The 144,179-nt window shown below is 38.9% G+C and overlaps 1 protein-coding gene across 2 annotated transcripts; it reads left to right on the top strand.

Moving 5' to 3' along the window:
- Nucleotides 1-51,167: 51,167 nt before the first annotated feature.
- Nucleotides 51,168-132,121, top strand: Efemp1 (EGF-like fibulin extracellular matrix protein 1). Of its 2 annotated transcripts, none has more exons than XM_021176472.2 (11): nt 51,168-51,272; nt 52,431-52,520; nt 67,993-68,041; nt 68,180-68,566; nt 116,093-116,215; nt 120,060-120,179; nt 121,147-121,266; nt 122,334-122,453; nt 127,027-127,150; nt 127,235-127,430; nt 131,546-132,121. In XM_021176472.2, exons 2-11 carry the CDS (start codon nt 52,440-52,442, stop codon nt 131,705-131,707), a joined length of 1,482 nt encoding a protein of 493 aa, XP_021032131.1. In that variant the 5' UTR covers nt 51,168-51,272; nt 52,431-52,439; the 3' UTR covers nt 131,708-132,121. The 2 variants fall into 2 exon arrangements, with proteins under 2 accessions (XP_021032131.1, XP_085685185.1); XM_085829059.1 differs by lacking the exon at nt 51,168-51,272 and adding an exon at nt 51,281-51,398.
- The last annotated feature ends 12,058 nt before the right edge of the window (nt 132,122-144,179 follow it).

The following is a 144,179-nucleotide window of genomic DNA, read 5'->3' as shown; positions in this document are numbered from 1 at the left end:
GCCATCAGTGGAAAGAGAGGCCCATTGGTCTTGCAAACTTTATATGCCTCAGTACAGGGGAATGCCAGGGCCAAGAAGTGGGAGTCGGTGGTTAGGTGAGTCAGGGGGGAAGGTATGGGGGACTTTTGGGATAGCATTGGAAATGTAAATGAAGAAAATACCTAATTAAAAAAATAGTTTAGAATGCAAGTACATAGCAAAACCTAACAGCAACCTGACACATATTCCAAATGTGGCAGGTTAAAGAGTACATTTGACTCTTCAGGCAGAACATTCCTACTTTTACAAACCTAAGGCTATTTTGTTGTTTGTTTGTTTTTATTAAATTTTTATTGTTTAAAACAAATTTTAAATTTCAGAATATTTTGATCTAGAATGTTCCCTTCCAAAAGTCCTTCCATATCCTCTCCCTCTCCCCACCCACCCAACCTTAAGTTCTTTTTCAAAAATCAAACAAAACAAAAAACCAAGTAAACAAAATAAAACCATGCCCCAAAAGAAGAAAAACAAACAAAGAAACACCAATTTGTAACCAAATAAAAGCACACATATGTAGCAAAATCAATCATCATTCTGCTGTGCAATAAGTTGTAAGCTATGTACAAATAAGAAACTTGGAAATGAGAGAAGTATCAAGCTGTAGCTCCTTCAGTCATGCTTAGTGCTGAAATAAGTCAGTGGGAAGAGTGCTTACTGTGGGATCAACAAGATGCTAACTGCTCGCTTCAGAGGAATCAGGCCAGTGCTGTTCTGCATCTGGACTAGTCCCAGGGGGCTCTCCTGTGAGCCAGCCTGGCCAATGCAGGTCCTAAAGCTCCCATTTGAAAAAGGAGAAGAACATGATATGGTGGTTTGAATAGGTATGTCCCCCCAGAAGCTCATACATTTGAATGCTTAGTCCATAATGAGTGGCACTATTATGAGGTATGGCCTTGATGGAGGAAGTGTGTCACTCAGGGTAGGCTTCATGGTATTAGAAGCTCAAGCCAGGCCCAATGTCACTCTCTCTTCCTGATGCTGGCTGATCTTGATGTAAAATTCTCAGTTCTTTTTCCAGGACCATGTCTGCCTACAAGCTGCCATATTCCCTGCCATGATGATAATGGACCAAACCTCTGAATCTTTAAGCCAGTCCCAAATAAATATTTTTCTTTATAAGAGTTGCTGTAGCCAGGCAGTGGTGGCACATGCCTTTAGTTCCAGCACTTGGAAGGCAGAGGCAAGTGAATCTCTGAGTTTGAGGCCAGCCTGGTCTACAGAGTGAGTTCCAGGACAGCCAGGACTACACAGAGAAACCATGTCTCAAAAAACAAAAAACAAAAATCAATCAAACAAACAACAAAAAGGGAGTTGCTGTAGTCATAGAGTCTCTTTACAGCAAAAAAAAAAAAAAAAAACCTTAAGTAAGACACAGGGTTGTGTGTTGGAGGAGATAGGAGAAAGAGGAAGGAATATGATGAAAATATGTTGTATCAAAGTCTCAAAAATTTTAAAAATGGGAAAAAAACTCTAATATTGGGTGTGATAGCAGGCCTTTATAATCCTAGTGCTGGGAACATAGGAGACAGCAAATTCCTGGGGCTCACTCACTGGCCAGCCAGTCTCACCTATTTGGTAAGCTCCTGACCAATGTGAAACCAGACCATGTATAAATAAACAAGCAAAGAGGCACCAGAAAACATGGCAGATTATGTTTGAGAAACTGTTGCTGTCCCTTGCTTCTATTCACACATTCACACAACACAAGCACACACATGCACACAACACAAGCACACACATACACACACACACACACATGAACAAGCACGTATGTGCATTCACATTAGAATGAATGGAATTAATATCCTAAATTGCCTTTCCCAGTTTCTGATTCAGAGTTCCAGAGGGATATGACTTAGACTCCAATGGGAAAGCCTAGGTGTGATTTATCACAGCAAATTTTCTTTGACATAAACTTCCCATACCTTTCTTCCATCTATCAAAAGTGACAGCCGTTTCAGGAGAACCTAACAATTCCAAAGGAACTCTTTCACATAAGGAACTGTCACATATGTGTCTTGCTTTTGGTTTGGATTTTTTTGTTTTTTGTTTTTGGTTGGTTCATTTTTCCTTTCCTTATTTGGAGGTTCCTCTTGGCCAAAAGTCACTTTGTGACTCTGACAAAGAGTCTGCTCCTAGCTTTTGCTTTTCCTATCCCTGTTCTCTTGGTCTCTGCAGACCTGTGTCCCACTCCCGTTCTTTTCTCTCTTTTACCTGCTTATCCCATACTCAACTCCTATCCACTTTGTATTCCTAAGGAAATTTTGAAGAGAGGAAATGGTTTTAACATCTTGAGAGCATGCTGTTAATCAAAGCAGATGCTTCAAAAACCTATATGTCCTGTCCACATCCTCCCAAACTGAAAGCTTCTCTCTCTCTCTCTCTCTCTCTCTCTCTCTCTCTCTCTCTCTCTCTCTCTCTCTCTCTCTCTCTCTCTCTCTCTCTCTCTCTCTCCCTCTCCCTCTCTCTCTCTCTCTCTCTCTCTCTCTCTCTCTCTCTCCCTCTTTCTATCCCACTGAATGCAATTGAGCTGGTGAACTATGTGTATTGAGAGCTTCAGGTATAGGCAAGATCCCCTGTGGAGGCAGAACTTTACTGGTAGGGTTAGTGAGTTCCTGAATAGTTCCTGAATAGTCCCTGGTAACCTGGATCCAAGTGGATTAATTTAGAACCCAACTTCCAATAAATGACCTATGGAATACTTCCTAGCAAACATTGTTTTAAAATATATATACAAATAACTCTTCCCTGTTTCAAAAAAGATTAGCTTTCAAACAAAAGAATGCATCTGGAATAAGATTAATTTAAGTCAGAACTCTGCCATGAATAAATTTCTATAGGTCTGTTCTACCTCTGTAAGATGTACATGAACTATGCCTAGATGAGAATCCATGAAATGGATCTGTATAAAAATTAAATGAGGAAAAGGTACCTGGGATTCTGGGTGTACGGTCAGTACTCATTAAAGCAAAGAAGCTTCAATTCCCTCCTCTCTTGCCTCTCTTTCCAGACCTCACAGAAAGTGGGGTGTGGTCACTTAGTGAGAGAACATGAAGAGATTGTGATGATATTAAACATTTCCGCTGTGCCTACTACAGCCAGGCCTTATTCTAAGTGCTTTAACCCATGTAGTTGTTCTTTAAAACCCTGTATCTTCTCTATAAGCTCTGGCTTTATAGGTAAGAAGCTAAATTCTTGTAGGGTTCCTCTGCTAATAAGTAATAGACACAGTTGTTATTAGATCCTGGATTACCTAACCCTTGATCACAAAATGCCAGGCTAGAGAAGACAGGGGGTTGCCTTAGTGATAGTCCTTTGGTTTGCATACTGATTTTAAAATCAGGCAAATGACTGGGAGAGAGTTCAGTCAGTCGAGTACTTGTCTTGAAAGCATATGGATATGAGCATGGTTCCCACAATCCACTTAAGTATCTAGGGTAGTAGTGTGTGCTTCTAACCCCAGCAATAAGGAGGCGGATCCAGGCAGATGCATGGGATCACATGGCCTAGCATACTGGGTAAGTCCTAGTCCTGTGAGAAACCATGTTTCACAAAAGGTAGATAGCACCCAGGGAACAATGTGGCTAACCCCTGGCCTCCACAGAAATGCATAAACATGAACATATGCATACAGGGAGATCAGAGGAGAGGTTGCATATATTTGTGACACACAAAACATGGGAAGTTCTAGCAGGAGGCAGCTAATGGTAGTTAGCATACGCTCTAGACTAAGATCTCTAGGTCACCAAAGTCTACCATACTCAGTCAGGTTTAGTAGGACCTGCTTCACTTGTAATCTGAATTCTCACTTGAGTTTACGTTCTAGAAAGACAATGCAGTAAACACTGTCTTAGCCAAGAAGAAGCAAGAACTATGTTCGTTACTGTGCACTCAGTGGTTGACCTATTTAAATAGCATTGAGAACTAAAGGAATGTAGGAAAAGAGGTCTGCATGAAATGTAATCAACAATCGCCTTCAGCTCCCAACCAGCAAAGAAGATACTTGAGAGAAGTCTTCTAGCCAGATGTGCAAGTCATAAACTCACATATCCTAGCACTTAAGTACGAATCCTACATAGAAGTTTTCATGTAGGCAACAGGATAAAGACTCAATTGCTTCCATTGTTATTTGTATCCTTTTAACATTTGAATAAAGAGTCTGAATTCTCACATACTTCTTAACTTGAGCAACAACATCCCACCCAACAATTTGTTTTCCTCCTTTATCTATTTAGGTCATGCTGATAGGTATGACTGTAAGGAGTACCCATGTGTATAGTGAAATCTTCCTAGAAAACAGTGGCATTTTAAAGGCCTGAAGCCTATGAAAAAGGAAAGCCCTGGTTTACAAGTAAGGAACCATGTTGTGCCCAGCATGACTCCAGAGATGGACCTAACTAGGGTGGTGAAGGAATGAAAACAAGACAGACACAGGGACAAAGCTGGGATCAGGTTGTCTAGGCTCTCAGTTGGAGGAGGCACAGCAGCTCAGAAGCTCAGCATGTTTATTACATAGTAGAAAAGATAAACAGGGAGGCAGGGTTGATGGGGCACAGCTAGATCAAGGAGACACATTTAGGTAACCTAGTTATAAGCAGTCTCTGCTGGGGAACAGTCCTCAACCCATAAAAATCTGGGAGGGGTGGGCTATGGTAGAAATTTTCTGCACACAATGTTAACACTTGCACATACCTCCCCATTGAAGACTTTGCCATTTACCTCTGAACCTCACCCCAGGATTTTGCTATTTCTCCATGGGACCAAGAGTCTCTAGAACCTTTAATGTGGTCTGGCTCAGGTCAATGCACACATTACTCAGGATTTCACTTGTTCAGGCTTTCTCTACTCTCTACAGAAACACATTAAAGAATTTACCTAAAACCACAAAGCACAGAAACTATCACCTGCCATGTTCTGTACTCAGGTCCATGTTCTGCTGGAGTCTTCACACTGCCTCCCTCAGATCTTCTCTACATGAGCTATTCAAGAAAGCCACCATGTTGTCACCATAGGCACAAAAATATCATATACTCTCTATATAGAGGTTTACCTAGCAGACATATCTTTAACCAGGGGAAATTTTGCATCATTCCTTAGCAACCCTCTCTTTGTAGAGTATATTTCTTGTTTCACCTTCATGGTTTCATTTCAATCAGTTTTATTAACTGAGACCAGAAAAAAAAAAAAAAAAAAAACACCAGTTTTTTCTTTTTATCATTTTGTTTTGTTATAAACATGCAGTGGTGCTGATTATGTCTACAAATCTCTAAGTGAATTTACAAACCATTTTCTTCCTCTAATCTCTTGAGTCACAATCTCTCACAAGTACACAAACCATCCCAACCACTCCCCAGTTCTTTTTGGAATATGCTGAATGATTCTGAAAGACTTTGTCATTCCCCAAACTCCACCCTAAAAGCAAATCATTGGACTCCAGGATCCTCTTCTTGCAAAGTTGAAGGGAGTTCAAGTGTTCTATCTGTCTGGGTGTGGTGGCGCACGCCTTTAATCCCAGCACTGGGGAGGCAGAGGCAGGTGGATTTCTGAGTTTGAGGCCAGCCTGGTCTACAAAATGAGTTCCAGGTCAGCCAGGGCTACACAGAGAAACCCTGTCTCGAAAAACCAAAAAAAAAAAAAAAAAAAAAAAAAAAAAAAATGTTCTATCTGACCTAGGTCCAATGACAATGAGGCTGTGTATAGAAGATGATGTGTATGAAGTCTTGAAAATACCATGGCAAAGTGTGGTGAGGGAATTCTGTCTGGGTCTTCCAAAAACTTACTGCAATCTGGAATAACATGGGGATTTTTTTCACAGCAGCTATAGCCTAACCACAATGTGCACATGTCTGTTCATATAACTAAAAGTTAAATTTAATTGTAGTAATGTACAGCTCAAGTTGTCTCACATCCAAAACAATGAATGTGGCCTACTTGGTCTTTCCCTACTTTATACATTTAAGCAGACATAAGAAACTGAGAAAATAAACCAAAGAAAATAATTGTTGCCTGATCAAAATGATTAAAGCATTTTTAATGGAACATTCCATGATGTGGACAGAGAATATAGAAAAGATATTTTCACCAAGATGAATTTGTTTTCTAAGAAATGGCCCCTGATCTGCAGTTTCTGCGAGGACCATTCATCTGTTTACCACATGCTTCAGCAAAGGACACACTTACCTTAGCTCCAGGATTTGCCTCAGACCCAGCTTATTCCCTGGTTGTTCTGCTAGGCTTCAAATTGGCCCCTACCTCAACAATCCTTGAAGACATTCCATGCCAAGTATCATTGGTGTGGTGTGAGCATGTAATGAACCCTGTGAGCCATCTAAAAGAAAATTTAATATTTTTCAAACTACAACTATTTTGAAGAGTGTTCCCCAACTCCAAATGTTGTATTGCTGGTATCTAGAATAAATGCACAGCACACAGCAGATATTTAATAAATTCAGTACTTTTGTGAAAAAAATTTTAAAAAGTCTCACAATGCCCTGTTAGTCTCCTAATAGCCATGCAATCTTCAAAGGTTTCATTGTATGTTATCCTCAATGGGTCTTTAGTTCACTAATTATAGAGGTATACATAGCCAAAAGGAAACAAATTCCCAGAGACCAAAAGCCATCCCACCCTATCAATCAGCCCCCATCTACAGTTCCAGAGCTAAAAAGGAAAACTAATTGCTTTTGAGTTACTTGTTTTATTTCTGTGAAAACTGAAGCCCATGTTCTCAGGTTGCATAACTTAGCTTTCACTAAACACTGTCTGAGTTCCACCTGTCATTTCCCATTCCTGTTTCTTCAGTAGGGAGCCTCTACTCTCTGGAGACTGACTACTTGATAGACTTGAGGATTTCTTCTTTAATCCCCACAGCACCACTGCAATGGTGGTGATAGGAGCCACAGTTTGAATTTCCCTTACCAACAAGAGCCAGAGGTTTCCATAACTCAGAAGTGTGTACCAATGGGTAGACACAGCCTTCTATTGAGAGGAAGGTCTTCACAATTCACCTGAGAATGTGAAATGTCTTGTTTTTAATTTCATGACTAGCTTCGATGGAAAGATAGCATGGTTTCCTAAAACTATTGAGACAAAGAAGCAAATCCTTCCATTTGGCCACAAGGGGGCAGCTGGGACATTTCTTCCTAAATCTTTGAGTTCTACACCACTGAAGAAATGGGCTTTGTGGCCTGAGCTCACTATGCAATCTAACAGTACCTTTCAACCAAGTTCTCAACATGTCACAGCATTTTCTCATGGTGTTTCTTGGAGTGTGTATTGTTTTGTTTTAAAACAAATTATTTTCCAATTTCTTTCCAGATCTAGAGAACTCTCTGGTTTAGAACCAAGATTACCATCTACAAAGATCTTAGGAGACCAATAAATTGTTAGGCGAATTTGGAAAGCTACAGAAAATGTTTTATTTTAATTATATTTGACACCAGATAAAAATAAACAGTAATAATCATCTAATTCTGCTGCACTTAATAAAGCTTGCTCTAAGTGTTTCAGGACTTGCCAAATATTTGCCTCATCACCTAGGTGCCATTCGTCATTCCCATTTTCATGATAGCCCAAAAACTTTAAAGTCAAAATTTATTGTGGAATTTTATCACTGAGCTAAATAGTGGGGGGTCCTCAAATAAACATACAAACAAACAAAAAACAAGCAAAGATTAGTGACAGCTTAATTCCACATCTTTATAGCTCTGCAAAAAACAAATTCACTTCATCATTTAGATACATAAATAGTTGGAAGTTAATTGGAAAAACAAATGCTAGATCTCATATATATGTGTGTCCTGGAGGGTGGGGTGTACATTCACCTAACAGTTACAGGCACTTTAATGATATGGATTTTGTCACTATTTAAAATAGATGCAAAAATGTGCTCCAAGGTTTTGTGAGTCCTTTCTCTAACCATCTTCATTAGAACTGTAACTCAGCCCAGACAAACACTCACACAGGCATACACACCCTGATTTAAGTCCTTGAGTAACTTCTGATGTGTCATATATATGTGGCTTAGGTTAGCCTCTCACTAACTCCCTTTCCTTAGCTACAAGATGCCTATGAGCAAAGCAAAACTTCACCCTTTTCATTCAGTGCTATATTTTGAGTTTACACTTATGCCTGGCATGCTATAGAAATACAGGACTTTAGAAAAATGGTGTAATTACCAAAGGAGAAAGTTTCCTATTATACATTTGAAAATGGCTAATTTCAGCCTTTTTTTTAATAATAGCCAGAAGCTGGAAAGAAACCAGATGTCCCTCAACAGAGGAATGGATATAGAAAATGTGGTACATTTACACATTGGAGTACTACTCAGCTATTAAAAAGAATGAATTCATGAAATTCTTAGGAAAATGGATGGATCTTGAGGATATCATCCTGAGTGAGGTAACTCATTCACAAAAGAACACACATGATATGCACTCACTGATAAGTGGATATTAGCCCAGAAACTTAGAATACCCAAGATACAATTTGCAAAACACATGAAACTCAAGAAGGAAGACCAAAGTGTGGATAATTTGTTCCCTCTTAGAAAGGGGAACAAAATACGCATGGAAGGAATTACAGGGACAAAGTTCAGAGCTGAGACAGAAGGAGGGACCATCCAGAGACTGCCCCACCTGGGGATCCATCCCATATACAACCACCAAACCCAGACACTATTGCATATGCCAGCAAGATTTTGCTGACAGTACCCTGATATAGCTGTCTCTTGTGAGGAAAATACAGAAGTGGATGCTCACAGTCATCTATTGGATGTAACACAGGGCCCCCAATGAAGGAGCTAGAGAAAGTACCCAAGGAGCTAAAGGGGTCTGCAACCCTATAGGAGGAACAACAATATGAACTAACCAGTAACCCCCAGAGCTGTGTCTCTAGTTGCATATGTAGCAGAAGACGGCCTAGTCAGACATCAATGGGAGGAAAGGCCCTTCGTCTTGCGAAGATCATATGCCCCAGTACAGGGGAATGCCAGGGCCAGGAAGTAGAAGTGGGTGGGTTGGAGAGCAGGGCAAGGGGAATGTATAGGGGACTTTGGGGATAGCATTTGAAATGTAAATGAAGAAAATATCTAATGAAAAATGAAAATGACTAATTTATCTTAAATTTTCAGAAACTCATTACAATACATAATAATCTTCTGGGTTAATATCAAAGTATATTAAAGCATTCTTGGGTTCGTGGTCATCGCTTAGAACATCTTCTGGAATGCCCAGACACAGCTGGGTCCTATTTCCCAGGTCATCAAAGATGGGCCATGTTTTTAGCAAAGGTGGTCCTCCTGAGTTGGCATACTATTACACTGGCAAAGGAGTAAATTACTGCAAATGTCATTGACCTGGAAGTAAGAGCCCATAGTTCTACTTTTGCCTTTGCCACCGGCAACCCAGGAGTTTGATTATCCATTTAAATTCTTAATGTCTCAATGTACTATTCCAAAGAACAAAAACAAAAAACAAATAACAGAAAGAAAACTGTAGAAGATTAACCTTTCCAATGCAAAAGACTTTTGGAGTCTCACTAAATACAGAAGTGTTTAGAAAGTTCAAAGCATTTTTCAAACGAGGTATTTCAAAAATCAATGCTTCTGGTTCTCTGTTAAATGCACCTTTATATGATGACCACAGACCTTTCTTTTCTTTAAGTCAGTGTCTCACTATGAACCTCTGGTTGTAACTTACTATCTAGGCTACAATAGTCTCCTAGAACCATCCACCTGCCTCCATCTTCTAAATGGTTATCTATTTTTGATGGCTAAATGCACAGTCCTAGGCTCGATACAGTTCTGTTAATAAAGAGATCTACCCCTCTTGAGTCAAGGTAACCCAACCCCCAGACTTTCCCTTTGTCCATGGCTTATTTGATTGACATTGAAAGTTTGTACTGGTCCCATTTCTCTAAGCAAACCTTACCTGGAAACCAACATTACATAAGGAGGAGGGATGTGCATCAAGCCAAAGTACCCAGCAGCCTTGGTGGTGTGTTTAGCTCTGGTAAATGAGTTTCTGCAGCTCATACTTGATAGGCAGACATATTCTTTACTCAACATGATAGGATCACAAATTTCCCCCCTACAAGCATTTCACAGTAGGTACTTAAAGAATGAACGTTAAGGGGCTTTCTGCCAGTGTCTCCCTTCTACACCCAGGTACATCCTTCACACTCTCACTTCTCACCTCCTGATGACTTTCTCGTGTATTCATTTATTCAGATTATCAAGCCTGTCTGACCGAACTTCCTTGATACACCCAAGGGATATTGCACCCTTACTGTCTGCCCTCTTGTGGTACATCTACAGTGACTCTGTACCTTGAGGGACTGACTGCCTTGTTTTGTTCTATTTCACCTCATGGCTTGTACAGATCACAAGACCTTCACTGTGGCTAACCCAAAACATGTAAAGTCATGCCTAAATTGACAAAGCCCCGAGCATGCTCAGACAATGTAAGCAGTCTTTAACTTCAAAAATAAATGGCATGTTTCAATTTTTTCTTTGAAGCATGCATTCTCTAGCACTTAGAATAAATTTCTCTATGGGAATAGCACACCCACTATAAAAGTTATTCCTTCAGAAATATGTGAAGAGCATCTTCCTATTTTGTGCTGTCAGGTAGCTCAGTAGAAACAGAGGTGAGACAGTCAACCTCTTTCCTCCTGCACAACATAGGGGATAGTGGTGGAAGCAAATAGTACTGGAGCAGTGTCCTGTGTGTGTGTGTGTGTGTGTGTGTGTGTGTGTGTGTGTGAGAGAGAGAGAGAGACAGAGACAGAGACAGAGACAGAGACAGAGACAGAGATGGGGGGGCAATCAGACCAGACCATCCAGAGCACACTGACAGCAAAGAAGCCGGGGTGGGCCTTCTGCCTAGGTGGAACCAAGAACTTCCACAAAGAAATAATCAATCCTGCTGAGGCTGAAGAATGAGGAAGCAGACTGCAGGCAGCAGGCACATGAGGGGGAGAAGGGTGTTCCTGGTATGTGGTTGTCAGATTGCCAAGCCAACACCCAAGCACCAATTTAACCCCTGTTTAGCTCTGCAAGTGGAGAGCACTATATCCAAAGCAGAAATAGAATAGAATTTTTTAGCCAGCTGAAGCAAGCTGGTGCTGGGGCATCAGTCTAAGACCCTCAGAAAGGCATACATGGTCCTGGGCTGATTCATCAACCACCCACCATTATCTACCACAAATATCCTAAGGCAAAGAAGGAAAGCCATACCTTCTTTGGGCCTGGGTGGGCTGTTCTTGTGCTTTCATTTTCTTGTAAAGTTTCAATGTGAATTTGAGGTCACGAGTCAGGCTTATTAGACACTGTACCTACAAGACAGGTCCACACCCTGAGGAGCTTAAATGTGAGCTATGTAGGCAAGGAGTATGCATATAAAATAACTAAGAGCATAAAAACATAGCTGCCAAAACAATGACACATGCTGTAAGCACTATACCCCAAGCCTTCATTACTTTCTCTTGAACATGCTCAGTTTAGTTCAACAAGTGTTTTACTTTAAATGACCACTACAGGTCTGTTGACAACTTAAGATAGAATTCAGCAATGCAAAAGACTGTCCACAAAATTTTGCAAATGTAAATAAGTGTTCCTCATAGAGATGTCGGATTAAGTCAACTCTGGAAAGACTCTAGGGAGTCTAATTAATATGAATTCTTTTTTACTCAATATGGGGAAATACATCAACACTGAATAGGTATGAGAACGAATTTCCTACCAGTCAGAGCTGTCCCAGCTACAATGAACCTCCTTGGGAGATAGAAAGTTTCCAGTCAAGCTAGAAAATTATTTGGCAGTGATCTTATAGTGGTGATGCAAAAATCAATGACCAGTGGGCTCCCCACCTGTGATTGCAAGAACCTCTGAACCCCTCTGGCCATAGCCTAATCAACATATCTGGGTAAGCACCCTATAGCAGCAGCAATGGTTATGGTCATTAATTAGAATTACCAGAGACCAAAGTAAATGGTGGCAAGAAACTAGAGGTTGGTAAAATATGACTTCCACCAAGAGCCTGAACACACAGAATGAAGTTAGAATTTCTACAGTGTCTCAGAATGTAGGAACTCAGTATTCAAAGGGGTTTGTGGTCATTAGACAAAGACCTAGCAAAACCTGACACTTGTTGAAGAAGAGATCAGAATTCTAGAGGACATTGTAAAGCTCTAAGACCTCTGGAAAGCACAATTCAAGGGCCATTATGGCTGATAGATGACTCTAAAAAGCTTTCAGGCAAAGATGTTGCCAAAGATTTGTTCAAGAAGACTTCCTTCAAAAGCCAACTAGTGGTATATGGATGAGCCAGTCACACAGGCCTTCTGAGTACGATACACAGCCTCAAAAATGGACTGGAAAAGAGGAATACTGTCTGAGGGCCCATCCCAAGAAAGAAGTTGTTGGAAAACCTGGTATGGCTCAGGATATCAAAACAAATGGCAAGGGGTATAATTCAATGATGCTGAAACAAAGTCAGTGCACTAGTATCTGTTTTAACTCTTGAAGTAAGAAAACAAGCCATGTTTAAATCTCTACCCAACCAATTCTGAGATCAGACTTTGAATTCTTTTATTTATTTATTTATGTATTTATTTATTAGATATTTTCTTTATATACATTTCAAATGCTATCTCAAAAGTTTCCTATACCCTCCCTCCACCCTGCTCCCCTACCCACCCACTCTTAGCCCTGGCATTCCCCTGTACTAGGGCATATAAAGTTTGCAATACCAAGGCCTCTCTTCCCAGTGATGGCCGAATAGGCCATCTTCTGTTACATATGCAGCTAGAGATACGAGCTATGGGGGTACTGGTTAGTTCATATTGTTGTTCCACCTATAGGGTTGCAGACCCCTTCAGCTCCTTGGGTGCTTTCTCTAACTTCTCCATTGGGGGCCCATTCTTTTTTATTTTTTTAATATTTTTTATTACGTATTTTTCTCAATTACATTTCCAATGCTATCCCAAAAGTCCCCCATACCCTCCCCCCGCCACTTCCCTACCCACCCATTCCCTACCCACCTGGAGGAAGGGATCACTCTTCCTAATCTATTTTATTTAGAAGATACTTGAATTTAGCTGGAACAGTTCTAGCAGTAAGGGTATAGGTTAAGATTACATCAGGCCTTTACTTCGATTATGTTTTTATATATATATATTTTTTTATTACGTATTTTCCTCAATTACATTTCCAATGCTATCCCAAAAGTCCCCCATACCCTCCCCCCCCACTTCCCTACCCACCCATTCCCATTTTTTTGGCCCTGGCGTTCCCCTGTACTGGGGCATATAAAGTTTGTGTGTCCAATGGGCCTCTCTTTCCAGTGATGGCCGACTAGGCCATCTTTTGATACATATGCAGCTAGAGTCAAGAGCTCCGGGGTACTGGTTAGTTCATAATGTTGTTCTACCTATAGGGTTGCAGATCCCTTTAGCTCCCTGGGTACTTCCTCCAGCTACTCCATTGGGGGCCCTGTGATCCATCCAATAGCTGACTGTGAGCATCCACTTCTGTGTTTGCTAGGCCCCGGCATAGTCTCACAAGAGACAGCTATATCTGGGTCCTTTCAGCAAAATCTTGCTAGTGTATGCAATGGTGTCAGCGTTTGGAAGCTGATTATGGGATAGATCCCTGGATATGGCAGACTGGATTAGCATCTTTCCACAAGGACTCTTCTGTACTGAGCTCTCCAGTACCAGTATACAGATGAAGAACCCCTTATAGTAGAAGACAAGGCTATCAGTAGGCCATCTCCTATTGTGCCTGAAGGAACTGGACAACGTAAAATAATCTTGATTCCTAAATTCCCAACATAACTTCTTTTTTTCCATCTTTCTCCTCGCCCAGCCCCTTTTACTGAGTTTGGATTAATTAGTTAAGATAAATGAATAGCAGTGGAATCAATGCACCACATACTAACAGCATTTTAAGAGAAAGAAAGCAAATACATGATGTCTGATCGTAATCAAGGCAAAGCCCATAATATTAACACAGGTTCTGCCCAGGGCCCAGAGGCGCCCATCAGGAGGAGGCAAATTTCCTTTTTAAAAAAGCTATCAACTTAACATTGCAAGTCATTTGCTCTTCTTGAGAGGAATCTCCTATTATTGCAAAACTTGATCATTACTCGTTCATGGCTGATTTAGGAAAACATGGACTTAAGTAACCAGGCCAGAGCAGGGCTGCTGACCGCAAGGCTGACAGGAAGGTTTCTTGCTTTCATTATCCCTTTCATGATTACTTAACATTTTACAAAGTCGGGTTCTTAGTGGTTTGAATTTTCATAAAGCCCAGAGTATAGAAACACCAGCTAAGGTTGCTCAACCACCTGTATCTTCTCTTTCATTTTGACCTGAAATCCAGGAGGCTGGAGAAAGTGATTCCAGCAATCAAGATGGATTTTTTTTTTTCTGTAAAGTATCAGCTCTCATTCCCTGAACAGATGCTCTACAAACATATAAACATCTCTTCTATAAACAGACAGTACTTCTGTGGAAATTGAGAGGAAGAATTTAATTACAGCTTGGAGCCAACCCTGTGCACCACAAGGAGTCCTGCCTGCATTTGAAAAATGCACATTCCTCTCCCATACACTCTGCTACAAAATGTCTCATTTGGCCAACAGACAGCAAGCACATGAAAGTTGAGAGACGTTCATCTGCACTTGTCCCTGGAAAAAAAAAGGATTTTTGTTTGTTTGTTTGGTTGGTTGGTTGGTTAGTTGGTTGGTTAAGGGGTGGGTAAATCTCCATCTGCAAAGAAGTAAACTGTTCACTCTCAGAATTGTTTTCTTATTGAAGATTAAGAAATTAAAAGTATCATCTTATTCTGCCTAGAAACTACAAAGGAAAACACACTGAAATTGTATCCCAGAGTCAAACAAATCTCAAATCCCTCTGGTCTCAGAGACTGTATCAAGTTTTCTTTTCAAATCTTTACTTTTCAACTTTCTGCTTCCAAGTAAGTATTCTTTTGTTAGTAAAAAGTAGGCTCTTTTCATCTACTTGGTTTCTACAAACAGTTCTGAATATGCATATATTATAAAGTGCATACCTTATAGATCTATTTACATACTACCAATACTCTTGTAGTGATAAAAGGCAAATACTTAAAGGGTAAAAATCTTTAAAAGGCATTTTACCAGGAGAACGATAAAGCCCAGTTGCACAAATCACAAATGTGGAGATTAGTGGAGCCCTGTTGACTATATGATTCTGTATATGTATACATTTAATGTATAGGTACACATGTATGAGCACATGGATGCATATGTATATGTAGATATTTAATTTATATATATGTTAAGTATTTAATCCTTAGTGCCAAAGATCACTTTGATGGATTTATCATTCAAGTAATAAAAAAAGAACTCAGGAAAAACCTTTATGTATAAAGATATTCTTTGCAGTACTATTTATGATAGATAAAAGAGAAAAAGCAACATTGTATAAGGAAAAACTTATATAGTCTATATAATTTATAGTTACAGAATACTATGTTGCTCTGAATAATATCTATGACATTGGTGATAATAGAAATCTTTATGTAATATTAATTTAGAAGATAAACATGTATCACATGTCTAAAACTTTTGCTTATAACAATGTTTATGAAACTAAAATTTCTCAACAATACAAAAATTTACAATAAAATTCTGGTAATCTTTTTTCTCATTTTCTTCAAAGTACTCCATAAGGAAACATTTCTCATTTATTAAGCTCATAACCTAGCAGGTAAAGGTTCTTGTCTCCAAACCTAAGGACCAGGGTGTTTTCCCCAGAAAAGGAGAGGACTGACTCTCAGGCCTTGGGATGTATACACACACACACACACACACACACACACACACACACACACAAACACACACACACATTCGCTCACACACACTAGGATGGATGGAAAGAGAGAGAGAGAGACATGAGAGAGAGAAACATGTGAGAGAGAGGTAAACATGAACATAAAATAAGGAATTCTAAACAGATACATATTAAAATAGAGGTTCAATATTTCATACCAAAATTAGAACCAAAGGAATTTACATGTTAAAAAAAACTTTTAGTGGAATGGGATGACACAAACTGTCTGAAGGAGATTGGAAGTCATAGATGGAGCAAGAGAGGCACCTAGTCCACAATACATAGTGCAGAATAAATGAACTCTGGGGAGAATGATGGCTCATTCAAGAAATGGAATAATATACCGGCAGAGAACTTGAAGAAGGAGGAACTTCCAACAAGACAGAGAAGACCAGAAAACTACACGCCAGAGTCTGGATCAGGTCATGTGAAGCTGAAGGGACAAATGAGAAATTAGGAGCTGGAGAAACGGCTCAGTGGGTAAGAGCACTGACTGCTCTTCCAGAGGTCCTGAGTTCAATTCCCAGCAACCACATGGTGGCTCACAACCATCTGTAATGGGATCCGATGCCCTCTTCTGGTAGCATCTGTAATGAGATCTCTTCTGGTGTGTCTGAAGACAGCTACAGTGTACTAATATACATAAAAATAAACAAATCTTTTAGCCGGGCGTGGTGGCGCACGCCTTTAATCCCAGCACTCGGGAGGCAGAGGCAGGCGGATTTCTGAGTTCGAGGCCAGCCTGGTCTACAAAGTGAGTGCCAGGACAGCCAGGGCTATACAGAGAAACCCTGTCTCGAAAAACCTAAAAAAAAAAAAAAGAGAAATTAGCAGAAAAATCTGACATCAGAGGGTGAGTGAAGACAGACAGCAGGCACACACCGAGAGAACAGGAGACTGTAGATACAAAGGCAGCCGTCACAGAGAGAGAATGGAAGACTGTGGATGTGAAGTCAGCAGGTGCACACAGACTAGGAGACTGTGGGTTAGGCACAGACCCAAGTTGCCCCGTTGAAAACCAGAGCTTCAAGTGGGTTTCAAGTGGGCTTCAAACATTGCCAGTCACTCATGAGCTTTATCTCTAGTGACTGTTAACTTGAGGCTTCTCTTCTAAGCCAACCAAGTCTGTGCAACTCCAGGTCTGTGCCACCTCTGTCCTTCCCTCTGGGCTAATCGCCCCCGACCTCTTTCTTGGATCACCTTCCTCTCAAGTAAAGTACTCTTCTTGGGTTCTAATATATATGTGATGGGTGGGACATAACTGATCACCTCTGCACTTCTCTCATCTGTCCTCCTCATAGTAGCCATCTGTGCCAGTGTGTCCTCATCAAGCCTTAACCTGTCACCTCTGTTCAGGATTCTGAACTTGCACTCCCAGCCTTAATCTCAACCCTCCCCCAAGTTCATGTTTTACCATCCACAGGACATGGCTGATATTGGCTCTTTAAACAAACCAGTGACTTCCAAAAGGCTGTCCAAATTCCTTGATATTCCCTATACTTTATGTTTTAATTCAAATAAGTGTATCTGGTATCTCAAGTCAGAAGCACGGCTTTCTCATCAGTTTTCCCCTCTTCCTAACCACCTCCTACCACATCCATCAGATGAAGGGCTCCATGCATCCCACCTCACTCAGAGTGACTACTTCTTTCCGCCTCTGTTACTAAAGCCCTAGTTTGAGCTCTTGTCCTGTCAGACGATTTAGGCAATAAAAGCTTCAAAATTACTATAGAACAGCTAGTATGTGCCTGTTTCTGGGCACACCTCTAGGCAGAATTTCACTCAGTTTTGCCCTTGCAGTGTCCAGTCCTTTACCTGTCCTCCTTGCCACCAGACTGAAACACATTTTCTCATCAGAAAAGAAACTTACACTATTGTTTCTTTTGACTTCTCTTTCATTACAAAATAAACCACAATCCAAGGCACAAATGTCTTCACAATCTTTCTCCATTCACACATCTACCTTCCACCCGCCCTCATCCCTGTCACAGTAGACCCTTTACAATTTCCAAGCCTATGGCTGGGAGGATGCTTTCTTTGATCTGAAGTGATTTTTGTTCCTTCTATACCCTAGGAAACTCTCATCTTTCTTTAATGACCTGCTTAAACGCGCTCTTATCCTTAACTCCATATGAATCCAGCAGGATCTTACCATGCATGATCCTGCCCAACTTACTTAGATCTCTGGAAAACACATTTACCAAAATTTCCAGGGCTGTCATTTTGCCCATCTGTCATCATCCCTCACAGTTTATAGAGGACCAATACGAACTAGCTTGTCTCTGTCTATAAGTTGACTTCTACCACTATATCTGAGTCTTACTTATCCCCTAAAGCCCCATTCAGTCCCAGCCTCCTCCTTGGGCCTTCTCAGTCTATGCCTTTCAGACCAGTCTTGTCTCTATGTCTGAACAAACATAACACTTACCATCTGTCTACAGCACTTAACAACATGGGTCCTTGAACTATCAAATATCCCAGTTTTATCCTGTGATGTTCTTGAAAGCCTCTTCACTAAACATTAGTCTCATACCTCACATCATATTCAGTGCTGTACTGTTTTTGGCTAATCCATAACTTTTTTCCAGAGAAAATGAGAATGATGGACTATGGAGCAGGGTGGAACAAGTGTGAGGTATCTTTCCTCTGAAGAAACTAAAACAAAAGGGGAAGCAGATGTAAGGGATCTCAGAATATCCCAAAGTCCTACAGAACAGAGTCGCAGACTTCTTTCCTTAAGATAAACAAATAGAAAAATAAGACAACAGGCAGAGCTAATCTAGCCACCTGATCATCAAATATAGGCCAATAACAACAGATGTGTGCTCATTCACTGTCCATATGGAAACAGAGAAGAAAAGGCAAGATAGTGGAAATTGTCCAACACATCCTTCACTTAATTTACATAACTAGTGTACAGTGGCTTAATAGAAAGATTGAAAGAAAAATAACTGTAATGTGTGGGTTGTTCTGCCCTCTGTTCATTGGAGGGGCAGCTGTGTCCCACATGCCCCCCACAGTACATCGGCTCCTGATACTAATGCTGATGGTCTGGTTGAAAGATAAATTCAGAAAAGTTTTCTCCACTACCTGTTTCAACAGGAAGCAAAACTCTAAACTGTGCAGATAAAATGTGTCAATCCATTGCATTATGTGTTTATGATTTTATACTAAGAAACTTAGGAACAGTCTCAGATACTTCCAAGAGCATCAATTCTATATAACTCTTATATTTTGCTGACTTTAACATCCAATCTTTTAGTGAGATGTGACTCTCCTGAAGTTAAACATTTTGGTGGATTCTCAATCCCCAAAAGGATCTGTGTGCTTATATCATGTTCCTTGTGTGCTATTATAGTCAGGAAATGACTGGCAAAAGGGAGATGCTATTGTTGACCCCAAATTACTCACTAAATATTAAATAACTGAATGTAATCATTCAATTGAGAAAGAATGGAGAAGCTCTGTTTAAAGGGTAATAAAAAAAGATACTGTCATCAACATTTTTTCTCAAAAGATAATAAAAAATTCACTTGGGAAAGAGGCCCGCCTTTATCAGCAGTCTGGGAGGGAACATCAAACAAAGCAAAGATCCATACAACACCTCCTCTAGGGAAAACAAAGATCCAGAAAACAAAATCTCCCAGGATTAATCAACAAAATAGAGATATATGAGGAGACTAATCAAGATTTCTTCATGTTTAAATAATGATCATATATCATCTCTAATTTTACTTATTTCTGTTTTTTATTAGATATTTTTTCACTTATATTTCAAATGCTATCCCGAAAGTCCTCTATACACTCCCCTAGCCCTGCTCCCCAGCCCACCCATTCCTGCTTCCTGGTGCTGGCATTCCCCTGTAGTGGGGCATATGATCTTTGCAAGACAATGGGCCTCTCTTCCCAATGATGGCCAAGAAGCCATCTTCTGCTACATATGCAGCTAGAAAAACTAGCTCTGGGGGTTCTGGTTAGTTCATATTGTTGTTCCTCCTATAGGGTTGGAGACCCCTTCAGCTCCTTGGGTACTTTCTCTAGATCCTCCATTGGGGGCCATGTGTTCCATCCAATAGATGGCTGTGAGCATTCACTTCTGTATTTGCAAGGCACTGGCATAGCCTCATGAGAGCCAGCTGTATCAGGGTCCTATCAGCAAAATCTTCCTGGCATGTACAGTAGTGTCTGGGTTTGGTGGCTGTTTATGGGATAGATCCCCAGGTGGGGCAATCTCTGGATGGTCATTTCTTCCATCTCAGCTCTGAACTTTATCTCTGTAACTCCTTCCATGGGTATTTTGTTCCCCATTCTAAAGAGGAATGAAGTATCCACATTTTGGTCTTCCTTCTTGAGTTTCATGTGTTTTGCAAATTGTATCTTGGTTATTCTGAGTTTCTGGGCTCATATGCACTTATCAGTGAGTGCATATCATGTGAGTTATTTTGTGAGTGGTTTACATCAGTCAGGATAATATCATCCACATCCATCCATTTGCCTAAGAATTTCATAAACTTATTGTTTTTAATTGCTGAGTAGCACTCCATTATGTAAATGTACCACATTTTCTGTATCCATTCCTCTGTTGAGGGACATCTGGGTTCTTTCCAGCTTCTAGCTATTATAAATAAGGCTGATATGAACATAGTGGAGCATGTGTCCTTATTACAAGTTGGAACATCTTCTGGGTATATGCCTAAGAGAGGTATTGGTGGATCTTCCAGTATTACTATGTCCAGTTTTCTGAGGAACGGCCATACTGATTTACAGAGTGGTTGTACCAGCTAGCAATTCCACCAGCAATGGAGGAGTGTTCCTCTTTCTACACATCCTTGACAGCATCTACTATCAACTGAGTTTTTTACCTTAGCCATTCTGACTGCTGTGAGGTAGAATCTCAGGGTTGTTTTGATTTGTATTTCCTTGCTGATTAAAGATGTTGGACATTTTTTCAGGTGTTTCTCAGCCATTCTGTATTCCTCAGTTGAGAATTCTTTGTTTAGATCTGTATCCCACTTTTTAATGCAGTTATTTGATTTTCTGGAGTCCAGCTACTTGACTTCTTTGTATATGTTGGATATTTGTCCCCTATCTGATTTAGGATAGGTAAAGATCTTTTCCCAATCTGTTCATGGCCTTTTTGTCTTATTGACAGTGTCTTTTGCTTTACAGAAGCTTTGCAATTTTATGAAGACCCATTTGTCGATTCTCGATCTTACTGCACAAGCCATTGGTGTTCTGTTCAGGAATTTTTCCCCTAGGGCCACATCTTCAAGGTTTTTCTCTACTTTATCCTTTATAAGTTTTAGTGTCTCTGGTTTTATGTGGAGTTCCTTGATCCACTTAAACTTGAGCTTTGTACAGGAGACAAGAGGGGGATTAATATGCATTCTCTGCATGATAACCACCAGTTGTGCCAGGACCATTTGTTGAAAATGCTGTCTTTTTTTCCACTGGATGGTTTGAGCTCCCTTGTCAAAGATCAAGTGACCATAGGTGTATGGGTTCATAGCTTGGTCGTCAATTCTATTCCATTGGTCTACCTGTCTGTCGTTGTACCAGTACCATGCAGTTTTTATCACAATTGTTCTGTAGTACAGTTTGAGGCATGGGGTTTCCACCAGAGGTTCTTTTATCATTGAGAATAATTTTTGCTATTCTAGAATTTTTAGTATTCCAGAGGAATTTGAAAATTGCCCTTTCTAATTCATTGAAGAATTGAGTTGGAATTTTGATGGGGACTGCATTGAATCTGTAGATTGCTTTCAGCAAGATACCCATTTTGACTATATTAATCCTGCCAAGCCATGAACATGGGAGATCTTTCCATTTTCTGAGATCATCTTTGATTTCTTTCTTCAGAGACTTGAAGTTCCTATCATACATATCTTTCATTCCCTTAGTTTGAGTCACACCAAGGTATTTGATATTATTTGTGACTACTGTGAAGGGTGTTGTTTCCCTAATTTCTTTTTCAGCCTGTTTATCCTTTGTGTAGAGAAAGGTCATTGATTTGTTTGAGTTAATTTTATATCCAGCTACTGAACTGAAGCTGTTTATCAGGTTTAGGAGTTCTTTGGTGGAATTTTTAGGATTGCACATATATATATATATATTATTATTATTATATATATTATTATATCATCTGCATATAGTGATATTTTGACTTCTTCCTTTCCAATTTGTAATCCCTTGACCACCTTTTGTTGTCTAATTGCTCTGGCTAGGACTCCACATACTATATTAAATAGGTAAGGAGAAATTGGGGAGCCTTGTTTAGTCCTTGCTTTTAATGGAATTAGTTCAAGGTTCTCTCCATTTGGTTTGATGTTGGCTACTGGTTTGCTATATATTGCTTCGATTGTTTAGGTTGATCCTTGAATTCCTGATCTTTCCAAGACTTATCATGAAAGAATGTTGGATTTTGTCAAATGCTTTCTCAGCATCTAACGAGATGATCATGTGGTTTTTGTCTTTGAGTTTGTTTATATATTGGATTATGTTGATGGATTTCCATATATTAAACCATCCCTGCATCCCTGGAATGAAGCCTACTTGATCATGATGGATGATCACTTTGATGTGTTCTTCAATTCCATTTTCAAGAATATTATTGAGTATTTTTGCATTGATATTCATAAGGGAAATTGGTCTAAAGTTCTCTTTCTTTGATAGGTCTTGGTGTGGTTTAGATATCAGAGTAATTGTGGCTTCATAGAACGAATTGGATGGAATACCATCTGATTCTATTTTGTGAAATAGTTTGAGGAGAATTGGAAGTAGGACATCTTTGAAAGTCTGATAGAACTCTGCACTAAACTCATCTGATCCTGGGCTTTTTTGGTTGGGAGGCTCTTAATGACTGCTTCTATTTCTTTAGGGGATATAGGACTGTTTATATCATTGATCCGATCCTCTTTAAATTTGTTACCTGGTATCTGTCTAGAAAATTGTCCATTTCATCCAGGTTTTCCAGTTTTGTTGAGTATAGCCTTTTGTAGTAGGATCTGATGATATTTTGGACTTCCTCAGGTTCTGTTGTTATGTCTCCTTTTTCATTTCTGATTTTATCAATTAGGATACTGTCCCTGTGCCCTCTATTTAGTGTATTTAAGGGTTTATTTATCTTTTTTATTTTCTCAAAGAACCAGCTCCTGGTTTGGTTGATTCTTTGTATACTTCTTTTTGTTTCCACTTGGTTGTTTTCAGCCCTAAGCTTGATTATTTCCTGCCTTCTACTCCTCTTGAGTGTATTTGCTTCCTTTTGTTCTAGAGGTTTTAGGTGTGCTGTCAAGCTGCTAGTGTATGCTCTCTCTAGTTTCTTTTTGGTAGCACTAAGAGCTTTGAGTTTTCCTCTTAGGACTGCTTTCATTGTGTTCCAAAACTTTGGGTATGTTGTGGCTTCCTTTTCCTTAAACTCTAAAGTGTCTTTAACTTCTTTATTTCTTCCTTGACAAAGTTATCATTAAGTAGAGTATTATTCAGCTTCCAAGTAAATGTTGGCTTTCTGTTATTTATGCTGTTACTGAAGATCAGACTTAGTCCATGGTTATCTGACAGGATGCATAGGATAATTTCAATATTTTTGTATCTGTTGAGGCCTGTTTTGTGATTAATTATGTGATCGATTTTGGAGAAGGTACCATGAGATGCTGAGAAGAAGGTATATTCTTTTGTTTTAGGATAAAATGCTCTGTAGATATCTGTTAAATCCATTTGTTTCATGATTTCTGTTAGTTTCAATGTGTCTCTGTTTAGTTTCTGTTTCCAGGATCTGTCCATTAATGAGAATGTGGTGTTAAAGTCTCCCACTATTATTGTGTGTGGCACAATGTGTGCTTTGAGCTTTCCTAAACTTTCTTAATGAATATGGCTGCCCTTGCATTTGGAGCATAGATATTTAGAATTGAGAGTTCATCTTGGAAGACTTTACCTTTGATGAATATGAAGTGCCCCTCCTTGCTGTTTTTTATAACATTGGGTTGGAAGTCGATTTTATTAGATATTAGACTGGGTACTCCAGCTTGTTTCTTCAGACCATTTTTGGGAAATTGTTTTCCAGGCTTTTACTCTGAGGTAGTGTTTGTCTTTGTCTCTGAGATGGGTTTCATTTATGCAGCAAAATTTTGGGTCCTGTTTATGTAGCCAGTTTGTTAGTCTATGTCTTTTTATTGAGAAATTGAGTCCATTGATATTAAGAGATATTAAGGAAAAGTCATTGTTGCTTCCTGTTATTTGTGTTAAGTTGGGATTCTGTTCTTGCAGCTATCTTCTTTTAGGTTTGTTGAAGGATTACTTTCTTGCTTTTTCTAGGGTGTAATTTCTCTCCTTGTGTTTGAGTCATAGTCTTTGGTGAGAACTCTGGTGTATTCTAATAAGTATGCCTTTATATGTTACTTGACCATTTTCTCTTACTGCTTTTAATATTCTATCTTTATTTACTGCATTTGCTGTTCTGATTATTATGTGGAGGAGGAATTTCTTTTCTAGTCCAGTCTATTTGGAGTTGTGTAGGCTTCTTGTATGTTCATGGACATCTCTTTCTTTAGGTTAGCGAAGTTTTCTTCTATAATTTTGTTGAAGATATTTGCTGACCCTCTAAATTGAAAATCTTCATTCTTATCTATACCTATTATCCTTAGGTTTGGTCTTCTTAATGTGTCCTGGATTTCCTGGATGTTTTGGTTTTAAGATCTATTTGTATTTTGCATTTTCTTTGATTGTTTTGTCCATATTCTCTATGGAATCTTCTGCATCTGAGATTCTCTCTTCCATCTCTTGTATTCTGTTGCTGATGCTCACATCTATGGTTCCCGATTTCTTTCCTAGGGTTTCTATCTCCAGAGTTGTCTCCCTTTGGGTTTTCTTCATTGTTTCTACTTCCATTTTTAGATCTTGGATGGTTTTTTTCAATTCCATTACCTGTTTGGATGTGTTTTCCTGTAATTCTTTAAGGGATTTTTGTGTTTTCTCTTTAAGGACTTCTACTTGTTTAGCATTGTTTTCCTATAATTCTTTAAGGACTTCTACCTGTTTAGCAGTGTTCTCCTGTATTTCTTTAAGTGAGTTATTAATGTCCTTCTTTAAATCCTCTACCAGCATCATGAGATATGATTTAAAATCTGAATCTTGCTTTTTGGGTGTGTTGTGGTATCCAGTACTGGCTGTGGTGGGTGTAATGGGTTCTGATGATGCTCAGTGGTATTGGTTTCTGCTAGTAAGATTCTTTTGCCTTTCACCATCTGATAATCTCTGGTATTAGATATTCTAGCTCTCTGTGGCTGGAGCTTGTTCCTTCTGTCATTCTGTTAACCTCTGTCAGCACTCCTGGGAGACCAACTCTCTCCTGAGTTCCAGTTGTCAGAGCACTCTGCAGACAAGCGCTCCTCTTGCAGGGAAGTTGCACAGAGGTCTAGAGCTCAGCTCTGCCTCCTGGCTGAAGATGAAGGCCTGAAGGGACCCTGTCCAAAAAGCTCTGTTGCTTCTGTGGCCCATGTGCTCTCCTGTTCAGACTGGTCTATCAGAGACCAGGAATACAAGATGGCACTCTCACCTGAGTCCTGGGGTCAGAGCCCTCCCTGGAGACTGACTCTCCCCAGACAGGGAATGTGCCCTGAAGTCTGGGTCTCAGCACTGCCTCCTGGCTGAGGATGAAGGCATGAAGGGACCCTGTCCAAGAATCTCTGTTGCTTCTGGAGCCCATGTGCTCTCCTACGTGGACTGGTCTCTGAGAGGCAAAGGATACAAGATAGTGTTCTCACCTGAGTCCTAAAGTCAGAGCCCTCTCTGGGGGCCAACTCTCCTCAGTGATCCTAAGATCCTGGGTGTGCTAGGGAGCCTGAGGTGTGGAAAGTCCCCTGGGGACCTTGAGACTGCCCGCTGAGTTCATGCCCAAGGTGGCGGGTCTGGCTCTGACCAGAATGAACCCCAGCTGCTGATCAGGCGGTTTTCCTGTGTCCCTGTTTCTGCTGACACAGCCCCTCCGGGTTGTTTTGGAACAGATGTTACATTCTACTCACCAGTGGTCCCAAGATCCTCAGTGTGCTAGGGCACCTGAGGCATGAAGAGTCCTCTGGGGACTGTGGGACTGTCAGCCGAGTTCACACCCAAGGTGGCATGGGGCTGGTGCCAACAGGAACCCATCTCTAATTTTAAAACAATAATTTTAGAGTAAGAAAATCCTTTCACTGCTGGTTCCTCAAACACCATTTCTTTCACTAATTTAATTCAACCCATAAGTCAGCAGGTTTTAGGTGGTGAGGTGACCACTGAGCAATAACTGATGTCATAGACTTATAAAAATCAGTTATTTGTATAATTTAAAATAATAATGTTATTATTTTAACAGTGGGCTCAGGGAGTTGGATTATTTAGTTAGCCAAGCTAAGTTACATGTGGTGTCACCAAAGAGAGCATCCTAAATATGCCCCTCACATGAGCAAATTATTTCAAAATGCACATGTCCCATGATGAAGAGATAGGGAATTAATCTAATCCTGGTTTAACAGTAAGCTCTTTGATATTTTTGTGCTATTGGTCAGCAAGTGCTTTTTAACTCACAGGTCAAAGTTTTTGAACATTAGAAAAATAAATTCACTGTCTGTTTCAAGCCTGAATACCAAGCAGTGAGCCTCTGAACACAGAGGCTCCTCATTCCACTTTGGGTTTACTTTCTTGCTCGTGTTCAACTGAACTACCTCCAAATGATTTTTAAGTATTAAGGTGAACACAGACATCCTTTTTCAAGGATATTTTGGGAAACTGTTGTAAAGCAAAAATGCAAATTACTTTTAAAAAATAATCTTAATGTGAAATTAAAAAGTACAAGTTAAAAATAGCCCAAAGGGTAAGCTATGCAAAATCAATCTCAATCCAAAGAAAGATAGTTCAAATTCTTTTTTTTCTTTGTCTTTCTTCTTTTTATTGGATATTTTATTTATTTACATTTCAAAGGTTTCCCTTTGGAAATCCCCTATCCCATACCCCCTACTCATGCCTCTATGAGGGTACTCCTCCACCCACCCACCCACTCATGTCTGCCCACCCTGGCATTGTCCTACACTGGGTATTGAACCCCCTCAGTCCTAAGGGTCACTGCTCCCACTGATGTCCATCAAGGCCATCTTCTGCCACATATGTGGAGCCACAGGTCCCCCCATGTATATTTTTTGGTTTATGGTACAGTCCCCAGGAGCTCCAGGGGGTCTGGCCTGTTGACATTTCTGCTCCCCCCTCCATGAAGCAGCAAACCCCTTCAGCTCCTTCAGTCTCTTCTTCAACTCCTCTGTTGGGGACCTCATACTCAGTCCAAAGGTTGGCTGTGATTATCCACCTCTGTATTTGTCAGGTTCTGGCAGAACCTCTCAGAAGACAGACATATCAGGCTTCCTTCCGCAAGCACTGCCCAGCATTAACAATAGGGTCCAGGTTTGGTGGCAGTATGTGGGTTGGATCCCCAGGTGGGGCAGTCTCTGGATAGCCTTTCCTTCAGTCTCTGCTCCACACGTTTTGTCCATATGTCGTCCTATGAGTCTTTTGTTCCCCCTTCTTCGAATCACTGAAGCATCCACATTTGGTCTTCAGTCTACTTGGGCTTCATATGGTCTGTGAATTGTAGGTATCTTGGGTATTCTGAACTTTTGGCCTAATATCCACTTATCAGTGGGTGCATACTGTGTGTGTTCTTTTGTTATTGGGTTACCACACTTAGGATGATATTTTCAAGTTCCATCCATTTGCCTGTGAAGTCGTTGTTTTAAATAGTTGAATAGTATTCCACTGTGTAAATGTACCACATTTTCTGTATCCATTCCTCCACTGAGGGACATCTGGGTTGTTTACAGCTTCTGGCTATTATAAATATGGCTGCTATGAACACTGTAGTGTATGTGTCCCTGTTGCATGTTGGAGCATCTTGTGGATATATTCCCAGGAGTGGTATAGCTGAGTTCTCAGGTAGTACTATGTTCAATTTTCTGAGGAACCGCCAGACTGATTTCCAGACTGATTACCAGCTTGCAATCCCACCAGCAATGGAGGAATGTTCCTCTTTCTCCACATCCTCACCAGCATCTGATCTGTCACCTGTTTTTGATCTTAGCCATTCTGACTGGTGTGAGGTGGAATCTCAGGGTTGTTTTGATTTGCATTTCCCTGATGACTAAGGATGTTGAACATTTCTTTAGGTTCTTCTCAGCAATTCAAGTTTCCTCAGTTGACAATTTTCTGTTTATCTCTGTATCCCATTTTTAATAGGGTTATTTATTTCTCTGGAGTCTATCTTCTTGAATTCTTTGTATATATTGGATATTAGCCCTCTATCGGATGTAGGATTGGTAAATATCTTTTCCCAATATGTTGGTTGCTGTTTTGTCCTATTTTGAATTCTTGACAACAGCTCCAAATTACCTGACCTGTGAGACAAACTTTTTCTTAGATTCCATCAGATCCTGTTTTCCTCTCAACAATAAACCATTTACCTAGAATGCAATCAAGCAAAGGTTAAAACAAGCACGTGGTGTTTTTCCTATGTGCTTCTTTTCATTAAGGTACAGATGTTTATTGAATGCCTACAATGTTCCTAACACAAGGTTGGAAACAGTGAGCATATGAAAGGTATAGTGGAGGCTTTAAGAGGGACAGCTAACAAGTAAACACACTTGCAGAAATGTCAGCCAGGAAGCAATCCATCCATAAAGGCAAGCCTGGATCACATCACCTCAATCTTCCCTGTAGGGCTTTGTACTGGGCCAAGCACTCACCACTGACCTCCTAACTGTAGCTGAAAAGCACAGTGGAGCCAAGAAGTACAGGCCTTTCCCATACTCTCTTTGTCTCAGACATATTTCTAGATTTTTGGATCTTCTTGATAAGAGTAATAATTTATATATTCTGTTAATAATGCTTATTTCTACATTATAAGTATATGAAGCCTGAAATCACTTGTTATCCAGTGCAAAGCCTATTATGGAAGGTACAGGGTTAACAAATACTTGCTAAATGGTTGTGACTATTTCCAAGTACACAATGGGACTGCCATTCCTCAAGAGTCTCACAGCAACAGTTTCAAGTGAAAGTTTAATTTTACTTCTTGTTACAGTAAATTCCTGATTTAAATGGAAATTATTCCAGGTAAAGAGAATCTGAATTAGAAAACACGAATTCACCATAGGATGAAGAGCCTTGTAGTCTTCCACAGAGCTTACCCAACATCCCTCTCCATCTCCACAGGCCCCATCTTTGTAGTAAGAAAAGCCAATGTCTCCCTGCACATTACTGTATGTCTGTTTCTAATTTTCCACTAGATCACCAATAATTGTGACAGAGGGGAAATTCAATACATACAAGACTTGGATTTTATCTAAGTTCAGCAAAATATTTAGCTGCATAGATTCTTCTCTTTTAATGCCCCATTTTACAATATCTTGGGAATTTTTGAAAAATAAAAAGCCCTACCCCATCAGATGCTGTCAAGTAAAATTTGTTTAAATATATATTCTGTTTCAAATAATAAAAGGGAAATGAAAATACTTTAAAATACAAAACCATACATCTTTTCATTGGTTTTACATATTATATAACTAAAATATGCTTATAACTTCTCAAAACCAATGTTTTTCATTGGTAAGGATGCTAGTCTTTATTATCACATATTATTTATTTGTTAACAAATTGCCAAGCTATTGGGGCAATGAATTAACTGAAAAAATAAAACTTCGCAAGTTTCATCAGAATAAATCCCAAATGAACTAAATGTTTATATATTTAAAATATGAGATTATAAAGTCAAAAAAGGAAATATATAAACATTTTAATGTTCTTAAAGTGGAGGAGCTGTTCCTGAGATTGGCTCCAAACTTATATTAGAGAAAATGCTTAAAATAAAATGTTTGATTTTAATTTTATATTTCTAGATTTGTAATTCTAGCAATATGGCATATTCCAAATGTTTCCATATATAATATCAAAATTTCACAATAAAATCTTAAACAAGCTTTGGAAACATAGCTTAGGTATCATGAAAACAAAGCTCTCATAAATGAGCTTTGATGACTGTATGCTCACAAGAACTAAGCTTCTGTGAACAAGAGCAAAACAACCAAGCAACTCAAGGAGACCCAGAAATTACTGTGGCTGAGATAACCAAGTGCTAAGTTAAAGTATACAACTTCACTGCTTTTAAAGAAATACAATGCAAATAATGAAGAAATAAAAACTACAAAATGGACATTATCAAAAAATGGCAAATATGACTTCTAGAATGCAAAGTCTCACAGTTAAGATTAGAAATGCATTTGTCAAGTTAACAACAAATGAGACAGAATTGAAGCTAGAACCAGTGAAACCAAGCATGTGTAAATCTGCTTCCACGCAAGCAGCAACAATGATCCAAAACTGGTGAATAATGGGTTGAGAGGGAGAGGTGAGGATGTGAACGCACAAACATTCTAAGATCGCAGCTAAAAACAGAGTGGAAAGATAAAGCAGAATCTCTAGACTTCGAGGAGGGAATGAATCCTCAGATTTTAGTTCTAACAATGTCATGAGTGATAAGTGGAAAGCAAATTCACTGCCAGATGTGCTGAGAAACCACAGCACCTGAACTGAGGAGATCAGTATGTGTATGCCAAAAGTGTTCCAATGGAACTAGAAAATCCCTGTTACTTAGTATATTTCCTGTGTCTTTTGTAGCATTCTGCTGTCTTCAAAAAGCAAGCAACCTGCTGTGCTCTCTAGGTTTATAGAAGTACATTCTGTACAATGAGTGTCCTCCTCAGTTCTTCTCCACCTTGGCTTTTGAAATGGGGTCTCTCACTGAGCCTGATCAGAGTGCTCTAGATGCATGCCATTAAGCACTTAAACTGTACAACTAAAATATAACTATTATTAAAGGGTAATTTCAAAATAAAAGGTTTTATATCTAGTAGGCAAGACAGTTATGTTTTAAAATCTACATATAGATTTATAAAACTACAGATAGATTTAATTGAAAAGTATGCCGAACACTAAAAATACAACAATCTATTTTAAAACTACACATGTTTCAGTGAAAAATGAAAGGGCTTTCTACCCCATTAGTCATGCAGACAGTATAAATCAAGGCATCATGTGACAGCATTTTTAACTGTAACTTAAATATGCACTATATATATATATATATATATATATATATAATTTGTCTAGATTTGCATATGAGAGAAAGCATGTACTATCTGTCTTTCTGAGCCTCGCACATTTGGCTGAATATAGTGATTTGTAGCCACTTTATTTCTATCCACTTCTATCCATTTTCCTGAAAATGCTAATTTTTCCTTTTCCTTTTCTTTACTGCTCTATAAAATTCCTCTGAGCATATGTACCACAACTTTTTCATTTTTAAGCCCTTTCTATTTCTTGGCAATTGTGAACAGTGCAATCATAAACATAGATGTGCCTCATCTACATGGTATTTTGAATTTTCTGGGTATATACCCAAGGGTGATATATCCAAGAATTATTTATTAGTGCAATTTTTCTTTTGAACACTTTGGTAACAGATATCAGAAGCACTAATCAGTGCTAGTAAACTAAAACTTATGTTACTAGAAATTTCTTCTAGTTTTTCATGTATGAAATCACTGAATTAAAAATTGTTTGTAAGGAATGGTCAGATGTCTGAATGGTTAAAACAACAGCTGCTCTTCCAGAAGACCTGATTTGTATTGTAAGCACACAGACAGCATCACACCACTGTCTGTAACTCCATTTCTGATGTCCTCTCTGGCCTCCATGGACTCAATATGCACATGGTATACAGACATACATGCAGACAAAACATCCATACACATAAAAATAAATAAATAATTGTATTTAAGAAGCTTTCTTTAGTAATACAAAGTGTTAAATCATTTAAATGACCCATAGTTCAAGACTGGAAAAATAAATTATTGAAATATATATATGAAATTATACAAATTTAATTGTGTAAAGAAAATGCATTGATAATAATGTTAAAATGGAATGAAAATCAACTGGAATTCAAGTAGACATAGTATGGGTATAACTAGAATGATAATGAGGAACACACAATGAAATGTTGATACTAGTTACCTCAAGATAGTTACATTTGAAACTATTTCATCATTTGGCTTGACATCATTTTCTATTCAAATTATACATAATTAATAATTTTAAAAGAAAAATATTTAAATATAGTACTTAGAAAACTAACATTATATAAAAACCAAATCATATACCTTTTGGAAAGCTTATTCTTTACTTTTGTGGCAAACCTGGCACTTTCTAATGGGAAGTCGTGAAGTCTCAAGAATTGTGGAATGTGGTGTCTAACTCAAAAGCTTTAAGCCATAGCAGATAGGGAAGGTCACCAGTAAAATGGTTTAAAAATGCCTTATTGAAAAAAAATGCCTTATTGAAATATGGCCACAGATTTAATATAAAAGATTCACAAAGCAATAAAAAACCCACAAACTTACTGTCAGGAGAAAATAAGAAAAATTGATAAATTAAGAAAAGGTTATTAAGAATTCATTAACAACATCATTAAATGTGAGCATCCTGCCTTGATGAGGAGATTTAAAACTATAAATTGTTTATACGTTGTGCTTCCACTATGGGCATTTGAACTCTCCCCTGACAATACAGTTAATAAGGAGACGAGAGGAGCCCAAGATGCCAGAGCAATTAGTAACAGAACCCAGGGGCTTTCATCACTCTCTCATTGTTTGGAACCTAGCCTAGATCAACAGTGACTAAGAATCATAACTTCCACTTCATTCTAAGCAGTTGCCTGACCCTTTTGCCTGAAGAAAAGTATTCAATCTAAAGATCTGCCTGCTAAGGTGGCACTTCGAAGAGAGCCCTCCGTGCTACAGAAAGGAAAGCCCAACCCTGACTTTCCTCATGCTCTAAGCAAAAGTGCATATATGAAGAGAAGAAATAAAGAACTGAAATTGTAGAAAGGCAGGAGACTTCCAGTACACATCCTGTCATTGAGCTTCAAGCTTTCACACAAGTGCAGATATGCTTTTATTAAAAGTGGTAAACCATGCTACAGTTACAAGGAAAATTAGTTGAACCTCAAGAGCCATTTTGAACTCAATGCCCTAGTGAGAAAAAATCCAAGCATTATATTCTCCGTAAAGAACAGCCTAAGAGTGGCTCGAAGTCAGCAGCTTCTTTCTCATAACATCTTACATTTCACAGTGAAATATTTTCCTCTTTGCTTAAAAGTTGTATTAGAAGATAATAAACAATTATGATCCAATTCGCTAACAAACATCCCCTAATGTTCCTGAATCACTCCTAGTCCTTCATGGTGACGACCCAATGAGCTGCATCTTGGCTTTCGTTCCACGACTAAATTTATGTGGCAAGACCTCTTCTTTCCTAGAGATATCACTTCAAATACTGATTGAATAAACGCTAAGTATACATGTCAAGGATCCAAAAATATGACAAATTGAAAAAACCTCTTATAGAAATTTAAATTCCAGTTGAAAGCAGTATCCCATAGTTCCCAAGGTCCATCACTAACTAGTATTTATTCATTACTAAATAAGACAAAATGAATAGTAGGAGGCCAGGGGGCAAGGGTGAGAGGTGACTGGGAGGATAAATCTGTCAACCATTTGGGTAAATGCTTTCAGCTAAGATTTAACAAATTTTTAGCAGGAAGCCCTTGCACATGTGATTTATGACATGCAGGAGTCTGGGGAAGCATCATTCTGGTAACACAGAGTGACAAGGGCCCAGGATGATCCTCTTGCTTCAAACCTTGTCCCCCTGAACTCATCAGAAACATTGTATGACCAGAAAAGAATCAGAGAAAAAACAAAAACCAATGGATACTTTAAAGAAAGATGTTCCCAAAATGAACCCGATTCTGCCTGACTCCAGGTGCTGGCTCTCTGGTTTTTTGGTTTTTTTTTTTTCCCCTCAGTCAGAGCTCAGACTTGAAATATGAAAATAAACTAAGTTTGGAGTACCAGGTGCTCTTTAAAAATAAAATATTGCAGGAGGGACCTGAGGGGATTGTTAATAGTCTGGAAAAGGCCTATAATAAACAACTAAGCTCTCTCCAGGCTTCTAAAAAGAATCACCACACAAGGATTCAATTAAAAATATTGTAGGTTCTACAGCATAACATAGTTACTTGGAGTAGCATAAATGCTTTGACTGTTGAGAAGTTAGAAAATGAATTATTCAGCTACTAGTGAAATAAAGTTCTCTACTTGGGCTATGTAAGCCACAAGCCCTACCCACACTGAGGAGTTAAGTGACCAAGCACATCTTAGATGTGTGTATGGCCTCGAGTTTCTGGATCATATTAAATAAAAACTGTTCAAGGGGTCTAAGGAATATTTTGAGTTTCTTTTTTCCCCCTGTGGCCACAGTTAATTTAAATCCATCCCTTTCTTCTTATTTTGTCAGGAAAAAAACAAAAACAAAAACAAAAAACTTAAGCTTGATTCTTCCCTTTCAAAAAGACACTTTCTTGCCAACTCACAAGATTCTGACTTCTGACAAACTGGGTTTTTGAGTGGCTTGTTAGTCTTTTGGTGAAAAACTATAAAATGGTAGAGACTGAAAATAACATATCTAAAATAAAGAAAGAAGTCATTCTCAACACCTGCCAGTATTTTCTTCAAAAAACAAAAACAAATCATACAAAACCTCTTAGGCATGGCTTCCTCTTCCCCACAGCAGTGGATAAGCCTTGGCCTGTGAGGCTTAAGACCTGACCCATTTCACTATGTTCTTATTTTCCTGTGCAGAGTTCAACTGGTTCAGGTATGCAACAGACCCTATCTTAACTGATACTGGTCATCTGGACAACACACAGCAAAGTTAAAACCCTCCCTGAATCTGTTGGCTCAGGTTCATCCCAGTTCAGAAAGTCCAGGCTTCCTATTCAGTGCTAGGGACATACACAGCACTGGGTCCTACCACAGAGCATGGCTCTGATGAACCACAGCTGAGAGTTCATCTGGAAGGGCATGGGCTCTTACCAAGGAAAAGCCACAACTATGGCAAAGCAACGTGTTTGTAGGGATGTCTTGTTTTCTGGTTTCTAAAAGTATTCTCTGGCTGATTGGCACCCGTTTAAAACTTAAGGATGCTTCTTTCTGCTGTAGTTTACTTCTGCTTTCTTACAGTTCCAACGCGCATGTTTTAAATAATCACACTATTATTCTGTAGGAGTTATTTGCTATAGAGAAATTACAGGTAACCTCAGATTTTGTGGGTTTGAAATTTTAAAAAAACACTTTTAAAAAACGAATGTGGATTTTTTTAAAGGCAAAATTAAGTAGATGCTCTTAGAAATTCAAAATACAAAATGAGATAAGGGTCTACAAGTTCCTGAAGTTTAATTAACTTCATAATCGCATCTGAGAGGGTGCTCCCCTCCCTGCTCCTCCTTCCCTGGGGCCTCAAGTCTCTACAGGATTAGGTGCATCCTTTCCTACTGAGGTCAGACAAAGCAGTCCTCTGCTACATAGTGGGGGTGGGGGCAGCTGGGTGGAGCGTTGAACCAGCCCAGCTCCCAGGGTTAGTTGAGAGTTCCTATGGAGTTTCTATCCCCTTTAGTTCCTTAAATCCTTCCCCTAACTCTTCCATAGGGGTCCCTGACTTCAGTCTAATGGTTGGCTCTAAGTGTCTGCATCTGTCTCAGTCACCTCCTGGAAGAGCCTCTCAGAGAACAGCCATGCTAGGCTCCTGTCTGTAAGTATATCATAGCATCAGAATAGTGTCAGGCTTTGGTGCCATCCCTACCCCATGAGATGGATCCCATGTTGAGCCAGTTCCCTTCAGTTTCTGCTCTATTTTTGTCCCTGCAACTCTTTTAGACAGGAACAATTCTGGGTCAGAAATTTTGTTGATGGGTTGGTAACCCTCTATATCTACTTGGGGCCCTGTCTTTCTATTGGAGGTGGTCTCTTCAGGTTCTCTCTCCCCATTGTTGGGCATTTTCTAAGGTCATCCCATGAGTCCTGGGAGTCTCTCTCATTCCAGGTCTCTGGTACTTTCTAGAACTTTCACCCACCCTCCACTCCCAGAAGCTACGTATTTCCATTCATTCTCCTGGCTCTCGGGGCTTCTCTCTTGCCCCACCATTCCTGATCCTGCCCCCCTTTCCCCCTCTCCCTCTCATCTCCTACCCAGGTCCCTCCCTCCCTCTGCCTTCCATGATTATTTTGTTCCCGATTCTAAGTGTGATTGAAGCATCCTCACTTGGGCCTTCCTTCTTGTGAAACTTCTTATGTTCTGTGGGTGGTATTCTGGGTATTCTGTGCTTTTTAGCTAATATCCACTTAGCAGTGAGTACATACCATACATGTCCTTTTGAGTCTGGGTTACTTCACTCAGGATGGCATTTTTCTAGTTCCATCCATTTCCCGGCATAATTTATGATGTTCCCGGTTTTAATAACTGAATAGTATTCCGTTGTGAAAATGAATCACATTATATATGTGATATATAATATATCATATATATAATATATATCACATATCACATTCCTCAATTCATAAATACAACTTGCTCAGTATGTATAATGTTACTGGTATGTTTTCAGGGCTGACCATTTGATATTATATAACTAAATAGGTGTGTTCTTCCCAAAGAAAAGTTATTTTTCCCAGTTTCAGCATTTCTTAGTTGCCAGTAATTTTTTGTATAGGGTGGAGGCCTCATGGGCTCCCCCACCCACCCACCCATCCATATCCTCATTGGCATATCTATTGTTGTCCTAATTCAGCTCAAGTTGAAGTAGTCATGTTGGTGAGACTTTGTAGCATCTGACATTCCTAATAGACAAAATCCCATAGCAAACTCTCAGATTATCTGGCTCTTGAAATCTTTCCAACCACTCTTCTGCAATGGTCCCTAAGCCTTAGGTAAGGGGTGTTTTGAGGGTGTATCTTTTGAAACTGGACTCCACAATACTGCATTTTGTTTGGTTGTGGTTTTCTCTAATGGTTTCCATTTTTGCAAAGGTTTTTTCTTTGACGGGGGTGAGAACAACACTTATCTAGGTGTATAAGCAAATATTTAAACGCTGGCTTGATAAAGCAGCTGTTGAAGACTCCTCTCCAAGATCTATGATTTCACTAGACACGTGTTTCCAATACAAAATATTATTTCCCTCTTGTTGAGTCTGATTACAGGATTACTGCTAGTGCCATGTAGTCTTTGTTTTGTGGTTCATAGGCATCATGGCATATTGCCTACTTCCCTCCTTCAGAAGTTTTCATTGGCACCTCTGGTCATGGCACTTTCATGACCAAAGCTAGTGATCAAGCAAGGAGACTTTCAGGTCAATTCTCTAGGTCCTATATCTGAAGTGCATGGTGTCTTATCAATAAAACCTTACCTTCCACCTCTGGGGTAGGGGTGGGGACAACCAAGGGCAGTGGCAATGGCCTGTAATGTTTGGAGAACCTTTTTGAACAATTATGACAACTGAAAAGAGGCCTTCTTAATGCTTCACATTGAGGTCTTTATTTGATGCTCTTGGAGGGAGCATTTTCCAGATGGGAAAACTTCATTACAGTATATATGTATACTTATACACAGACTTTTGTGTATTATGGTCTTTTCAAGTAACTGATAGTATGATTCCTTAGGACTCTTTCAAATACCCTTACTGCTATTTTACCCTTCTGTCTCCTTCTGTATTTATCTCCTTTCTCTTTCTAATTCCCACAACTACCACCATTTTTTTTGGACTAGATCATTGTGTTTTTATTAGCTTTTAGACCTGTGGCAGTCAGACCTCCAACCTTACACACAAACTGTTCTCTTCAAAGAGAAAAATCACCTTTCTTTCTAAACACAATCTATATTTTTCAATTGAAATGAGTTTATTGGATTCTGAGTTGACCCATGTTGTCTAATTTGATTGAAAGGTCTTCATGACTCAATCCTGGCTTATTTCTCCAGTCTTAAGTCCTTTTTTCCTTCCTTTTCTTTGTGATGAACTAGTGTGGTGCCTTGAAGGCTCTCTGAGCCTTTGCAGAGCCATTTCCTTCACTGCTATGGCTAACTCTCCAGAGCTGAAGCAGGTGCCCTCTGACCTCCCTATGCTGAGTGGACTGCCTCCTCCCACTGCTTTCTGCTACATGACATCAAGGAAGAACTAACTACTTACATAGAAATCTAAGCCTCAGAACCACAATATTCTTAAAACATTTAATCCAGCACATCTATAGAAAAGATAAGGAGACAGAAAAAAACTTTTTAAAGCAAATGAATAATTTGTAAATGCAAATAACATATGTAAATGCTAGTAGAGAGGACTTCCATTCCAATACAAAGAAATGAAAATGTTTAAGGTGATGAATATTCCCATTTTCTGATCTTACACTGTATGCCTATACAGAAGTATCATATTGCACCTATAAGTATATACCACATTAATTAGAACTTTAACAATGAAATAGATAACACACTCACAAATGTAAGTAATTGATTTTTGTACCTAATTTTGATAATTAAATCTTAATTTCTATTCATAAATTACAACATCCAAATGTATTTAATAATTTCATTAGCTGTTAGCCAGCTCATAAGCACCTAATTAAATCCAATTACTCAATTAAACACTGGTAAGTCTGTAAAAGAGTAAAATAAATAATTTAGTCTACATTAAAGCCTATAAATAATTGAGTTTTTAGGTTTTATTTTTTACAGAATTTACTAACTTCATGAACTACATAAAGACCAGACAGTAACAAATTGTAATGATTTTGTAATTTAGGAACACTCAGTCAGTTTCAAATATATAACCAAGAGATATCTCATATAAATATTAGTTCCACAAAATGAGTGCTAGCCCAATTTAATGCATTATTATAAACAAATAATATTTAAGTGCAGTTCACTATGATTTGTAAAGAACTTTAGGATTTGATCATATCGTAAACATTTTGTGATCAAATTTCACTATTTTCCAAATCAATTAGAGCCTCAAAATAATAAGACAGTTTTAGAAAACATAAGCAAAATAGACCCGTAAGAGGAAATGATGAGCATTTGTTGCTAACCATTTTTGACAAGGAGATGGGAGAGAGCAAAGTTTTCTTGACAGTATTTTCTGTGAGGTATGCTCTGAGATTCTTCTGCCAAGCTACAGCTTCCAAGTCAAACAAAATCATTCAGTTATTCATCCAACACGTGTTCATGAAGAATTATTTTCCATGACAATCACTGACATAGAAGCAAGCAGCTCTTCTTGGGGGATAGGGAGAGTTAAGAGTCAGTTGGGATGAATGTTTGACAGTAGCTTATCATTACAGACAAGGTGAATTTCTTGTGTTACCTCTATTTGTCTCTTTATTTTATAAGCTATTTCCCAGGCCTAGATAACTATTATATCTCTCACATTTACAGTACATGTCTCAAAAGACAATAGCCAGTATTCTAAAATCAATTACATTTAAAGAAATTGATGTCATTTGCTCCTAAGAAACATTATCAGCAACTTGATCTCCTCCCATCCCCCACTCTCAGCCCCTATCCATTTCCTCCTATGTTTTCTCCAGTTCCAGTCAGCTAATTGTACCAGCATCCAGCTGGTCTCCCAAAAAAGAAAGCTAAGAATCCTGTGAGCTTTCTTTTTCACACCATAACTGTGTCTTGACTATCCTCCCTCAACACCTAACTTTAGTTCCATAACATCCGCTCTAGTCACTACACAACAACTGCAAGCAGGTCTCCAAGCACCTGAAACATCACACCCACCTCAAAAATCCATTCATTTTAAATCCAAAAATCCTTTCGAGGCAGGCAAGCATAGGGGATAATTTAGAAACCCAACTCTCAGCTTCCTGTTTTCTTTGTTGTTAATGAAGGAAATCTCCATCACATCTGTGCCTTTAACACTTATCTTCAAACTTAACCAACACTGGCTGAAATATACCTGGCTCTTCAAAACCTCCTCCTTTATTCCTTCAGCAAGACCCCACATCAAGATATCAGTAGACATCTGATATGCACTAGTCAACCCTATATAAATCTGTCACTTAACTTAATTTTTCTACTGCCTTCTTGGGGGCTTAAAAAAAGAAAAAGGGGAAAGACAATTCACTGCCATATAATAAAACAGTCTCTTTTCCTCCTGCTGTTGTCGCTAATGAATTGTTTGTTTGTTTTTTGTTTTTTTTTTAAAGATTTATTTATTATATGTAAGTACACTGTAGCTGTCTTCAGACATTCCAGAAGAGGGCGCCAGACCTTGTTGCGGATGGTTGTTTTTTTTTAAATCCCAAACCTACTGTTCTATTTTTTTTCTTCTCGTTACCAATGTTTATAGCCATTGTTTGAATGATTATGGTCATGGTTGGCCCCTCGTACTAGCTAATAGAACTCTTTATTTTGCTCTACATTTTTTGGTCTTGCATCCTTATATAACTAATCCATTTTGCTTCGCCAAACATTAAATAGATTCAGCTTCAAAACATCACAAACATTACAAAACATCACACACAATATCAATGATGATATTTGTTAAGATGAGAATGCACTCAAAACATGTCTATGTAGGCTAAAATAACTTCTACTAGGTGCCTTCCCATCTCCTTCCTCAAACCCCTTTTGCAGCAATCATGACCTACACATTTCTCAATGTTATTAACAACATCCTACAGTCCAATCTTTACCATGTTGTCTGGTTGATCACAGCAATGACCTCACTCCTTTCAATTTTCTATGTTAGTTAATTTTCCCATCACTGGGACAAAAATAACTAGTCAAACGAAGTAAAGGAAGGAAGCATTTATTTTACTTCAAACTGGTTTGAGGCTATAATCCATCACAGCACAGACAGCACCTGAGCTGGAGTAAAGTAGTCACACACACTGTGTCCCAGCCAGGAAGCAGAGGCAGGGATTAGTCCACTTCCTAATTTTTATTCTGTTTCTGACTGAGGGATAGTGCCCCTCACATACAGCGTGGGTCTTCCCTGTTACTCTAAACTTTTATGGAAACATCTTTAGACAGTTCTCACAGGAGAATCACACATTCAGAGATATATATCTATGACGATTCTAAATCCTATCAAGTTGATCAAGGTTAAATATCACTTTAACAAAACTAAAGAAGCAGAAGTCTTAGTATGCTAGAATTTCCTGGCCTTAGAGGGTTATCTTATCAATTGTTTTCACATCCCAAGGACTGTCCTTAGAATTCAAAAACCAATGGGGGAGTCTTCAGAAAGTTTATAAGAGTGACTCTAACTGAGCTTCCTAGAAGTGGGGGATATGGAGCCTGAAGTGGCTACTTCCTGTAGCCAGTCAAGACTCCCAGTGGAGGGATAAGGACACCAACCCACCCGTAAAATCTATGACCCAAAATTTGTCCTGTCTACAAGAAGTACAATGACAAAGATGAAGCAGATACTGAGGGAATGGCCAACCGTTGACTAGTCCAATTGGCCCATCCCATAGGCAAAAAACAGTCCCCAACACTATTGATACTCTGTTATACTTGCAAAGAGGAGCCTATCATAACTGTCTTCTGAGAGGTTCTACTCAGCAGTTGACTGGACCAATGCAGAGACCCATAGCCAAACATTAAACAGAGCTCAGGGAGTCTTGTAAAAGAATCAGGAAAGGATTGAGAGACCCAGAGGGGATAGGGGCTCTACAAGAAGACCAACAGAGTCAACTAACCTGGACCCTTGGGAGTTCCCGGAGAATGAACCATCAACCAAAGATCATGCATGGGCTAGACCTAACCACTCCCCCTGATATATATATATATATATATATATATATATATGTGTGTGTGTGTGTGTGTGTGTGTGTGTGTGTGTGTGTGTGTGTGTAGAAGATGTATAGATTGGTCTTCATATGGGTCCCCCCAAAACTACAGCACTGTCTGTGACTCTGTTGCCTGCCTGTAGATCTAGCTCTCCTAACTGGGCTGCCCTGTTTGGCCTCAGTGGGAGAGGATGTCCCTAGGTCTTTAGTGACTTGATGTGCCAGGGTGGGTTGGTACCTCCCTCTTCTGAGAGGAGAAGGGAAGAAGGGATGAAGGAGGGGCAATGTGAAGGGGAACCAAGAGAGAAGGGCTGTGATCAAGATATAAAGTGAATGAATAAACAAACAAACAAACAAGGAGAAAAATCTGTGGTAACTCATGAACTTCCAATAATCCAAGTACATTTAAATTCACTTACAGTGATTGTAAAATTACCAAGTCCTATACTTACTGCTTATTACTGAGCTATTATACTTAAAAAAAAAATACTGCTCAAACCCACCAGTGATTTAGGGAACAAAGAACAGAAGGAATCTTTAGCTGACATGATTTTAAAACAAATGTCTGATCATGACTGTCCTGATTTTTTTTCTTTCTGGAACCATTCATTGCTGCCTTGTAGTTGAGTCTTGTATTTGGTCTCTACATTTTAAACTATTTGTCAATTTTATTTCTTCAAAGGGCTTCAGCAGTGCCATCTCCAGATGATCCCTATGTAAGGCTTTCAACATTTATGGTTAGAAGCCCCATCTTCCTTCAGCTCCAGACCAGACAATGCAGACCTAGACTTCCCCTAACTGTGGTTCTACCCCATGCAGCTCACAGAGCCCCTAAAATAACAATTGGTAAGGGTCACACATTGCCCCTGCTCAGTTCTAAAAAACTGTTACTAAAGAAAAATTCTCCATAAGACTAAGGTTCTTGATATAAGGAATATGGCCCTGGATTGAGAAACCAGAGAAGTTCCAAACAGGGAATTTCTACAATATAATCCTGACCAGATCCCCCTACCTGGAATCAAACCAGCCAGGACTGCTACCATTTGTGTGGTAAGAATTGCATGCTCTGGATCCTGTCAAAGGAAGGATGAGTCCCAAGTGCAAGCTACCACAGCCCACTGTTCTGAGAAAAACATTTTCTGCCTTCAGCTGCTACTTTCTTGTTCTCTGTCCAATCATGTTTACCTTTCCACAAAGGATGAAGGAAAGAAAAGGGGAGGGGGGAAGTTGGGGAATGGGATGGGAAGGAAGAAAAAGAGAAAAGGTGGTGAGAGAAGAAGATAGGACAAGACTACAGAGCATATTACTGTGTAAAAGTAATGCAAAAGGTAATCACTGGGGAAGACAGACTGACTGAGTGAATTGTCTGTCCAAAGGGAGTTGAGTTTGAGATAAAAATTTCCAGTAAGAAGTAATGGGGAAGAAACCAAAACAGATATAAGCATTCATAATAAAGAGACAGAAAAGAGTTGCTGAGGCAAAAAAGTGTTCTGCATAAATGTAAATAGAGTATATTCTCACCTTGGACCCTTAAAAGGATGAAAACAGCCCTTGCCTTCATGGAGGCCTTGTGAAAGAGATATTATCCACCTCACTCCACAGACATGAATTTCAGTACCATTCAATGTTTCTATAAAGATCAGAAATACACCTCAGTCAAATGTGTAATGAATGTTAAGTAGGTAGATGGTGCTGATGAAGCCTAACTTTGTCAAACAGACAAAGATGGCTGGGATTGACAAGCTGATCAGGGTTACACTCACCTGTGATGCCAGAACTCAGATAGTGACAGCCAACAGATCTGGAGTTCAAGGATGACCTTAGGACTACATAGCAAGACCCTATATCAAAATAAATGAATTTGAAATGAGAAGGAAGGAAATGAGAAGGGAAGAAAGGGGAGAGGAACGACGTTTCTTCTGGTCTTTGACTCTTCCACTACCAAGTGTGAATTTGAACACCTCATCTACTCTGTAAGCCTCTTCATGGAGCAGGGGGAAATGGGTGCCCATTTTTCTCTTTCATTTTTCTATAAAGTAGATTCATCTGCTCTTGTGCTTTGAAAACCCTTTCTGAGCTTGTCATTCTTCTAACTGAACTGAACAAATTCAATACAATTTTATAATTCTTGACCCTTTTAAAAATTAACAGCAATGGAAGCATCTGCTTGAACAGAGATCTTAAGAAAGAAAAGGACTGAAATCCAAGCAATATCCATGCAAAGTGTGTCTTGTGGGTAGGTAAACTTTTAACCTCTTACCTTGACTGAATGGATTTCCTTATTTGACCTATTTAATCATCAGTAAAAGTCAGACATGTCATTCCGTAGATTTTGTCTGCTAGCAGAATACTATAAATTCTAAATGGAAAGTATTTTCTTTGGTCTTTCCACATTCTGCAATGAGAAAGAAGTTAATACTAGTTTATCAAAATGATTTATGTTTTAAATTCCTCAAAGAGTAGAGAGAAAATAATAATGTCCATTCCATTTTAGGCTTTGGTCTCGAGAGTTGCATTGATATAGGTTATGGCATATTGTGGGATGTGGAGAGGGGAATAATAAATCATTCTTACTGAAGCTATTATACATTTTCTACAATTACAGACTTGAACATATGTAAAGTTTTGATGGTTTTGTTTGCACCATCATCTCCTAAAGATTAGTTTAAGTATTTCCAAAGAGGTTTTAAGACCCAATTTAACTATAATCAAGATACAATTAAGTAGTCACTAAAGGACAGGTGAGAAATATCTATGTAGTAAAAAGAAAAATCCACAGAATGAGGGAAAATTTTCAATCTTAAAAACAAATTGTATTATTGTGGTGAGTGTATGAGGGTCTGCATGGCCCTGATCTTGTGTGGGGATCAGAGGCAGATCTGGAAACCTGGATCTTTCCTACATTTGTGTGACTTCTGGGAATAGAATCCTGATCATCATGTGTTCGTAGCCAGAGCTTTACCTACAAACCCATCTCACTGGCACCACGCAAATCAGTTAAATGACTTTATTTTAATGTTGCAAAATATAACATTGAAAGTTCTTAAAGTTAACAAATTATTATGGAAAGGTTCCAAGCAGGCAATGAGAAATAACATTGGTTCAATTCTTTAAATTGCATATTGAGGGGAAATTAGTCATTTAAGAGAGTTTTTGTAATTTCATGCTCAGTAACAACAATTATCTTGAAACCCTATCAAGCTGGAGGAGGGTTCCAAAAAAGTTAAGTCTGAAAGGAGGGAGGGAACAATTGTAGCTGAAAACAAAACAAAGCTTCCCATCTGTGTCCACCTCAGAGGTTGCCTCACAGGACCTGGGAACTTGCTAGAAAGCAATCTTCCTCAGGGCTTTACATCATACATTTCATCTCTCCAAGGAAATTCTAATTACTGGTTCCAATCACTTCTGATTGATTTGACTTTTATTTGTCCAAGATATTCTTTGCTCTATGATGAAATCAAGCCTCTAATAAAATTCCAAATATTTCAGAACAATTTACCAGCTCCAGATGACTGAAAGTTTTCTCATGTCCATCTGGCATTCAGGAAAAAAGCTTCACAAAGTAGATTCTGAGTAATGATACATCTGGCAGCCACTAAAACAAAGGACTCACCAATGACATACTTGATGCCGATTAATCTTTCATAAATGCAAACTTGTCAATATTCTTTGAGATCCAAGCTTCAGTACCAGCCTCACACATTTTAGTGAACTGATCCTCCAACATGTGGCTTCATGTTTAGAGGACATTTTGGAAATCAATTGCATAAACACACATTATTTTCAGCAAACGCATTTAGAATTACTGGCAAGCCAGGCATAGTGGAATTACACTGATAATTCGGGAGGTGAAAGCAGTAGGATCAAGAGTTCAAGGACATCTTTTGCTATATAGCAACTTCAGTGCAAGCCTGAGATACATGAGACCATGTCTCAAAGATGTATGTATATAAACATAATGTTATGTTATAAAACAAATATATATAGTGGAGAGACATAAACAGTATGGGGCGTGGGGGGTGGCCGAGGGGAGATGTAGCTCAGCCTGGCCTCTCCTACTTCAACCTTCTAAGTGCTGAGATTATAGGACTGTGCTGTGTTCCAATTTTGGTCTCTGGGGGTTTAGGTTGCTTTATTCTTTTAAGAAACTATTAAGTGCTGAAAGTTTACTTGAGTTGTTCCTTTCTTTTGTCTTTACATAAACTCCAATTCAATGATGAAAGAACACAGAGTGGGAGAATTTCAGCACTAAAAAGTCCCCATCACATTCCTGGGTTTGCTTGAATAGTAAGTATATTAGAAACCATATGTGTACCTATCAAGAAAATATTGTCATGGACAATAATGTTCAACTTAGCTATTCAAAAATATTGAATTTTTAAAGCATCAATATGGAGAAAGACCAAGGAAAATAATTAATTTGATCAGCATTTTTCTTGGAGGTGATCAATTTTTATCAATCTACTAAGAATACTACTACATAACAATAAATTATTTCTGTAATATTAATCAGTTAATTCATCCAAATTCTGGCTATAGTTGTTACTTCTTCTGCACACATACTTTTAGAAAATGAGAAGATATTAACATTGCCTGATTTGGCTACATGGTCATAACTGTCAGATAATTTAATGATTTATGTCTTGGTCTCTAAGAATGTAGAGATAACCACTGAGATTCCTTATTGTACTCAATTAGCTTATACCTCTATGAACCTTTCTTAGAAATAAGGCATACTTACAAAGAAAATTTGATCTGAATAATATTAGATACATGCTTCAGAAATTAGAGTCTTCAGGCACATTGGCTTCTCATGATCTTCAATATCTAACACTCCTCTGAAATTGTGAATTCTTCCCACCAAACAGAGCTTTAAGCCTTTAACACTCTCAGATTCTTTTAAGTTCAGAGTAATTTGTCAAGTCAAATCTATTGTTCAACTACAAGCTGTTCAAGCCTATTCGTCCATCCTTGGATCCTTGTAGTTGATATGGCTACAGTCCTTGTTGTTGGCTTCTTTTTTGTGTCCCTTGTGAACTGAGTCCCACAGGTAGAGAGAAGTAATGCAGATAACCCTTGCAGCTGCACTCCCAGCACCGGATCAGCTGACTTTGAACCCTCACTGTGTGATGCAGGTAAGTTATGTACTTATTACTGCCTCAGTCTCCTTTTTGCATAAGGAGAATGTAATAAAATTAAGAAGCTATGAGTCATAGTCTAATTATTCGTTTTTGGGTCAATAGGCATGCTGAATAATATTAGTCATTACTACTTAATAGTAAGAGGTATTCTATCATGTTTAATTTTTGAAATTCGAAATATTAAATATCTCAGAGCCTCACAAATTTAGAAGATATTTTCAGAAGTTGAAGGCCCTATTCCAAATATTATTTCACTTTAAGATACTGCTTACTAGGGGATCCATACAATCCCATGGCCTAGAGAGTAAACCACAGCAGATCTGTGCCCACAGTTTGCTGCTTCTAAAATATCTCAGAAAAGAGAGAGAGATGAAAACAAAAACATGAAAAACTTTAGACGTTAATTTGCTTGACCTGGAATGAATATGATTTCCTAAGCTCAGGTCAAAGAGCAGTGAATGATAGACCACCAAGATTGAGAATAGCAACAGTGATAAGAAAGTCCCAAAGGCTTTTCTTTATGCATATTTTTAATACGTGTCAAATATCTAGTGTAAAAAAAAATCACTCCCCTTTCCCTGTTTAACATATGAGAAAACTGAGGCCTAGAGAGGTTAAGTTCAGAGTTCACATAGCTGAGAAATGCCAGTCAAGACTTCAATGCAGGCCTTCAAGGCCCTATGCCAGTATGTTGGTTATCTTAGGGCATATCTGCCATTCCTAAGCCATTCTATGTGACTGTAAAAGATTTGATGCTATGATTAGCAAACTCAAGGCACACAGTCTCCATTAAATCAGAGAAAAAAATAAATCTCACATAAATCACATAGAGAAAAATAAATGTTCTCTATCAAACTATGGTGTCTGGATTCAAGGTTATGTATGATCCAGGCAAAGGATAAATGAAGTAAAAAAATCTTAGGCTTCCCCAGCTCTCAGCTTTCCTGAAGCTCACAAAGGCAAGCCTAGAGCTTGGAGGTCTTGGCATCACTGCTAGAATTTCCAAAGAAGAAAAGGCGGTCTATGTCACTAGCACACACTAGTGCCACTGGCACACAAAAACAGACCACTACCAAAGGCTGTGATTCAGTTATGTTGACATGTTTGTTGTTATGGTACTGACCCTTTCCCTACTTAACTACACTACTGAGCTTGCAGGTTTTCATTCTGTGTACATTTCAATATGCTCCATGAATAGACCTCAACAAACAAGCTCTTATACCATATGCCTTTGGTTTCCAAAATTAAAACAAAACAAAACAAAACAAAAAAACCTAAGAGGCTATTCACAGAAGAGAGATAAGAAGCAGGCAAGAACAGTGTGAGGACTGTGTTCACAAATGTGTGAGGAGAAGAGCAGAGCACAGCACATGCGAACAGTGAACAAGACTGCACTTCCTTCAGGGTCTGGACTATTATTAGGTGACAGAACAGTTTCCCTAAAGAAACAAACAAAATAGGTCATTCTTTCAGTTCTTGTTAGTCCTACATGGGATGATGGTCCACCATGAAACAACAGGTACCAAGCGTCATTGCTGCTTGCAACACCTCTACACTAGTAAGGACACTGTTAGGACAGGAAGTGACACCTGAATAATATCCTGTTAGGGTGGAGCACCAGATGTTCTGATATCTAAAAGCAATTATTCAAGTGTTTTTGATATTCTCCATGGATTTCTTATTCTAGCCTCAAAACAACCTCAAGGGGCCAGTAAGATGACTCAGCTGAGTAAGGGCGCTCGCTGCCAAGCTGACAATCTGAGTTCAGTCCCTGGGGCCCACATGGTGAAAGGAGGGAAGTGACTCCCACAGGCTGTCCTCTGACCTCTGCACATGTGGCATGCACACATGTGCATACACACATACACACACACACACATATACACACACACGTCATTTTAAAAAACCTTAGAAGTAGAAAATCATATCCTTCCATTTGACAAAAGCAGTAACTTTTTAGAAATTGTAACAAAAAAAAATTTTCTCAAAGCAGATTTTTAAGTAGAAAAGGGACAAAATATCAGAAAGTCAGAAACTTCATCAAAACTGAAAACACTGACTCCACAGTTAGAGGAAACACAAGAAAAAGACAAGAAGAACATACTCAACTTGTATAAAGCACTGGAGGGAGAGATGACTGGAAAATCACTTCCACAACTAATCAGGCAGAATCAATAAAGAAACCAACAAAACCTTTGGACAAAATCTTTAAAAGGAAGGTTTATCAATAGACAAGTGAAAAATGTTTGTGTCAGAAACACAAGAAATCTGTAATGTGAAACTGCACAAGACTCCTTAACCACCAGAAGAGATGATGCTGTAAAAGTCAAGTACCAAGTGTCAGTAAAGATACAGAGCAAAGTGGGAATGGAAGATGAAAAGTACTGTGTCCTTTACTTATGAAGATAAACATACAATTCTACTCCTCCGATATTTATGTAAAAGAAAATGTTTATGCCTACTCAAAAATTTCTAAATGAATACCCAGACAAGCTTTACTTATAAACAATCCAAAGATCAATTAAAAAGCCAGCAGAAAATTTGAGGGACAACCATACAACTTAATGCCATGCAACAATGAAAAAAAAATGAACTTCTAACAAGGGTTCATCTCAAAAGCACAGAGTGAAGAAAAACAGATCCAAAGCAATTATATACTGTACGATTCTATTTACGGGAACTTCTGATGGGAAGAGCTGCAGAGATCCAAAGGTACACACAGAGAGATCAATCCGTCGTTTTTACAATAATCCAGATGGAAAATGCTAAATCAGGGTGGCTGCAAAGAGATGAGAAATGGTCCAGTTCTGAATCTATCTCAGAGAAAAAGTCAGCATAGTTTTCTAAAGAACTCAATGAACTATGCAAATAAATGAAGCTGGCTGGACATGGGCAGGAGGAGAGATGAAATTCCGATTGATTGAGATGGTGAAACTGATGGGTGGAGCAGCCTGAGGGAGAGGATGCGGCTGGAATGTGTTCGGTCTGAAATGCCCATCAGATGTCTAAATTAAGGCAGTAAACCAGCAAGTGGGTGTGCAGAAAGATCACTGCACTGCAGATGGAAGATTGGAAGCTTTGTACCTCATTGCTCCAAAGAAAGAGCTGAAATGAGATTAAATAAGCAAACACATAGAGAGATAATTTTACTGTCTGGTAACAGAGAATCTGTTTTTTCAAAGAAAAGCAGTTTGGGGACATTGGTGACGAGTAGGGTCAGGGAAACTTAGTAGTAAAAGTCTTTGCTACAATCATCAAAGCCTTCCAAAATTAGTAAGTTCTGCAGATCTGATCCTGTGCAGTACTGGATGGCTTGTCATCAGTACTGGTCAGGATCACCATTGGATGTCAATATCTACTTAACCCACCCACCCAGAAGACAGAAGAGCAGTAATCACCTGAAAGCTGCTCTCCAGCAGTCTCTACCAACTTGCCACTTCCACAACCTCTGCAATATGCCCCTGACAGGGCAGTCCTTAGCTCCTCCAAGTTAGCTTCTCAAATTGCATTTGGTGACTTGGTTCTTAAAAGGCATATCTGAAACCAAAGGGAAGTAACTGCCTAACTGTGGGGTGGGAGAAGCTATCAGGAATAGCTGCAATCTGTGTGGTATGACTTGATAAAGGGGGGTGGGGAGGGACTCTCTCTTCAGATTCCTGAAATTCCACCATTATTATGAAAGACGCAAGAAAAATGCCTAATTTAATTTGGATGGGCAGTAATCAGGAGAAATGAGAAACTGTAGATAAGGAAGGAAGGAGAGGAGTTCACACACACATACAGGCACACGCGCACACACACATACACACGCACGCACACACACGCACGCGCGTGCACACACACACACACACACCGGGTTGGGGGTGGAGGCAAGACACACACCTCAGGATGGATATTTTGTTAACATTAGTTCCATTTGGCTCACTCCTAACACCTAGCACCTAGTAGGCCTAGAAATGAACACATTCATTCTCACCTTTCACCATTTAAGGAAGCTGACAAAACACACTCCCTCCAAAAATAAAAATCTGAGATGAAAAGTAAAGGACCAGTTCTGTTAATAGCTTTAATTTATTCTCCCAGGAATCACTTGTTGAGCTAAAAGGAATTTAAGCCATTTCTGTAAAGTCTAAAAGCTCCATGGAAGTGATATTTCGATATTAGTTGTGTCTCAAATTCCTGTGAATTAGGGTACCAAGGGGCCTACTGCAGAGGATAACTGGGCCCCTAGACCCCAACGCCAAGAGGCGCGCCTTCCCGCGTGGTTGGAAGCCTGGGCAGGGCGCTTGCGCCTCCCTCTCTCTCCTCCGCCCCCCTTCGCCCTACTTCTCCTCCCTTTTTCCTCCTCCTGTGGCTGCTGCTGCAGCCAGACCTCGCCAGTTCAGACCTACCAGGCTGCCCTCCCCTACGCACTCCTTCGCTGCCCGGGCAGGAAAGTTGCGCGGCGCCCCCGCAGGTAGGAGCCCGAAGCCGAGGTCGCAAGATCTGCACTATACTAGCGAGGGCTAAACCGGGAAGTGTGGTAGGGCGACCCAAGAACTGTCCCGGACTGTGAAACTGTACAGAGAAGATGGAGGTAGAGGTGCGGGTCTGGGATCACAATCTGTCAGCCCGTGCCAGTACTTGAGTGACATTTGTTGGGATAGGTAGAGAAAGCGCGGCGCTATCAACCCAGAGAGTTTTGCTGGTGACTATGGTCTCTAGGTTCTGTGACTGAGGTACGGGATTTGAAAGGCACCTGGAATGCCCAGCGGCTGGTTGGAAGCTAAAGCTCTCAAGGACTCCCGCTGACAGACGCCTTACATCTAAGAAAGCCTAGCTCACTTCCCTGCAGGCATCAGGCTAGGAACCCCCCAAACTGGTACCCTGTGCTGCAAAGCTGTCTGAAGTCCTCCTACCTTAGGAAGCCTAGACCCTGTGCATAGCACATTTTGAGACCTGAGAACGAGGGGGAAAAGAGATCAGTGACTTTGAGCTGCTGATTGTGCGCCAAGAGTGTGGATGGAAATGGAGTTTTAAGAGTGGGAACTAGAGAAGTCACCCTGCAGTGAGTTAGAAGCTCTGTGGGATAGTCTATCAGGAACTGTGAGATCGATCGATAGCTCTCCGAGTTTTGTTTGGGTATTTTAGACTTTTTTTGTAAGACAATAAAGTCTGCAGGCATATAACTGATACTGGTTTGCAGGTATCTTTGGCTGAGCTGGGTGGAACTTAAGGAACAGCTGAGCCGTGGGTGGGGTGGGTGGGTACTCTACAGTTTCAGAAAATAGACAGATGCTGTGACCCCATTTCCACCTCCGAGGGGGAAGAGGGATGGAATTGATCATATTCTATATCCCCTTTTGACTACCGTTTTCTGGAGCTTTATGAGTAGGTGTGGTATAAACACACACTGAACAACCTTGGTACAGGATGGATGCAGTGAAGTAATGCCTTTCTACTGTAGTTTATCCTGTCTTGCTTATTTGGGTGGCTGGGGTGAGGGTGAGAAAGCAGACTGGAAATAGTGTATTTGGAGCTCCCCATTCTCCTTTTCTTGTCAGTTTCTTCACTGATAAAGTTTTGATTTTCTAGGCAGTTGATACTAAACATCTCTTTGTCCCATTTCCCTTAGAGAATCACGATGTTGCAAACACTTTTCCTATCTATGCTGACTCTGGCGCTGGTCAAGTCACAGTACACCGAGGAAACCATCACATACACGGTAAGGCATGATGAAATTTGAGATACATGAATTGAGTAGTAGTCTATGATACAAGACTTAACTGGTCTTTGCCAGGACAAGTGGGCAGTATTCTGTGAAGCAAAATAAATTAAACAACACTTTAATATGATTCAGGTTTAGGACTCCTGGTAAAGCGGGCTGGGTCTTTTCAAAGGTGCATCTAGATCACCTGAGATGAATGGTTTGTAAGTTAGATGCAAAATAAAATGATTTGTGCAAAGCCAAAAATGAACTCTTTTAAAATTCAAATCTGTGTAAGCTCCATGTTTCAAAGACATGCAATGAATTGATGGGTTTGAGGACTCTGGGATCCTGGGTATGTGCAGATGCAATCAATGTATGCAGAATGACACGAAAATCAAATAAGAATGTATGGTGTAATTACACTATCTCATCTGTGCCTGTCCTCATGAAGTTCTTATTCTTGGATTCAGGAAGGCTGTCTATTCATGTAAAAGTACTGCAGATAGTTTAACTGTCACCAGGAGACAGTATTTGCCAACGTGAATTTAAAGCACACTGTGTGCATCTTGGTCTTGCAACTTCTATTTGCATCTCTGGCATTTTTTAGTCATATTTGGCCAGTTAGTTGCATCAGTATAACCAATGTTTAATAAAATATTTAAAATATCATCTAACCCCTCCCACAGCCCTAAATAGATATGTCAGGAGAGGGCAGAGCAGGCTCACGTGGCTGGGATGAGGCCTTTGTTCTGGGTTGTTTTCTAACTCTCATTCAGTTATCTGAGATGAATGACATTTGTCCTGGGTGAGTATATGAAAAACACATTTTTCTACTTCTTTCCAATTCTTAAAATTAAGTAATCCTATTCAAAAGAGTGTAAATGTTTTTAAAGTAAAACTCAGAAGTGAGCTAATATCAATTACTAATAATAAACATTATCTCACTTTTGCATCATATTATCCCTAGAACAGTATTACCCGTCCTGCAGATGTTCCCTTCTGCTGTTCAGAACAACTGTAAATAAAATTATTGAGTAAAAGTATTGTGTTATTTTAACATTAAAACAAATAAAGGAAAATGAAAGTATGTGCTGTTTATCTTCAAATGAGGATGTTTTGTTATTCAGGTTAAACTTATTGCCCTCTCAGTGAGTTAGGATTAAATTGTCTACTTGTATATTCATCTAATAAAAGAGTTTACTCCTTTTCTGAGAAGTTGTCCTGGAACTCATTATGTAGCCCATTCTGGCCTTGAATGTATCATCATCTGTCTTAGTCTTCTAGGCAGATATTATCACTTTTGAATTGCTTATCCCATGCCTCCTCCATTTCCCAATCACCTACAACTTATTTGTTTTCAGTAGAAAGTATCCATTGTGGCTTAAGCCCTTCAATTTTAGAATTGTAATGAAGGCTTTCCAGATAAGATGCCCATTTTGTGCTAAGATATGACAGATTAAGCCTATTCTTTTTTAAGATGTATACACCCAATAACAGATGGTTAAAAGACCAGGAGTGGCTATTCTTAATCACCTCAGTATGAGGTGAGTGCTACGATCCTTCCAATGCTAGAATGAAAGAACAGATAGGTTATCCACTTGACTTAAGGCTGAACAGAAGTCTGGAAACTATCTTCAGGCTAGCCTTAATAGTAGAGCCATGTTAAATGAAGCAATGCAACATGCTATATACCTAAAACAAACTACAAGTCTTCCTTATTTATCATGCAATTATTCAAATGAGCTGCCATCTTGGCATGGTTTGAAAGCATGGCATCTATAAAACAGGCAGTCTTATATTCCCCTTTCATACTAGAGATGGGATTCACTAACATACTATTGGACAAATATCTACATAAGCAATTCTTTCACTATCAAAGAAGTTTACATTATTTGTTTACTGAAACAATTCAGCCTTCTATATCACAGAAGATATTGTAAAAATCTACAAAACTTTTAAATAACAGTATCATAGATTATACCAATCACTAAAGAAATAGAAAAGGCAGAGGTAGATAATGTTGGTGCTAATATAAAAGAGGATAACTTAATCCTGGGTCTTGATGGAGGTTCTGAGCGCAGGTTGTTCTAAGGAAGGTCTGGCACAGCCACCAGGACAAGCCTGGGAGGTGATGTGAGACAAGTTGAGCATATGGGGAAGAACAGCTGTTCGTGTCTGAGGTCTCCATGCGTAGGTGGGAAAGCAAAGCTAACCAGTATGCCTGATTCACCAAATGTGAGCATAAGGAGTCTTGCCTCTTTCTAGGCCATGAAATTCATGTCAATATAGTAACTACAGATATGGAAGAGTGGTCAGAATTTGAAAAGTAAACAAGTAGAGACATCAAAGTTGAGTCCTAGCTCCTAAGGAAGGCGATGGCAGCAGTGTTAAGAAACAGTGTTAAGAAACAGTGTTAAGAAAACTAAGAGGAATTAGTGTGTGGGATAATGTGAGTTGAGTTTTCACCCTAGTAGATCTCCAGCATCACTAAAACAGACTTCTCTGTGTCTCCACAAGCTAAGTATGCCCAGAGCATCTATTTGCATAATCAGTTGCCACTTCTAGTTAATGAACAACTGTTTCCTGAGCTTTAAATCTCTTCAGAGGCTTCTTATCTTCTCCAGGATGTTTCTTAGGATGTAATTGATAGCCGACATGAGTACTGTCTGAATTGTTTATAAAGAACCAGATTCCAGGCATCCTCTCTAGGGTGACAGAGTCAGATCCTTGAGCACTACAGTCCCCTTCAAACAGTACCCCAAGTAATTTAGAGGCCCAGTAAAACCTAACCTTCAAGACAAAATCTAGCTCCTCACTCTCAAAGACAGCCTTTCTGGATTCAGCCCTGCCTGCCTTCCTGGCCTCAGGCCCTATCAGAACTCATTCCCTTTTCAATAGTTTTATGACTCTGTTCATAATGATCCCCAGTCCAAGAATTCCCACATCTCCCTGGGTGTGCATGGGGTGGAGGGAATCCTCATTCAATAAGGCCTAGTTTACTCTCCTCTACAAGGACTTTCCTCCTGTCCTGTCCACACAAAAGTGTCTGCCACACTGCTGACATCTCAGCACACCTTGCCTTCTACTCACCTGCTTTTCTGGCCCGTGAGCTGCCAACCCTAAAAATACTCAGTATGAGAAGCTGCTTCGTGGTTGTTCAGTGAAGAACTGGAGTTAAGGACAGAGCAGAGAGTAAAAGAGAAGTCAAAATGTCAGGAAAGCTAAGAACTCAGTGAAAATACATAGTGTGGGTTCAGAGTGTGAAGGAGGCACCAAGGCAGATCACTCTTTTGTGTAAGAAATTTACTAGAAGTTATTAATGCTACAGATGAACAGAATGACAGCATGGTAGAGGCTTTGAAGAAATTTCAGGCACTAATACTGTAGACAGACAGACAGAGAGACAGCATGGTGGAGACTCTGAGGCAAGATCAAGCTCATGTGGCAGATCAGATAAGGTTTGTTATACAGGACTGGTTTCATCAGGTTGGGACTGCCATGCTGTGTGGTTCATAAGTACATAGTACACACACAGCATAAGTACTGTAGTCAGGCTAGCCCTGCTTCATGGGCAGCATGGGGAGGAGAGAAAGTCTCAAATTTTGCAGAACAAATGTGGCATTGAGGGTATAATCTTGAGGAAGGGGTGGACACCCATGTAGCTTATGTGTAACCATTATATAGAGTGTGTCCCCCAGTAGTCCCTGATTGCTTTGGGTCTGATAGCCTAGGGCCTGTATACAGAATGAACCATGAGGGTGCAAGGAGACAGGTACAGAGGCAGCAGCTGGTCTGAGTTCTAATATTCCCAGCCTCTTTGTTTATATAAAAGGAATTAATGGAATAGCCTTTATATAGAGGGAGTTGAGATACCATGCACCATCTGACATCTGCTACTGACTGGTGGGGATATCATGGTGTTAGAGAGACTAAGATAGCCCCTGATAAAACTCTGGCCTTTGGTTTGACATCCTTACAACACAGGCATTACCTCTGAAGTTGTAGCGACACAAGTATAGCTTTTGAGGGAATGTGAAAAATATTGTTCCATGCATGTGTCACATTTCGAGTAAGGTCATTTTTAGAATCTGATGAAATTCAGGTAGAATATTCAGGATGGTAGGTCTTGTGGAGAGACAAGTGGTTACCAAAGTTATGAAGGAAGAAATTACTGGATCATATTAACCAATTAGTCATTGAGAACTGGTCTGGTTTTTGTCCTGTCCTCTATATCTATTGTAACAGCAGTACTATGTTTCATATTAAAATAATCAAACACGTAGTACATCTTGAAGTAAAGCTATTAAATGAAGGAAACAGTTGCTCTAGTGTATTCCTAAAAGGGCAATTTAAAATTTTTAGTTATTCCCAAATATAGTGAATTGAATCAAGGCAGAAGACTAGTGATCTAGGTGTCTGGACTTAGTTAATATTTTTCTTCCTTTTCTTTTTTAATTAGAAAAAGTTAAAATTTGGCTTTAACATTTTGGATTAAATTATAGGTATCCTACACATAGAGTTTCTTTTGGAAGGTTTAAAATAAATTTGAACCTATTTCAAATTAGGTTACTTTCATCTTTTTTTGTTTGTTTTGTTTTGTTTTGTTTTGTTTTGTTTTGTTTTGTTTTGTTTTGTTAAAGACAGTGAAAATATTTAAGATTTTTAAAGATGTGAACTTGGTCCAGGTTGGGTAGGGGGACTGAATAAACAGTTATATACACTAGCAAGATTTTGCTGATAGGACCCTGATATAGCTGTCTCTTGTGAGACTATGCCAGGGCCTAGCAAACACAGAAGTGGATGCTCACAGTCAGCTATTGGATGGATCACAGGGCTCCCAATGGAGGAGCTAGAGAAAGTATCCAAGGAGCTAAAGGGATCTGCAACCCTATAGGTGGAACAACATTCTGAACTAACCAGTACCCCGGAGCTCTTGACTATAGCTGCATATGTATCAAAAGATGACCTAGTCGGCCATCACTGGAAAGAGAGGCCCATTGAACACACAAACTTTATATGCCCCAGTACAGGGGACCACCAGGGCCAAAAAAATGGGAATGGGTGGGTAGGGAAGTCGGGGGGGAGGGTATGGGGGACTTTTGGGATAGCATTGGAAATGTAATTGAGGAAAATACGTAATAAAAAAAAAATATATATATATAAAACATAATCGAAGTAAAGGCCTGATGTAATCTTAACCTATACCCTTACTGCTAGGACTGTTCCAGCTAAATTCAAGTATCTTCTAAATAAAATAGATTAGGAAGAGTGATCCCTTCCTCCAGGTGGGGTGGGGTCTTTTTTTGACTAATTAGATCATTTGAATGTCCTTGCTTTCCACACTTTGCAGACTTACTGTGAAAAATCACACTTTTGGTGGTGGTTGCTTAATTTTACATTTAGAGGACTGAGGGCCATAGCTAAAGTGAAATCTGTATAAAGGGTTCAATTAGTAAATAGACCTAATTGTCTATCAGAATAAGTTTTATGATTAGTATGTAACTTGGTAGAAATATCACAATATGAATAATCTTTTGCAACAGAAACTTCCCTAATGTTAAGACAGTGAGTACCTGGCAACTGAAGGCTTCACTCTAAAGAAAAACATGTTTAACATTTGGAGAAATCGAGTCACAGCTTTTAAGTAACTCAATAAAATAATAAAATAAAATTTGGGGCAGTGAGATTGTTCAGTGGATAAAGGTGCTTGCTGCTATGCCTGAAAACCTAAGTTCAATTCCAGGTCCCACATGGTAAAAGAGAAAACTGAGTCCCAAAGGTTGTCCTCTGACCTCCATACGTGAGCCATGGTATGTAGAAGCCCAGACACATAAAAAACTAATTAAATAATTCCCTAATCTAGAAAATCAATATGTAAGGAAGCAGGAGGCTAGGGAGTCATTAAGCATTTGCTATGCAAGTGTAACGACAACAGTTTGGATCCCCACATAAGTGTTGGGCATATATGGCAGTCTATCTGTAATTCTAACCTTGGAAAGGAAATGATCAGAGCAAGCAAGCTAGTGAGACTACACATATCAGAGAGTAATGGGTTTGACTGAGAGATTCTGCCTTAATAAATATGACAGAATCATTAGATGATCCCTGGCATCAACGTCAGGCCCACACATGCATGGATGCACACCCCTACATACACCTACACACGTGCAACCTAAGACACATACATCATACAACACATATGTGAAAATAGAATGAAAAATAGCTAATGCTCAAAGAAAATGTATTGCTGGAGAGAGAGAGAGAGAGAGAGAGAGAGAGAGAGAGAGAGAGAGAGAGAGAGAGAGAACTAAGTATTAATTTCATTTCCTTCTATGCTTGGAATTTTGGCCATAATTAAGTTTTTTTAATTAATTTATTTTTTACACTCCATATTTTATCTCCCTCATCCATCCTCCAACTGTTACACACCCCATACTTCCTCCCCACCCCCTGTCTCCATGTGGATGTCCCCACTCCCCACTCCACCTGACCTCTAAACTCCCAGGAGCCTCCAGTCTCTTGAGGGTTAGGTACATCATCTCTAAATGAACACAGACCCGGAAGTCCTCTACTGTATGTCTGTTGGGGGCCTCATATCAGACAGCTGGTATATGCTGTCTCTTTGGTGGTCCAGTGTTTGAGAGATCTCGGGAGTCCAGATTAATTGAGATTACTGGTCCTCCTACAAGATCATCCTTCTCCTCAGCTTCTTTCAGCCTTCCTTAATTCAACAACTAGGGTCAGCTGCTTCTATCCATTGGTTGGGTGGAGATAGTTACGTATGACTCTTTCAGCTGCTTGTTGGGCCTTTTGGAGGACAGTCATGATAGGCCCCTGTTTGTAAGCACATCATAGCATCAGTAATAGTGTCAGGTCTTGGGGATTCCCCCTGAGCTGGATCTCAATTTGGCTCTACCACTGGACCTCTCTTTCCTCAAGCTCTTCTCCATTTTTGTTCCTGCAGTTTTTGTTTGTTTGTTTGTTTGTTTGTTTGTTTGTTTGTCTGGTTTTTTTTTTTTAGAAAGAAACAATTCTGGGTAAGAGTTTTTGACTGTGGGGTGGCAACCCCATCCCTCACTTGATGCCCTGTATTCCTGCTAGAGGTAGGCTCTGTAAGTTCCCTCTCCCTACTGTTGGGCATTTCATCTAAGGTCCCTCCCCTTGAGTGCTGAGTGTCTCTCACCTCCCAGATCTCTGGTGCATTCTGGAGGGTCCCTTCAACTTCCTATTTGCCTGTTTCCATTCTTTCTGCTGAACTTCAGGATTTCAGTCCTTTTCCTTCACCCAATACCAGATCAGGTTTCCCCTCTTACCCTAGTCCCTGCTTTGTCCACTTTTCTTCCCATGTCCCTCCCCACTTGTGATTGTTGTCTTCTCTCTCACAAGTGGGACTAAGGTGTCCTCATTTGGGCACTTCAGCTTGTTGAGCTTTTAGAGTTCTGTGGACTGTATCTTAGGTATACTGTACTCTTTTTTAGCTAATATCCACTTATTAGTGAGGACATACCATGCATGTCCTTTTGGGTCTGAGTTACGTCACTCAGGATGATATTTTCTAGTTCCATCCACTTGCCTGCACAATTCAGGATGTCCTCATTCTTAATAACTGAGTATTATTCCATTATGTAAATGAACAACATTTTCTGTATCCATTCTTCTGTCATGGGACATCTGGGTTGTTTCCAGATTCTGGCTATCACAAACAAGGACACTATGAACACAGTGGAACACATGCCCCTGTGGCATGATGGTGCATCTTTTGAGAATAATCCCAAAAGTGGTATTGCTGGGTCTACAGGTAGATCTATTTCCAATTTTCTAAGGAACCTCCAGATTGATTTCCAGAGGGGTTGGACCAGTTTGCAATCCCACCATCAATGGAGGAGTGTCCCTCTTTCTCCACATCCTCACCAACATATGTTGTCACCTGAGGTTTTGGTCTTAGCCATTCTGAATGGTGTAAGGTGGAATCTCAGGGTCATTTTGATTTGCATTCCTCTGATCACTAAAAACTTTGAACATTTCTTTAGGTGCTTCCTTAGCCATTCGAGATTCCTCTGTTGTGAATTCTCTGTTTAGTTCTATTACCCATTTTTTGATTGGGTTGCTTGAATTTTTGGTGGTTAGCTACTTGAGCTCTTTATATATGTTAGATATTAGGCCTCTATCGGATGCGATGTTAGTGAAGATGTTTTCCCAATCTGTAGGTTGCCGATTTGTCTTATTGACTATGTCCTTTGCCTTACAGAAGCTTTCCAGTTTCATGAGGTCCCATTTATCAATTGTTGATCTTAGAGCATGAGACATAGGAGTTCTGTTTAGGAAAGTTCCCCCTGCGCCAATGAGTTCAAGGCTCTTTCCCACATTCTCTTCTATTAGATTCAGTGTATCTGGTTTTATGTTGAGGTCCTTGATCCACTTGGACTTGAGCTTTTTAACAAGGTGACAAATATGGATCTATTTCATTCTTCAACATACATACAGCCAGTTAGACCAGCACTATTTATTAAAGATGCTTTCTTTCTTCCATTGTATATTTTTGGCATCTTTGTCAAAGATCAAGTGACTGTAAGTGTGTGGTTTTATTTCTGGGTCTACAATTCTATTCCATTGATCAATGTGTTTGTCTCTGTACCAATACAATGCAGTTATTATCACTATTGCTCTGTAGTAAAGATTGAGGTCAGGGATGGTGATACCCCCAGCTGTTCTTTTATTGGTAAGAATTGTTTTCACTATTCTGGGTTTTTGCCTTTCCAGATGAATTTGAGAATTGTTCTTTCCATGTCTTTGAAGATTTTGGGATTTTGATAGTGATTGCATTGAATCTATATATTGCCTTTGGTAGGATGGCCATTTTTACTATGTTTATTCTGCCAATCCATGAGCATGGGAGATCTCTCCATTTTCTGAGATCTTCTTCAGTTTTTTTCTTTAGAGACTTGAAGTTACTGTCATACAGGTATTTCACTTGTTTGGTTATAGTTACCCCAAGATATTTTATATTATTTGTAGCTATTGTGAAGGAAATTGTTTCCCTAATTTCTTTCTCAGTCTCTTTATCCTTTACATAAAGGAAGGCTACTGGTTTATTTGAGTTAATTTTATATCTGGTCACTTTGCTGAAGTTTTTTTTATCAGCTGGAGAAGTTCAAAAAGTGGTAAACTTTTTGGGGTTGCTTATATATATACTATCATATCATCTGCAAATAGTGATACCTTTATTTCTTCCTTACCAATTTGTATCTCCTTGATCTCTTTTTGCTATTTTATTGTTCTAGCTAACACTTCAAGTACTATATTCAATAGATATGGGGAGAGTGGGCATCCTTGTCTTGTCCCCAATTTCAGTGGGATTGCTTAAAGTATGTCTCCATTTAATTAGATATCGGATGTTGGTTGGCAGTAAATTGCTTTTATTATGTTTAGGTATGGGCCTTGAATTCCTGATCTCACCAATACTTTTAAAATTAAGGGGTGTTATATTTTGTCAAATGCTTTTTCTGAATCTAAGAAGATGATCATGTGATTTTTTTCTCTGAGTTTGTTTATATAGTGGATTACGTTAATGGATTTTCATATATTAAACCAACCTTGCATCCCTGGAATGAAGCCTACTTGATCATGGTGAATGGTGGTTATGATGTGTTCTTGAATTCTGTTTGAAAGAATTTTATTGAGTATTTTTGCATGGATATTCATAGTGAGATTTGTCTGAAGTTCTCATTTTTTAGTTAGGTCCTTGTGTAGTTTAGATATCAGAGTAATTGTGGTTTCATAGATCCAGTTAGGTAGTGTTGCTTCTCTTTCCATTTTATGGAATACTTTGAGGAAAATTGGTATCAGGTCTTTTTTGAAGGTCTGGTAGAATTCTGCATTAAATCCACCTGGCCTTGGGCTTTTTTGGGGGGGGTAGTTTTTTAATGACTTCTTCTATTTCCTTGTGCGATATGGGCCTGTTAAGATAGTTTACCTGCTCTTGATTTAACTTTGGCATGTGGCATCTGTCTAGAAAACCACCCATTTCATTTACATATTCCAGTTTTGTTGAGTATATGCTTTTATAGTAGGATCTAATGATTTTTTTTGAATGTCCTCCATTTCTGTTGTTATGTCTCCCTTTTCATTTCTGATTTTATTAATTTGAATACTGCCTCTGGACCAGTTAGTTTGGCTAGGGGTTTATCTATCTTGTTGATTCTCTTGAAGAACCAGCTTTTGGTTTTGCTGATTCTTTCTATTGTTTTCTTTGTTTCTATTTGGTTGATTTCAGCCCTGATTTTGACTATTTCCTGACTTTTTCTCCTCTTGGGTGAGATTGTTTCTTTTTGTTCTAGAGTTCTCAGGTGAGCTGTTAAGTTGTTAGTGTAAGATCTCTCCAGTTTCTTTACCAAGGCACTTAGTGCTATGAACTTTCCTCTTAGCACTACTTTTATTGTGTCCCATAAGTTTGGGTATGATGTGTCAACACTTTCATTAAATTCCAGGAAGTCTTTAATTTCTTTCTTTATTTCTTCCCTGACCAAGTTATCATTGAGTAAAGAGTTGTTCAGTTTCCATGTGCATGTGGGCTTTCTGTAGTTTTTGCTGTTATTGAAGTCTTAGGCCATGGTTATCTAATAGGATGCATGGTATTATTTCAATTTTCCTGTATCTGTTGAGGGTTGTTTTATGACCAATTATATAGTCAATTTTGGAGAAGGCACCATGAGGTGCAGAGAAGAAGGTGTATTTTTTGGCCTTAGGGTGAAATGTTCTGTAGATATCTGTTAATCCATTTGGTTCATAACCTCTCTTAGTTTCACTGTGTCTCTGTGTAGTTTCTGTTTCAATGGCCTGCCCATTGGTGAGAGTGGGGTGGTGAAATCTCCCACTATTATTGTGTGGGGTTCAATCTGTGTTTTGAGCTTTAGTAATGTTTCTTTTATGAATTTGGGTGTTCTTGCTTTTGGAACATAGATGTTCTGAATTGAGACTTTCTCTTGGTGGATTTTCCCCTTGATGAATTTGAAATGTCCTTCTTCATCATGTTTGATAACTTTTGGTTGAAAGTCTATTTTATTGGAAATTAGGATGGCAACTCCTGCTTATTTCCTGGGACCATTTGCTTGGAAGACCTTTTTCCATCCTGTTACTCTGAGATAGTGTCTGTCTGTTATTGAGGTGTGTTTCTTGTATGAAGCAAAATGCTGGATCTTGTTTACATATCCAGTCTATTAGCTTATGTCTTTTTATAGGTGAGTTGAGTCCATTAATATTGAAAGATATTAAGATAGATGACTGTTGATATATTTGTTTTGTAGGTGGCCTTATATGCTTGTGGCCCTCTGGTTTTTACTTTGTTGTGAGATGTTTAATATCTTGTCCTTTCTTTGGTGAAGGTATCTTCCTTTTCTTGGAGTTTGCCTTCCAGGATCCTCTATAGGGCTGGGTTGGTAGGTAAATACTGTTTGAATTTGTTTTTGTCCTGGGAATGTTTTGTTTTCTCCATCTATGTTGATTGAGAGTTTGGCTGGGTATAGTAGCCTGGGCTGATATTTGTGTTCTCTTAGGGTCTGCCTAACCTTTGACCAGGTTCTTCTGGCTTTCATAGTCTCTGTTGAGAAGTCTCGTGTAATTCTGATAGGTCTACCTTTGTATGTTACTTGGCCCTTTTCCCTTGCAACTTTTAATAGTCTTTCTTTCTTCTGTGCATTTAGTGTTTTAATAATTATGTGATGAGGAGATTTTCTTTTCTTGTCCCATTTATTTGGTGTTCTATAGGCTTCTTGTACCTTTAGGGCCATCTCTTTCTTTAGGTTGGGGGAGTTTTCTTCTATGGTTTTGTTGAAGACATTTTCAGGTACTTTGAGTTGGGAATATTTGTTCTCCTCTATTCTGATTATTCTTAGATTTGGTCTTTTCATTGTGCCCTGAATTTCCTGGATGTTTTGGGTTAGGAGTTTTTTGTTTTTTTGATTTTTTATGTTTTGAATTTTCTTTGACAGTTGTGTCAATCTCTTCTAGGTATATTTGTAATTCCTGACCTCTTTCCTAAGTTTTCCATTTCCAGGTTTGCCTCTATTTGTGTTTTCTTTATTGTTTCTACTTCCATTTTTAGGTTTTGGATCTCTTTATTCAATTACTTCACCCATTTACCTATGTTTTCATGTATTTCTTTCAGTAAGTTATTGATATCCTCCTTAAGGGACTCTATTATATTCATGAAATAGAATTTTAGGACATATTCCTCATTTTCAGGGGTGTTGGTGTATTCAGGGCTTGCTGTGGTGAAAGAACTGGGTTCTGATGATGCCCACTTATTTTGGCTTCTGTTGCTTATAATCTTGTACTTGCCTTTCACCATCTGGATATCCCTGGTGTTTGTTGGTCTGGATAACTATATGGAGTCTGCCTCTTTTGTCCCTGGGTTGCTTCAGGTTTCCTGGTAAGCCTGCGGCCCTTGCTATATCAGACCACCTGTGGGGCCTTCCGACTGGGGGCTCTTCACAGGGGCAGAGAAGCTGCTGATCTGTTGCTCTGGCTGCAGTAGAACTCCTGGGAGGTCTTCAGACAGTTGGGTCTTCAGTGGAGCAGTCAAGCTGTTGTCCAACTGCCCTGAATGTAGCAGGTCCTCTAGGATGGATCAGGAAATGGTGTCTTCATGGGAGCAGACCAACTAGAAGTCTGCCCCAATAGAAAGGACAGGGCAGAAAGGGTAGAAGGGACTGAAGGGGAATGGTATTCGAGAGGACATGGGTTTTGGTGGGTGATGGGTTGCGAGTCCACCAGGCTCCCAGCAGCAGCTCCAGGACTTGGGTTGGGGGATGGTTCTTACCAACTGTTCTGATTGCAGTGGGTACTCTAGAATGGATCGGGGTGTGGAGTCTTCAAGGGTCCAGACCATGTAGGAGTCTGCCCCAACAGAAACAACCTGGCAGAATGGGTGGAGAAGACAGAAGAGCCATAATTAAGCTTTAACTACATTATAAGCATCTTTTATAAATTTTCCATATAAAGTCTTTTTTGTCTAATGGCATTTCCCCATTTTTTTTAAACTTTCATTACCAACTACACATTTTATATACACAGCCTTTATATCTCTTTTTAAATCTAGCAGCTTTTTAGGTCTAATTTTTAATAAAATCTCAAAAGCAATTATCTCTTAAATGAAAACAAATTTGAAAAAGAAAACATGCATGTTGTAATCTGAATACCTAACTGTCATAAGTAGAGATAACATGGTGATCACTATAAGCACACGGTGAAGGAGAAATTACATTTATTATGTAACCAAGCACAGGCAGGGGTCATTCATAAATGCCCCTGTATGTCTTTGAGGAAAAAAACTTCCAATTCTTAAAATGTTTGTAAACATATATACACATAATCACTGGTGCACATGCACATACCTTAAAATCAAGTATGCAGCACTTAGTTACAACAACTATGGGTCCTATTTAATTTTTCCTTGGAATATAGAATATCAGAAAAAAATAATTTATATACATGTCACACTTATGAAGATAAGCAAAAACCATCTGTAGCATATAAATAAAATGCCAACACACTGAAGTTACATGGTTGCATTTAACCACAGAGAAGGGAAGAACATAGAGTGAAGTTCTGTGACTTAGCGGACTGCCTGTGGCTGTGACCTACAGGAGAACAAAGGGGTGTGGGCAGGATCCAGCCATGTGTCTAAGGTTTATAGTTCCTGGAGACTGGAAGGAAAAGAAAAGTGGTGAAGAGAATCTAGAGAGTACGGACAAAGTTTAGGAGCCTACTGATTGAACAGTGATTGTCAAGTTGCCAGAGAACCAGCAGCAGCTGGTTCTGCCCAATTTCAGAGCAACTCTAGAGGGAAATCCTACTGGTCTCCCCACATGGAGAGGAGAGGCCTTGAAGTGAGTGTTCATATGGGAAGCAGAGGCATGTAGGAAAAGATGTACTGAGCAGCTCTCAGAGTAGAGGACATGGCAGCAGAGACCTGCCTGGAGTATCAGAATGGAGGAGGGGACAAAGGAAGAGAATCTGGTGGCACCATTATAGGAAAGACAGGCACTGTTCTGACATGATCAGAGCAGGGAGTCTGGCTAGAGAGGAGGCATATCTGTTATCTCTCACAGAAAAAAGTTGCCATTCCCACACAGCCAGTAAAAGAGGTTTTTGAGAGTGGACTTTTAGCAGAATGATTTGGAAAGAAGTGTGGATTGTCAGAGAGAAAGGAAGTTCCTAACCTTTACACTGCTGTAAAATTTTGAAATAAATATTTCTCCATTAAGAGGTGTTCAGAAAATTTATCATGTTCAAGGGACACCAGCTTCCTAGTAACCCTTCAACTTCCTTCTGGAGGAACAATAGATGTCTTAAGGAGTAAAAGCAAAGCAGAAAATAAGTATCTATAAACTCAGATAGTTTAGGATCACAGAGTCTAATCTAAACTCAGGGAACATCTGACCCAGAACCAGAGTTTTAGAACAAAGTCAACAGACAGAACCCCTGGAGAACCCAAACCCCTCTCCAGTGGAGAATAGAGAGGGTTGGGATGGAGAAATTGTGGCAACCATAGAGAAATTCTCAAATGACAATCTGTTTCAGTGATACCCCCTTATGAGTCACAGCACTGCTATAAATGTTCTAATGTTTGGGGTTCAAAGAGAGATACTGAAATAATTAGTAGGAGAGACATTATCAGGCAGACATAGCATGGCCAAGGTTCTAAGATTTCAGGCCCCAGTGCATAGGCAGCATTTGGGGGCTCTCAGGAGAGTTCATAACCACATGGTAGAATGATGATGGTCCCTTTAGATATGTTTCAGATAAAGGATAAAGCTTCCAGTCCAAGAAGTTGATGAGTAGTGCACAGTATAGTAAAGGTGTCCCTGTGTCTCTCATTCCTATAAGGCAATGTGAGAGGAAGGAGCATTGCATTATGTTTTGGGGAAAAAAATGTGAGACCTAGAGGAAATGGTGAATATTTAATTTGTATCTATCATGTGGGTATATCCTAGTAACCCCTGACATGTTGGATTCCATTAGCCTGAGGATGCAGAGAGGAACAGCTACAATCAGGAATGACCTGAGTAAGCAGCAGTGCGCTGGGTCCCAATACTCTGATGTTCAGGAAGATTTGGAGCAATGTAAGAACTCAAGATGGGAGAAAATAGGGAACCCAGCTGTTCTTTTTTCAGTATTTGTTTTATGTAAAATTTATAATAGTAAATGGGGGAAATAAAAAAGATCAATCAGAAACAATGGGGAGAACAGTTTCTAAAAAGAACTCCAAAATGATGGTGATGGACACACCAAAGATTCAGAGCCGTGGAAAGAAGATAAGGGAGCCCTGAGCTTTTAAGACAAACTTGTCTCAAAGGGAGAGTGTGGAACTGACAACCCCTCTCATTTCCCTAGCAGCAACCAGCAGAATAAATCTCTTATGATAGATTAGCCTCTTAGGGAAGCTGCTCATTGTCTCCTGGTTCCATGTTTGATGTTTTCTTTTTAGCAATGCACCGATGGATATGAATGGGACCCCATAAGACAGCAGTGTAAAGGTAAGTTTACTACTAAGACTTCTTATCCAAGAGCAGCCCTCTGTGTCCATCTCACATGGTCCTCTTCCTATCCCATGTGTCCTATACCACACTTCACCCTCTGAGAAGACTACTGACTTATTTTATTACTGACCACAGATATTGATGAATGTGACATTGTCCCAGATGCTTGCAAAGGTGGAATGAAATGTGTCAACCACTATGGAGGATATCTCTGCCTTCCTAAAACAGCCCAAATTATTGTCAATAATGAGCATCCTCAGCAAGAAACACCAGCTGCAGAAGCTTCGTCAGGTGCCACCACTGGGACTGTAGCTGCTAGGAGCATGGCAACCAGTGGTGTGGTGCCTGGGGGTGGCTTCATAGCCAGTGCTACTGCAGTTGCTGGCCCTGAAGTTCAAACTGGCCGAAATAACTTTGTCATCCGAAGAAACCCAGCTGACCCTCAGCGCATCCCTTCCAACCCTTCTCACCGGATCCAGTGTGCAGCAGGCTATGAACAGAGTGAGCATAATGTGTGCCAAGGTGAGCATGGCTTGTATTGATCATCCTGGTGAGGGTGCAACAGTTAGCATTTATCAAGGGCTTCCCATACAAAGCATGATACTAAGTATTTTGTCTGTAGAAACATATTTCACCATTGCAATAATTCTAAAAAGTGCATACTTTGGATGTCATTATTATTTTACAAATGAGGAAGCTATGCATCAGACAATTCATCAGTGGTTCCCAACATTAGCTGCTCTATTCATAATCACTCAGGGGTTCAAAAGTTCTCAAGGTCCAAGCCACACCATAGCACAATTAAATAACACTCCTGTGGATGAATTCCAGACATCAATGTTTCTTAAAGCTCCCAGTGTGGTTCCAGTATCCAGCCAAGTTTGAAAACCAAAGAACATACAGGTGTTAAGGACAGAGCTGGCTTTTACACCGGAGCAGGGATTGCTAGAGGCATAGCTGTCAGTCGAGGGGTTGGGTGGTTTGTTTGGAACTTGAACTCATGCTTTTGGCCTACTCTATAAATGTCTCCTCTTGGTTTCTCAAACTTCTCTGTTGTTGGAGTTGCCACTAACTTAATCTCATTACTTCAGAATAAAGGAAAACAGGTCTGACTTCTCTTCACTTTGAAGAGCAGCTCTGTGTTCACATGGCTGTTTCTTTTAAACGTCTCATTTCAGCACATTTTAATTCTCTCACTTGCACCACGGATGATCTGCCTGCTCTTTTGTTTATTTTCACAGAGTACACATAACTGTGTATTCTAGAAACAGCTGCAGACTTATGTGAGCAGAGTGATAAGAATCTTGGCCTTTGAAGATGTGAGATATTAGTTAACTAGGCTGTGCTAAGAGATTGTTTGCTTTTTTTATTTTTATTTTTATTTTTTAATTTTTTTTCTTGACAAATCCTCTAAGAACTGCTGGTGTGGTGATTCTTTTGAGAAATGGTTTAGGAGATCCCATACGTTTTTCACATTGCTAGGAACCAAGTCAGTAGACCCCATAGAAAGGGAATCACCATACACACTGAGCAATGGGCAGGGCCTAGGAGCTCTGCTTTTCTGCCTGGTCATGAATGAGGTTCAAGGGTTAGTGCCACCAAGCATTAGTTGGGCATTGCTCTGTTCTCCAGTACTTTTATCTATCATCAGTATAGAGATGGGAGCTTTTAAATGGCGTCTAAGTGGAGTGAGAAAACCAGCCATGCTCTGTTTTTTATTTAATATTCTGTGGGCAAATTTTAAGTCACCCCACATAAAGAGATAACACATGCTGTGATGGTATCACCTTTCAGGGGATCATCGGAGCAGCATCTGTTTTGCGTTACTGTCATGAGTCAGGATTCCAGTATTGATGATGAATGCACTATCATCTGCTTGATATTCTTTTCCTTTGACAAGGAAATAAACTGATGAGGTTATATGAGAATTATATGTATTTGGATGAATACTGGTGAAAAATACCTTCAGTTTATTTCACATAATTTAGTGAGATTATTTACCATCATTTAGTTGAGCTATTTAAATAGTTTGCTTAAGGTTTGATTGTCTTTTTTTCTGAAATAAATATATTTTATGAAGTTATTTAGATTTTTACATTTTCAATTATTATTGAATACTTTAATAATACCTGAAGAAAAAGAAACAGATAAAGAATGGATTACTTACTTAGTTCATGACCCCTCATTGGCATCTCTGGCTGAATTCAGGAACAGTGCCTAAAACTGAATGAAGAAGTTCTGGAATAAAATATATTTAAGACACATATTGGGTGTATTAGAAATATACTGTGAATACTGACAATGAAATCCTATTAAATTTTCCTTTAAAAGACTCATTGCCTGTAGTTCCGTGTCTAGGGATGGGGCCCCATGAAACCCCCATCCTTCAATATTAACATGCCCACTGATATTACCATGTTCCAGACTTGTTTATGTGGCCATTTATTTTTTTGAGAGACTGTGTCACAACAGATATCCTGGTGTTCTGGTCTTAACAATCTTTTTACTATATGTACTGCAGAAACTGTAGGAGATGATTAGATAGATGTGTCCACCAGGGATGGTCTCACCACAATCTGTTGATCTCTGCAGTGTGTCCAGTTGTGGTTTTCTGTGATGGTCTCTATTTGCTATAAAGAAAGAGTTCTTTGGTGGGGGGAGATAGCTACACTTACCTGTGGATGTAAGGGTTATTTTGAATGTAGGAAGGAATTGTGCTGGTCTAACAAAGTAGTGGTACTTAATTCTTTTCTAATACCCATGATATTATACCACTAGCCCTGGAAAGCTGGCTAGGTTTATAGTTTTGACACGATTTTCCTCCTGTTGAGTGGGCCTTAAGTCCAATTAAACAGGTTACTACCAACATTCAAGTGCCACATATTGTGCCTTATAGCTTATAGCCTTTCTCGGCTGATCATTGTCATGGCTCATAGGTGGTACATCTGGATAGGACTGTTGAGTTTCTTTTCTTCAAAACTTGCACAGTATTTTCTGGTACTATGGAAGCTAGACCACAGGAAAGAGACTTTCAAGTCAGCTCAAGGTCCAATTATATGGGTTGTGTTTTCTAATTAATTGTGTGGTGTCTTCAACAATAGGGACCACGCTCAACCTCTGAAAGGCAACCCATGACTACATTAGTAATCTATATGTTTTGGGAGTCACTTGGATTACATTAAAAAGGAGGATTTTCATGTCCTGTACTGAAATTTTTGTTAGCTTGTGATTCTTATCAGTAGCACTACAGCCTGAGTGCTTTATCTTCCTTTAAGACACACGCTCACACACACACACACAGAGAGAGAGAGAGAGAGAGAGAGAGAGAGAGAGAGAGAGAGGAAGAGGGGGGGGAAGAGAGAGAGAAAGAGAGAGAGGGAGAGAGTACACACATACAACACAAACACATACACACAGAGAGATAAGCACATATATGTATTCCATATCATTTTATGTAAACATAAAATAATAAGCTTCCTTGTTGCTTTTTCAAACAACCTTGGTATTATTTGTCCTTTGTCCCTTCTTCTTCTACTCTGATGTCCATCCTCTCCAGGTGGAGTTCCACCTACATCTTTCCATTTTCCATTTCATATCACCTGTATCCTACTATCCCCTATCAAGTCCCAGCACCCACCCCACACCAGACCACACACCCCACACTCCCATCACCTATGGTCTCTGTGGCTACTCCAGGTTCTGTATTGACATCTGAGAATTTGGAGCTTGGAATCACAAAGGGGTAAGGACATGCTACAGTATCTTTATGGGAATAGGTTACCTTATTCAATATAAGTAAGTAATGTGAGAAATACTAAGATAATTTTTTCTAGTCCACCTACTTAACCTGAAAATTTTGTGATTTCATTTTTCTTTTTTTTTTATTTTCCTTTTTTTTTTAATTAGGTATTTTCTTCATTTACATTTCCAATACTATCCCAAAAGTCCCCCATGTCCTCCACCCCACTCTCCTCCCGCCTCCAATCCCACATCTTAGCCCTGGCGTTCCCCTGTACTTAGGCTTATAAAATTTGCAAGACCAATGGACCTCTCTTTCCACTGATGGCTGCCTAGGAGATGAAAGGCGTTTGGAGGCTGATTATGGGATGGATCCCCTGGTATGGCAGTCTTCTGATACATATGCAGCTAGAGACACGAGCTCCAGAGGGTACTGGTTAGTTCATATTGTTGTTCCACATATAGGGTTGCAGATACCTTTAGCTCCTTGGTACTTTCTCTACCTCCTCCGTTGGGGGCCCTGGGTTCCATCCAATAGCTGACTGTGGGCATCCACTTATGTGTTTGCTAGGCCCAAGAATAGCCTCACAAGAGACAGGTATAACACGATCCTTTCAGAAAAATCTTGCTAGTGTATGCAATGGTGTCAGCGTTTGGAGGCTGATTATGGGATGGATGCCCTGGTATGGCAGTCTCTAGATGGTCCATCCTTTCATCTCCACTCCAAACTTTGTCTCTGTAACTACTTCCATGGGTGTTTTGTTCCCAATTCTAAGAAGGGGCAAAATGTCCACAATTTGGTCTTCCTTCTTCTTGAGTTTCATGTGTTTTACAAATTGTATCTTATATCTTGGGTATCCTAAGTTTCTGGGCTAATATCCACTTATCAGTGAGTACATATTGTGTGAGTACATATTGAGTGATTGGGTTACCACACTCAGGATGATGCTCCCCAGGTCCATCCATTTACCTAGGAATTTCATAAATTCATTCTTTTTAATAGCTGAGTAGTACTCCATTGTGTAAATGTACCACATTTTCTGTATCCATTCCTCCGTTGAGGGGCATCTGGGTTCTTATCAGCTTCTGGCTATTATAAATAAGGCTGCTATGAACATAGTGGAGCATGTGTCCTTCTAACCGGTTGGAACATCTTCTGGATATATGCCCAGGAGAGGTATTGTGGGATCCTCCAGTAGTACTATGTCCAATTTTCTGAGGAACCTCCAGACTGATTTCCAGAGTGGTTGTACAAGCTTGGAATCCCACCAACAATGGAGGAGTGTTCCTCTTTCTCCACATCCTCGCCAGCACCTGCTGTCACCTGAATTTTAGATCTTAGCCATTCTGACTGATGTGAGGTGGAATCTCAGGGTTGTTTTGATTTGCATTTCCCTGATGATTAAGGATGATGAACAGTTTTTCAGGTGCTTCTCTGCCATTTGGTATTCCTCAGGTGAGAAGTCTTGTTTAGCTCTGAGCCCCATTTTTAATGGGGTTATTTGATTTTCTGGAGTCCATCTTCTTGAGTTCTTTATATATATATTGGATATTAGTCCCCTATCTGATTTAGGATAGGTAAAGATCCTTTCCCAATCTGTTGGTGGCCTTTTTGTCTTATTGACCGTGTCATTTGCCTTACAGAAGCTTTGCCATTTTATGAGGTCCCATTTGGAGAATCTCAATCTAACAGCATAAGCCATTGTGGTTCTATTCAGGAATTTTTCCCTTGTTCCCATATCTTCAAGGCTTTTCCCAACTTTCTCTTCTATAAGTTTCACTATCTCTGGTTTTATGTGCAGTTCCTTGATCCACTTAGATTTGACCTTAGTACAAGGAGATAGGGATGGATCAATTTGCATTCTTCTACATGATAACCACCAGTTGTGCCAGAACCATTTCTTGAAAATGCTGTCATTTTTTCCACTGGATGGTTTTAGCTCCCTTGACAAAGATCAAGTGACCATAGGAGTGTGAGTTCATCTCTGGGTCTTCAATTCTATTCCATTGGTCTACTTGTCTGTCGCTATACCAGTACCATGAAGTTTTTATCACAATTGTGCTGTAGTACAGCTTTAGGTCAGGCATGGTGATTCCACCAGCGGTTCTTTTATCATTGAGAAGAGTTTTTGCTATCCTAGGTTTTCTGTTATTCCAGATGAATTTGCAGATTGCTCTTTCTAATTCGTTGAAGAATTGAGTTAGAACTTTGATGGGGATTGCACTGAATCTGTATATAGATTTTTGCAAGATAGCCATTTTTACTATATTGATCCTGCCAATCCATGAGCATGGGAGATCTTTCCATCTTCTGAGATCTTCTTTAATTTCTTTCTTCAGAGACTTGAAGTTCTTATACAGATCCTTCACTTCCTTATTTAGAATCATGCCAAGGTATTTTATATTATTTGTGACTATTGAGAAGGGTGTTGTTTCCCTAATTTCTTTCTCAGCCTGTTTATCCTTTGTGTAGAGAAAGGCCATTTACTTGTTGGAGTTAATTTTATATCCAGCTACTTCATTGAAGCTGTTTATCAGGTTTAGGACTTCTCTGGTGGAATTTTTAGAGGCACTTATATATACTATCATATCATCTGCAATAAGTGATATTTTGATTTCATCATTTCCAATTTGTATCCCCTTGATCTCCTTTTGTTTCCGAATTGCTCTGGCTAGGACTTCAAGTACAATGTTGAATAGGTAGGGAGAAATTGGCCAGCCTTATCCAGTCCCTGATTTTTAGTGGGATGGCTTCCAGCTTCTCACCATTTACTTTGATGTTGGCTACTGGTTTGCTGTAGATTGCTTTTATCAGGTTTAGGTATGGGCCTTGAATTCCTGATCTTTCCAAGACTTTTATCATGAATGGGTGTTGGATTTTGTCAAATGCTTTCTCCGCATCTAACGAGATGATCATGTGGTTTTTGTATTTGAGTTTGTTTCTATAATGGATTATGTTGATGGATTTCTGTATATTAAACCATCCCTGCATCCCAGGAATGAAGCCTACTTGGTCAGGATGGATGATTGTTTTGTTGTGTTCTTGTATTTGGTTAGGGAAATTTTTATTGGATATTTTTGCATTGGTATTCATAAGGGAAGTTGGTCTGAAGTTCTTTATCTTTGTTGGGTCTTTCTGTGGTTTAGTATCAGAGTAATTGTGGCTTCATAGAATGAATTGGATAAAATACCTTCTGCTTCTATTTTGTGGAATAGTTTGTTAAGAACTGGAATTAGATCTTCTTTGAAGGTCTGATAGGACTCTGCACTAAACCTATCTGGTCCTGGGCTTTTTTTTGGCTGGGAGACTATTAATGACTGCTTCTATTTCTTTAGGGGATATAGGACTGTTTAGATCATTAACCTGATCATAATTTAACTTTGTTACCTGATATCTGTCTAGAAATTTGTCCATTTCATCAAGGTTTTCAAGTTTTGTTGAGTATAGCCTTTTGTATTAGGATCTGATGGTGTTTTGGATTTCTCCAGGATCTCTTGTTATGTCTCCCTTTTCATTTCTGATTTTGTTAGTTAGGATGTTGTCCCTGTGCCCTTTAGTGAGTCTGGCTAAGGGTTTATCTATCTTGTTGATTTTCTCAAAGAACCAGCTCCTCATTAGGTTGATTCTTTGAATAGTTCTTCTTGTTTCCACTTAGTTGATTTCGTCCTCGAGTTTGATTATTTCCTGCTGTCTACTCCTCTTGGGTGAATTTGCTTCCTTTTGTTCTAGAGCTTTTAGGTGCGTTGTCAAGCTGCTAGTGCATGCTCTCTCTAGATTCTTTTTGGATGTACTCAGAGCTATGAGTTTTCCTCTTAGAAATGCTTTTATAGTGTCCTATATGTTTGGGTATGTTGTGGCTTCATTTTCACTAAACTCTAAAAAGTCTTTAATTTCTTTCTTTATTCCTTCCTTAATCAAGTTATCTTTGAGAAGAGTGTTGTTCAGTTTCCACGTGAATGTTGGCTTTCTATTATTAATGTTGTTATTGAAGATCAACCTTAGTCCATGGTGATCTGATAGGATGCATGGGATAATTTCAATATTTTTGTATCTTTTGAGGCCTGTATTGTGACCAATTATATGGTCAGTTTTGAAAAAGGTACCATGAGGTGCTGAGAAGAAGGTATATCCTTTTGTTTTAGGATAAAATGTTCTGTAGATATCAGTTAAATCCATTTGTTTCATAACTTCTTTTTATTTATTTATTTATTTATTTATTTATTTATTATTAGGTATTTTCCTTAATTACATTTCCAATGCTATCCAAAAAGTCCCCAATACACTCCCCCCACCCAGTCCCCCACCCACCTACCCCCGCCCCTTGGCCCTGGCATTCCCCTGTACTGGGGCATATAAAGTTGGCAAGTCCAATGGGCCTCTCTTTCCAGTGATGGCCGACTAGGCCATCTTTTGATACAAATGCAGCTAGAGTCTAGACCTCTGGGGTACTGGTTAGTTCATAATAATGTTCCACCTATGGGGTTGCAGTTCCCTTTAGCTTCTTGGGTACTTTCTCTAGCTCCTCCATTGGGGGCCCTGTGATTCATCCAATAGCTGACTGTGAGCATCCACTTCTGTGTTTGCTAGGCCCCGGCATTGTCTCACAAGAGACAGCTATATCTGGGTCCTTTCAGCAAAATCTTGCTAGTGTATGCAATGGTGTCAGCGTTTGGAAGCTGATTATGGGATGGATCCCTGGATATGGCAGGCTTTAGATGGTCCATCCTTTCATCACAGCTCCAAACTTTATCTCTGTAACTCTTGCCATGGGTGTTTTGTTCCCAATTCCAAGAAGGGGCACAGTGTCCACACTTTGGTCTTCGTTCTTCTTGAGTTTCATGCGTTTAACAAATTTTATCTTATATCTTGGGTATCCTAAGTTTTGGGGCTTATATCCACTTATCAGTGAGTACATATTGTGTGAGTTCCTTTGTGAATATGTTACCTCACTCAGGATGATGTCCTTCAGATCCATCCATTTGCCTAGGAATTTCATAAAATCATTCCTTTTAATAGCTGAGTAGTACTCCATTGTGTAAATGTACCACATTTTCTGTATCCATTCCTCTGTTGAGGGGCATCTGGGTTCTTTCCAGCTTCTGGCTATTATAAATAAGGCTGCTATGAACATAGTGGAGCATGTGTCCTTCTTACCGGTTGGAACATCTTCTGGATATATGCCCAGGAGAGGTATTGCTGGATCCTCTGTTAGTATTATGTCCAATTTTCTGAGGAACCGCCAAACTGATTTCCAGAGTGGTTGTACCAGCTTGCAATCCCACCAACAATGAAGGAGTGTTCCTCTTTCTCCACATCCTCGCCAGCATCTGCTGTCACCTGAATTTTTTATCTTAGCCATTCTGACTGGTGTGAGGTGGAATCTCAGGGTTGTTTTGAGTTGCATTTCCCTGATGATTAAGGATGTTGAACATTTTTTCAGGTGCTTCTCTGCCATTCGGTATTCCTCAGGTGAGAATTCTTTGTTCATTTCTGAGCCCCATTTTTTAACGGGGTTATTTGATTTTCTGGAGTCCACCTTCTTGAGTTCTTTATATATATGGGATATTAGTCCCCTATCTGATTTAGGATAGGTAAAGATCCTTTCCCAATCTGTTGGTGGTCTTTTTGTCTTATTAACGGTGTCTTTTGCCTTGCAGAAGCTTTGCAACTTTATGAGGTCCCATTTATCGATTCTCGATCTTACAGCACAAGCCATTGCTGTTCTATTCAGGAATTTTTCCCCTGTACCCATATCTTCGAGGCTTTTCCCTACTTTCTCCTCTATAAGTTTCAGAGTCTCTGGTTTTATGTGGAGTTCCTTAATCCACTTAGATTTGACCTTGTAACAAGGAGATAGGAATGGATCAATTTGCATTCTTCTACATGATAACCGCCAGTTGTGCCAGCACCATTTGTTGAAAATGCTGTCTTTTTTCCACTGGATGGTTTTTGCCCCCTTGTCAAAGATCAAGTGACCATAGGTATGTGGGTTGATCTCAGGGTCTTCAATTCTGTTCCATTGGTCTACTTGTCTGTCGTTATACCAGTACCATGCAGTTTTTATCACAATTGCTCTGTAGTACAGCTTTAGGTCAGGCATGGTGATTCCACCAGCGGTTCTTTTATCCTTGAGAACAGTTTTTGCTATCCTAGGTTTTTTGATGTTCCAGATGAATTTGCAGATTGCCCTTTCTAATTCGTTGAAGAATTGAGTTGGAATTTTGATGGGGATTGCATTGAATCTGTAGATTGCTTTTGGCAAGATAGCCATTTTTACAATGTTGATCCTGCCAATCCATGAGCATGGGAGGTTTTCCATCTTCTGAGATCTTCTTTAATTTCTTTCTTCACGGACTTGAAGTTCTTGTCATACAGATTTTTCACTTCCTTAGTTAGAGTCACGCCAAGGTATTTTATTTTGTTTGTAACTATTGAGAAGGGTGTTGTTTCCCTAATTTCCTTCTCTGCCTGTTTATCCTTTGTGTACAGAAAGGTCATTGACTTGCTTGAGTTAATTTTATATCCAGCTACTTCACTGAAGCTATTTATCAGACTTAGGAGTTCTCTGTTAGAATTTTTAGGGTCATTTATGTATACTAACATATCATCTGCAAAAAGCGATATTTTGACTTCTTCTTTTCCAATTTGTATCCCCTTGATCTCCTTTTGTTGTCTAATTGCTCTAGCTAGGACTTCAATTACAATGTTGAATATGTAGGGAGAGAATGGGCAGCCTTGTCTAGTCCCTGATTTTAGTGGGATTGCTTCCAGCTTCTCACCATTTACTTTGATGTTGGCTACTGGTTTGCTGTATATTGCTTTTATCATGGTTAGGTATGGGCCTTGAATTCCTGATCTTTCCAAGACTTTTATCATGAATGGGTGTTGGATTTTGTCAAATGCTTTTTCAGCATCTAAGGAGATGATCATGTGGTTTATGTCTTTGAGTTTGATTATATAATGGATTACATTGATGGATTTTCGTATATTGAACCATCCTTGCATCCCTGGGATGAAACCTACTTAGTCAGGATGCATGATTGTTTTGATGTGTTCTTGAATTCGGTTAGCGAGAACTTTATTGAGGATTTTTGCATCAATATTCATAAGGGAAATTGGTCTCAAGTTCTCTATCTTTGTTGGGTCTTTATGTGGTTTAGGTATCAGAGTAATTGTGGCTTCATAGAATGAGTTGGGTAGAGTACCTTCTGATTCTATTTTGTGGAATAGTTTGTGAAGAACTGGGATTAGATATTCTTTGAAGGTTTGATAGAACTCTGCACTAAACCCATCTGGTCCTGGGCTTTTCTTGGTTGGGAGACTATTAATGACTGCTTCTATTTCTTTAGGGGATATGGGAATGTTTAGATCGTTAACCTGATCTTAATTTAACTTTGGTACATTTTTATTTGTCTAGAAACTTGTCCATTTCATCCAGGTACTCCAGTTTTGTTGAGTATAGCCTTTTGTAGAAGGATCTGATGGTGTTTTGGATTTCTTCAGGGTCTGTTGTTATGTCTCCCTTTTCATTTCTGATTTTGTTAATTAGAATACTTTCCCTATACCCTCTAGTGAGTCTGGCTAAGGGTTTATCTATCTTGTTGATTTTCTCAAAGAACCAGCTCCTCGATTGGTTGATTCTTTGAATTGTTCTTCTTGTTTCCACTTGGTTAATTTCACCCCTGAGTTTGATTATTTCTTGCCATCTACTCCTCTTGGGTGAATTTGCTTCCTTTCGTTCTAGAGCTTTTAGGTGTGTTGTCAAGCTGCTAATGTGTGCTCTCTCTAGTTTCTTTTTGGAGGCACTCAGAGCTATGAGTTTTCCTCTTAGAAATGCTTTCATTACGTCCCATAAGTTTGGGTATGCTGTGTCTTCATTTTCATTAAACTCCAGAAAGTCCTTAATTTCTTTCTTTATTCCTTCCTTCACCAAGGTATCATTGAGAAGAGTGTTGTTTAGTTTCCACGTATGTGTTGGCTTTCTATTATTTATTTTGTTATTGAAGATCAGTCTTAGTCCATGGTGATCTGATAGGGTGCATGGGACAATTTCAATATTTTTGTATATGTTGAGGCTTTTTTTGTGACCAATTATGTGGTCAGTTTTGGAGAAGGTACCGTGAGGTGCTGAGAAGAAGGTATATCCTTTTGTTTTAGGATAAAATGTTCTGTAGATATCTGTCAGATCCATTTGTTTCATAACCTCTGTTAGTTTCACTGTGTCCCTGTTTAGTTTCTCTTTCCATGATCTGTCCATTGGTGAAAGTGGTGTGTTGAAGTCTCCCACTATTATTGTGTGAGGTGCAATGTGTGCTTTGAGCTTTACTAAAGTATCTTTAATGAATGAGGCTGCCCTTGTATTTGGAGCATAGATATTCAGAATTGATAGTTCCTCTTGGAGGATTTTACCTTTGATGAGAATGAAGTGCCCTTCCTTATCTTTTTTGATGACTTTGGGTTGGAAGTCAATCTTATCAGATATTATAATGACTACTCCAGCTTGTTTCTTCCTACCATTTGTTTGGAAAATTGTTTTCCAGCCTTTCATTCTGAGGTAGTGTCTATCTTTTTCTCTGAGATGAGTTTCCTGCAAGCAGCAAAATGTTGGGTCTTGTTTGTGTAGCCAGTTTGTTAGTCTATGTCTTTTTATTGGGGAGTTGAGTCCATTGATATTAAGAGATATTAGGGAGAAGTAATTGTTGATTCCTTTTATTTTTGATGTTAGAGTTGGTGTTCTGTTCTTGTGGCTGTCTTCTTTTAGGTTTGTTGAGGGATTATCTTCTTGCTTGTTCTAGGACGAGGTTTCTGTCCTTGTATTGGTTTTTTTCTGTTATTATCCTTTGAAGTGCTGGATTCGTGGAAAGATAATGTGTGAATTTGGTTTTGTCGTAGAATACTTTGGTTTCTCCATCTATGGTAATTGAAAGTTTGGCTGGGTATAGTAGCCTGGGCTGGAAATTGTGTTCTCTTAGTTTCTGTATAACATCTGTCCAGGCCCTTCTGGCTTTTATAGTCTCTGGTGAAAAATCCGATGTAATTCTGATAGGCCTGCCTTTATATGTTACTTGACCTTTTTCCCTTACTGCTTTTAGTATTCTATCTTTATTTAGTGCATTTGTTGTTCTGATTATTATGTGTCAGAAGGAATTTCTTTTCTGGTCCAGTCTATTTGGAGTTCTGTAGGCTTCTTGTATGTTCTTGGGCATCTCTTTCTTTAGGTTTGGGAAGTTTTCTTCTATAATTTTGTTGAAGATATTTGCTGGTCCTTTGAGTTGAAAATCTTCATTCTCATCTACTCCTATTATCCATAGGGTTGGTCTTCTCATTTTGTCCCTGATTTCCTGGATGTTTTGAGTTAGTATCTTTTTGGATTTTCTATTTTCTTTGATTGTCGTGCCGATGTTCTCTATGGAGTCTTCTGCACCTGAGATTCTCTCTTCCATCTCTTGTATTCTGTTGCTGATGCTCGTATCTATGGTTCCAGATTTCTTTCCTAGTGTTTCTATCTCCAGCGTTGCCTCAATTTGGGTTTTCTTCATTGTCTCTACTTCCCTTTTTAAGTCTTGGATGGTTTTATTCAATTCCATCACCTGTTTGGTCTGGTTTTCCTGCAATTCTTTAATGGATTTTTGTGCTTCCTCTTTAATGTCTTCTACCTGTTTTGCAGTGTTCTCCTGTTTTTGTTTGAGTGTGTTATTAAAGTCCTTCTTGATGTCCTCTACCATCATCATGAGATATGCTTTTAGATCCGGGTCTATCTTCTCCGGTGTGTTGGGGTGCCCTGGACTGGGCGAAGTGGGAGTGCTGGGTTCTGATGATGGTGAGTGGTCTTGGTTTCTGTTAGTAAGATTATTACGTTTTCCTTTCGCCATCTGGTAATCTCTGGGGTTAGTTGTTATCATTGTCACTGTTTAAATATTGGAGCAGACTCTGTGTTCCACTCACCAGAAGTCTCAAGATCCTGTGGCGGGTGTCGTGGATAGCTGGCGGGTGTCAGCCGACCCTGCACCCTAGCTACCCCTGCGCGGGTCAGACCGGAAGAGACTGTTTCATAACTTCTGTTAGTTTCACTGTGTCCCTGCTTAGTTTCTGTTTCCATGATCGGTCCATTGATGAAAGTGGTGTGTTGATGTCTCCCACTATTATTGTGTGAGGTATAATGTGTGCTTTGAGCTTTACTAAAGTTTCTTCAATGAATGTGGCTGCCCTTGCATTTGGAGCATAGATATTCAGAATTGAGAGTTCCTCTTGGAAGATTTTACCTTTGATGATTATGAAGTGTCTCTCCTTGTCTTTTTTGATAACTTTGGTTTGGAAGTCGTTTTTATTAGATATCAGAATGGCTACTCCAGCTTGTTTCTTCAGACCATTTGCTTGGAAAATTGTTTTTCAGCCTTTCATTCTGAGGTAGTGCCTGTCTTTTTCCCTGAGATGGGTTTCCTGTAAGCAGCAAAATGTTGGGTCCTGTTTGTGTAGCCAGTCTGTTAGTCTATGTTTTTTTATTGGGGAATTGAGTCAATTGATATTAAGAGATATTAAGGAAAAGTAATTGCTGCTTCCTCTTATTTTTGTTGTTAGAGTTGGCATTCTGTTCTTCTGGCTGTCTTCTTTTAGGTTTGTTGAAGGATTACTTTCTTGCTTTTTCTAGGACGTGATTTCCGTCCTTGTATTTTTTTTTATGTTATTATCCTTTGAAAAGCTGGATTCGTGGAAAGATAATGTATGGATTTGATTTTGTCATGGAATACTTTGGTTTCTCCATCTATGGTAATTGAAAGTTTGGCTGGGTATAGTAGCCTGGGCTGGCATTTTTGTTTTCTTAGTGTCTCTATAACATCTGTTAAGGATCTTCTAGCTTTCATAATCTCTGTTGAAAAGTCTGGTGTAATTCTGGTAGCCCTGCCTTTATATGTTACTTGACCTTTTCCCTTACTGCTTTTAATATTCTATTTTTTTATAGTGTACTTGTTGTTATGATTATCATGTGTCGGGAGGAATTTCTTTTCTGGTCCAGTCTATTTGGAGTTCTGTAGGCTTCTTGTATGTTCATGGGCATCTCTTTCTTTAGGTTTTGGAAGTTTTCTTCTATAATTTTGTTGAAGATATTTGCTGGCTCTTTAAGTTGAAAATCTTCATTCTCATCTACTCCTATTATCCATAGCTTTGGTCTTCTCATTGTGTCCTGGATTTCCTGGATGTTTTGAGTTAGGATCTTTTTGCATTTTGCATTTTCTTTGATTGTTGTGCCCATGCTCTCTATGGAATATTCTGCACCTGAGATTCTCTCTTCCATCTCTTGCATTCTATTGTTGATGCTCACATCTTTGGTTCCAGATTTCTTTCCTAGGGTTTCTATCTCCAGCATTGCCTCACTTTTGGTTTTCTTTATTGTGTCTACTTCCCTTTTTAGGTCTAGTATGGTTTTGTTCATTTCCATCACCTGTTTGCTTGTGTTTTCCTGTTTTTCTTTAAGAACTTCTACCTGTTTGGTTGTGTTTTCCTGTTTTTCTTTAAGGACTTGTAACTCTTTAGCAGTGTTCTCCTGTATTTTTTTTAAGTGAGTTATTAAAGTCCTTCTTGATGTCCTCTATCATCATAATGAGATATGCTTTTAAATCGAGGTCTAGCTTTTCTCGGTGTGTTGGGATTCCCTTGACTGGGTGAGGTGGTCTTTGTTTCTGTTAGTAAGATTCTTGCGTTTCCCTTCGCCATCTGGTAAGCTCTTGATTTAGTTGTTATAGTTGTCTCTGGTTAGAGCTTGTTCCTCAGGTGATTCTGTTAGCCTTTATCAGCAGACATGGGAGACTAGCTCTCTCCTCTGAGTTTCAGTGGTCAGAGTACTCTCTCAGGCAAGCTCTCCTCTTACAGGGAAGGTGCACAGATATCTGGTGTTCGGACCTGCCTCCTGGCAGAAGATAAAGGCCTGAAATAGGACCTGTCCCATAAGCTGTGTTGCTTCAGTCTGTCCCAGAAGCTGTTAGCTTCTGTAGTCCACACTCTCACCTTCACAGACTAGTCTCAGAGGGATCAGGGAACCAAGATGGCTCCCCCAGGTGCTCTGGCAATGCCCTCCTGGGTGGGGTGGACACCTCTCCTCTGGCAGGGAAGGTGCCCGGATGTCTGGAGCCCAAAAAGGGGTCTGCCTTAGAAGCTGTCCTCTAGGGACCTTGGGGGTGTCCGCTGACTCCGCACCCAGGTGACCTCGAGCTGGCGCCGACCAGAATGGATTTGTGACCCTGGTCAGCCTGGCTTTTCTGCTTCCCTAATGCTGTCTCAGGTCCAGTGTGATTGGATTGGAACAGAAGTTGTGTTCCACTCACCAGTGGTCCTAAGATCGTGTGGAGAGTCCTCTAGGGGACCTTGAGGGTGTCCGCCGACTCCGAACCCAAGGGCCGACCAGAAGGGTGTGATTTCATTTTTCTTTACATTGTGTCCATGAACCACATTTTTAAATCTATTAAATGACATTCAGGTTGTTTTCATTTCCTGGCTATTAGGGACATGCCCCTTTATTCATTGTCCAACTCAGAGTGAGCAACCCTCAAATCATAGACACACCATCAACAAAAACAGATGTAGCAACTTGTATTTATCTATGTGCATATACATATACCCTATACATGTGACAATAAAAATGAGAAAAATTTGAGAGCAGTGGTAGGTAATGGGAGGGTTTCAAGGGACTGTGCCTGGGAGGGTCTGGAGGGAGGAGAAGGGGAAATGTGAAATAATACTAGTCCAATTTAAAATTTTTTTAAAAAATCCACAGGAACAGACATATTTAATTAATAAAAAGGAAAAAGGTTTTAAAATTATTAGCCATATAGGTAGGGCATAATTTCACAGTATTGTAACAAATATGTTACATACTCTCTGTATAATTGGAAAGTTATGTATTTTAGTAGTCATTTACCTATTTTTTTCAGGTCACTGGATGAAATTTTATCTTATGTTTATGAAATTAATTATAATACCAAAAGATAGAGAAAGCTACTTTTTTCACATATTAAAATACCATAATTCTTAGTTCTCTGGGGATTTTTAAAATTACAAATTAAAGTTATTAGGCAAATTGCTTATGGAAAACATGAATAATTAACTATTTATTTATGTACACACAGAATATTTCAACTAAACTGTTCTGAATAATTTACAATTTCTCAACTTTGTGCTTGGAGTCTGTAGTATGGAAAACAGGGTTAAATGCTTTTAATGACTTAAGGCCTTAGTTGGACTTCTTCCCACCTTCTGACTTTGCAAAGTGCCCATAAATGTGGATTTACTTAATTGTTGATAAAATGGGTTATTTCATATGATAACAACAGAATAATCTGTCTAGGGATCTGACTAACATAAGTCGAGTCACACTTGTGCCCGTTTATTATTTAGCTAATCAAATATGTAGCCCCACTCCTTCTAATTGCCTGCAGATGGATGAAATTCTCATTCCAGGCCAGCAGCACAAAATAATGTTTTATAACCAGTGTGAAAGTGTGGGGACCTCTCCTTAAAACAATAATGTGCTCCAAGGACCTATATTCCCGACATCATTATGCGTTTGAGGAGTCCTCTGTTTTAATAAACTCCTCTACCCCCTTTTAAACGCTGCCTAAGTGTGTCCACTAAGCCAAACACATTTACCATGGCTGGCTGGATTAAGACAAATGAAAGCTTATACATGAGTCATCATTGTACAAAACTATTTTTTCCACAAATGTTTTAAAAAGGTATATTTCATCACATAATCCAAAACTGAGAACTAGCAAGAGCTACAGTCTCTACTTTGTTTTAGTCTTTAACTGAGTTTTCAGCTGGATAATGCCAGTGACAGACATTTTCTACCCATTGAACTACCATCAAAATTTTTTGTAAATATATCTTACTCCTTTCTACATGTTTTCCAGGACTTTTTGTTTTGTGCAAAATAGATTTTTGCACAATTTTATTTGGAAATATGATACAACCTCCAAAGGTCAAGTTTTGTATGTTGATTATTTAAAGTAATTCTTGACAAAGGAGAATTCAATAGGGTAGGCACAGAGAGTTGTAAGTGGCTGCCATTATCCTTTGCAGGTATTAAATTACAAAATCATTCTGAAATGGGGGTGAGGAAAAGAAAATAAAAATTGCCCAATTTAAAGGATTTTTTGTTTAATTTAACTTACAAAAATAGAACATTTTACAAGGCTTGTAATTAAGATATCATTAACTTGGACATCTTTCACAGGGACAACTACTAATTAATAAAAAGAACAAGTCTACTAAGGATGAAAGATCACTGGATAAAGACATTTGTCACCAACTCTTAACAATTTGAGTTTGATCGCCCAGGTCCCTAATTGTGAATGGAAAAAGCTGACTCCCAAATGTTGCCCTCTGATCTCAACATACAGACCATGTCATACCCATATGTGCATATGTGTGCATGCATACACACACACACACACACACACACACACACACACACACACACACTAAATCATTGTGATGATTTTTATTATTATTTGACACAGAGGCAAGTAATACGCTGAAAAAAAAAAAAACTGTCTTCTTTACACGCTCCATCCTGTCACCTGCTCAAGCTTACCAATCAGACCTCCACCCCCTGGTTGACCTTGTGCTATACCTGGCACATTCATAGCTAAAATACTGCTTTGAAAGGGAAAAATATTGCATGTACTTATTTAAAAACCTTAAAATAATATGTTCAGCTTCTTACTAGAGAAATATTTCTTTTATTTCTTTCATTTTAAGTGGGTGTGATCTCATATCCAAAAGAATACTTACAAATTATTGAGTAATCAGGCACCTCAGCCCACCTGCATTGCTCTTCACATTCAGCTTTTGAGTATTACCCTTTGTTGCTCTGACTGCCATTAAGGCTTCTGGATGCTTAGCTTTTGTTGCGTATAGGTGCACAGTCCAATAAAGAGCTTTGATATAACAAAACAGATATTTTGAGAAAGGAAGACTATAATTGTATAAATTATATTAACCTAAAAACAGTTCAAGTAGAAAGAAAGATGAGCATTGTTGATTACCTTTGAGTACCTGAAATTTCTCCAAAGTCATCTTTCTAGGTAGGACTGAAATGTTTAGGGAAAATGTGACTAATTTTTAAATAATGGATGCACTGCATTAGAAATAGTTGATTTCCTCCTAAAAATAATACATCTTATTATTTACTTTTCAAAATATTGTGGACATTGAGTTTCTAGTCACAATAAGGTCATTTTAAAATGCATTTTGAAGAATATATATATATATATATATATATATATATAGCTGGTTCAAGTAAAGAAATGTCCTTAAATTTTCTTCATAATAACAACTAGAGTAAAAGGATAGAATAGATCAATATGATTGTCCTCCTGCTTGAGAAAACTGCTACCAAACTCCTTACTCTAGTGCTTTTAAAACTATGACCAGAAGTACCAAGCACTTTTGAACATCTACTAGAAATGCAGATTTCTGGTTCCACGCCTATAGGATCAGAAAACTTTGGAAGTAGGTCCCAAACCTATGCTGTAATAATCCTGTGTTTTTGATGCCTGTTCAAATCTGAGAACAGATGCCCTAGCTTAATCTTAGCTTTAGGAAGCTGTACGAGCCATATAAATCAGAAGGCATCAGGATAGTCATGGGATATGGGTAGTAGTAAAGACAAAGCATAAATCACACTTGCTGTGCAGGTCTGATAATACTGTATTTTCCTTCTCCCACTGATGTCAGTAGCACATGATCACACAGCCATATGTGCCTGCTAGATTGTATCACTAAATCAAGGATGTGATAATGCACAATCTCAAAGAAAGGGAGTAAACAGGAGAGCCTTTCATCTCTCCATAAAACCTGGGAAGATAAAATCTCCACACTGCCCAAGTGAAACTGTAGTTGTGCTCTCTGATGACTGGACCTCAGAGAGACCCACATCTTCTGTATGGATACCCCTTAAGCTCATGACAGACTTGTATGAATAAAGCACTGTGGTTTGGAAGTTCAGCTCATACTGAACCACATAAGGTTCCAGCTTTTGCTCCAAAGCATGTTTCAGCTACCAAAGCAATGGGAAATCTCCCCAGGAGCAGAGATGCAGAGCACCACCCCATTCTGTTCATACTTTGTGAGTCATCAGATATTTGAAAAGTACATCTGTGTCTTCTTTTCAGTATAAATTTGATCAAAGATGTGCTTCCCATCACAGGAAGAGATTCTTGTTAGGACTAGTTAACACTTAATCTGTGGAATGAATTCCCCTCTCTCTGCAGAACAAAACAGCAGATTAGGGTAGAGTTGCAAGCCTGGGTAATTTCAGGAATGTGCAAGGGTACTGGCTTATGATTTCTTTGTCCAATAGAAAACCCCAACCTATATTCTCTGAAATCACTAAACCCCCTTTTAAGAATTGCCTCTGCATTTGTTGAGTTACTGGCATGATTTGATTCTTTGAAACCAAAGAGTAAACAAAATTCATTCCAAATGTGTTTGATTTTGCACGAAATGTACAAATAAGTTATTCATGCCACATCTGAAATTCATTAGCACACTGTTTTTTCCAGGAGGTAACTGCAAATTGTACACTCAAAACCAAAACTGATCAAGAAAACTGCATGCAAACATTGGCAGAAAAAAACACTATAATTACAAGAAGTTAAAACAATTGCAGGTTTGTAGCTCAACCCTAATTGATATGTAAACATTTAGGGAAAGCAAAGTGAAGAAATACAAGAACAGAAGGTTAAGCACCAAGAAGTTTGCAACAGCTTGGAACTCTTATTTCATCTGAACAGAGAGTAAAAGGATAGAAAGACAGCAGATCAAAAATTGGGTACTAAATATGTGAGAGATAGAGAGAGAGAGAGAGAGAGAGAGAGAGAGAGAGAGAGAGAGAGAGAGAGAGAGAGAGAGAGAGAGTTCATTTAAATTCAAAAACATTAGCTACTCTTCAAATAGTTGTACATCCCTGTTAGTGTGCTAAGTAGGCAGTATTTTAATAATATTGTTCAATTATGATGCAAAACTCTTCAGCTAGCATTTAACAAACTCAATCAAGCCTGAGAAGCACCTTCTGTCATCATTTGATAAAGTCAAAGAAGATGAAAACAATTTTGATAGAGTCTAAGGAGAAACGGAAAGATCATAGTATAATACTTGGAGAACTCAGCACAACTGACCCATGATTTGACAAATAATCCACAGAGCTCATGTCTCTAGCTGCATATGTAGCAGAAGATTGCCTAGTCGGCCATCATTGGGAAAAGAGGCCCCTTGGTCTTGCAAACTTTATATGCCCTAGTACAGGGAAACGCCAGGGCCAAGAAGTGGGAGTGGGAGGGTTGGGGAGCAGGGTAGGGGGAGGGTATAGGGGACTTTCAGGATACCATTTGAAATGTAGATGAAGAAAATATCTAATAAAAAATTGAAAAAAAAGGGTGCAAAAGTTTGATGCTTCAAAAAAAAAAAACAATAAAACAGAACAGTTTAGACAAGCAATGCATGAAACATCACAATTACCTGATACACTGTTAAAAGTTAAATAAAACAAGTATGTAACAGAGGCAGGCTCACAATTGGCTAAAACATGTATCAGACTAAAAGAGAAAATATGCCTCAGACTAAAAAGGAAAATATGCCTCAAAAAATATGGTCAAAGACACAAGTTCCTTCTTGGGATAGAACATTTGATAGAGAATATTGGGGAGAAGTTGGAAATTAAGATCCAAAACTCAGAAGAAGTGACCATCCTATAACCAAGCAGCATAATGAAGAGCACTGTGTCCTGGTCACTTTGCCTCAGAAATGCCTCACAAGCAGTAGCTTCTGATAAGAATAGGGACACTGTAATGAGGGACCAAAGCCAGATCAGAAAGAGCCCCTGTTATACAGCACACACCCACGACTGGCTCCCTACCAGTAACTCTTCCCAACAAACTGCTAATAACTTGCTGAACACTGATAAACACCCGACTGGGTCATTTTATTTAATATCAGAAGAACACTAAAATTCTTTGTCTGATTACATAATGTAGCAGTTTTTAATCTTAGGCCTCAATTATCCTTGAGGATGAGCCACTGAGTATTATGTATGTAAGGCATATGTTCCAGCCAGAAGTGCTACAGACTTTCAGAGTGACCCCAAAGTAGTTATTTAAAGAGACCATTCTATTTTTAATGAAGGGCATCTTGGATACTCTGTCCTATTTAAACTTTTTACTGGAAATAAAAAGCATCCATAAAACTTATTCTTTGTAATCCTAAATTATTATGTTTTAATAAATACTGGTAACTAAACAGGTTGATTTTATTCCTAGGGGGGAAAGAGTTGGAAATACTGAAATTATTTTCTCACAAGCCTTTTATATAGAGTGACATCAGCTCCGTATTAGATAAATACTTCCTCAGAAACATGGCCATAATGAAAACTTGGGTTGATGAAATTTTAATATTCATGGTATTTGAAACAAAATAATCCTAAGGCCAGAATTTTTATTTAATATCTTATTACATTTACTTAATCTGTGGGTACATGTGATACCACAGCAAATGTGTGAAGGCCAAAGGCAGCTTTCAGTTCTCTCCTCCTACCATGTAGGTATTAGGGATTGAACTTGGGTTGTCAGACTTGGAAGCAAGTGCCTTTATTCACTGAATCATTCCCCTGCACAATTATCTAATTTTTAATTTAAAAACAATGTAGAACTGGAGATGAAGCCCAGGCCATTGAGTAAGTTAGATATGTGGGTGTGCTAAATTGAGGCATTTCCCCAGATGTGCTTTCATATTATTATTTTACTCATTAATTAAATGTGTATGTGTTCTGTGTGCATGTACATCTATGTACTGCATGAATGCCTGGTGCCCTTGGAGTCCAGAAGAGAGAATCAAATACTCTGAGACGGGAGTTAAAAGATGGTTGTGAGTCAAAATGTGGTGCTGGGAACTGAACCCTGTCCTTTGGAAGAGCAGAAAGTGCTCTTTCAAACTGCTGAGCCATCGATCCAAACCCTGCGTTTTATATTTTAATTGCCAAGTAATAAATCTATATATTTTGAGGTCACAGTATGATTATTAATGGGTGTGTTCATTATGGAATAATCAAATCAAGCTAAGCAATGTATCCATTACTTCTCATACATTTTTATGGTATGAATATCTAAAATCTTTTTCTATCTTATATGTTCAAAATATACAATAATTTATTAACCACAGTTATCAACTTGTGGAAGAGATAACAAAAGCTCACTGCTCTTTTTTTTTATTTAACAAATTTTTATTAGATATTTTCTTCATTTACATTTCAAATGCTATTCCGAAAGTCCCCTATGCACCTCCCCCCCCCGGCCCTGCTCCCCAACCCACCCACTCCTACTTCCTGGCCATGGCATTCACTTATACTGGGACATATAAAGTTTGCAAGACTAAGGGGCCTCTCTTCCCAATGATGACCGACTAAGCCATCTTCTGCTACATATGCAGATAGAGACACGAGCTCTGGAGGTACTGGTTAGTTCATATTGTTGTTTCTCCTATAGGGTTGCAGACCCCTTCAGCTCCTTGAACACTTTCTCTAGCTCCTCTATTGAGGATCCTGTGTTCCATCCAATAGATGATTGTGAGCATCCACTTCTGTATTTGCCAGGCACTGGCATAGCCTCACAAGAGACAGGCATATCAGGGTCCTGTCAGCAAAATCTTGCTGGCATATGCAATAGTATCTGTGCTTGGTGACTGATTATGGGATGGATCCCCTGGTGGGGCAGTCTCTGGGTGGTCCATCCTTCTATCTCAGCTCCAAACTTTGTCTCTGTAACTCCTTCCATGGGTATTTTGTTCCCTATTCTAAGGAGGAATGAAGTATACACACTTTGGTCTTTCTTCTTCTTGATTTTCATGTGTTTTGCAAATTGTATTTTGGGTATTCTAAGTTTCTGGGCTAATATTCACTTATCAGTGACTGCATATCATGTGAGTTCTTTTGTGATTGGGTTACCTCACTCAGGATGATATCCTCCAGATCCATCCATTTGCCTAAGAATTTCGTAAATTCATTCTTTTTAATAGCTGGGTAGTACTCCATTGTGTAAATGTGCCACATTTTCTGTATCCATTCCTCTGTTGAGGGGCATCTGGGTTCTTTCCAGCTTCTGTCTATTATAAATAAGGCTGCTATGAACATAGTGGAGCATGTGTCCTTATTAAAAGTTGGAACATTTTCTGGGTATATGCCCAGGATAGGTATTGCTGGATCTTCCAGTAGTACTATGTTCAATTTTCTGAGGAACTGCTATACTGATTTCCAGAGTGGTTGTACCAGCTTGCAATCCCACCAGAAATGGAGGAGTGTGCCTCTTTCTATTCATCCTCACAAGCATCTGCTGTCACCTGAATTTTTGATCTTAGCCATTCTGTCTGGTGTGAGGTGGAATCTCAGGGTTGTTTTGATTTGCATTTCCCTGATGATTAAGGATGTTGAACATTTTTTCAGGTGCTTCTCTGCCATTCGGTATTCCTCAGTTGAGAATTCTTTGTAAAGTTCACTCTTCTAATCTAGCTAAAAACTATCTTTTTTGCTAGCATTTTTTCACTCTTCCCCTTCCTCATCCCAGCCTCTAATAACCACATTCTTTCTTTTCTAAGTTTGGATTTCTTCAGAGTCCACATACATGAGATTCTGTAGTGTTTCTGTAAGGCTCACAGATATTCATAAATTATCTGATATTCTGAAGAAACTCAAAAGTCTTGATTAATGGTGAAGGCTGAAGGGTGAGACATGAAGTGTGAAGGGTGGAGGGTGGTGAAATAAGAGAAAGGAAGAAGAGGTAACAACAATTTGTTTCGTGTTGGACTATTCCATGCTGTAGGCCAGAGGTTTTCCTCTGCTCTTAGAATATCAGTTATGCAAGTGTAGATGAGTTAAGAAGATCACTTCTGATCTAAGAGGCAGAGGAGGGAGGACTTGCTGGTGAGGCAAAGAAAATGTCAGGGTCTCAGGACCTGCAGAAGAACCTTTTACCTTGGGAGCTGAGACCTGGCTTATACTTGCACAACTGTCAAAGTAAAGGTGAAGTAAAGAGTGGAACTATAGGCTGCAATAAAAAAGGAAAAAAAGTTTCACACATCTAGCATACAGAAGAATCATGACAGAAGTTGGACCTGCCTTTGTACATATAGTTAAGTTTAAAAGACTTCAAGGGCTATAGTGAAGTAAGTTTTCACTCTTTGTAGCTGAATGTGCAGTCAATGATCTAACCCTGTTCCACGGAGAGAAGCCATGGAACACAATAAAAGATGAAAAATATCTCCAGGAATCCTAGTCAGTGTCCTCTCTGGAGTCTTTGCAATCCGGATTCAGGAATAACTTTTACTGATGCAATTAAATGTCACCATTTTCCATACTTTGAGACCTAAAGAGATACTGCTGCATGAAACTGGTTTCTCTCCTTTTTCTATTTATTCTGGAGAGCTTTGTAATAATAGAATATTCCAGAAGTCGTTAAACGATGGTTAAGAAACTTCCCTATTTTGGAAAAATAATCTCCTTTTTTTGCTTGGAGACAGTATATTCCAGGAATTTGTGCTTACACACATGCATCATACAGACACCTACTCCAGCACATGTCTCTATGCATGTATGCACAGAACATGCACTTGGTATTATTTGCAGTAGCAATGCACCCAGATTAGACTAATCAGAGACAGGCTGCAGTCCCAGCTCTCATGATCCCTGTCAATGCCTCTCATTGTGTGATGAGAGAACACAGCACCTTGGAGAGCTACTACACTATTTGTTCAACAAGTAACTTATTTAAACTGTTTATCTAGACAGGGTCAACAAAACATAAATGAGGACAATAAGACAGAAGCCCTGACTTTGTCATCACAACACACTTCTGAAGCATTAAAATCTTATAGTTCTTAGAAAAACTTTTAGCAAAGAAAAAAAAAGTTTGAGAAACTGAAGGAGATTAGATAATAATATTTTGACTGGGAGTAGTACTAAATAGTAGAAATAAAGTAGTAGTAGTAGAAATAAATCCTTATATTCCTCAGATACAGTCAGAAAGAAACTCTGAAGGAAGTCCTACTCAACAAACAAGGCAGAAAATTCTAGTCATTCATGTTGAATTTAACTTCACAGTACATAAACTATGGTTCCTTTTGGTAAAGTAGTTTATAACCCGTTGTCTCATAATAGCCCTAATCTAGGGAAAAAGCCTGAGAAAGAGTTCTCCCACAAAGGCTGTTAAAGACGCAACTTTGTTTTGAACTTCAGTTGTATAATCTCCCAGCCCCCACCCACCTTAACCTACAGCCCCAAGAAGCTAAATGAAAAATGACAATTTAATTATAAAGCAACTTAAGATGCTACTGACAGTCCTGAAAAACAAACAAACAAGCAACAAAAACAAACAAGAAAGATTATTTGGTGAACAGCTCATTCAAAAATGGAAGCTAAATAGAAAAAAAACCTTTGTAAAGTAGAACTCAACTCTAAATCAACTTTTAAAAACCTTTAAAAACCTTCTCAGTGCTTTTTAAATTAAAACATGCAGAGGAGTTGCATAATTATAGCAAGGTAGTCATTTCTAATTGCCCAGCCTATCATGGGTGGCTAATTCCTCAAAAAGACGACTAGGATGGTGCTCTATTAGAAAAACCCAGAATATTTAGTTTGCTACTGTTTACAAACTGCATCTAGAATTCTAAGAGATGGCTTGGAAGAATTATTGGAAAATTTGGTTGTATATAAAATCAGAGATAAGCAGACACACAGACTACCAAAAATGCTGTGAATTTAGTACAAAACTGCTTCAGTTATGTATTTTCCTTAACCAACTATAGTTTCTTCTGTCAGATTCACAGTGTCCAGGTACAGTTTATAGTGAGTAATGGAAAAAGGGAGATCTCAAGAAGAAGGTGTGCATAAATGAGGAGACATATATGTAGGTGGGTGTGTATGTATGTGTACACACACACATACATTGCTTACATTGCAAAGCTAAAACAAAAATCAGATAACAGTTGTGAACACCAGGTAAAACTAAGCACCAGCAAGGGGCCTGGCTCCTCCTCAGTACAAGCCTTGAGGTTTCCCTTGTGATAACACAGGAAATCAAATGGAAAAAATAACTTATTCCAATAGATGACATACTACTGTTGTGTCAAAGCTAGTATATTCAGCAGGAACAAAATGTAACTCTTCCTGAGAAGCAAGGGCTTTACTTCTCTGTGTGTTAGAGACTGCGTTGGGACTGTCCAGAAGAGCAGAGCTGGTAGAACAAAAAGAGGCACATCTTTAGCATAGGTGTTGTCTCATGATTAAAGAATCATGAGTGTCAGTGAAATTGTTGAGTCTGAAGCCCTGAGGAGGTGAGATCTGCTAGGATAAGTCACAGAGGTCTGATGCTTAAGAGCAAGATGATGTTTCTAGTCAAGAAGGTGTGTGGGGGGTGCAGGGAGCAGAGGTGATTTGCCCATCATCTGTCCTTTTGCCTGAGCAATCAGTGCACTATTTTATATCCATCCAAACTGGGGAGGGCCACCTGCTTAATTCAGTCTACCAACTCAAAGACTCTCTCTTTTGGAAACACACTCAAGAACACACACACCAGAAACAATATTTCACCAGTTATCTGAGAAACCCTGACCCAGTCAAAATGACATATGAAATTAACCATCATACTTCTTAATCACAACCATCCTCCCTAGGAAAGAGCAGTTGTCAAGAATATGACTTGGTTAGACCAATTACACATAGTATTTGGATGAGAAGAGAAAGTCAGTCATGAGACTTCTTGGGTTTCTCTACTGCATGACTCAGATACTTAAGTAAGTTAGTTGTGAAACTTTTATTAAAGGCTATTTAAAATTGTATATACAAACAATTACATTTAAAATGCAGGTCAATATACTTTTTAGAATTCATGCATGCTACACATGCCAGACCAGAGACTCTCAAATTTTAATGAACTTACAAATTACTGAGGGCCCTGTTAAAATAAAAATTCTGACCCTAAATCCAGACCAACACCTGACATTTCACACCTCTGGCAAAACATCCCCATCTTGATTATGTGTGAAGAACACATCTTCCATAGCTGTGCATGGACTTCCCACCAGAAAGCTGATATAGCCATTTATTCTTCCTGTTCAATTTTCTGCAGTAGCAGATCTGCATGTAGTGCTTTTTCATCTTTGTTTAGATGTTCAGTTTCTCCATCAGGAGTTAACATGTAACAACTACAACTTGCTACACAGATATTTTCACTGCTTACTAATGAAGAGAATTTTCCTCTCTGGCAGAATGCTTTCATGCTTGCATGCTCAGAAGGATTCCAGAAAGTAGCCTCTGGCAGCAAAGAGTGCTAGAAACTAAGCAAGACACAAAGATTTCCATTCCGGTCCACCCCTAAGAGATTTGATGACCTAGTAATCCAGTTCACATCTCTGAAGCTTTAGTCTTCTAGCTCCTAAAGTGAATTGCCACATCCAGTTGTTGTTGCAAACAGTACAGAGAAGAGAGAGACAGAGGCTTCTTCTAAGTGGTAAAAGGCAAAGTTCTGGCTCTTGAATGATATTTTAAGCTGTTTCTATTGATGGGAGTTCTTCTTTGCCTCAGATAATATTTTTATAGGGACGGGGTAAAAGGCATGCCAGTGCAAGTGGACAAGTTAAAATCTGCCCTGAGAAGAATGCAGGTGCATCCTGTGATTACAAAAATATTAATGACTCAGAAAGAGAAAACTAGACATTTCTAATGACCTGAAGGTTTATTGACAAAACAGTTCACACCTAGAACTGATTGTCTACAGGTGTCTGGACCAAATCACTGAAGCATTAAAGCTGGATCACTGCTCACTTATCCCCAAGCCCCAGCATGAGTATTTACTGTGGTTCATGGCATAGCCCAGGACACCATTTCAATACTAACTTGGAAAAGAATTGTTTGAATCTTGATGCACATTAAATACCTGCTTGCATGTGTGAACAGAAATGTCTTTATAATATAGAAGTATCAACATTAAGCATCACTAGCCTTCTGTTATTTACTTGATCTTGATTTGAGGTTTCCCAACTTTGTTGGGGATAAGAGTGCTTTCTAGTAAAGAACATTCACTTAAAGTCTACAAATTCCTTACATCTGGGGGTTTTATTCTCCCTGCTTTGCCATCAAAGCAGGTTCACCATCAAAATGGTATACCTTGCCTAGCTTCATGTATGATTTATAAACCACAAGGAAGGCTATATTTGAGTTACCCATTGCAATCTGTAAAATTTCCCCAAACTTAGGAGTTTTAAGGCTCTTAGCACCTTGTCTAGTTTTGGGTTGTCACAAGGCACCAATCATCTCTAGGCTTGACTAAGAAAGGTCCGCTTCTCCATTTGTTTGAGATTGTTAGCAGGACTCACTTCCTGCATCTGCCTCTCATGAGTTTTTCCATTATGATTCCTTGCTACATAACATTTCTCCAGGGAGTATCCCTTAGTGTGAAGCTTCATTCAACAGAGGACATAAAAAAGAGAACAGCTCAGAATGGTGATTAAGCCAAAATAACAGTCTTTTGTATCCTAATCAAAGAAATGGTAGCCAGTTTGGTCCTTCAAGATAAGTCAGGCTGGCGTGGTGGCACACGCCTTTAATCCCAGCACTTGGGAGACAGAGGCAGGCAGATTTCTGAGTTCGAGGCCAGCCTGGTCTACAAAGTGAGTTCCAGGACAGCCAGGGCTACAGAGAAACCCTGTCTCGAAAAACCAACCAAACAAACAAACAAAAAAAGATAAGTCAGTGGACCCAACTTCACTCAGGAGGAAGAATGCTCATAAACTGGCATCAATGGGAGCCAGGTCAGAGGTGCCCATGGCTATGTACAACTCCACAACTGACACTGGCTAAACCGTATAGTTAAATCTAAAATTTTAAGTGGTTTCATAAAACAAATAAAAATTTAAAGCAAAATGCATTGTCCCTCTCAGATAGTATAAGAGACAGGATGTCCATTCAAAGTACCAGGCCAGGAGCAGCTAGTAGAGGTGAAGTCCTGTCCAATAGAAGAGCCTGCTTGTTTCTGTCTGTTCCTTTTGCATGAGTCATTGCTTTCTCCTTCTCTGACTTTAACTTCTCAAATACTGTCCATTCCTCCAAATATTACCTAAATAACTGTATCTCCTTGGATTTTAAAACTTTCACTCCGCTATACACATAGACATAGACAATACTCATGAAATAATAACGTAGTGAGAAAATACAATTGCCTTTAGTTTTATAGAGTAGCATGTACTAGGTGCCTGCTATATAAAAATAAGTAAAATGTATACTATTCTTATGGTATGGCAACTTTGTTTTAAGACACTGTGTTAGTTGTGTGCTTCTTTGAGAATCAAAGATAATTGTTCTTTCTCTTTGAAATCTCTGTTCTGTTTTAGTCACAATGTTCCTCTCACCAGTTGTTTATTCAATACCTGGCAAATAGAATCATCATCTTTATGTTGAAGTCCATTCACATGTGTTCTTTTGCAACAAAGGTTTGCTGAGAAACATGCTCTACCCCCTGAACATAACCTAAGTTTGCAATAGATATATAAGTTAAAAATTCAGAAGCAACACAAATCTACATGAAATTTTTTGGCATCCTAAGGAATGAATATGTTGATGAGAGACAAGATGGTGGCTTATTTATTAACAAGAGATCATGGGTAAAGCTGAACCATATTCTAAGAAAGAGAGAAAAGATATGTGACCTAAGTAGAAATCAAGGAATTGAACAATGTGTAGGAAGACCTACAAAGGCAGTTGCTGATGTGAAGGGAGGGACACTAGCCACGCTGTCTCTCCCAGCAGAAGAGTCTGGAGACATCTTATGCATTAACCACAGTAAAAGATAAAAAAGTTAATTCGGCTGTATTAACAATAACAAAATTCTAAAGGAAATTGATTTTCTCTTTAAAAGGGTAAAGATAGATCAAATATCTTAAAATTGCTTTTTAAAGCATGTAACCAGTTCTGATAAAGCACTGTGTTGCTCCTAATCTTACTGTAGCAAAGATTATGCTCCAGAGTTGTCTAAATATCTCTGATGTCAATAATAAAAACACCTATGGGCCTGATGAATGGGTTATTGGGGCCTCTGGCCTTTGGCCTGCAGCATCCCAGGGAGGCTAATCTGGTCCATGAAGCAGGAAGGGAATACTAGCTTGGCTCTCAGTGAGGATCTGGTTGCTTTTACCATGAAACCTAGAGAGGCAGGAGCTTCTGCTATCTGTTTGCTAATACATCCTCTTGATATAAGCACCTTTCTGTATTCTTTCTTCATCACTAATTCTAAAATGACAGGTTAAGGATTATCTTTTCAGCCACTTACCATGAAACATAGCTCCAAACCAGTTTGTTGTAGGTTTCTGAGCTTAACCACATAGCCCACAACTGAGTGGATAATCAATCACTCTATGGCTAAATCCATCTGGAACAATTTTGAAGAAGTGACCATGTAGAGGGTTTTTTCTTTACTTTTCTTTTCTTTCTTTCTTTTTTTTTGACAAGAAAAGAAAGAAAAGAAAACTAAACAGAAACCAGAGTTAATCTTTTCAAGTTTTAGAAGAAAAAGTTATAAACCGTATCAATAATTCCCCTCCCCCACCTCAGAACTCATACACACACAGTGAGGTTTGTAGGTTTGTGTAGACTTGTCCCCACTTCACAGTGCATTTAATCACTGAAAGATTATTGCAGGGGAGTCCATTCCTTAGAGAATGAGATCTCAGTTTCTCCTAGAGTAAAAAGGGAGGACAGGCATGGTATCTCCACGGTATCTCTATAACCTCACGCTGCTCTTAAATCCCCCCACATACAGGCTTAACTGGAGTTATAAACCCAAAGAGCCTGCTTCCAGGTCTTTCTTGGCTAGATCACTCCTTTTTGCGTCATGTTTGTTTGTTTGTTTGATTGTTTGATTGTTTGATTCATTATAGACATTAAAAGATAATATCAAGGGTCAAGGGCTTTGATTTTTAAAATATTTTATTAATTTTTTGAGCATGTGCAATATGTTTTGGTCATATTCAGCATTCCCCACCTCTTCCAAAATCAATCCCCCCTTCCCTACATACCTAATTTTGTGTACTCTTTTGAAACACATTGACAAAATTTACTGCCTATGTAATTCTAAGTTTGTGGCTTGTACTAAATGTGGTTGACTTACCACGACCCAACATTCTTAGAGACTCCCTCTGCCAGCAGCTAACTATTGCCAACAGCTCCTCTGCTAGGGACAAAACTTAGTGCTCACCACCCTCTGCACGCTAGGACTGGTCTGGCTTGTGCTTATACAGGTCTGGTGCATGCTGTCTTGCTGCTGAGTTCGTATGTGAGGCTGCCCCTTTTGTCCAAAGGACAATAGTTCCTCATAGTCATCTACTGTCTATGGTTCTTATTCTTTTCACTCCATCTTCTGCAATGACCTCAAAGACTTGGAAGGATGAGTGCATGGTATATCTGTTCTGTTTAGAGCTAAGCATTCTACAGTCTCTTATTCAGGTGTGTCATTTTGTTAGTCACCATCCACTACAAATAGAAGCTTCTAATGAAGGTTGAGAGACTCATTAATCTATGGATATGATGGTGGATCATTAGAAATTGGAGTAATACTGCAGGACCCTGGTTATTCTTCAGATAAGAATGGGTAAAGAATAATCTTCTTAAGGAAATAGGAAAGCAATAGGATCCCTTAATGTCTAAAGGACATAAATCATTCAGTCAAACACTGTCTTTTTTTTAACAATAATAAATTTCCTTCTTATTGAGTTTCATGTGTTTTGCAAATTGTATCTTGGGTATTCTGAGCTTCTGGGCTAATATCCACTTATCAGTGAGTGCATATCATGTGTGTTCTTTGGTGATTGGCTTACCTCACTTTCAATGATGTCCTCCAGATCCATCCATTTGTCTAAGAATTTCATGAATTCATTGTTTTGTATAGCTGAATTGTACTCCATTGTGCAAATATACCACATTTTCTGTATCCATTCCTCTTTTGGGGGACATCTGGGTTCTTTCCAGCTTCTAGCAATCATAAATAAGGCTGATATGAACATAGTGGAGCTTGTGTTCTTATTGCAAGTTGGAACATCTTCTGGGTATATGCCCAGGAGTTAACACTCCTGACTGGATCTTCTGAAAGAACTATGTCCAGTTTTCTGAAAACTGCCAAACCAATTTCCAGAGTAGTTGTACCAGCTTGCAGTCCCACCAGCAATGGAGGAGTGTTCCTCTTTCTCCATATCCTCGCCAGCATCTGCTGTCACCTGAGTTTTTGATCTTAGCCATTCTGACTAGTGTGAGGTAGAATCTCAGGGTTTTTTTGACTTGCATTCCCCTGATGATTAAGGATGTTGAACATTTTTACAGGTGCTTCTCAGCCATTCAATATTCCTCAGTTGAGAATTCTTTGTTTAGCTCTGTATCCCATTTTTAAATAGGGTTATTTGGTTTTCTGGAGTCCATATTCCTGAGTTCTTTATATATATTGGATATTAGCCCCTATCAGATTTAGAATTGGTAAAGATCTTTTCCCAATCTGTTGGTTGCTGTTTTGTCTTACCAAAGTATGGACACTTCGATCTTTCTTAAAAGGGGGAGCAAAATATCCATGGAAGGAGTTACAGAGACAAAGTTCAGAGCAGAGATTGAAGGAATGACCATCCAGAAACTGCACCACCTGGGGATCCATCCCATAAACAACTACCAAACCCAGACACTATTGCAGATGCCAACAAAAGCTTGCTGACTGGAGACTGATATAGCTATCTCCTGAGAGGATCTGCCAGTGCCTGAATAATACAGAAGTAGATGCTCATAGTCATTCATTAGACAGAGCACAGGATTCCCAATGAAGGAAAAGAGAAAGTACCCAATGAGCTGAAGGGGTTTGAAGACCCCTAGGAGAAACAACAATATGAACAAACCAGTACCCCCAGAGCTCCCTGGTACTAAACCACCAATCAAAGAAAACACACAGAGGAACTCATGGCTCTAGCTGCATATGTAGTAGAGGATGGCCTAATCAGTCATCCATGAGAGGAGAGACCCTTGGTCCTGTGAATGTTCTATGCCCCAGTATAGGGGAATACCTGGGCCAGGAAGCAGGAGTGGGCAAGTTGGTGAGCAGGGGGGTGGGAGAGAGGATAGGGGGGTTTTCAGAGGGGGAACTAGGAAAGGGGATACCATTTGAAATGTAAATAAAGAAAATATCCAATTAAAAAAAGAAAACAGGGTTGAATAAAAAGTATTTTGTGTTTTTTTTCCCAGAAAAAAAATAATAAATTTCAAATTTCACAGGAAAAAGACATATAGTTTAGGAGCAGGGCCATGGCTGAACTAATAAAGCATAAATCTGAGTTTATAGGAATATATGGTATGTGGGATATTCCAAAGAAACTCTGGCTGAATTTAGATTTCATTTCACTAAATTGTTATCCCTTCTTCTCTGAAGACTAGTACACAACCATTTTGCAAAGGTTACAGGAGCTGGCATGTCTGTTGCCTGGCCTGTGTAAGCTGAGGCCATGCTTGTGCTTTCTCTCCGGGAATGAGATCTGCTGAGATGATGCCAGTTGTCTGGATTGCTTTCATATTTCATATTGGGAATGAGATAAGGGAGAAGGATTTAACCTTGCTTTGTCACTGTTGTGGAAATGTCACCAACCACAGACAAAGTATCCCTTTGCTAGATCCCTAAACATGTCTTTAAAATGTGACATTATCCACCAAGCCTGAATTGAGCATGAACAAAGCATAATAGGTACTGAGAAAATAAAGATAAGAGATTTTGGGGCCTGCCCACAAAGAGTTCTCATATGGAAGTGGAAAGTAATCATATTGTGCCATTTAACTATTAAGTCTCATTTTAGGGACTTCCTGGAGAAAGTGACAACTGGGCCCTGATCTTAGAAAGTTGTAGGAATCTGATTTTAGAGACTTGGGGAAATGAGGGAAGAAAAAGAAAAAGTGTTCCAGGCCTAGCAAGAAGCATTTGCTAAGACTGTAAGTTGTCTGGGGTGACTTCAGTATAGAGGGTGTGAATAGACAGGAGTCAAAGCATGAAGTGCCACATGTCAAGTTAATGGTTTGTGTTTAATCCTGAAGGTGAGCAAACATGACATAATAAGTTTCCTCAGTATAAACTGAGAAGTGCCCTATATCCTCTTGGTTCACAGAAGAACTAAATGCACAAATATAGTGTTAACTTTTAAACTAAATTTCTGAATTATAATTTACTAACAATGGTCTATAATTTATTTTAAATACTTAAAAATGGTCTCATTTTCTATTTGTAGCCATGCTATATAGAAAATTCAACACAGATTTCATTTCCCAAACAGCACAGATCTGTCTGTAAGACTAACTTTCCCAAAAAGTATTTCTTTGACTTCTTCGTATGCCAAAATCTTTGTCTGTTACCTGTAAACATCTCAGAACCTAAAAGCAGCTGTCAATCAAATCACCCTGTGTGCTGGCCCAAATGCTGTATACTATAGTTGCTTTGGACTGCCTCATGGGAGATTCAGATAGCCTGTGGATCTAATCCATTCATTTCAGTTTAACTCTGAACATTTTCCTTAGGGAGAAAAATGCAAAAATCTTGCCCTGACTTTATATGTAAATATTTTAGCACTATTGGAATGTATTTTCTATTTCTTCTCTAGTTCTGAGTTATAATTTTGTTACTGCCTTGGAAGACAGTGACTGTAATATTCTTAACATAATTAAATAACTAAAAGTTACCACTCAAATATCTATTTTTTATATCTTTTTAATAGCTAGAACTTACACATACAGTAGTACTGTCCTGGATGTATATTTCAGTACTAACTAGAGCTCTGCTTGGTACTCTCTGCTAAGCAGCTCTTTATAAACACTAATGCCTCATTGTCATAAAGGGGTCCTAGAGCTATGAATTGTCCTTTCCTATCTCAAAACATTTATTTTGCCAGACACCTTTTTGTTTTAAGGTTTCTAATTTCCTCATTGAGAAATAAATATGAGAAAAGGTCTAACTTTAGTTGTTCTTGTACCCATTCATCTAAAATATGTCAAAAGGAGGGAAGGTTATGGGTTGATGGTCCTCTTGATCAGGCATCAGCCATATTCAAAACATGAATAAGCAATGAAATGAAAATAGGGTCTTTAATTATGTGTAAATCAATGTGAAAATTGTTAGAATTCATGATATTTGCAGTTTTCTCCTTCCCTTTGATCTGTATCCTTGATCCACTATCAACGTTTAGCCTTTTTATAGTAAGCAATTTAGTGAGTACTATTTTAAACTATTATTTCAATTAATTATCAAAATAAGATTATGAAATTGGTATTACCTCTACTTAATAGGTGTGGCAATGAGACTTGGAAAAGTCAAATAAGTTTCCTAGGACACAAAGTTAAGACTGTAATTCTGTATAGATTAGAGACCTGTGTGATTGTAAACCTCACGATCTTGGTCTGGGGAGATGACATGATGCGGTGAGTACTTGCTACATGAGTTTGGATCCCAAGCACTCAGATTACAGCCAAGAGCAGGATGTGTCTGCACCCCAGCACTCTGCACAAGGGGAAATAGATCCCATGGGTTTCTTGGCAGAGCAATGTAGCTGAAATGGGGAACTCCAAATTCAGTGACAGACCATGTCTCAAAAAATGAGAAACTTATAACATTGACCTCCAGCCCCTATAGGTACATGCATAGGTGAGCACACCTGTACACATGGGTGTATACAACTATATGGACATGTGTACATACATGCACACACGTACCACACATACACACAAAAAGAAAAGAAAACCATATTACTTACTCTTCTGTCTCAATCCTATCTCTGACAATGAACTACATTTTAAAAATGTTATTCTGCAATTCTACAACTTTAGACAGTTGCTCCTTTGAACTTTACTCATGGTATAAGTTATTCATAAGTTCTAAGCAACTGTGATAAAATGCCATCTCAAATAAGAGAATTTAGGACTTAAAATACTAGCACTGAGAGAACAGCATGACTACTCTACTTCAAACAATAAAGAGATCAGTGACTGACAGTCACTGACAGGGGACTTCCATATACCTTTCTAGCAGCCTCACTATCATTTACATTAACCACAATGTGTGCCTGAAGCCAACAACTTTCATTTAACAGTTTCCATAAATAAAATATGACATTCCTAGAGGGAAATAATCCTAAGGTAATTTTTAAATTAACAATATAAATTGCTCAAATTTTCCATTTTCTTCCATATTTGTGTAATATGATATACTCCATATATGTGTCATATACAGTAACCATTAAAGTGAGAGAGCCAAAAACACACAGGCTCCTTTTCATCTGTGTTTACTCATGCCAAGAAATTCCCTTGAAGACTGGGTTATTTAGCATCTACTTTTAACACATCTAACACATGGCTGGCATGGTTCCATCTGTCTTTGTACTTTGCCAACTAAGAAATCCTGCATAGTGAATGTCTCTTCAGAAGATTTTCTCCAGTTAACATTGTTGAACATGCATTCAGCTACTCTAAAGTCCTGGCAAATAGGTAACTGCTCAGGTATACAGTAATGTATTTAAACATCAAGGGTTCACTATTTAACAACCCTTCCCTTTTCTCCAGAAAGTGGGGTCCATGTTCAGACTCCCCTTTAATCCAACCCATTAGAGAGAAGAGGGAGACGTTCAATGGGAAATGAAGAAGGAGAGAAGAGGAAAAAGTGAGCTGAGACCCTGAGCCCAATGAAGTAAAGACAAGTTTTTCAGATTTCTCCTGGAGCCAACATTGGACTTTGGAAAGGAGAAATGAGACTAGAGCTAGGAAAGGGAACCCAAGAACTCATCAAAGAAACCATTATTTCAGACTTGAAAGATGGCTCAAAAAATAATACATACTGGAAAACTTACCACTCCCAACAAGGAGATATAAGATGAAAGGCCTCAGGCTTATTTAAAAGTTCAAAGATCATTTTATATGTTGGTTTGCAGAAATCTTTAGACTCAGAATTCCTGCAGGGACAGCAACTTTATTGAACAGGATTTTCTCTTGTCCCACATTACACTCTTCAAATTGATACTTATGAGTTGCTCAAACTTTCAGAACAGTCACAGTATTTTGACACAAAGAGGGGAAGGATCCACAGTCTCTGTCAATACAATTTATTGGAAAATTAAATGTAAGTATATAGAATGGTAAATCGGGGAAAATAGTAATAGTTGAAGGGTCCTTTGTGAAATACAAGTTGGCAGGTGCTCACATTTAATATTTTGATCACTACGTAACTCATGCCTTGACATCATAAATAATAAAGAGTCCTCCTTTCTGAGAAACCCTTAGTTCTGGACAAGATGCAAAAAGTCCACAAGCTGCTTTTCTGCTCAAGAGAGGAAATAAATAGACCCTTGAGACATGAATGTTCCTTGGTATATTTTATTAAGTTTGTCAGATGCCACAGGATAAATGACAAAAGTTAACTTCTCAACTATGCAAATTCACATAGATGTGCACACATTATAATAAATGAGATAATATGTGATATTTAATCCTGTTGAATCCTTATACATTACTATTGGGATAAATGCAGTGCTCATTTTTTCCCGATTTTTGTTAAGCTTAAAGGAAAAGTTAATTCTACAGTAATTCTCAAAGAGACCCACCAATAATATTAAAAAGTCATTTCCACTGCCACATTTGCATATAGCACCTTATTGCTGTTTTCAAGCACAGACAAGGAAACAGATCCTTGCCACTTGCCTAGATCCAGAGTGTACCATATGCATACTCCCAGAGATGGAAACTCATTACTTCCATATGCATCAAGGTATCTAATATCTGTAACACCTTTTCGTGAATGCTAAACTAAACTCTAGCTTCCTTCAATTTCTTCTAACTACTTCTAGCTCAGCCGTTTGGAAATGGTATGCTCCAAATAGTTTCCTCTCTCCTCTAAATGGCCTTTCAAATGCTAAAGTCTACTCTGAGCCAACTTTAACTCTTATGGGTTGAGCACAGAAAAGAAAACTGAAGAGCAATGGGAGCTGGTGTGAACATGGACTGCTGGTTCTCACCGCTTTGGACAGCACTCAGCTTGCAGTAGTCTCCACTCTCATGCTTACTACCTTCTCTAAGCCATAAGAGTGTTAGAAATGGCCCCCTCTTTCAGAACAATAGCTGTTCTAGTTTTGATGCTGTGCTCCTTGTCCTTTTGTTTCAGCTTCCTCTCTATGGTAGTTGAGAAGTGAGAATGCAATCAATGCTCACCACTGATCTATTCCCACTGGGAAACATAGTCTCTATATCAAATTTATTAGAAATAAATTTATTAGAAATTTATTTTGACTCACCTATGGCTATTTTTTTTAGTGTTCTCAAAGTACATAAAAACACTTTGTATTCCATACAATGGTATTCACTTTAAAAAAAAAATTTAGTCATGTTACTTTTATTTTCTCTTTATTTCTGAATAATTTTTGTTGATTCTTTCATTTTCTGGGAGAAATTCATTAAAACTCTTACCATGATTGTGTTTTGTTATTTTTTTATCTTTATCTTTTACTTTATTTATAAATAAATGCATTTAAAACAGAGTTTCCATATTTCTCTAAAACTTTTGTTGTTAGTACTATTCCCAATTTATGCCGTAATGAGTTTTCCCTTCAAGGTCAATTTTATCTAATATTAAAATTACAAAGCTAAACTTTTTCTTATTAAATATGGTACATTTTATTTCTCTTTTTTCATATACTTACAGTTAAATTGCATTAATTGAACAGTATATTCATGTTCTTTATTTAAGTGACAATTTTAAAATTTATGTTATTATTACTATTACTATTATTGTATGTATCTAATATGAGCAACATGACATAAACACTATGAGCGTGGTTCTTCTACCTCTACATGGTTCCAGAAACTGAACTCATCTGCTAAACTTTCAAAGCAAGCATTTTTATTACTGAACCTTCCATCTGCTCAATTTTTGTTATCTTTAGAGATAGCATGTCATCCACTTCTATTCACATGTAAATAAATATGTGTAAAACTTGAACAACCATCCTACTATCTGCTGTCTACAGACCTTGCATATACCAACTTCTTTTTTTCTCTTTTTTGACAAAGTATTACTATAACTTTATGTTTCCCAAGAGATTTTTTAAATATGCATCCTGACTTATCAAAATCCAAAGTAAATTGGAAGTTTTAACCTTTCCTGAACAGTAAACATATCTTAAAATACAGGAAAAAGAATATTTAAGTTCCACCTGTCCTACTGCCAACCCACACACATTTTAAAATATTTTAAATGTATATGGTATGTGTGTTTGTATGCATTCATGTTCATATGTGTTTGTGTTCATATGTGTTGTTATTCATGTTTATGAGTTTTCACATCTGAAAATACAGGAGCCCCTGCCTCCCAAGCATAGAAGACCTCAGCTGTCAGTCTCTGTCTTCCATTTGTTGTGAGTTTTGCGTTGCTTACTCCTATGAAAGTCAGACTATCTGGCTCTGTGAAAGTCAGACTATCTGGCTCTTGAGCTTTGGAGCTTTCTCTTGTCTCTGCATCTCAGCTCACCACAGTCCCACTGAGGGGACAGAAATGAATACTGCATCTGGCTTTTATATGGTTCCCAGGGATCCAAACTCTGGTTCTTACACCTTCCTAGCAAGAGATTTATCCCCTGAGCCAACTTCCAGCCATTTATTTTAAATATTTTATAAATCACATATATCCCTTTATATTTTAATTTTCAGTGTCTTATGCCTCTGAAAAACTAATTATTTTTTAAAGATATTGTTTATTTTTTATTTTATGCATGAGTACTCTATCTGCATCTATGCCTGCATGCCAGAAGATCCCATTGCAGATGGCTCTGAGCTACCATGTGGTTGCTGGGGATCGAACTCAGGACCTCTGGCAGAGCAGACAGTGCTCTTAGCCACTGAGTTATCTCTCCAGCCCTGAAAAACTAATTATTGTTTTCTACAACCATTATTTACTTCAATTTACCCACACATCTATCCTCTTAGTACTCCTTATTCTGAAGAATTCTGAAAATAAAACAGAAATATAGAGAAGTAGTTGCAATATTTTTGAGTCTCACACACCTAACCATTTCCCTTAACACTTTGTTACATTTGGAAGTCAGAAAAATATATAAGGAATATTGTGTGTAAATATCACATGTAATGAAGTTGGCAGGAAAATATAATCAATAAGATATTGTGCTCTGAAAGCAAGAGTCACAAATGAGTACTTTTAAAAAGCCATTAGGCCTTTAATGAGTTGGACAAATAATGCCAAGTTACATTTACCATTTGGTAGTGTGTTTAGCGGGAACAAAATCTACTTAATGTTGAATGAACAACAAGAATCCAACTGGTCTCATGTAATTAGGAGGTCACAAGGCCATGCTTGTTATTATTGGCATTGCCATAGCCAGAAGCTTGTGTGACTCCAAGTGATGGTTTCCCTGAAGGAAGAAGTCGGGAATATGTGTACTTTTGGTTGGGGGTACTGAGTAATCCAGCTTTAAGGACTTCAGGAAGGAGACCAAAAGTCAAGTCACATTGCTCATGGCAGATTCTGTAGGCTCAGGAAGTGGAGTTGCTCTCTATTTAGCTTATCACTCTCCAGAGTTTGACTTGGGGGCCAAAAAAATGGCCAATTGGAGATACCAGCAAAACACAACTAGATATAAATACATCATATCAAAGGTAGGATCATAATCACTCCCAAGAACATCAATTTTTAAACCAAATTGCATAGAACAAATTTGAATTGTCACACAAAGGGGTTTTCATTCCTAGTACTGAGCTACCCAAAGACAAAGACTGGTAGCATTGTTTATTTCAAAAAAGTTATGTTCCCCAAGGTTACAATTGGATAAATGGGCACAGAATTCCCTATTCTAGGGCATATTTCCCTAAACATATTTGTTGAGTAATTATGTTTGAGAAAAAAAGAGCTCATCTGAGTATGACACATTCACCCAGATGCCAGAAAGCACCCCAATTCTGCAATATTTATCTGTAGAAAATGTTGCTTTAGTGCTCTGAGTGTGGTCAGCCTCACTTTGCCAGTACACAAAGACACTAAAGAATGAGCACTTGATCCTTTGTTTTCTTGCTACTCTTTCATTTCAGCCAGTGACTTAATGAGCACATTTGTTTTGTGGGTAGTACAGATAAAACAGATTCAACATTCATGTGAACCAGTTGGTTTTCTTCTCACGTTTATTGATGATATGATGAAGCCCATGTAGCCAGCTTTACATGAAATCTCTCATTCTATGGGAATGTCAGTGAGCAAGGGGTCCATCATCAATGAAAATCCACCATCACTATTGAAGGATCAGCCCTGACACATGTGCATGTTCTTTTTCACATGGGAACAACGTATCATAAAATTCTACAGAACACTTGATTTGGTCACCTTCTAAACCAAAAACTGAACCATCAAGAGGACAAAAAGCTGATTTTAATGATTTTTTTATATGCCATTTAAGGCACACCAAATTGTTGCCTATGTTTTGCCAGAATTGATCAGAATCTAGAATTATAAATCTACTCTGGCCATGATGATGACAGTTCTCCTCTGTTAGTAAATATCTCTTTTCTCCACTAGAACTGCTTAGCTTGGGTAAATTCTTACTGAGATTTTCAAAAGAGTGAAAAGCTAACTGGAACTGGGCCTTTTGCCCAGATAAATCTGTTCTCAGCTCTATAAACGTAGCAAAAGGAACCAGAAAATCTTTGACAAAAGTTGTTGATAACTGACTAAAAACTGGGAAGAGAAGCAGAAAACACAGAGAGCTAGAAATCTAACTCTAAACAAAAGAAACACAGGGACCAACATAGGTATGACACAATTAACAATACTCTCTAATCCTGAGAAAAAATTTAAATATACAGGACAGCAGCACATCTTTTGCTATCCACAGCTCATAGTAGAGAAGTCTCCAGCAAACTACACTACAAGGAACAAAGGGAAACCTTGGGTGGAGCTGAACCTCAGTGTTTGTACCAACACTCAGTTTTTAGAAACACCAGGAAGCTGATTCTATATCTAAATGCCATGCTCCACTCTCTCCTGTTAACTGCAGATCATAGGACATCTGTTTCATGTGGCTCCTTGGAGTAAGAGCATTAGAAATCCAGCTTCTTTAATAATATCTTTCCATAATATCTTTCCAGAGTTACAGAGACAAAGTTTGGAGCTAAGACAAAAGGATGAACTATCCAGAGACTACCCCACCCGGGGATCCATCCCATAATCAGCCACCAAACCCAAACACTATTGCATATGCCAGAAATATTTTGCTGAAAGGACCCTGTTAGAGCTGTCTCATATGAGGCTATGCCAGTGCCTGGCAAATACAGAAGTGGATGCTCATAGTCATCTATTGGATAGAATACAGGACCCCCAAAGAGCTGAAGGGGTCTGCAACCCTACAGGTGAAACAACAATATGAACTAACAAGAACCCCCAGAACTCCTATCTCTAGCTGCATATGTAGCAGAAGATGGCCTAGTCAGCCATCACTGGGAAGAGAGGCCCCTTGGTATTGCAAACTTTATATGCCCCAGTACAGGGGAATGCCAGGGCCAAGAAGCAGGAGTGGGTGGGTAGGGTAGCAGGGCGGGGGGAAGGTATAGGGAACTTTCAGGATAGCATTTGAAATGTATATAAAAAAAATATCTAATTAAAAAAAGAACCGTTATTAATAGTAGGTTTTGAAAAAAAATATCTTTCCATATAGCAAAGTGTGTATCTACTTGATGCCAATTTATTTTAGAACTTTAAGAAATGTCTACAGAAAGCTGTATTACTACTTTCCTCTAGATAGATTTCAATCATCAACTTTAACGGCTTACCAAGACTGTAATTACAAGTAGGCACTACTAAATAAAGCAGATATGGAACACAATGTCCTTAGGTATTGTTGTGACTTTCTTATCTTCTAGGATAATTTTGAAAATAAAACCAATTCTCCAAATCTTTAAAGCCCTCATCTACTCGACTCCTCTTACTGAAAACGTTTACTGATGCCAGAGCTTGACCCCCTTTCTCCTTTGTTTGTTTACTGATGGTCTACAGTGACTTCTTCAAAAGTAGTTGGGAATCATTTCTTAAACTAAAGCAGCACAAAACCAGTGAACTGAAGTGGCACTACTGAGCACTCAAACCGCAGGTTACCCTTGCCCATAAAACACAATGAAGTGACTCCATGTCGTGGTAAGTTATCAAATTATGGAAAGAACATTGCAGAGATTAAAATGTTGCATAAGAGAGGGAGCAGGGTGAGTCAGGGATTTGGAAACTATGAGTCAGAATACAGGAAAGGAGCCAAACTCAGAGAGCAAAGGCCTAAGCAGGAGCCTAAAGGACACCAATGAATGGACACTATTCCTATATTAGCTGTGCAACAATGTCAGATTTGTGGTGCCACTGACTGGGGGCCAGCCTGATAGAGAGCTCACCAAAGATTATTATGTTGGATTATTTAAAGCACCAAGAAGATGGAGATCTACAATTTTATAAACCACAAAAAGGGAAATGTATGTGTGTGTGTGTGTGTGTGTGTGTGTGCTAAATAATGCCCTTAGCTAATCTCCATATAGCAGAATGATTAAAAGTATTGTAGGATTTTAGGAATCACATTCCATTACTTGCCCCCCCCCCCCCCGCCACCTTGGTAATGTTAACATTAGTCCATGGCTGCTTCTTTAAGAGTTGTCTGCTATGATGTTCAATGCAAACCCTCAAAAATATCACATTAAAGTCTCTGAATTTGTCTAATGACTTGAGCAAACATTTTATGAGCACAGTTTGCCAGACACAGCACTAGGTTTCTCACATACATCTCCTACAGTCATGCTGACTTCAGAATCCTGCCATTCTCTGCAGTTCCTGGGTCTCTTTCTGGGGGGGCTACCTTCTAAGAGACAGCTTCCTCCCCATACCAGCTCATCACCTTTGAATTGCCCTTCAGAACCTGCCTCCTCGGCAAAGCTTCTGCTCACTCTCCGTGATACAGTCAGTCCATGAGACTCCTGTGACTCAGTTAACTGCTCTACCTTGTTCCCAGTCAGAAGCAAATGCTGCTCACTCTGAATGACGCAGTCTTTTTTTTTATATATATATATTTTAAACTCCAGATTTTATTCCCCTCCTGGTCCACCCTCTGACTGTTCCAAATCCCATACTTCCTCTCTGTACCCCAGTCTCCACGAGGACGTTCCCACCCCCACCCCCACCTCACCAGACCTCTAAACTCCCTGGGGCCTCCAATCTCTTGAGGGTTCGGTGCATCTTCTCTGACTAAACATAGACCCGGCCGTCCTCTGCTATATATGTGTTGGAGGGCAACCACAGGGGTCAGCAGTTTCTGTCCATTGGTTGTGTGCAAATATCTGCATCTGACTCTTTTAGCTGCTTGTTGGGTCTTTTGGAGGGCAGTCATGCTAGGTCCCTTTTTGTGAGTGCTCCATAGCCTCTGTAATAGTGTCAGGCCTTGGGACCTCCCCTTGAGCTGGATCCCAGTCTTAGTGACTCTTCTTCATGCAAGGGTCCTACGTTGGTGCCAGTCAAAGGCAAATTGTTGATTCTGCTGTGCTCCTTGGCTCTTACCTGTTATTCTGCCTTATGAATTTTATTTCCATAACCTAAAACACTAGGTCTTACTTTCTGTGAACTCTGAACACCAATTCCCAAGAAACAGTAATGATTCATTCATCCATTAATTGAGTAAACATTTACTGAAAATCCATCACTTTTCGTGCATTGTAGTTAGTAAGCAGGAAAAAATGAGCTTAACATCAAGGACAAATGATTGATAATTAAAAACAAAAACAGAAAATCCTTTCCCCGGAGTACTTGTTCCTAGAGTCTCAGGAAAACATGGCTGACCTGAGTCATTTTCCTGTCAAATAAAGCAGGGCATTGCCCATGCAGATGTAAGAAGTTAATTTTGCCTACAAACAACAGAGTCAAAAGCAATGACTGTACTGCAGTGGCTTAGTGAGCAATGGCTCATACTACACCTGATAACAAAGAAATGCAGGTAAGTAAAAATGAAGCACAAGAGAGTTTAGAAACATGGTTTAACATGACTTTGTGTGGGTGTATAAACAAGTAATAATGGGTCTACAAAATAATAGCATTATGGCATTTAAATAGATAGTTTAAGTAAAAACAGTCCACAGACATTCAGTCTGTTGATATTATTCAGCTTTAAATAACCTGCTAAATGTGGGGGCTCAGGAGAATGAATATTCTACACTGTAATCAGAGCAACTATAAACACAAAAGTAGATGAAGCTGCTTTTAGCCTTTATAAGTCCTGGTGAATGGAAAGTGTCATTTGTCAGTTAATTTGTGATCAAAGTGAGTCCCATCTCAGCTTTCCTTTGTTTTGGGTAAAGAAATTAAACAATGTAGTTGGAGTGGCAGTACTAGTAGTATTTGGGGCTTTGCTTTTATTAAATTTCTGTAACTCACCACATTTTTGTTAAATAATTCTTTTCAGAAGCTAAATAAAGCAGACTTTTAGGAAGGTGCTGTGCAGGTTTGTATGCTCAAAGCCTTTTTTTCATGATACATTGATCCCAATGGAAATGTTAGTCTATCAAAGACACTCCAAACATATGATGGGAAAGTAGGAAAGGAATTGCAGGATGTGAAGAACATGATTGGGTGGAGGTAGTTTGCATAGCGTGGTTGCAAAAATAAAAGCCTCTGACCAGACCTCCCTTAGCAGTGTCAAGAGGCCCAAGTCCTTGATCTCTGGCCAGCATGGACAGAGGGGACTTGCCACAGCTGAATCTAGCAGGGTTGTATCTCTCAGGGCTGTTATCACTGCAAATGTTGGCAAATGTTCCTGAAATAAAACAAGAGGAATTCTGCATTAGCATGTTATAAAGCTCCAAAGAATCCCCAGTAGAAAGGTTTTCATCAAGTGCATTTGAGAAAATAATGAGGCCTGAAAGGCAGCAGTAACTTCCCAGCAGAGTTGCTGCTCCAGGGCCTTGCACCTAGAAAGGTCATTTTGTGGTGGATTGGGAAATAGCATTGCAGTAGTAGTGCTAATACCCTTCAGAACAACAACAAGATCCTTAGTTAAATGTTTAAAATCAGGTTCAAAGAATGATGTGTCAAAGAAAGTCTTACTAGGTTATTGTGCAATGAGCAGCTGTACTATATTTGAGTATCCTTGTCCTCTTCCCCTCTTCTTTTGGAAAGAATTGATCTTATTACTTCTACACTCAGCTAAGTGTAGTGGTTATCTCAGAACAACCTTCCTATAAAATCAACTGCTTACCTTGTGGCATTGCTTAGCGTAAGTGTAACAATTTGATTCTCCTTAAAAATCACAGAAAAATTAAAAGGAAAATTAGACAAAGAGCATTCTCTGCTTTAGATGGGAACAGAGGACACAGCTAATTCTTGTTGCTAGAGACTCTTATTCTAATTGATTCTTGGCCCACTACTTTAAGGCATTTCCCTGGTCTCCCACAGTAATGATCTAACATGACTCTGCTCTGTCCTCAGCAAGCCTGTCTTGGTTTTATTCAGAATTAACTGGTCATCTAGAAATAATACATTTTGTGATACTTTTAACCTCCTTTTGTAGATCTGTGACTTGCCTCCAACAGGAGACACATGTAGCAATTGTTCCTAATAGTAAAATGTCCTAGAGAAATATGTATTTGTCCTACACGAATGTATCTTTCCCATAATATGATCAAATTCATCCTTTTCATTTTGAGTTTCATAATAAAAAAAGTTATCCATGCATGTTGCTATTCCCATTTTACTTCTACTTTTGAGACAGTGCTAACACTAGGCTTGAACTTCCTCTGTAGCCCAGGCAAAACAGGAGATCCTCCTGCCTCAGCCCTACAAGTAGCTGTTGTTTATTATCATAGGTATATCCCTGTCTAGTGAATGTATAAAACTCTCTTGGGGGAGGCCCCAGGCCTACTCATTAAGTGGTGGGTGACAGATATAAGGAAAAAGACAGAATAAGACTTTTGCTATAGCTGAAAGCAGCTAAAGGTGCTAGATAGGCATGAGAATTGTTAGCATCAAACTCAGGTGTACTCTGGAAGTTCTGAGATTATTTCATAAGCATTTAGAATATTTTTCATTTTAAATATCTCCAACCTAATGTGTGATAATACTTTTTAAGAATAAAGTAAAATTAAAAAGTGCAAATTAAGAGCATTTCCATGCTTTACAAGCAGCTTGAATTCTTTCTGTATTGCATGTCTTTCCCAGATATTGATGAGTGCACCTCAGGGACCCACAATTGTAGAGCAGACCAAGTGTGCATCAATTTACGAGGTTCCTTCACATGTCAGTGTCTTCCTGGGTATCAGAAGCGAGGTGAACAGTGTGTGGGTAAGTCCCTCGGCGCAATATTAAGAATTTTGTTTTGAGAATCTTTTGACATCAAAACAAAGCTCTCCTACTTGATTGAAGAATGATATAACATGTCATGCTCTTCCAATGAATACCACCATTGTTTCCAACTAGCAAAAGGAACTTTAAGGTTGAACTTGTCCTGAATATAGATATTATAAAAAGAATGTAGATTGTACTAGTTTATAGACTAAGTGAAAGCAAAACTCTGGTCTGGATAGAACCGTAAAGACAATTAAAAACTACATTTTATGTTAGGAGTTGTGTCACTATCATACTGCTTGATTGGGGGCTTCATTTTCTACTGCACAGCAGAACATGGTGCATGTAACAGATGCATATAACAGATGCATGTAACAGATGCTGAGGTCAAATGCCTCCTGTACCACTAAGTCATCTGAGTCCATGATTACTTATGTGCTCTGTGTATTGCCTTGTTCATTCCTGGCAATAGTCCCAACTCAGGAGCTAGCTCAAGGATGGCAGTGCTCAGCACATGTACGGTCTTGGGATCATCAGACAGTAAGTTAACCGAGTATAAAGCAGAGGTTCTCAACCTTACTAATACTGCAACACTTCAATACAGTTGCTCATGCTGCAGTAACCCCCAATCACAAAATTCTCTATTTCATAACTTTAATTTTGCTACTGTTATGAATCATAATATAAATATCTGATATGCAAGATATTCGATATGCAACCCCTGAATGGGTTGCAACCAATGGGTTGAGAACTGTTAGTCTAAAGCCTCTTTACACTGCAAGTTTTTGCTGGTGTTTTTAAAGTACAGTATGAAGCACTGTGCCTGAGGGATCTGAGAGGATACCTCCCTGACATCTAAGGCCATATCAGCTTGTGTCACTGTTGCTGCCACAGTACCACCCCTACATGCTCACCTACATGCCTTCTGAATGAATGGAAGAATATAGTTTGAGTAGGTGAGCTGTCATGCACTGAAATAAATAGCACTCTGGCTCAATCAAGAGGCCCAGTAGAAGTCATGAAACTGTGATTGGCCCCCTTTGCCTATCTGTTTGCATACCTAACCTCTTACCACAGACCAGTGGAAAGGCCAGATTTTCTCTTAGGAATAAGTGAGGGTTTGGGGACAGGCAGCCAGCATCAACTTCCACCTGAGAAAGTTGACCCAAGTATTTCAGCACTTAGCTCCTTGTGGACCCTGGCTGGCTCTACCCTCCACAGGTTGTGTCTAGGTGCTGGAATGGGTACCCAGACTCAAGGAAGAACAGGGTTTGTAATTCTGGAAGCTATGATGCAGAAGAAGAGTGCTGGAAAACTCCACAGATGCCAGAGCACTTTGGGTAGCCAAGAAAATAAACACTGAAGGCCTGAAAGTACAGTAGCAACACGCCCCATTGCTGGGTGAATTGAAGACAAAGGAACAGAGAGTGACAGCCTTTTTTGGAAAGTGGGAAGATGAATTCATATCTGATCATGTGTGTGCCAATGTTGCCCTTGCCTACAAAGGTAATCCCACTTTCCTCAGTAGAACATAAATGCACTTTCTCATGAATTGTATTGCATCAACACCCTCCTTCCTAAAGGCAGTTATACCACAGCCTCTCAGTGGTTATAATTCTGTGCATATGTCTCCACAGATGCTTACCAGAACAATGAGACACCCCTCTAAAACCCCTATTTCACTATCACATCCCACCTCAGAGTCACATCCCCTAGAAGCCATGCTCTATCCAAAACTAATTAGTCTCTCCTTCCTCATCAAGTTAAGATGAAATAGAACTCTTTTGGATATATCCAATCAGTAGGCCAGCTGGCATGTACTGAAGTAAAACAGCACTCTGGCTCAAACAAGAGACCCAGTAGAAGACATGAAACTGTGATTGGCTCCCTTTGCCCATCTATTTACATACCTAACCTCTTACCTCATATAATAAAAATGTGCTGGTTTCAATTGCCATGGTTAAACATGCACTCTGAGTTTCTGTATGTGTTATGGACTGATCCAATACTCCATGGACCACTGCAATCAACAGGCCGTTGTGAGCTGGCTGTGTGCCAGGAACAGTTCTAGATGCTGAGATAGTAGATTAGGCAAACAAACTTTACAGAATCATTGCTATGAAGGAGCTATTAGAAAATACCACCCATACATATTGATACATAGTGATAGTGGCACCTGGCTATCACATACAGTACCAGGAAGCACTATAAACAGAGAGCAGAGAAGCAAATAAACACATATCTCAATATTAAGCAACAACAGGGGCTATAAGAAAGTCTAAGGTAGCACAAACTATCATATGTGCATGAAAGAGGTGGTCTCCCCTAAAAAGTGCCATGAAGCAGATACAAAAGGCTATGTAGAAATCTCTCACTAGTTGTTTCAGTGTGCTGAAAAAAAAAGTTTTCACATTTATGTTAATACCTCCTACTGCATTGCCTGCTATACCTCAAATACATTGCCTACTCTGTACTATGTAAATTTTCCAGTCATTCTACCATATGAAAGAAAAAAAGGAAAGCTATAGAAACTAAGAGAGCAAATTGCAAGATCAGAGATTCAAACTCAGCTTAACTTCAGGCCATTTGAGCACACTATTGCTAAAACATCAGCATTGTTTCATCCTTTTTTAAAATCATGAATTAATATCTCTCTATAGTCCTGAATTATGAAAAAATCATCCTATTACACTACACATGCTACTCTGGAGGTGACACAAAGTACAGTCCTGAAGTAATGATATTTTATTATGCTTCTAAGAGATTCCATCCCTGCAAGTTCTCAGCCGAGCATTTTATAGTTGGAAATATTTATCAGAGGACACTGGATGGAATACTTCACCCAAACGTCAGGACATTCTCAAAAGGTCACTTGTGTAGCATCCTTTCCTTTCATGATGTTCTTTCATTTGATGCTCACAAAACTTCCTAAGATACACATGGCAAGCTTTCCTATCATGCTTTAGACATCAAGATATAAATGTTTAAACAGCAAAGCAACAGTCACCAGTGGATCCCACCCACATCTCTTCTCTCTTACTTATGTGCTGCATCCTTTCATTCTTTCCCTCGTTTTAATTAAGTTTTTGATGCAGCAAGCTGACATCCTCATGTGTGTGTGTGTGGAACAGTCTTAATTACTCTTCTCCTTACATCTCAACTCATTTATTTTCTGCTGTCATAGGTGTGACATTGGTGTTTCTTCTTTTTTTAAGATTTATTTATTTATTTATTATATGTAAGTACACTGAAGCTGTCTTCAGACACTCCAGAAGAGGGTGTCAGATCTCCTTATGGATGGTTGTGAGCCACCATGTGGTTGCTGGGATTTGAACTCCGGACCTTCGGAAGAGCAGTCGGGTGCTCTTACCCACTGAGCCATCTCACCAGCCCCGGTGTTTCTTCTTAATGTCTTACTTTACCAATGAACAAATTATATTTAAAACACATATATCCTAATTTTAAGAGAAAGGGTAAACAAGAGAGACTGAGGGAGGGAGAGTGGAAGATTATTTTTAACTCAAGGTCTTCCTAAGATGTGGTTTCTACATTATCTCCACTGAAAATTTGCTAAGACACAACTTGGTTCTATTTTTGTTGTTTGTTTGTTTGTTTGTTTGTTTGTTTGTTTGTTTTTGCTGGTTTGTTTTGGTTTGTTTTGGTTTTTTCAAGAGAGGTTTTTGCTATGTAGCTCTGGCTATCATGGAACTTACTTTGTATACCAGGTTAGCCTCAAATTTACAGATACCCACCATTCACTGCCTTCTGTGTGCTGGAATTAAAGACATGCACCACTATGCCCAGCTAACAACTTGATTCTGTGTCTGTGTCATCTCTTTAGATATAGATGAATGCACAGTGCCTCCATATTGCCACCAAAGATGTGTTAACACACCTGGTTCCTTCTACTGCCAGTGCAGTCCAGGGTTTCAGCTGGCAGCAAACAACTACACTTGTGTGGGTAAGTCCTATGAGAATTGCTATCCTGACAGACCAGCTTCTGCCTCCAGGAAAAGACAGCCTTGTGGTATGTTGTACTGTTTCTGGTGTCCTGTGCTTCTGTGCAACTGGTTTCCATCAACTTACCTCAGGGTCATATTGCTGAAAAGACAGTAGCTAATCTGTTTCTTAAAACACATCATTTAGAAATGGGAAACATTTTTTTTAAACTTGGTACTAGTCCTCTGTGGGTGGATCAAAAGCTGTGACTATAGATCTATAGATACACATACCTTGATTAGTCAGCAGTGTGATAAAGTGCTGAAGAGGCACTGCTGAAGAGTGTTGCTAGAAGTTCAAATGTATAAACTTTCTGCTAACAGTGCACATAGTTCTTCCCTTTCAGAGTGCAGAGTCATGGATGACGCATAATTTTAAGACTGGCAGAAGGAATCTAGTGCAGAAAGAGAAAATGCCTTTTCAATGTATTTTCTGTGTGTTGGAACATAGCAAGACTCTGTATGGGTCTCAGAGGCTTATGCTATAATTGTCAAAGAATTTAACAGAAAACATTTAAAAAATTGTAAATAGCCCAGTTAACCCTTTACAACTGTATGCTGAAAGACCATATCAGTCCAAATGTCTAATAACAAATATTAATGAACTTGGCATTTAGAATCTGAACAATATAAGAAAATAGATGCTGGAATGTATGTTTATTGGAAGCATTAAATTTTTTGTGGGTAGATTTATCAAACATCAAACTGTCATCCATAAAAATATATATTGTGGTACTTCTAAAAGTATGTGATGGACCTTTGAAGTTGTTCCAACAGCTGTGAAACTGAATGTATGTTCTCCAGTGTGTTTGTATACAGCAAGGGAACTAGTTATCACCAGTTGGTCTCGGCACAAAAAGCAAGGCTGAGCTTAAAAATGTCCAGCTACCCATACACAGACACATGTAGATTTAAAACCTTTTCTTGCAGATATAAATGAATGTGATGCCAGCAATCAGTGTGCTCAGCAATGCTACAATATTCTTGGCTCATTCATCTGCCAGTGTAATCAAGGATATGAACTAAGCAGTGACAGACTCAACTGTGAAGGTAATGTGTTGTCCAAGTATATTCTAGCAAAGGGCAACTTTATTGATGTCATATTGCCTGGTCACGGTCTTCTTACCTGATCCTGTTCTTGAAATCTTATATCTTCAGTTCAGTGAAGACCTCGGCTTTTGAGTCTGTTACTAGAAGAGATAAGATGCATCAAGTAGCTGGAACACAAGATGCAGCCTAGAAGTGTCTTTATTCTCCAAGTGTCCCTCTGTTGAGAGCTTGTGAGAATGTGAGAATTTGAGGATGTGGTAATGACCAAGAGACCTGGCCACTAGCTTTGCTTTATCCCTACACTCTGTGGTTTAAAGAAGTCTGAGTTGCAGTTTCCAATTCGTAGAAAGGCAGACACTCAGTGGAGTGGTTGACCTTCACAATCCAGTATATATGCTCATTCTGGGAAATTCTGGGTGCTTAAGGCATAATAAAGAGGATGCATCCACATTTGATGTTCATACCTCCTTCATGAGTCTGTCCACAATTATTTAGAACCATATATGTCATAATTCATCCAAAGAAATCTCAAACTGTGCAATTGTGTTTAAAACCATAAGGGGCCAGCTTGGGACTGCTGTCTCTGCCCTGCTTAGCAAACTATAGGATGGTCGCTAATTTTGAAATGCAAGTGATTCTTCCCCCAGAAGGCCATATCATGCCAAGATGTTACCTCTGCAAAACTCCACATGGGTGGAACTTGAAGTTCAAAGTTCAGGAGATCTCATCAGCAGAGTTCCACCATTACTGAACAGCAAACACAAACTTGCTACCTGAGTAGGTCTGTAGAACCCAAAGGGAAGAGTGTCTGTCATGATCCCACTTACTTGTCTACTTAGCTTAGGTGAAACCTGCTATAAGAAAACCTGTGCAGGCTTGGAGACAGAGAGGGGAGCAGATACTGCTGCTGCAGCTAGTCCAAGTACTTCAGATAGAGTCTTGCATTTCTTCTATTTTAGAGTTTTTACTGTTTTGATACTCTTTAGCCTATCTAAAAATATGTATTACAAAGCCAGTGGCACAAAAGTTTCTCAGCTTTATATCCATGATTTTGTCTGGCTCTATAGACATCGACGAATGCAGAACCTCAAGCTACCTATGCCAATATCAATGTGTCAATGAACCTGGGAAGTTCTCGTGTATGTGCCCGCAGGGTTACCAAGTGGTGCGCAGCAGAACCTGTCAGGGTAAGCTCACTGTTCTCATTAGGTGAACATGCAGCTAGCCAAGAAGAATGTAAGGAGAGTTACAGGATTCAGACTTTCATTTTTCCACCTGACTGCACAGTTTGAGCTCCTGATCCGCAAGGTAATAGATCACATTTTGTGAGAGAGAGGCTCAATGGTAACCCTGAATTTCTTAAAGCTTTAAAGTAACTTCCTTTCTAAAAAGTATGATTTAAATATATTTTATATCACATAATATCTTAAAATCTATGGAACTGTACCTTCCAATAATCTACCAAAAATCAGTAATTAAAATATTTTACTGAGGTTTGAGTTTAGACACCAATTTTAGACATACCTGCAACAACCCTCAAAGCCTCCGAAACATCAAACTTCTGAATTCTGTACACTTGAAGGGGCATAGAGGGTCTTACTATATAACTCAGGCTGGTCTCAAATTTGTAGCCTCTGCCTCCTAAGTGCTGAAATCATAGGCATATGTCATCACTCCCAGCCAAATAAGGCAGGATTTTAGATGTCAAGGAAAACAAAACTCTTCATGGTAGATATTAAAATATGTTTGAACAACTCAAGAAAAGCAAGTGTTGATTTGATAATGTCTAATGACATGGGCCCAATCTCAAAATAAATGCTCAGATGGTCCTTACATCTTCATGTAGGTAGAAGAGAGAACTCTCTACAAAATATGATTCAGAGTCTGGCAGGAAGATGGTAAAATATGCACCCTCCTCCCCTAACCTTCAATGCTGTATTAATGGGAGAAAGATTGGCAAATAACGACAAAAAACATAGATAATCCCAGAAGATCTAATATAAACCTATTTATACAAAACAGTGGAAAAAAGAAAACTATGACTGAACCCAGTGACAGAAAATCTACTTGAATCTAACTTTACTGCATTCTCTCTGTACAGCCTGAAAAAATAATCAGAGTAAACTTTGGCTTTCCCTTTTGAAAAGGGAAGGTGTGGAAATGAACCAAAAAAACACATGAAATGATTTACACAGTTCGCAGTGTTTTGATGAAATTTACTTAGCAATGTAAATGAGCAATAGACTCTCTAGAGAGTCTGTTTTACTTAAAATTAGAAAGATTATTCATGAGGACAGGAAAAATCTTATTTTTAAAAGAACAAGACCAAGGGTATGTGGATTCTTAGAATAACATCACAGTTGCATGGAGGAAGTTATGAGCTCAGAGGACATCCAAGACCTTGGATTTTGTAATAGATGAACAGTCTCCAGCCAGTAGGTATAAACACAATCAGAATGCCGTCAGTAGCACAATGAACATTTTATAACCCTTTCCAGGTTACTAGCAACTCTGCAAATGTTAATTGTGGGGAAACATTGAATTCCAATGATCACTGAACCCTGATTGGGAAGTGAATATTAATTACATGCAGGAAAATATTAGCGAGTCAAACAGTTTACCCAATTCCCCTGAAATCATTCAAGTAAATATCTGTGCTTCTAATCACAAGTGGATTTGATAGTCAGCAAAAATGAATTTTAGTTAATGCACAGTAGGAACTTATTTGCCTGGACTAAATCTTCAGAAATATTTCTGTATAATTTAGGGTAAAAAATGTATTAAAATTGTAACTAGAAGTTCATGGGTGTTGTCATGTTGAAGATGCACAGAAGTAAAGTATCTTTTTGTCAGAAAGAATTACATTATTTTAACATTTAAAGCAATTGCTTTCTTTTACTGAAACCCTACTCCACTTTCATTTGTAAGAACAAAGTAAAATCAAATATATTTGGAATCTTATCTTCTGAGAACTTCAAATGTTTTCATGACAATTAGCTCACAAAAATCAGAGCACTGTGCATGTGTATATCTAGAGAAGGGCAAAAGAAGATATACTTACTCACACATATATATTGAATTTTTTTAAAGATTTATTTATTTTATATATGTGACTACACTGTAGCTGTCTCAGACACACCAAAAGAGACATCAGATCCCATTATAGATGGTTGTGAGCTACCATGTGGTTGCTGGGAAATGAAATCAGGACCTCTGGAAGGACAGTCTGTGCTCTTAACCACTGAGCCATCTCTCCAGCACCCATATTAAATATTTTAATATTGTTTCTTCCTGAAAAAAATTCCAGAATGATATAGCTGTTGCAGATCCTAAGTTACTGGAAGTACTTAGTAAGGTCATAGCGTCAGATTTCCTTTTGCCATTGATTGTCTCCATATTACACACTAGTCTTAGTATTCCTTACAGCAGAACACCATAAGGTCATAGCGTCAGATTTCCTTTTGCCATTGACTGTCTCCATATTACACACTAGTCTTAGTATTCCTTACAGCAGAACACCACCTTCACTTTACAAAAAATGTAAAAATAGTTAATGAGTATGTCAATAGTGACTTCCATGGAATCTATGTCTTTTCTTTAACTATAGTTAGGCCAAGAGGATACTTCCTGTAACTTATTCTTAGAAACTGTGCACTTTTCCAGTGTCCTTCTGGATTCTAGAAAATTTTAATCAGCTGAAAGTTAATAGAATTGCTTTCCTTTAAAGACAAGGCAAAAAATTATTCTAAAATGAGCCACCAACTAAAGAGCATATAATGGATGGTCTGAGACACCACCCCCAACACATATGTAGCAGAGGGGCAGAGGGTTGCCACATCTGGCCTTAGTGTAAGAGGATGCACCTAGTCCTGGAGGTGTCCCAGGGTAGAGGGATACCTGGGGGGCAGAGGGTAACCTTCTCAGAGGTGAAGAGGAAAGGGATGGAGAAAAGAACTCCACAAGTGGAACTGGGAGTTGGAGCAACATTTGTGATGTAAATGAATAAATAAATGAATAATTCTTTTTAAAATTCTCACAATAGAGCTACTCCTGTCATTTCATGAACTTGAACATATCCTCTGTTTTTCCTCCATTCCAACTGAGACATCCTCTTCACCTATTTTCACACAGCTTGTGTGAGAAACAACTGAATTAAGTTAATACCCATCATTGAAAAGACTCAGGATTAGCTATAATAGTCCTCCCATTGAGTACAAGCTAGGGGAGTACAAGTCACACAATGAAAACAAAACATTTTAATACTATAGTAATGGAAAGCAACAAAGGGAAATAGAAAGCAACAAAGGTCCTAAACGGACAGTATTGGGTATAAAAATTCAAGAGTTTAAATCCTAGCACCTAGCCCATAGCTGAGTTGAAGCAGGACTAGGTAAATCACTTAAAGAAAGATAAAGTAAGGAATGAAAATACTCTCTCGTAGGAATGCATGACTTAGAACCAGCTTCTATGAGACAAAATCGAAACTACTATTCATATGGAAAGGAAGCTGTAATTATATAAGGATATGGCCATTAAGTATTGCTGCTATTAACATGTAATACTGCTTGCTAGTTAAAAAACTTTTCTTCAAAAGTCATCTGGGGATCCAATCAGCTGGATCTAGACTCAGTCTCTGTCTAGCCTGGTCTAACCACCACCAGTCTCATCCCCAAGACTCTTTCCTCATCTGGCTGCTCAGTAGACATTGCCTTTTCCTTGTGTGCCTCCCATTGTTGCCAGTCTCTTCTCCTTCCACACAGTCATAAAATACCTTTGCTTTATGAGGTGAAACACTGCACAGGTCACGTTTTTCCTGCATCCTATGGAGAATGCCCTCCCAAAGCATGCACCACCTCTCTCTCTCTCTCTCTCTCTCTCTCTCTCTCTCTCTCTCTCTCTCTCTCTCTCTCTCTCTCTCTCTCTCTCTCTCTCTCTCTCTCTCTCTCTCTCTCTCTCTCTCTCTCTCTCTCTCTCTCTCTTTCTCTCTCTCTCCCCACCCACACTCCTTCCTTCTCTATGTCATTCTCCCTATCTACCTACCTCCTTTTCAGGCTCCCAAAATAGCTGCTGTTTCCTGGGAAGCTTTTCCCTTTTCATGCAAGAGAAATCATCTAAACACCACTCTTGAAGGCCCCCATGAGATGCCCCACTTCCGTTCTGGTCCCTAATCCTCCACACGCAATCAGCTGTACATCTGATGTATAGTCTTGCTTACCACTTAATTACAGTTTACTCTGGAAGGATCTATTGCTGTATCTATATTCTCAGCTAGGTTATCACTCCTTGGGACAGGAGATGAATTCTTGTTGGTATTTTGTTTACTTTCATGTAAGTGAAGTCAGTAGTTTGTGTTTGACTTTGAGTTCAACAGTCAGACAACTAGTGAGAGCTGATATGCCATGAAATGCCATGTTGAGTGACTCAGTGATACCTATTGATGTAAATGCAGTAAACTTGCATCTAGTCTTGTGCCTAAGACCAAACTGAACAAGCCAGGTGTGTTGATATATATATGTAATCTCAGATCTTAGGAGGCTAAGGCAGGAGAATTTTGAGCTCAAAGCCAACTTTGATTACATGGTGACTTCCACGCCAGCCTGCTCTGCATGGCAAGACTCTAGCACCCACTCCAAACAAATAAAAATAAATAAAGTAAACTGACCACAGTCTAGACTTCTCCCAATGTATTTCCTTACAAACCAGAATCTGGTACTCATACAATTTGCTTATGTCAGTAAACTCTTCAATGCATGACTGCAGATATAAATGAATGTGAGACCACCAATGAATGCCGAGAAGATGAGATGTGCTGGAATTACCATGGGGGCTTCCGCTGTTACCCACGAAACCCATGTCAAGATCCCTATGTTCTAACATCAGAAAAGTAAGAAATTAAAACCTATAAACATAAGTATTATTTGGTTCTCCCAAGCCAAACTTGTGACTGCTTCTGTGTTTGTCCCTGCAGCCGATGTGTTTGCCCAGTCTCAAACACTATGTGCCGGGAGCTGCCCCAGTCTATTGTCTACAAATACATGAGCATCCGATCTGACAGGTCCGTGCCTTCAGACATCTTCCAGATACAGGCAACAACGATTTATGCAAACACCATTAATACTTTTCGGATTAAATCTGGAAATGAAAATGGAGAGTTCTACCTACGAGTAAGTATGCTTAGGTAGCACTAGTGGCTGTAAAGGTGGCCATTTGCTGTGTGCATTCACGTGGAGATTAAGCTAAAACCTACAGAATTTCATGTGTAAGCACTGTGTTCAGCTGTCTGGAGTATGTATTATCAGATATTAAGAGGAGAGTGATATTCTGAAAGATTAAGTAGTCTCCTAAAAGCCCTCCTGATTACAGGCCATAGCATCTAAGAAAGCTGTGTGTGACTGTCAAACACAAGCATACCCCAAACAAATACTTCAAGCACATGCTGTTCAATTGTGCAGATAAAAACACTCTGAAAGCTTTCTCATAATAAAGTTTATAGATTGCTTTGATATTTACATATTTATCCTATCCCTTGATATATTAACTACCTTCTTGCTCCACAACCATTTCTTTGTCAGAAAATTAGAAGTGATTAATTTCTGAAGAGAAAAACTCAATTCAAAATCTGTTGCTTTTATTTTTCCTAATATAAGAGAATGTGTTTCATTAACATGTGTTTTAAACTTGAGCCACTCTAGGTAGAAGTTGTCTCTATCTGAGTTTTACACAATACAGTAACTGCATGAGAGCACAACAGACTCATTTCAAAAGCTTCGTTAAAACTAACTTTCTGTTGGAACTTTTATCCATCATTTAAGAAAATAAAATCTTCTCAGCCTTTCCATCATGCAATTAGATGAAGTCCCAACATGTTTTTTTTTTCACTACAGTAAACATGACATTTTGAAATTTAGTTTTATTTATAACATCTTTTATTAGCTTGATTTTTAAAATGATATTTTTCTCCAGACAGCCCATCTTCATGAATAGTATGAACCATTACCAATTTGGTATATTGTTAGGTAGTTTTAAATTTTTTTCAATCAAATTAATTTGTTTGTAATAAAAACAAAAACATTTAAGCTAGGCACAGATACACATGTTTGAAATCACAGCATTCACAAGACAAAATTAGAAGGACTGTAAGATTAAGGCCATCCTGGGCTATCCGGTAACTCTGAGGCTAGTTTGAAGTTTTTGAGAAAAATATCACCTCAAATTAAGAATAAGAAAAATAACTTAAAATAATAAAAATAGATCCTCTAAGAGTATTTGTCACACAGTCAAATCAAGTCCTATAAGATCTTTACCTTGAAATTCTACCAGTAGACAGCATTTCATGCTTAGGGATCAGTCAACAGGCATCAGTTGAGTACCTACTGCGTCCTCAGCCTTATGCTGGCTGCTGTAAGAAACAAAGAAGATTCAGTGCACAGTTCCTTTTCTCAAAGAATTTTTACTGTGCATTACCCTGAGTCAATTTAATGTTTAATTCTCTGGCCTAAATAGATGCCACTGTTATGGATAAGATCATTCAGGAAGAGTATAGATGGCTCAAATTGCTCAGAAGACCTAAACTAAAGAAAAGCTAAATCATGAAGACTTTTCACCTGATCTGAGGCCTACTAATCATCTCATTCACCATTGTGCTTGGCATCTGCCACTCTGCCACCAACTCTCAAACCTCAGCCATAACCTGAAGCCTGTTGTCATCAGCAAATGAGATCTTGGCTTCATGATCCTCCTTTCTGAATGCTCTCAGTCCCATTCTGAAGTGTCACCAGCACCTCACTTTCCCAGCCAGCAACCCCAGATAGATGCGATCATCCACATACATTTCATACCGAGCTTGTTAGCACAGGTTGATGATACTGTAAAAGTTTAGTATCCTCTTTCAGATGGGTCCTTCATGTGTGCGGGCAATGCTGTTGCGCTTATTGTATGTTTTTAATCCACTCTCTTCAGCCCTTGTTCTCAAATGTTCCCATATTTAGTAAACCCTTATACCCTACAATTTTAGTAAGAGTCACTTTCTGCTTTGAAATCACTGACACCAGCATTGACACTAGCCAGCATAAATTTCCCATTCTATCCCTAAAAATGTACCTCTGTATTCTCCATCTGGTTTGTTTCCAATGATATTTTATAACTGTAAGTCACGACCAACCCAGCACCATGTACTACTCATTCTGTCTCCTCTAGAAACCCTATTCCATTACACTCTCCTCTACCTCCCCCTTTGAACATGTTTCTCGCTCTAGATGTTATACTGGCTGTCTTCTTCCTTGGAACACTAGGCTATTCTGTGTTTCCTCACCTTTTGGTTTCTAGTTTTAAATTATTTATGTTTACATATATATTTTTATGAGTATGAGGAGACATGGTGTTAATGTGCAGAGGGCCAGATAAAGGTGTCAGATCTCCTGGAGGTGGAGTTACAGGCAGTTGTTTGTAGGTTATGGCATCCTCATGTTAGAGTGTTGATTTAATTATTTTAATAAATCTCAGTGAGAGGTTTCTTCTTGCCTTTGACCATTTATGTTCCCGAGATGAAAGATATGCACACAGCCTTATATTTTAATATGCCTTAAGCAGCACAATAGCTGGGCAACTGCCTAACCTCCATGCTGTTAGAATCAACTTTCCTACCAAAAACTCCAAGTGACTACTTATTAATTTCTATATTCCATCTTGGCTGCTCTTAACTCCAATTAGTCAGCTCTCTGGGCCACATTCTCTTGGCCATTTTACGTGGTGGCCCTCCATCTTCCTCTTGCATGTTCTTCTTCTGCCGTGGTGGCTCTCTTTCCTGTATCCTTCCATTGCAGCTTTTTTCTCTTTCCTTCATCCTTCTCATGGTCCCAAGTCTAGGAAACTTAAACCCTGCCTATGTCTCTTCTCCCCTGCAATTAGCTGCTGGCATCTTTATTTACTAATCATAATTAACTGGGACAAGGGTCCCTCAGTGTCACATCTGTGACTGTCTCATGCAATTTGGAGGATCTAAATTAACATTAGAATACAAGCAACATGAGATCAACCTACTACATTATAGCAACACTGGGCTTAACCACCAGGGCATCTCTCTTGCCCTAGCTTCACTTTTTTATTTCTCTCCTCTGTCCATTCCTTCAATGCCATCCTCTCCCAAGCTTTGTAATCTGTCTTAGTTGAATGTGCATCCTTTGTGATGATAGCTAAATTTTAATCTATGCTTCTATCCATTGTGTCCAGATTCATTCATTCACTTACCGACCCTTCCAAAACATCTCCCTCGATTTGCCAATGCTCACTCCATGTCCAGTTTTGAACATGTTAATTTCCTTGCTCCCTGATGATTCTAAGGCAGAGGTTCTCAACCTTCCTAATGCTGCAACCCTCTCCTGTTTTGGTGGCAACCAACTATAAAATTATTTTTATTACTACTTCAATAGTGTAATTTTCCTAGTGTTATGAATCATTATGTAAATATCTGTGTTTTCCAATGGTTATAGCTGACCCCCATGAAAGGGTTATCCATCCCCAAAGGGACTGCAACCCACAGGTTGAGAACCTCTGCTCTAAGGTATTTGTACATGTTACCTCAATGTTTCAGGAATATGTATGTATATACATATGTATGTATTCCTTTATGCTTATACTATGTGTATCCAGATAACCTAAAATTTGTCATGTTCTATTTAAATTGACTACTTACCTGTCTGTCTGTCTGTCTGTCTGTCTGTCTGTCTGTCTGTCTGTCTGTTTGTAACAGGGTCTCTCTGTGTAGCTCTGGATGTTCTGGAACTCATCTCTTTAGACCAGGCTGGTCCTGAACTCTTGCCTATCTCTGCCTCTTGGAGTCAAGGCATAAGCCACCATGCCTGTCTATGTACTAACTCCTTACTCACTAGAATGTAAACAAATGCTCATTGTTAAGAAAATGACAAATGACCACTTCCTTTACCAGTTTCAAGATTATCAGATTCTCATGTGAACTCTTTAGAGTAACTGTAATTATTCAATCCATGAGTAGAGAAATGATAATAACAAAGAAAATACTTAAGATGTTAACACATGTTAACAAGAGAAATGGGAAAAAAAGAATTTTAAAAGCAAGCCCTCTGCTTGGAGCTAGTGCAAATGAGTGGGCTAGGGTAAAAATAAAAGTTAGGAGCAAGCAAGCAAGGAGTGAACAATTCCTTTTTAACGTATTATTTCCCCTGCTAACAACAACAACAACAAATTAGAAACTCAAGCCCAAGAAAAATCATTGTACCCACCCTTCTTTTCTTGTTTTTTTTAGCAAACAAGCCCTGTGAGTGCAATGCTGGTGCTTGTGAAGTCTCTATCGGGACCAAGAGAATACATCGTGGACCTGGAGATGATGACAGTCAATAGTATAGGAACCTTCCGCACAAGCTCTGTGTTAAGATTGACAATAATAGTGGGGCCATTTTCATTTTAGCCTTTTACTCATATAAAGCCTACCACAAGCATTTAAATCAGCCAAACAATATCATTACCTTAAAACTCTATTTTATTTATAGCTATATCTAGTACATGTATATTCAAACAGCTAGACTATGGTAAGAAGTGGGCATTTAATCCATGAGTCTGTGTTTATCGTTATCACTGTGTGTAAATTAGACATTTATCCAACATTAAGAGAGCTAATCGTATATTATCTAGTGAAACTTGGATTCTTTCCTGCAAAATGGGACCAAGCAAGGATACTGTTCTGTGTTGTATAGAGTAATATACACCTCCACAGACCATCCCGTGAGAATTGGCCATCTTAGCATGAAGATCAAGAAGGAGGGTTTTTTTAACTGCTTTGTAAGAAAATGGAAAAAAGTCAATAAAGATATATTTCTTTAGAAAATGAGAATCTGCTATGTTTGTGTTGGTCTGTATTTTAATGATCAGTTTAAAGGTACTTGTTTCTTGTTTAGCAGAAAAATTGTTATTGTGCAACATGTTTGTTTCTATATGGCATCTTAAAACTCGTCAGAAATTTCACTCACAATTCCAAAAAAAAAAAAAAAAATCAAATTTTATCCCCCAAAATTTTATCCCTTTGAGAAGTCTATGAGAAATAGTAGAGAAAATAGCTTTTTCCAAAAATCATTTTAGAATTCTCGAAAGAAGCAAATTAAGTACATATAATAGAATCCCTGAAGCAAGAAATGCACTTAAAGTTCAGAGAAAAATGAAGAAGCGATATTTCCCTGGAGACACTCCTGTTTCTAAGCCTAATTTCTAACAAGCCTCTAGTTTGCCAGCAACAATCTAACCCTTACTTGCACTCAGAGAGGGAGAAAAAGTGGCTCTTTACTCTTAGAATTCACATTATTCTTCCTGATCAATTATATGAAAAAGTTTCATGTCTTGTTTGTTTAAAATAACTACTTCTCTTTGATGTATCATATTTTCAAATAAAAATAAATATTCTTTTAATTAGAAGAGTACCCAATCTCCAGATATTTTTAAGATGACCAATTATAGCTGATTTTATATACATATATATAAAATATCACAAAGGTATATATATGTATATGTGTATACATATATATATATATACATATACATATGTATCACAAAGATGCAAAAAGACAATTAAAATCATACCCCACACACACAAATGTGCACAACCAATAGTTTCTTACATCTCATTTAAAAGCACAAATAAATGATCCTGTCACAAGTAACCTTGCTGCTAAAAACAAGTATCTTTTGGAGTTTATTTGTGCAAAAATTTTTAAAAACAAACCTTACTGAGGAACAAAATATAAATTCTTTGACTGTAGGATTGGGGTAAGCTTTGTGAGTTTCAGGACAAAAGAGAGGAGAGAGACACTAGTGAATCCCCCACACCTTCCCTCACCTGCTAAACCAGAGTTTACAGCCCACATGACTTAAACACTGACCTCAACTTTTACATTTAATCTATCTAGATTTTCCTGCCTGTAGACAAAGCCTTTGAGTCAGAGCTTAATACAAGAACACTTACAGAAATAGGGATCTGCCATATTTGTGTCGGTCTTTACTGTAAGGATCAGTTTTAAGGCAGATGTTTAAGGCAAAGCATCAAATCACCATTGTGCATCAGTTTTCTATACATTTTAAACTTTGTAAACATTTAACCCAAAGCCTAAGACATTTTCCAAGATTTTTCCATCTTAAAAAGACCTTCTTTTTAATAGCTGAGTAGTACTCCATTGTGTAAATGTACCACATTTTCTGTATCCATTCCTCTGTTGAGGGGTATCTGGGTTCTTTCCAGCTTCTGGCTATTATAAATAAGGCTGCTATGAACATAGTGGAGCATGTGTCCTTCTTACCGGTTGGAACATCTTCTGGATATATGCCCAGGAGAGGTATTGTGGGATCCTCCAGTATACTGTGTCCAATTTTCTGAGGAACCGCCAGAATGAATTTATGGAATTCCTAGGCAAATGGATGGACCTGGAGGGCATCATCCTGAGTGAGGTAACCCAACCACAAAGGAACTCACACAATATGTACTCACTGATAAGTGGATATTAGCCCAGAAACTTAGGATACCCAAGATATAAGATACAATTTGCTAAAGGCATGAAACTCAAGAAGAACGAAGACCAAAGTGTGGACCCTTCCCCTTCTTAGAATTGGGAACAAAACACCCATGGAAGGAGTTACAGAGACAAAGTTTGGAGCTGTGACGAAAGCATGGACCATCTAGAGACTGCCATATCCGGGGATCCATCCCATAATCAGCTTCCAAATGCTGACACCATTGCATACACTAACAAGATTTTGCTGAAAGGACCCAGATATAGCTGTCTCTTGTGAGACTATGCCGGGCCCTAGCAAACACAGAAGTGGATGCTCACAGTCAGCTATTGGATGGATCACAGGGCCCCCAATGGAAGAGCTAGAGAAAGTACCCAAGGAGCTAAAGGGATCTGCAACCCTATAGTTGGAACAACATTATGAACTAACCAGTACCCTGGAGCTCTTGACTCTAGCTGCATATGTATCAAAAGATGGCCTAGTCGGCCATCACTGGAAAGAGAGGCCCATTGGACTTGCAAACTTTATATGCCCCAGTACAGGGGAACACCAGGGCCAAAAAGTGGGAGTGGGTGGGTAGGGAAGTAGGGGGAGGGTATGGGGGACTTTTGGGATAGCATTGGAAATGTAAATGAGGAAAATACCTAATAAAAAATATTTAAAAAAAAAAGACCTTCTTGTCTCTAGCTTGCCAGAGACTGAGTAGTAACAGGAATCTATAGAATATTCTTCCTTATACACTGGCCCTCCAGCCTCATTTTCAAACACTGGATACACTCAATAAATTATCTGGATTAACAGAAACTATTAGCTGCCAAATAGGTGACTTCTTTAGTCCAAGCCTGGTCCAGCCCACAAATCAGACACACTGAAAGACTGACATTCTGCAGTCCTATTGAGGAAACACGTTCTTTAAATTGTGCACACACTGTTTTAGCATGTGCTGCTCTGGAGTGCACACTTCAATGCACACAACACACTCACCAAGCTGTGCAACCACTAGTGCTTTCTAGATCCATAAAAATTTTATTTGCTAGAAACATGAGCTCATTATCACCCTCCCCAGTAAAACTCTTCACAAGCTTTCATAAAAGATCCCAGTGAGCACCTTCTGTCTTGATTTGTCAATTCTGATGTTTCCTATGAATAGAAACATACATGTGGCCTTTTATGCCTGGCTTCTTTCATACCACATGTTTCAAAATACACTGACATCCACATATTTGTAATTCCCAAAACATAGTTTATGTCTGTAATACATTCCTTTTGTATCCATTGCATAAACATTTCCCTCATTTATTCATAAGCTATTAGATATCTCTTGATACATAGTTTCAGCCTATAGTTTTTCTTATAACAGGTTTTAACAAGGAGCTGATTATTTATACATCCATCTCAGAACTGAAATTAACCCACTTTGGCTAAATAGCAAGTAAATACATTTTTTTCCTAATTCCTAGGATCAGTAACTTGCAAAGAACTTGGGGGGAGCTAACACATGAGTTCCTTTATGGGTGCAACAATCCTCAGCACTCATAAAAATTGTATGTTGTCTTTGACTGTAGATTGAAATTCAAAATCATTGATGACTCAGAGCAGTAAGACACCAGTTTGGTCTCGAGCTCTACAGTTCACTCCTTCTGTCCTTGAAAATCATTGATCTGAAGCAATTCCCATAGCTTGGAACTACATCAGTGATTCATTGTCCAAGTTATAATTAGACCTTTTCTTTTTTGTTGTTGTTGTTCTTAGATTTTTTTTCTTTTTTTATTAGATATTTTCTTTATTTACATTTCAAATGATATCCCTTTTTCCGGTTTCCCCTCCAAAACCCCATATCCCCGAGCTCCTCCCACTGCTCACCAACCCACCCACTCACAATTCTTGACCCTGGCATCCCCTATACTGGGGCATAGAACCTTCAAAAGACCAAGGATCTCCCCACCTATTGATGAACTACTAGGCCATGCTCTGCTAAATATGCACCTGGAGCTTTGAGTCCCACCATGTCTTTACACTGGTTGGTGGTTTAGTACCAGGGAGCTCTGGTGGTACTGGTTGTGCCTTCTATGGGGCTGCAAACCCCTTCAGCTCTTTAGGTACATTCTCTAGATCCTTCATTGAGGACCTTGTGCTCAGTCCAATGGATGGCTGTGAGCATCCACTTCTGTATTTGTCAGACACTGGCAGAGCCTCTCAGGAGACAGCTACAACAGGATTCTGTCAGAAAACACTTGTTGGTATCCACAGCAGTGTCTGGGCTTAGTGGTTGTATATGGGGTGGATCCCCAGGTGGGACAGTGTCTGGATGGTCATTCCTTCACTCTCTGCTCCACACTTTGTCTCTGTAACTCCTTCCATGGGTATTTTGTTCCCCGTTCTAAGAAGGATCAAAATATCCACACTTTGGTCTTCCTTCTTCTTGAGTTTCATGTGTTTTGCAAATTGTATTCTGTACTGTACAGAAGCTTCAATATTCCAAGCTTCTGAGCTAATATCCACTTATCAGTGAGTGCATATCATGTGTGTTCTTTTGTGATTGGGTTACCTCACTCAGGATGATATCCTCCAGATCCATCCATTTGCCTAAGAATTTCATGAAGTCGTTGTTTTTAATAGCTGAGTAGTACTCCATTGTTTAAATGTACCACCTTTTCTGTATCCATTCTTCTGTTGTAGAATATCTGGGTTGTTTCCACCTTTTAACTATTATAAATAAGGCTACTCTGTACCCCATTTTTAATAGGGTTATTTGGTTCTCTGTAGTCTAACTATTTGAGTTCTTGGTATATATTGGATATTAGCCCTCTGTCAGGTTTAGGATTGGTAAAGATTTTTTCCCAATCTGTTGGTGGCCTTTTGTCATATTGACAGTGTCCATTGCCTTACAGAAGCTTTGCAATTTTATGAGGTCCCATTTGTCAACTCTTGATCTTGTAGCACAAGCCATTGGTGTTTTGTTCAGGAAATTTTGCCCTGTGCTCATATGTTCAAGGCTCTTTCCCACTTTCTCCTGTATAAGTTTCAGTATCTCTGGTTTTATGTGGAGTTCCATGATCCACATGGACTTGAGCTTTGTGCTAGGAGCTAAGAATGGATCAGTTCACATTCTTCTACATGATAATCTTCAGTTGAGCCAGCCCCATTTGTTGAAAATTCTCTTGTTTCCACTGGATGGTTTTAGTTCCTTTTTCAAAGGTCAAGTGACCATAGCTGTCTGGGTTCATTTCTGGGTCTTCAATTCTATTCCATTGACCTACCGGTCTGTCACTGTACAAGTACCATACAATTTTATCACAACTGCTCTTTAGTATAGCTTGAGTTCAGGGATCGTGATTGCACAGAGGTTCTTTTATTGTTGAGAATAGTTTTTGCTCTCCTAAGTTTTTTGTTATACCAGATGAATTTACAAATTTCCCTTTCTAACTCTGTGAAGAATTGAGTTGGAATTTTGATGGAGACCTCATTGAATCTTGGATTAATTTTGGCAAGATGGCCATTTTTACTATATCAACTCTGCCATCTTCTGAGATCTTGGAAATCTATCTTCAGAGACTTGAAGTTCTTATCATACAGATCTTTCACTTCCTTAGTTAGAGTCACACCAACATACTTTATATTATTTGTGACTATTGTGAAGTTAATATATTACCTATATTAAATAGGTAGGGAAAGAGTTGGCAGCCTTATCTAATCCCTGATTTTTGTGGGATTGCTTCAAGCTTCTCTTCGTTTAGTTTGATGTTGGCTACTAGTTTGTTGTATATTACTTTTACTACATTTAGATATGGGCATTGAATTCCTGATATTTCCAAAACTTTTACATGAAGGGATGCTGAATTTTGTCAAATTATTTCTCAGCATCTAATGAACTTGTGGCTTTTTTCTTTGAGTTTGTATTTGTAGTGGATTACATTGATGTATTTTTGTTTATTGAACCATCCCTGCATCCCTGGGATGAAGCCTACTTATTCATGATGGATGATTGCTTTGATATGTTCTTGGATTCAATTTGCAAGACTTTTATTGAATATTTTTCCATCAATATTCATAAGGGAAATTGGTCTGAAGTTCCCTTTCTTTGTTGGGTCTTTGTGTGGTTTAGGTATCATACTAATTGTGGCTTCATAGAATGAAGTTGGGTAGAGTACTATGTTGAATAGTTGGAAGAGTATTAGTATTAGGTCTTCTTTGAAGGTCTGATAGAATTCTGCACTAAAACCATCTGGAACTGGGCTTTTTTTTTTTTTTAGATCATTAATTCGATACTCATTTAACTTTGGTACTCTGTATCTGTCTAGAAAATTGTCCATTTTATCCAGATTTTCCAGTTCTGTTGAGTATAGCCTTTTGGAGTAAAATCGGATTTTTTTTTTAATTTCCTCAGATTATGTTGTTATGTTTCCCTTTTCATTTCTGATTTTGTTAACCAGGATTCTGTCCCTGTGCCCTCTAGTTAGTCTGGCTAAAGGTTTATCTATTATGTTCATTTTCTCAAAGAACCAGCTCCTGGTTTGGTTGATTCTTTGTATAGTTCAATCCATATGGTTGATTTCAGCCCTGACTTTGATTATTTTCTGCCGCCTATTCCTCTTGGGTGAATAAGTTTCTTTTTGTTCTAGAGCTTTCAGGGGTGCTGTCAAGCTACTGTATGCTCTCTCCAGTTTCTTTTTGGAGGCACTCAGAGCAATGAGTTTTCCTCTTAGCACTACTTTCATTGTATCCCCTAAGTTTGGGTATGTTGTGGATTCATTTTCATTAAACTTTTCTAAAAAGTCTTTAATTTCTTTCTGTATTTCTTCCTTGACTAAGCTATCATTGAGTTGAAAGTTGTTCAGCTTCAATCTGTATGTGGGCTTTCTATTATTTATGTTGTTATTGAAAATCAGCCTTAGTCTGTGGTGATCTGATAAGATGCATGGGATTATATCAACCTTCTTGTATCTGTTGAGGCCTGTTTTGTGACCGATTATATGGCCAATTTTGGAGAAGGTACCATGTGGGACTGAGTAGAAGGTATATCCTTTTGTTTGGGGGTACAATATTTTATAGATATCTGTTAAATCCATTTTTCATAACTTGTTAGTTTCAAGTATGTTTCTTGTATGTTTCTCTTTAGTTTCTGTTTCCCTGATCTGTCCATTGATAAGAGTGGGGTCTTGAAGTCTCCCACTATTATTGTGTGAGATGCAATATGTGCTTTGAGCTTTAGTAAAATTTCTTTTACAGATGTGGATGCCCTTGCATTTGGAGCATAGGTGTACAGAATTGAGAGTTCATTTTGGTAAATTTTTCCTTTGATGAGTATGAAGTGTCCCTCCTTGTCTTTTTTGATAACTTTGGGATGAAAGTCAATATTTTCCAATATTAGAATGGCTACTCCAGCTTGTTTCTTGGGACCATTTGCTTAGAAAATTGTTTTCCAGCCTTTTACTCTGAGGTAGTCTTTGTCCCTGACGTGGGTTTTCTGTGTGCAGCAAAATGTTGGCCCCTGTTTACATAATCAATATTAGTCTATGTCTTTTTATTTGTGAATTGAATCCATTGATATTAAGAGATATTAAGGAAAGGTAGTTGTTGCTTCCTGTTATTTTTGTTGTTAGAGTTGGTATTCTGTTCATGTAGCTGTCTTCTTTTAAGTTTGTTGAAGGATCACTTTCTTGCTTTTTCTAGGGTGTAGTTTCTTTCCTTGTGTTGGAGTATTCCCTTTATTATCCTTTGAAGGGCTGGATTTGTGGAAAGCTATTGTGTAAATTTGGTCTTGTCATGGAATACTTTGGTTATTCTATCTATGGTAATTGAGAGTTTTGCTGGGTATAGTAGCCTGGCCTGACATTTGTGTTTACTTAGGGTCTGTATGACACCTGTCCAGGATCTTTTGACTTTCATAGTCTCTGGTGAGAAGTCTGGAGTAATTCTAATAGGTCTTCCTTTATAGGGCACTTCACCTTTTTTCCTTACTGCTTTTAATATTCTTTCTTTGTTTTGTGCATTTGGTGTTTTGATTATTATATGACAGGAGGGATTTCTTTTCTGGTCCAGTCTATTTGGAGTTCTGCAGGCTTCTTCTATGTTCGTGGGTATCTCTTTCTTTAGGTTAGGGAAGTTTTCTTCTATAATTTTGTTGAACATATTTACTGGCCCTTTAAGTTGGAAATCTTCATTCTCATCTATACCTATTGTCCTTAGGTTTGGTCTTCTCATTATGTCCTGGATTTCCTGGATGTTTTGGGTTAGGATCATTTTGCATTTTGAATTTTCTTTGATTGTTGTATCAAAGTTTTCTATGGTATCTTCTGAACCTGAGTTTCTCTCTCCTATCTCTTGTATTCTGTTGATAATGCTTGCATCTATGGTTCCTGACTTCTTTCTTCAGTTTTCTATCCCCAGAGTTGTCTCCCTTTGTGATTTTATTGTTTCTACTTCTATTTTTGACCCTGAATGGTTTTGTTCAATACCTTCATCTGTTTGGTTGTGTTTTCCTGGATTTCTTTAAGGGATTTTTGTGTTTCCTCTTTAAGGGCTTCTACCTGTTTAGCTGTGTTCTCCTGTAATTCTTTAGTGGATTTTTATATTTCTTCTTTAAGGACTTCTACCTCTTTAGCTGTGTTTTCCTGTGTTTCTTTAAGGGAGTTATTAATGTCCTTCTTTAAATCCTCTACCAGCATCATGAGATATGATTCTAAATCCTAATCTTGCTATTTCTGTGTGTTGGGGTATCCAGGACTCATTGTGGTGGGAGTCCTTGGTTCTGGTGATGCCAAGTAGTCTTGGTTTCTGTTGGTAAGATTCTTGTGTTTGCCTTTTGATATGGTGTCTCTGGTGTTAAATGTTCTTGCTGTCTCTGGCTGAAGCTTGTTCCCCCTGTGAGTCTGTAAGCCTGTGTCAGCAATCCTGGGAGACCAGCTCTCTCCTGGCAAAACCAGTTCACAGAAGACTGTGGAACAGCCCCACCTCCTGAGTGCAGATGGAGGCAGGTAGGACCCTGTCCCAGCTACTGTGCTGCTTCTTTGGTCTATGTCCTCCTGACTGGTCCTGCCTTAGACAGTCACAGGAGAGAAAAAGGAGATCTCCCCTGAGTCCTGGGATCAGAGCACTCCCTGGAGACAAGCTCTCCCCTGGCAGAAAATGTGCACAGAGGGCTGTGGAACAGCCCCAACTCCTGGGTGCAGATGTAGGCCAGAAGGACCCTGTTCCAGCTGCTCTGCCACTTCTGTGGTCTGTGTACTCCTGACTGATTCTGCCTTAAACAGTTACTAGAGAGAAAATTAGACTTTTTCTATTGCCATACATTCATTGAGAATTTCTACTGTAATACTATCTAACACTAGTCAGTGTGATGCAGAAGAACCAGGTTTCTAGCCTCAGTTCTAATCATATACATCTAAGAGACTTGATCAATTTGCATAACTTCTCAGTACCTTTGTTACTTTATCTATAAAATGGGAAGGTTGAAAAAACTGTTTTCCCAATTTTAAAAAAGTTTTAAGCCCCACACCTTGGATGCACTGAGTTCTCTCAAAGTACCTGGGTTCTCTTTAAATGTGGCCATTGTTGGGAAGTATGTATACCTATGGAAGAAGATCTCAGAAGATGGAAAGACCTCCTATGCTCATGGATTGACAGGATTAATATAGTAAAAATGGCTATCTTGCCGAAAGTAATCTACAGATTCAATGCAATCCCCATCAAAATTCCAACTCAATTCTTCACAGAGTTAGAAAGGGCAATTTGCTTATTCATCTGGAATAACAATAAACCTAGGATAGCAAAAACTATTCTCAACAATAAAAGAACTTCTGGAGAAATCACCATGCCTGACCTTAAGCTGTACTACAGAGCAATTGTAGTAAAAACTGCATGGTACTAGTACAGTGATGGACAGGTAGATCAATGGAATTGAATTTAAGACCCAGAAATGAACCCACCCACCTATGGTCACTTGATCTTTGACAAAGGAGCTAAAATCATTCAGTGGAAAAAAGATGGCATTTTCAACAAATGGTACTAGCTTAACTGGCAGTTAGCATGTAGAAAAATGTGAATTGATCCATTCTTATTTCCTTGTACAAAGGTCAAGTCTAAGTGGATCAAAGAACTTCACATAAAACCAGAGAAATTGAAACTTATAGAGGAGAAAGTAGGGAAGAACCTCGAAGATAAGGGAACAAGGGGAAAAATCCTGAAGAGAACAGCAATGGCTTGTGCTGTAAGATCAAGAATCAGCAATTGGGACCTCATAAAATTGCAAAGCTTCTGTGAGGCAAAAGACACTGTCATTAAGACAAAAAGGCCACCAACAGATTGAGAAAGGATTTTTACTAATCCTAAATCTGATAGGGGACTAATATCCAATATATACAAAGAACTCAAGAAGCTGGACTTCAGAAAATCATATAACCCCATTAAAAAATGGGGCACAGAACTAAAAAAGGAATTCTCAACTGAGGAATGCAAATCAAAACAACCCTGAGATTCCACCTCACACCAGGCAGAATGGCTAAGATCAAAAATTCAGGTGACAGCAGATGCTGGCAAGGATGTGGAGAAAGAGGAGCACTCCTTCATTGCTGGTGGGACTGCAAGTTGGTACAACCACTCTGGAAATCAGTTTGGTGGTTCCTCAGAAAATTGGACATAGTACTACCGGAGGATCCAGCAATACCTCTCCTAGGCATATATCCAGAAGATGTTCCAATCTGGTAATAAGAACACAAGCTCAACTATGTTGATAGCAGCCTTATTTATAGTAACCAGAAGCTGGAAAGAACCCAGATGTCCCTCAACAGAGGAATGGATACAGAAAATGTGGTATATTTACACAATGGAGTATACTCTGCCATTAAAAACAGTGAATTCATGAAATTCTCAAAGATATCATCCTGAGTGAGGTAACCCAATTACAAAAGAACACACATGATATGCACTCACTGATAAGTGGGTATTAGCCCACAAACTTAGAATACACAAGATACAATTTGCAAAACACATGAAACTCAAGAAGAAGGAAGACCAAAGTGTGGATAATTTGTTCCTTCTTAGAATGGGGAACAAAATATCCATGTAAGGAGTTACAGAGACAAAGTTTGGAGCTGAGATGGAAGGAAGGACCATGCAGAGACTGCCCCACCCAGGGATCCATACGATAATCAGCCAACAAAGGCAAACACTTTTGCATATACCAGAAAGATTTTGCTGACATGACCATGATATAGCTGTCTCTTTTGAGGCTATGCCAGTGCCTTTCAAATACAGAAGTGGATGCTCACAGTCATCTATTGGATGGAACACAGGGCCCCTAATGGAGGAGCTAGATAAAATACCCAAGGAGATGAAGGGGTCAGTAACTCTATAGGAGGAACAGCAATATGAACTAACCAGTACCCCCTGAGCTCATGTCTTTATCTGCATATGTAGCAGAAGATGGCCTAATTGACCATAATTGGGAGGAGAGGCTCTTGGTCTTGCAAAGATTATATGCCCTAGTACAGGGGAATGCCACGGCTAGTGGGTGGGTTCGGGAGCAGGACGGGTGGAGAGTATAGGGGACTTTTGGGATAGCATTTGAATTGTAAATGAAGAAAATATCTAATAAAAAGTAATACTGTTACTTATTAACTTGCCAAAATAAAAATCATAGTAATTTTTATTGTAAGAAAAAAGAAAGAAACAAACGCGTGTTTGTAAATGTCAGAATAGAGTACTCTGCCTGTAGGAACTCTAAGAGGCAGAATGGAGAGGATGAGCTGGACCTAACACTCTATCTGCTACCCAAGGAACTGGATGAAAAGCTTACAAAGCCCATGTTGCCACATAAATCAGAGTAAAGGGAAGGTTGATACAAAGAATAAGTCATAAGTTACTACTGAGAGAGAGAATATGCACAGCAAGCATCACAGGAGGTGTGTTCCTGTAGAATTCCGGAGAAGAGGATTATGGTGAATGAAAGAAAGAGAAAGATCTCTAGTAAAGGTGTGTGCTACCAACTATGATAACTGGGGTTCAATCACCATCTCACAGGATGAAAACAGAGAATTGACTCCAATAAATTTTTCTCTAGATACACACACACACACATGACGCGCATGCATGCCACAAATAAATACATGTAATTTTTGAAGAAAATATTTTTAAATAACTATTTTAAAATACAGATACTAAGAGGTAGGACACCACTAGAAAGCACCTCCATATGTCACCTTTTTCTATGAGAGAGATGACTTCATGAATCTAAACAATAGCCTAGGAAGACTGATTAGTTATTTCTAAGGCACTGAACATTATAAGCGGGGTTCTTACTCTGGACAGTATCTCACAAGTCAGCTTATCATTGATTCATGTTTCCCTGGGTTCAAGCAGCCCCATATGTTTTGAAGAGCTCTACA

The sequence above is a fragment of the Mus caroli genome, unplaced genomic scaffold (assembly GCF_978045245.1).
Source record: "Mus caroli unplaced genomic scaffold, Mus_caroli_1 scaffold_13, whole genome shotgun sequence".
NCBI lineage: Eukaryota > Metazoa > Chordata > Mammalia > Rodentia > Muridae > Mus > Mus caroli.
This window is presented reverse-complemented; position numbering and strand designations above follow the sequence as displayed.

Bases quoted from the DNA above. Each gene is read 5' to 3' on its own strand.
- Efemp1 (XM_085829059.1), top strand. The intron at 120,180-121,146 runs GTAAGTCCTATG...CTTTTCTTGCAG, and splicing joins AAACAACTACACTTGTGTGG to ATATAAATGAATGTGATGCC. The intron at 122,454-127,026 runs GTAAGCTCACTG...GCATGACTGCAG, and splicing joins GCGCAGCAGAACCTGTCAGG to ATATAAATGAATGTGAGACC.